Source organism: Passer domesticus, chromosome 3 (genome assembly GCF_036417665.1).
Source record: "Passer domesticus isolate bPasDom1 chromosome 3, bPasDom1.hap1, whole genome shotgun sequence".
NCBI classification, from domain to species: domain Eukaryota; kingdom Metazoa; phylum Chordata; class Aves; order Passeriformes; family Passeridae; genus Passer; species Passer domesticus.
The window spans coordinates 23,383,418-23,507,188 of NC_087476.1; the positions used below are offsets into that span (position 1 = coordinate 23,383,418).

The 123,771-nt window shown below is 37.1% G+C and overlaps 5 long non-coding RNA genes across 8 annotated transcripts; 2 read left to right on the forward strand and 3 right to left on the reverse strand.

The window, feature by feature from the left end:
- The first annotated feature begins 10,114 nt into the window (after positions 1-10,114).
- Positions 10,115-12,127, forward strand: LOC135297962 (uncharacterized). Its single transcript, XR_010359907.1, has 3 exons — positions 10,115-10,179; positions 11,106-11,191; positions 11,993-12,127. It is a non-coding gene; the product is annotated as an uncharacterized LOC135297962 (long non-coding RNA).
- A 14,361-nt stretch (positions 12,128-26,488) lies between these two features.
- Positions 26,489-39,853, reverse strand: LOC135297963 (uncharacterized). The gene is made up of 3 exons (XR_010359908.1): positions 39,738-39,853; positions 38,039-38,200; positions 26,489-26,696 (listed from the first exon to the last, which is right to left on the reverse strand). It is a non-coding gene; the product is annotated as an uncharacterized LOC135297963 (long non-coding RNA).
- A 26,424-nt stretch (positions 39,854-66,277) lies between these two features.
- LOC135296148 (uncharacterized) lies at positions 66,278-94,490 on the reverse strand. Of its 4 annotated transcripts, none has more exons than XR_010358207.1 (5): positions 93,707-94,490; positions 84,169-84,325; positions 76,114-76,245; positions 74,996-75,062; positions 66,278-67,197 (listed from the first exon to the last, which is right to left on the reverse strand). It is a non-coding gene; the product is annotated as an uncharacterized LOC135296148 (long non-coding RNA). The 4 variants fall into 4 exon arrangements; XR_010358206.1 differs by lacking the exon at positions 66,278-67,197 and adding an exon at positions 72,097-74,085 and having other exon boundaries at positions 93,707-94,489; XR_010358208.1 differs by lacking the exon at positions 66,278-67,197 and adding an exon at positions 72,097-74,085 and having other exon boundaries at positions 84,169-84,229; positions 93,707-94,142.
- A 1,631-nt stretch (positions 94,491-96,121) lies between these two features.
- LOC135296149 (uncharacterized) lies at positions 96,122-100,992 on the forward strand. The gene is made up of 4 exons (XR_010358210.1): positions 96,122-96,253; positions 97,788-97,911; positions 99,642-99,757; positions 100,778-100,992. It is a non-coding gene; the product is annotated as an uncharacterized LOC135296149 (long non-coding RNA).
- A 1,602-nt stretch (positions 100,993-102,594) lies between these two features.
- LOC135296150 (uncharacterized) lies at positions 102,595-105,990 on the reverse strand. Its single transcript, XR_010358212.1, has 2 exons — positions 105,895-105,990; positions 102,595-102,854 (listed from the first exon to the last, which is right to left on the reverse strand). It is a non-coding gene; the product is annotated as an uncharacterized LOC135296150 (long non-coding RNA).
- Between the last annotated feature and the right edge of the window lie 17,781 nt (positions 105,991-123,771).

Genomic DNA, 123,771 nt, shown 5'->3' on the forward strand with positions numbered 1-123,771 from the left:
ACTGGTGAGGGTCCTGATCTGTCATCTCTGACAGAAGTGGCAGGAACTGTTTGAAATGTTTGCTCAACAGGCACTTGTTTGCTCCCACTCATAGCCCTTAAATCCTTAAGAAGATGGAGGGAAAGATGAGATATCTAAAGTTTCTGACAGCCCTTACACATGAGGATCTGAGTGTATCAAAAGAGAAACTTCTGGCCTTTCCCAGAACAGAGCTGAAAACATTCAATTAAAATGAGCCCTTGAGCAAGTTGCCCAGGGAAGTAGTTGCACCACCATCCCTGGAGATATTTAAAAGACGTGTAGGTGTAGCACTTACGGATTTGGTTTAGTGCTGGTTTAACGGTTGGATTTAATGATTTTAAAGGTCTTTTTCAACTCAAGTGATTCTATAGTATTTTGTTTGACTGGGTTTTTTGGTTGGTTGTTTAGTTGTTCTTGCCAGAACATTGGGCTGATATCACCATACTATATCCAAAATTAAATGGGTAGTATCGTCTTTCAGATGTTAATGAACTGTGAAGGATGAAAGGATGTTTGATGTTTCCTGTTATTTATCTTTGTCTTTCTCCAAGATCTGTGCTATGCTTATCAACATGGCACCTGAGTATTAACTTCAAGTATTCTGAACGATACTCTCACATCTGATATTTATGTTTTGAAGTTGTTATGCACATTGGTTTGCACGATGTTCATGGGCAAAGGCATGGCTGTTTGAGATGACAAATGAACACACTGATTTCTTATGATCCAAAACGGATTGAAGCTCGCAGCCCTCTAAGCTTGATTTTGCCAGTTAGCACATTCCACGGCACTGTGTTGAAAATAATTTCTTGACTATGACAGCTGTAAAAGAAATGCTCCAGAGTTGGGCAAATTATTTCTTATGTAGTCCTTTTCTTTAAAGAATGTCAGTTCTGAGTAACAGATCTCTGTTTCAGGATCAAGTTGTATCTTTGAAATGAGTTTTGGATAGATTAGGCAAGTGGATATTTGGCAGGATCATTAAGGTCCTTATTCTTACTTCTGAGATGGTGTACGGTAAGTAAAACATTTACTAAATTTAGCACTCAACAAAATGCTGACTTTGGATACTAGAATTGCACACTGCCCCCCGAGAACACCATGACCTTTGCTGAAATTGGGTGGAAGAGCTGACAGGCACCTTTGTGGGCATTCAGTTTTCATTTCCTGCAGAGCACAAATGAAGCAATAACACCAGAAGTGAATCACTACTTGCAAAGAGATACTCACTTTTGTGGATTGCTCAGTCAGTGTGGGTGTTTAGATCAGATGAAGAAGTCAAGCAAACAAGAACACAGAAGCCACAGGAACAGTTGGGAGCAAATCTAAACATGTATTTTAGTAACCTGCAGGTGGGCTTTGTAAGCAGGTGTAAAAATTACTGTGAAGCCAAAATGTCTGCTATGACTAAACAGTGAAGGTTTTGATCTTCTTCTGTGTGTACAAAGTGGAAATAACCATTCATAGGTAATAGAATATATTTAACCAGATGGAAAATCTATCACTAAAATTAAAAATGGAGAAAGATTAAAAAATACAATACAGATCATGGGTCTGTAACTTAATCAAGGCTTAGGATACAAATTATTTAGATAGGGAAACACACCCACCAAGCTTCTAAATAACAAAAAGGCAGACTTGGTTTTAACAGTTTAGAAGATCTCTGTATTAAAGGTTTTGCTATCTCTTATTCATCCAACCTATTATATTTTTGAGTTTCTGGTAATTTTCCTTTTTAGGTTTTTGGGGAGTTTTTTGGTGGTTTTTGTTTGTTTGTTAGTTTATTTGTGATATTGGGAGTTGTTTTTCTTTTGTTTGTTTTGGTTTTGTTTGTTTGATTGGTTTTGTCACTCATTTTTTCTAGTAAAAAGTGTTATTTATATTTAATTAACAGTTGTTGAAATAATCAAGACCTCTGCAGCAAATGTTGTGATCCCAAGTGTTCTTTTCTCCTTTTCCTTGGGAGAGGTGATATGCAATATGTGCACAAATATGAAGTTTCTGGAACTAATAAAGGGAAAAGTATCCCAGATCAGTAACTTAAGAAAAATATTTCTCTAATTTCTTTCTGCATGTGTAATGTGCTTCCAAGCAATTTAAGTTCCTATGTTGAAAATGAAATTGTGCTGGAATGACTCCTAATTGGAGCTCACTGGCCTATGAAAACAATTTGGTGGTCTCAGGTGACGCGTGCCAACACCACGCACGAACAAAAGCCACTGCACAGCTGGCACTGGTGTCCTGCTTTGGCCACGCTCCTAAAGCAGCAGCAAAGCTCTGAATCAGGTGTGGGCAGTGCACTCTCCCAGAGGCTTGTGCAGGTCAGGTTTCAGGCTTATTACCAGGCCAAGTTTCAGTGTCACTGTGAGCACTTTTAACCTTTTCTTCAACAGAAGTCCACTCCAGAAAACAGAACGTAGCTTTAAAGACCATACAGCATAATTCCTAAAAGGCAGCCTCTTCAGAAAATGGGAATTTCTTTAGATGAGTTTCAGTAGCTAAATATTTCCTTGAATAAAAGAGGGATCTGAAGGAAGAGCAACCTAAGAACACTGGATTTTGCTTGTATACAATTCAGGATTTATATTGAATTGGGAACTAAATAATATTCTTGTGGAAAACAAAAAAACCCCAAAACCTGCCATTTAGAAGATTGGTTTTGTGCACTGAGAGGATATATATTCTGACACCCCAATCTATTTTTTCTCTGTGTGAAAGACAAACAATTTTGAGCCTCACCAACAAATATTATTAAAGTATCAAGCTCTCATATACCTAGAATTTTTTAATTACATATGTGGTCTCTCTTCTGGGATAAATGTACATAACAAATTTGATGTTTTCTAGTGATGTAAAAAAACTTGCAACTTCTTTTTTACACATCCCAACATCTTTATTTCCATGACCCACTACATCAGAAGGCTTAGCATTAGACAGTGCAAATTTTATCTATTCTCTAGAGAATTAAAACAAAGGACATGATTATCATCGTAATATCAAACAACAGGCAAGTCACCAGCCACAGAATTTGTCAGGAGAGAAGCAAACAGGGAAAATCCCAGACTCATCCTTTTTAAGGATTCCCAAGACTAAGGAATGCAAATACAGCCACTTAGAGACAGAACACCCTGACACCATCCCAATGTGCAAATAAAATTAATCATTAAAAGGGGAAACTAAATACAGTATAATTACAAGACCCCAGACACTGATATGTGTTTACTGATATGCCTTTACTAGACATCCCCAATGGATGAGTAAGACAAATTATTCACTGTAAGAGTAGCCTTTGATGAAAGTATTTTTTGTTTCTCTAATTACTGTGCTTGCCTTACCATCAGAAAGAACTCTTTTTTTCCTCAGCACCACTTCTGCCCATGTTCCACATTCTTGTGATTTTGGAAATTGTGCAATGCCTTGTATTTTAAAAGTAGATAAAACCCCAACAAAAACAATAACAGCAAAACATCAAACATAAGGCATTCAGAAACTGTCAATCAGCAGATTATTCACTTTGGTTCTGTAAATATAAGACTCAAATCCTTTTCTGACTATTTGCAGACAAAGATTGCAATCTCACAGAGCAGAAGAATGACTGAGCTATCAGTCTGTTGTGTATTCAGTGTAGGATAAAAGATCAAATATTAATTTGACCATTGTCGTGGTGGATGCTCCAAGTGTGGGGACACGAGGCTTGACTCCATTTTTCTCAGAAGGCTGATTTATTATGTTATATATTATATTAAAACACTACATTAAAACTATACTAAAATAACAGAGAGATAAGAAAGATCAGAAGGCTACAAAGGACAAGAATAGAATAGAATAGAATAGAATAGAATAGAATAGAATAGAATAGAATAGAATAGAATAGAATAGAATAGAATGCATAACAAAATCCTGTGACTGCTCACAGCCTTGGCACAGGTGGCTGTGCTTGGTCACTAATTGAAAACAATCCACATGGACCAATGGAAGATGCACCTGTTGCATTCCACAGCAGCAGATAGTTATTGTTTGCATTTCTTTCCTGAGGCTCTCAGCTCCTCAGGACGGGAAAAATCCTAGGGAAAGGACTTTTCATAAAATATCATAACTAAAGACCATAACATTAGATTCACATTTTCTCTGCACATTTTCTGAATCCATGTCTATCTAAGCAACTTAAACTGAAGGTAACTGAGTTCTGGCACTGTCTACCCAATATAAGTTGTTTTCTATTCTCAAATGAAATATTGTTAGATAATAGTGACTGTAATAATAGTGTATCTGTCCCTGGAAAGTATATGACTTGATCGTGTAGATGCTCTCTCCATTGCTTTGTGTTTTTGCATCAAGCTTGACTGTTTTTCTAACTGATCTGTAATTCTTGAGACAGAAATTCTCAAGACATACATTATTACATACTTATTACAGAAATTGAAAGTCAGCTATGGATATTGTCTGTCTAGACTTTAGTGAAGCCTTTGACATCATTAACAAGAGCATTCTCCAGGGGAAACTGTCTGCTCATGGCTTGGATGCCTGTCCTGGGAAAAAGCTGGCTGGTTGGTTGTGCAGGGAGAGTGGTGGTGAATGGAGTTACATCCAGTTGACAATTGTGTTACCCAGGGCTCAGTATTTGGGCCAATCATGTTTAATATCTATCAATATATAGAGAGATAGTAACTAAAAGTCAGACTATATTAGACAGTGTTTAATGTTAAGTACAACAGATGTTCCTAATACACCCATGTGAGTCTTGAATCATTTACTGACTAATTAGCTATGTTGTTTTCCACTTTATTTTTAAAAATAATTTTTGCATTTGTTTCTATTTATAAGTTCTTTCTAGACATTGTCTAATCTACATAGCTTTGGTTGATAAGGCTGTGATGACATTAAGCTTGACAAAGTTGTAGAAAACTTATGGCTGCATTATGTTAGGACTGTCCTGCAGTCAAAACCTGTGCCATGGAAAAGGTAGGCAGTAGTTCAAACATTTATTAATGAGACTTTTTTCTTTTGCACCTCTTCTGCCGTGTAACTCTTTCCCCTACCCTTTGAAGAGCACTCAGCCTGATAATCCTGCACCAGCTGCCATTTTCCTGGGTTGCCCTTTGGCCAGCCAGGCAGCAGGCTGGTGACAGAGCAACCACACAGGTCACACAGGTCCAATGCTCCTGTGGAAGTGCTCCATGTGCTGTGCCTATACAGGGGGACTGATCTTCTGGGAAGGGACAGATTTCCTGCACCTGTGCAATAGATCCAGTCATACCATTAGGCTAGACATGTGCCAAGCCCTTCTTTCACTAAAACAAGCTCTGTTTTTGCAAAAACTTACTATCCTAGCAATTTGCTTCCCCCAAGACTCTTGCTGCTAGACAACTGCTGGCTTTTTTTTTTTAATTAGTAGGAATCTGCATGTCACTCTGGTTCAGGATATAAGGGAGACGATCTGTACAGACATCGAACATTTCACATTTTTTTTCATCCCATTGCAAAAATCTTAGTTCAAGAACCGAAATTTTGTTTTGAACAATGATATGCAGGCCCACGAGTTTCATTTAGATCTGGATTTCTCTGGCATTGTTATAAAGTCCTGACCAAAAAAATATATATTCAGGTATATTAAATTAACATTGATGTGTCACATTATTTGTCTGGAGATAGTCAGGAACATTCAGAAATATTTGAAGGTCGTCATCAGTAAAAATGGATTTGGTAGTAACAGGGTATTCAATTTCATGTTGTTTCTTCTGCTTGAAAGGTCAAAAAAGAAAAATATTTGAAAGTCTCCAGAATTTCTTGTTTGAGGATTTAAAATTTGCATAACTGATATTTTTACTTTTTCTTCTTATAAAAAAAAACTTACAGAATTTTAGTTATTTTAAATTTTTTCCCCTTTTTTTTTAAATTTTATATTTCATTTTTGCATTTTCTAGGTAACCCTGCAGCCGAAGGAAATAGTGATGCAGAGACTTATGCATCTAACTTAAGACAAGATACAGTGAAATGGTAGTGCCAGAAACTGGAATAGCCAAAGTAGAGATATTAATATACACACCTTATTAGCATCTCATTTAGATCAATTATAGGCCTGAACTGTGGCCTTAAGTCAATCCAATGTTTTCCCATTAACTTCAAGGAGCACCAAATGAAGCTCTGTGTGACAGGTTCAAGTAGCTCTTAAAAGTGTATCAATAAAAAAGGAGCATGAATGGTATTATATACCTTTTTATGACCTCCTGCTTAGACATTGCTACAGAAAAGAATGATAATATCTAGTAATATCATCTCTGTATCTGACATATCTAACTGTTAAATTGCTGCATATTCCTTCTCTAATAGAGAAGTTCATGCCACAAATTTTATTTTTATCCAAGTATAAGTTATGCTTTTACTGAACTGTCCAAAGAGCATGGTGTAAAATGTCTGGCAAAAATCTCCTGAAAACCCCTTTTCTTGGCCATGTTCTACAAGGGATCTAAGAGTTTTTCATGCCATAAAAATGGACATTCAAGAAGGTAAGAAAACTAACCTATGTATTAAAATTAACTGATATATAAAACAGTGAGTACCTGTGTCTGGGGCAAAATTTCAGAAATAACTCTGGAGAAGATTGGGCTGGATCAACCTCTGGGGGAGATGCAGGATGATATGAACAAAGATAAACTGTTTGGATGAAACTGAAGCAGACTATGGCATGATCTCTCTCTGTTATCTCTCTGCTCTTTACTAGAGGAAATAGCCCTCATAGCTGGTGCAGCTGGGACAGCCAAAGTAACGTGCAGCATCCTAGTGCAATGCCTGGGATGCAAGTACCAGGATCTGGTCTATCAACTGCGAAAGTGCATGCATGTCTTGATAAATTTTCTGGGGAATGAAAAATGCTGATCTTTTTGTTGAAAATTAAAAACTATACCTCCTCCTGCCCTCCGCAGCCCTTCTTTTCTGATAGGCCTGTGCATGATGTGCTGCTGCCTACATATTCCTTTGTTGGAAGAAGTTAGAGAGCCATCAGTGTTACAGAGAGAGGAGGGGAACTGCTGCTGCTGCTGCTGAATAGCCTCTAATGCTGGTCTGTGTCAAAGCAACACATCTGAGCCCTTTGAAATTAGTTTTGGTTGTTGGATGTGACTGTGCTGTAGGGATTGTAATGACAAGGGGAATCACGCAATAAACAAAGTATCTGTGATTTTTTATGTCTTTACAGACTTAAACACAGACATTTCCTAGACAAATATTAACACATGCATACTTCTAAACATGTGTGCCTATACTCATGTCCATGTACATCATGCACACAGAGGATAAAAATATTCCATATAGTTTTTAGACATGGGGCCACTCTGTCAGGATATCCAAATAGAGTTATTTCTCTCAGTAGGAGCTGCTATTTTAATGAAGTTCTGCAGCAGAAGTCTGCTTTGATAATGAAAAGAGGAACACAAGAAATAACTTCACCACCAAAGAGAAAGGATCAGGATCATAAAGTCTAAATATTTTCATAGGACACATTCAGTAAATTTAAAAGGATTTTTGTTAATTGAACAACTTATTTTTAGTTAAGGGTCTTCCCTTTTAGCAATGAGCTTTCTGCCTGCTAATGTTTTCCCTTCCTAAAGACTGTCCCTTCCAACTTACTTTAATTAGCTTTTGCTCTCTGTGTTCTTAGAAGAATATCATCCTTTTCTGGGTTAATCTCTTGCCTTAGCCTAGTGGGATTGGACATTATCCCTGCTAATGCTGTAGACATTCTTTCTTTCTCTGCTGGTCCTTGCAAAGGGCAGCTCTTCATAACTGTCTATTTTCTGCATTATACATTGATCATGTACATAAATATATATATATATATATATGTATGTATATATACACACATGAGTATATATATACATACATGATATACATGTACAGGAGTGTGGGAAAAAAAGACCCCCCTAAGACCAACAGCAAACAGCAGGGTGCCATCATCCTGCTGTTAAACCACAAAGGTAAAGGCAGGACACCCTGCTGGGAAATTTCTGGGATCAGCACTACATATTTGAACATGAAATGAGGTCACTGAAGAGATGTAGTGCAGGCTCCCTTTCCTAGTGTACAGTGGTACCTTTGAGTGGGATGGAAATGCACTTCACCTTCCCGTTACTTTTTAAGGCCATGTTGTCTCTGAGTCTTCAGCCACTGTGAAATTATTTTAAAACAGCAAATGTCAGTTGCTTTGGAAATCTCTGTAAGCATTAGGTGTGTGACTGTTTTACTCTGACACCTGAATCCTTTGGATGTGCTCAGTCATGAGAACCAGTCAGCTGGAGTAATGAATTCATGCATAACAAACTGCCTAACTGAGCTTACGAAGAACAATTTTTTCCTTAAGACTGTCCTAAAAACTATATTCAATCTTTGTTTTATGCTATTATAGAGTAAGACTCCATGTATGATTTATATTGTTAGGTATCTAGCCTGTTAGAAATTTATTAGCACTGAGGAATATATTTCAACATCTACCGAGAGTTTCACTTAATTTTGAGACTTGATCAAAAGCTATAGACCAGAATTCTTCATCCTTTGAGCAGTATTACCCCTTGATGTGAAAATCTCTGCAAGATTCAACATGCAGACCTTCTTGCATACTCAAAAACCTTATTTTTTGTTTCCCTCCCTTTTCCCCAACAGCTCCACTGAAGTACCCAAGTGGTTTGGTACTTTAGTTTCTGGTCACAAAGGGCTGCCGGGGGCACACCACAAGCTATAGGAGGAGCTGAGCCTGACCCCTCTGTGATTTTCCTGCTGTAAGGGCTGCTTTCACAATATACATAGCTACCACATGGGTGCCACAACTTGTGCTGCTTGGCAGGAGCATGTTTTTGCATGGTGTGCTCTTGTATTAATATAAGCAAGTTTCATTAAATGCTCTCTGCCTCGGTAGGATTTTTGAAAAGGCTTACTTGGTAGTCACAGACTTTTCCAGTGACTTTAGAAACATCTGTTACATTGTTACCAAACTCGGAACCTGGTCCCAGTAACCCAGGAGCATCAGGACACATTCTTTGCCTGAAAATATGGGAGTTAGATGTCTTCTGTTACTACTGGAGACCAAAAAAGGGCAGTCTTATTTCTTATTTTCTTATTAATTTGAATACTATGTGAATAAGAATAACTGAACAATAAAAACAAAGTAATAGTCTTGGCAATAGTTAATTAGCAAGCCCTTGTTATAATACACAGTACATACATCCAATGCCATATGGAATAATGAAAGCCTCCCAGTGTGAACAATAGAAGCACATTTGGTTTGAATTATTTAAATGGAGCTTGGTCAAAGCAATTGGAAATGCAGCAGGGAAATGATTCCTCATTAACCATGTGTTGTGGTTTTAACCCCAGCTGGCAACTCAGCCCCACCCAGCAGCTCACCCAGTCCCTCCTGGTGGGATGAGGGAGAGAAACAGAAGAGTAAAAGTGACAAAACTCGTGGGCTGAGATAAAGACAGTTCAGCAAGTAAAGCAAAATCTGTGCACGCAAGCAAAGCAAAACAAGGAATTCATTCATCACTTCCCATGGGTGGGCAGGTGTTCAGCCACCTCCAGGAAAGCAGAGCTCCATCACACATATTTTTATTTGGAAAGACAGACATCAGCACTCTGAATGTCCCTCCCATTCCTCCTTCTTCCCCCAGCTTTGTATGCTGAGCATGAGGTCATGTGGTGAGTTCATTTGTCCTGGCTGTGTCCCCTCTCAACAGCTTGCACACCCCCACTGACTTCATAGGTGGGGTGGTGTGAGAAGCAGGCAGAGCCTTGGTGCTGTGCAAGCCCTGCTCAGCAGCAACTGAAACATCAGTGTGTTGTCAACATTATTCTCATTTTAAATCAAAAAACCAGCACTGTACCAGCTACTGGGAACAATATTAACTCTATCCCAGCCAAAACCACCACACTATGAGGTACACAGGATGACCTAATAAAATTCATATATATCATAGGAACTTTGTTATTTAAATAGTAATAAGAACTTTATATTGTATATAGTGCACATAGGGGCTTTGTGACACAACAATGGCCAAAGCTATGCACATACAAAATAAAAAGTGGTCTCCACACACAAGAAACACGAGAAGGGCTCCAGAAGAATGAGACAGTTCTTCACAGCAGCATGATGGCCCATATTATGCAATTGTAAGCATTTCATTGAAACAGAAAAGGAAATTTTCCTTTCCTAATATTCCTTATTTTTACCCAAAAGCAACATGTAGTTTTTAGTTTTGAATTCATGTTGCTTTATTTTGGAAGTGTTACATGCCTTAGATGCACCAGTAATTTACTACACAAGACTTCAGACTATTCAGACTGTAATTCAGTCTGAACCATATTTCTGTACTAAGTGCGAAGTCAAATGTAAAGCTCCCTCAGCCTGAACAAGGATGCAATTAGCCTGCAGCTCTCTTTGGTATTTTCTCATTCTCATATAACTCAAATTCAGCTCCATCTCATAGCAATCTGCCAAAGATCAAACAAGTCTGCATATTTCAAATTTAGTCAATGAGAAAAAACTATCAGTGAGTATCATTATTTTTGTTTTAGAATTAAAATTTTGCTTCAAAAAAAGAATGAGATTTAATTTTCAAACACTAACAATTAGGCATACTGCAGATACTTTGCATTTTAACAGGAACAGCTAAGCTTTTCTTTTATATTAGCCTTATGATTGGCATGACCTTCAATTAACCAGATCAAACATCATACATTTCTTACAAGTAATTTAAAAACGGAAATGGCAGTTGATCCTCTCAAAGAAAGCCCATTCCTGATTATCGGAAATGTACTAAACTAAGGGTAGCTCTGAAATGATGCAGCTCACACTTGCCCTCTTTTGAAGAACTCGGTTATAATAGGCTGTCTTTATACTCTGTGAGGGCACTTGGTTCCTAACTGTGATAAATCTTCCTAAAATCACTCCTTTTAACAAGATCAAACAGCTTAGAACATCCAAAATGCTTAATTCTTTCACGTTGATTGCATTTATCATCAAAGAATACAACGTGTATTGCGTGACATTTGGAAAATAGTTTTAATTGCCCTTTTATTCATTATCATAATCACAGAACACAGAGTGAACAGGAGTATCATAGATTCTACTGCTTTCAGTAAACAAGAGGAGTGTTTGAATTTTGAACCAGATATCCTTCAGGTATCCCTTCCACCCTACTTTATGATTCTGTGATTTTATGATTAGCAACTATATATACATGAATTGCATACCAGCGAAGATGTCAAACAATTCCTTCTTTATGAAAAGTGGTCTGAAAATTCAGACATCTTTCCCCAAGAAGAAGCAACACAGCTAGTCAAAAATAGGGTCAGAAATATTATGGGTTAGCAAGGTGTAACTGTACAGGAAGGAGAAGAGTGAGAAGAAAAGTGCTTGCTGAAAGTACTGTAGGAACAGTGCATTACAAACCAGGAACAAAAGCCAGGACGAGAGTGGAAATCCTAAGCTTGATGGGTTGGAAGTGAAATGATGCATATGAAAATGTTGCAGTAAAAATAGGGGCAGTATTTGGAGAATTATCAAAGATGCATTCAACAAATTGAGGAAGAGCAGCACTGACACTAGTAGAGACTGGGATAGAGACTGTAGCAATACAGTTCATTTTAGAAAGAGTTTTCTAACAGAAAAAAACAACTCAGGCCACCTGGTGTTAAGTTAACACTAAGGGGGAAGGTACAGCAGTGTGAAAAAAACCCAGTTGTTATTTAGGGGAATCAATGCCTTGAGGAAAGTGGTGGCAATATTTGTATTGTTGTGTGAAACATTTTTGGCTCAGAGAGCAAAATGCCAGTTATATCCTGCTAAGTAGTGGTGCCCTACATGAGGTGAACACCAAACCATTTATTGCAAGTATGTTTTGCAGAAGTCAATGGGCTCATACATAATTCTGAAGAACTGGAGGACAACAGAACTGAATAGTTTTCTTACATCTTTTCTCAGTGAGACTTTTTCTCCTAATTTTGAATGCAATTGTCCAGAAATGTCCTTTGATGGGGGAGGTGAGTGGTATATAGCAAGTCATTAATTATTTATGAATTTAAGTCAAATCTGGCAAATAGCTCAAGCTGAAGGAAATGGAAAACTTAGAAAAACCAATTTGGTTTTTTGAAAAAACAATAATTTTTTTCTTGTGGCAAAAATTATAATAGACTATCACAATTAATTTAAGGAAAAACTTCAACTTAAAGTGAAGTGTTCATCAGAGATTAAATATTTTTTAGTTTCTTTATTTGTTTTACTTGAAAAAATTAATCACTTTTACTGTGTTAGCTAGGACATAGCCATCGCACAACCTCTCCAGCCCAATAAAAAACCTAAATAAAGAGAAAAACATTTATTTTAGGGATTTCTTTCAGTCATTTGCATCCAGCATTGCTGCTGCATGGAGAGAACTTGTTGTCTGTGCCATTCTATGGGGCCTTCTATGGGGCCACAATGAGGGCTGCAGGACCAGAAGATGAGAGAGGCATGTCTGCTGCTGCACTCAGACCAACCTGCCAAATACTCATCATATCATAGTGTCAGTCTGAACAACAGCCACAGATGCTGGGGACAATGTATGTGTCTGACTCACTCCAGCTGTAAACATGCACCAGTTGGCACTGACAGGGAATTTTTCAACAATCTAATTTTGATGGAAAACACTGATTTGTCAAAACTAATATACTGCAGTGGCAATGGACATGTCAATTTTAGCATCCAGACACTCATCTGCTGCAGGAAAATCAGTATCACTATGGTAGGCTTCTCCCCTAAAAGACCATGGTCCTGCTCTGAATTAAAACTATTCTTTTCTTCATTCATTATATAGGCAGCCTAGGAAATCATTGTCTAGGAAAACTGGTCAGCTAGGTTATATATCTAACCTTGGTGTATTCAAATACCTACCCACAGTTCAATCTTTTCAACCCAATGTCTTGTCACTCAGTGGGAAAACTGTTCATAATCTCCTCAATATAAATGAAATATCTAATCTTATTCAATGATACAGCAGCACACCAGGTGTCTTACAAGGCTGACATCAAATGTTTGAAGCATAAAACGCCTGTGAAGAACTAAGGAGGGAAACTTTTATTTGTGGTTTATGATTCATCAGTTGGGCTCTTTATTGGCACTTCCATGGGAATTAGCAGAAAACACATTTTTCACTACTTAAAGTTTTGAGAATCAAAATGGTTTTCTGTGCTCTTTCAAAATAATCCTGACACATTAAAAATGTGAAAAAAATATGAGAGCAAGACTGCAAAGAATGGATTTGGCCCACATTTGAATTCAGGGAAATTTCAGTCCAAGCCTCTGCCTATTTGGCAATTCCTTGCATAAACTGATCTGGAAGATATTCAGAGGTCCATAATCTTACAGTATTTGATACCCTATTCAGTAGGTCATAGAAATCTCCTAAGCAGTGGTAAATTTAACATCTGGGATTATTCAAATAGACCAAGAAAATAAACAATTTGAATTGGACCCCAAGTAACCCCAGTTATGACTCTACCGGTAATTCCACAATAAGAAAGATTTTGTAACTTTCCTGTCCATTTGACATTTTTTTCCTACTGAGTTAAAAATGTCCAATTCCTATAAGCAATTATTTGTAAAAACAGCATTTTTTATCAACAGAATATATATCATTGAAAAATTACCTACTAATACTGGGGTTTTTTACTACTACGGAATATTCTTGAATTCCTTTATACTTTTATAGATAATCTGAATCCCAAGAGAGTTCTATCCACAAGCTTATATGCTACTTCTATTCCCAGATTGCCCAAATTTGCTGTAAATATAATCTCACATAAAAATACGCTTTTTCCCTCAACTTAAAGCAGAAAGGATGTTCCATACCTTTTCCTTCTTGCTTGTACTTGTATACTATTAGAGCAGATGGCAGAAATTTGCTTTAGCAGTTCGTCTCTACAGTTTGGGTCCCTGTGGGCAGACAATTCCCTTAAATTTCACTTTGATCTGTAGTGAAAAGCAAATTAAAAATATAAAAGTAACTCTCATTGAAATTCACAGATTTTGTGTGAAACTCCCTCTGCTGATTCTTATTCTTCTTTTGCACTGTAAACTTTAATCTGAATGTCTGAAATAAATTTAGACATTCCCAGATAATAATTCATTCTTGTCATATCCCTTTTTTTTTGGCATCTCTTGCACCACTTCCATCCTTGATCTGTTCATGAGACAGAAGCAGAGACTTTATTTTCCAGAGTAATTTAAGAAAGTTTTTCCTTCCATCGGTCTGATTTCAGTACTGCTCTATAAATTCCACTTGAATCTGTCTTAAACATGTGTTCAGATCTCTATATAGTACTACAAATTAGTTCTCCTCATGATCATTTACCTTAACATTTATAATTTCACTTTGTGTGCTCAGTAGAAATATACTGATATCCCTTACAAATTCCTTTGTCCTCCTAAATACATCTCATTGGTCATTAGTGGACTTCATGTAACCTTATATTTTTCATATATTTCTCCTCTTCTTTCTGACAAGTAACCCAAAATTTTATCTTCTATTCCATATGTACATAATTTTCTACTTGTTTTAAAAACTGAACACAATGCTACCAATCTATTCCTGAAAATATTCACTTTATAGCATAGTATTGGCAATTTTTTTATCTTTCAATCACACCTGGTTTTCTATAGCATGTCCATTTCTGTGCTCACAATATTAATGAAAATATTAAGCAAGATCATTTCCAACGTGAGTAATTTAGAAATATTTAACCCTTGCCTGAAAAGTACAATTTTTACACCACACACTTTTGTCTGTCTTTTAGCCCAACTTCAGTTCTCTAAATCTCACCTACCTCAACATCTTCCATTCCCCTGTGCCCATATAAAGTACTTTCTGAATTCCAGACAGGGCAAGCTTATGCCACTTCTCCACTTTTAAAATAAGTTCTCTTGAGAAAGAAAGATACAGTTGGATGAAATCCATCATTGGTGAAATTCGTATGAATTGCTAATTTTATACTGGTTTTCTTTTCTAATTCTTTTTCTTCTACCTTTTTTTTTTTTAAATCTCACATTCTATTTCTGTTTGAATAATGTTCCTGAACTTGCTTAGAGTACCTTTTTTTCCTTTTCAACATGCCTATTATTTTTGTATCCTATAGACTTGGTAGGTTTATTTAAAGTCATAAGACAGCCCCCGTGATTTCATGTGCAAGTTCTCTTTGCGTTCAAGTTCTGAGGAATTTGGTCTTGATCTTTGTATGTCTTGTTTTCATCTTGAATGGAGCTATTTTTATTAAACCGCATGTCAGTCCCACTCATAGTAGTATGAACTATAAATTTGCTAAGGATATGTTCTGTCTTATTGTCCAGGTTATTGACAAAAATACAGAGCAATTCTGGCTTCAGTTTCAGCCACCAGGGTAGTCCATGTGTTCCTGGCCATTCACTGAATTTCAAATCATTGGTTACAACCCTCTAAGCTGTTCAGTCTAGTCAATTCTTAATTCATCTAACAGGATTAGCCTTTTAGTTCCTCCAGTTTCAAATGAACCAGCTGCACAAGATGGTACTAAAATCCTTGCTAAAGACAAGTCAGATTACATTCACCCATTTTCCTCATACACACGCCAGTTATTTCATCTCGAAAAGAAACCCTGCTGATCAAACATGATATGGCCCTCATAAATGCATTTTGCCTGTCTCTGATTGCATTCCTTGTTTGAAAATGTTTTCTAATAGGATATGTTATTCCTTTAAAGACTAGGATGAAGCAAACCTGCCTATTACTTAACAAATCTCTCTTCCCACCTTTTAAAAATAAGTAGAAGATTTCTTTTGCTGATCATGAGGAAACTGCCCCCATTGCCACGACTCCGCATGGAGAATGACTTTTCATTTTTGGGTAAAATCCACCTGGCCCCAGATATCTGCATATATATCTAACTTTTGTCGATAGTCCTGCTCTGCTGTCCATCTCCTTCCAAAACCATGGTGGTGTGCACCAAGGTCTGGGAACAGAATTATCCATGAACGATGAGACAAAACTTGTGGTGACTACTTCAGCCATTTCTATATCATGTTTTCACATTCATTTTTTTCTTTTCTTTATATCTCTAAAGAGTTCTTATTAACTGCTTCAGTTTTCCTGTAAGGCTGAAAACAGTTTGATGACACAAAGATTTCACTTCAGTTTTTATTTTCTTAGCCATGTAAACTTTATTGATGTCTACAGATAGTTCTCTTTTATAGCCTAGAGTTTGTTACGGTTCCCACTCCACTTTATTTATGGCCCAATTTTATTTAAATGTTTATTTCAGGGGGTTGCCTACAATTCCATCTTTTCTGTGAATTAAAACTGATGAAATTATGTCTAAAATTATAATAATTGTGATTGTTTTAGATAAAAATATTTTGGTTATTACATCCAGCAACTAGCTATCATGTAAGGGCTCTGTCACTATTAATAACATTTTTCTATCTAATCTGACTAATAACACAACACCCCAAATTTCTCTTATCTTTAGTAGTCTTGCAGAAACCTATCTAGACAAATGAATTATTTATTAAGGCAGTAGCACCCAGTAATATTTGTTTGTATTGTGGCTAATGCATTTTACTAAACTATAAAATCCTAAGTCATCTGTGTATATCTGTGCATACAGAGATTATATATAGCAGACATAAAAAAGGGCATGTTTTCCTTCACCTACAAAGATCTTCATCCTGACACTTGAGAATTATAAACTAGAATTATTACTCTGTATTGCAATATTTTTGTCCTGATTTATATTGTCTTACAATGAAAAGTGAATTAAAATTAAACTAGTTTTCTAATGTAACAAGGCAATCTGGTTTCAAATTATACTTTTCAAAACCAGGTTTCTTTAGTTGTTGTTCTTTGTCCTTCTGTTGCTTTTGAAGGACACAGTAGGAAGATATGTATGACTAGTGTCATACATAATGGGCAAAAGTGTGCAAAATTTCAAAATGTAGTCATTTTTTTGGTACATAGTACTGGGTTTCTTGGTATTTGTCAGTACCCTGCTAACTTAATGCTGATTTAGAGAACTGTTGATGGGCAACACACACAAATTTGCTGGAAAGGGAGATCAGAAAAAATTAGTTTATATATATTTAAAGATGTAAATAGATTAATTCATTCTGTTTACATTGAATCACATGTTTGAATAGACATCGTTGAACATAATTTTTGTCTAAATATAAGCAGTATCTTATTACTTTGTTGGACTCTAAAATATTTGCAGCTTCTAACAATTATAAAACATAGAATGAAAATAAAATTTATCTAATAATTATTAAATATAGCACAACAAAATAGCTGCCGAAAGCAAAACCATTCAGGGTGGCTCTATACAATACTACAGTAGTCTCCTAATCTATGCAGCTTTTGAAGACAATAAAACTGAGTGGCAAACATGAGTGATCCAGATGAATAAACTAAGTGCACTGCTGAGACCTGACTGAAGGAAATTTTTCAGTAATGCATACGGTATAAAATTCACTTGAACACAAATTCTGTGAGAGGGCCTGCACTTATTTGTCTGTATTTAATAATAAAATGTATTTCTTTTTAAAGTCTACATCTTTCGGAAATTCAGGGGATGAATAAAAAGAGATAAGGATGATTTGACTGACTACACTTCTGAGAATAATACAACTTGACTGAAAGCCAAAGCTTGACTGAAACCAAAGAAGGGCTACTTGGGATGCTAGATAAGAAACTGAAGGTCCTTTGAGGAAAGGTGACAAAGTGCCTTCAAATCCATACCAAATCTGCACCACCTTAGGACAGACAAGCTGTCATTTCCCAGATTTTAAAGATTTGGTTGGTTTTCCCTTCTTTTAAGAGGCTGAACTAGTTCTTTCTATAAAGCTGAGCATGTGAATAGTAATGTTTCCATCACAGAGACAAGTACATCCATAGAAGATGGAACTTGGAAACTGAGCCTCAGTCACGAATATGAAATAAAGATCAATTCACATGTTCAAGTGGCAGATAAAAACCAGTATCAGTATTGCAAAAGAGACCACCAGAGATGGATGAAATAGGAAATGAGGGAAAGGTAGCTCAAATTTGGTACACATCACTTCTACTTTTAGTTTGAATATAAGTTGACCCTTTTCGTACATTCCCTTTTTTCCAGGCATTCTACCTTGATCTCTTTTGATCCCAAACTGCTATCATATGATCATTGGGATCTGCATTGTTGGATAAATTAGGCCCTTCAGTTCCTCATTTGGAAAAAGCTGTTCAATATAGCTTTTCCATTCATTGAAAAAGAAAATCAGAAATATAAAACAGATTTTCTGTCTCAAATTTAAAATGTCACTTTCTGAATGTATTATTTGCCTCAATACAAGCAGGGGCAATGAAACTGCTTGAATGCTTTTGAACAGTCCAAATACACTTGTGGCAAAGCCCTCTCTCTTTCTTCCCTTCTTTTGGATCTTTCTAGTTATTATTTATTCTCTCCTGCTAAATCCTTTCTGCAGCTACATTCTGCTGGCAAGAGCAGTAGCCTGGAAGTGTCAGGCACATTTATCCTCCTTCTATATTTATCCATAGTCTTTGGTAGATTCTGTGAAAAAGATACCTAAATCAGACTGAAAGAGGTAAGGAGGGAAGATAGCAATTCAGATGGAAAAATAACCCCTAAAGTAAGTGGATATATTGTCAGGATCAAAGAGAAAGCTGGTAAAATTTTATAGAGGGATAAGAACATATAATCTGTGAACACTTGGAACAAAGACAAGTTGAATTGCCTCCAAGTTCCTAAGTCAACCAGGATGTCTGAACAACAGATTGATTAGGACTTCTTATAGAAACTGTATATCTCAGCTTAATTTTACCTAGCTATGCAGGTACCCAATAAAAATAGAGTTAGAGGACAGACTGTCTTTATCTCAGCTGCTGACTGCCCACAGCCCAAGCTATGCACTCTGACAATGGCTTTCCTCAGCAAGGATGAATTTGAAACTCAGAAAGGATAAGGTCATGCTTTGCTAGGTTACTGCAATTCCCTTTGCCTTTCCTTCAGTAGTAGAAGGAGATCCATGGATCATATTCTTGTTACAGACAAATGGACATGCATCCAATAGCATGATGAAGAGCGTGAAGGTGACTTCTCATGGCTTCAAATAAATTTTATATCTTAACATTTTATCTAAAAGAAGCCTTTGTGAGGAAACAATGCAACACATTTTGTAGAGGCACAGTTATTCTGAATTTTTTTTTTTATCAAAGCAGGTGCTTTTCAATATATGTATTCTTTCACCTGTACCCATAAACAATAATTGAAATCATATGATGTGAGAGCAAGAATTCCATCAGAAGAAGAACTAGAACATTTTTTTTTATAATGTAGGAACCTAGGTAAAACATACACTGAAATCTGTATATGTTTTAAGTTTGGAAGACATTAAAATAGCACAGGGGCTTTAGCTAAGGCACAGTTATTTCTGATTACTGGGTCAATTCTAGGCATTTCCACCATAAAGAAAAAAAGAAATCAATTGCAGGCTAATCCTATTTGCATGAGTCATACTAACTTAAGGCATGCCTTTAAAGGAGGAGGCTTATACCTGTGAATTAAATTGAGTCAGGGAATAAGCATGGGCCCTGAAGGTGAATTCCTTTTGCTATTCAAATGCTCACTGAGGTTCAGACAGCATGCGCCAGCTTGCACCTCTGCAGCAGCCATTCCCGAGGAGCCAGTTCCATTGCTCCACGCTGGAGCATGGAAGGCTTTGAAAGCTGGCATGCAGATAAAGTTTGCTAGAGGATACACATTGAGGGTGTTCAGTTTACACATAAAAATATACCCCTATTGTCCCACAAACATCTCGGGTGAGATGCTCAGCTTTCCCTGATTTTTCTAAATATGATTTGGGAGATGAGACAAGCAGAAAATGTGTAGAAATCCCACAGTGAATACCTACCTTGTATTATTTTAGGTGGAAATTGAGTAAGAAAAATATTTATGATGCACTTAACTGCTTTCAGAAGTGAGACAGGTGTGTGCTCTAGCAAACACAGAGAAAAGGCACAGAAGTACATATTTTCTTGAAAAATTCAAAGGCTCATAGTATTAAAGTGACACGTAATATCCACAGAGAACATGGACACAGTACAAGGAACTAGAATGCATCTTTTTTCTGGGGTTGGAATGTGACAAACCACTGCAAGTAGCAGTTAGGGGAAAACTGCAGTTTTTAACGTGGAGTTCAAGTGTCATTTAGCCAGGATTCTGTATTGCTCCAGTGATATAATGTTTAGACATCAATAACTAAAATTGAATCAGTAAGGAACAATATAATGATTTATTTATTGAAGTCTTTATGAAAGAGATTGAATTTTAAATGCATAGTATCTGCAGAGACCACACACACACTCAATACTTCAAATTGCTTTTTCATTTTCCTAGAACATCCTTATGAATTAAAATTTTACATGTTCTGTTCTATTGCTTAAAAATTAAAATTTCTTCCTACAAGACATAACTGCTGTACTTTTTAACTCTTATATGATTAGGTTGAACCACCCTGGGTGGAGGTACTTTGTATATTTTGTTGCACAATCATACCACTTAATCAGCTGCTGGAGAGTTCCATATGGTACCTGCTCTGCTTGTTTCCTTTGGGATCAAGGTGAATATTTTTATTTTAGTCTTTCAAAACTACGGTGTATGATTCCAAAGAAATAATTTTAACATAGCTGCAGCACTCTGTTTATAAGAAGAGTAGTAGGGGAAAAGGAAGGAAGGAAGGAAGGAAGGAAGGAAGGAAGGAAGGAAGGAAGGAAGGAAGGAAGGAAGGAAGGAAGGAAGGAAGGAAGGAAGGAAGGAAGGAAGGAAGGAAGGAAGGAAGGAAGGAAGGAAGGAAGGAAGGAAGGAAGGAAGGAAGGAAGGAAGGAAGGAAGGAAGGAAGGAAGGAAGGAAGGAAGGAAGGAAGGAAGGAAGGAAGGAAGGAAGGAAGGAAGGAAGGAAGGAAGGAAGGAAGGAAGGAAGGAAGGAAGGAAAAGAGGGGGAAGACAGGAAAAAAGAAAGAAAAATAAAAACAAAAACAAAAAAAAGAAAAATAAAAGGAAAAAAATGAAAAAAAAAGAAAAAAAGGAAAAAGAAAAAGAAAAAGAAAAAGAAAAAGAAAAAGAAAAAGAAAAAGAAAAAGAAAAAGAAAAAGAAAAAGAAAAAGGTCAAAGGAAAGAAATTACAAGAGTGAGGCAGGGAGATCCCAAATTTGCCCTGATCAAGACACCAGAATTTCACAGGATCTACTGCCTCTTGTGAATCTTTTGTCTATCCAGAAGGAAATGGTAATTGGCAGATAGAATGAGCAACTGACAGACATGGTCTCATCTGTTAATCTATCCAAATATGTGTCATAACAGAGTGGAGAGAAGTATGAAATAGCAAGAGGACGAGAAATCTAAATTTAGACTTACTGTAATTTTAGACCAAAGATGGCTACTGCCTGAAGCAAAGACCCAATTGCTAAGTGCCAGATGTTGCAATTCAGAAAAACATCTGTAGCGTGGGGAAATAAGTAGGAAATCCTCTCAAAGATAAAAATGCCAGATGATAAGACGTTTTAAAATTTAATTAATTTTATAACATATGGCAATGCTTTCAGAAACATTGAGTGTGTTTTGAACAACTTAAGTAGAGGGTGTTGACCAAAAGTAAGTTTGTTTTCAGAAGCAACTGTTTACCACATATATTTAAAGTAAACAGGGTTTGTTTATTCAAAATAAAAAGATGGGAGAGGTTGGCTTTTTAATTAAATAAAACATGAACAGAATCCATCTGCTTACTTGCTGTGCATTGACAAAACCTAGGAGTGTTCAAGAAAAAAGGAGAGAGATCTATCTAATGTGCATCAGGCAGATATCCAATGACATCACTGCTAGTAAAGTAAACCCACAAGCTTCAATTGCCTTCTGTTACACCTAGAATTCTCACTGGAATATTGTATACTTTGAACTATTTTCAATTACATTATGGAAGAGGGAATTATCCTGTCAGAGTTCATGTCTGAATAACTATATCAAATGTACCATGAAGCCATGGGACAGAGTTCACAGGCAACTTTTTGCCCCTATGCATTGCTGTTTACATTTTGTTGATGTGGTTGCACATCTTTATCATATTTGTAAAATATATCACTGTTTTATCTTAATATTTCACTGGGATGCATTTAATTCATTTTTATAAGCAATATATGTTTTTAGACTAAGCTGGTGATCTTTTTTAAAGGTTCTTTTCCTCTAGAGGTCCAACTTCATCAGTAGTCAGATAATTTCATACATAGTGGTCATTTATTTTGTTTGTTAGGGGCAGAAATGGGATTTGTCTTAATCCATTATAATTAATTTTGAGAGATTCTGTATGTCACATTTACATTAATGAAGATATAAAGAGAAGAGGGTGAAAGAGAGATGATATGCAGAAATTGACTTAATATTTGAAACAGGTGCCCTGACTATAACTAATGAACAAAAACCCTATCTTTGTCAACCTCAACTTGTGTTATTTTTCTGATTTTCACACTACAGGAATGTATTGAAACACACTGACACAAGTATTTCTGGTTCTAGTTAAACTTTAACTAACCAAATCCTTCAATAACCCCTCATCTGAGACAAGTGGTGCTGGCTAATCTCGTGGCCAACAAGATATCCCAGGCTGCATCAAGAGAAGCATGGCCAATAGGTCAAGGAAAGTGGTTTTCTCCCTCTATTCTGCTCATGCAAGATCCATACTTGCAGTACTGAATGTGGGTCTGGAGTCCAGAGTACATGAAAGGCATGGAACTGTTGGAGCAGGTCCAGAGAAGAGACAATCAGAGGGCTGGAACTCATTTCCTCTGGAGAAATTATGACCAGAGAAGAGAAAGTTCTAGGGAGACATTATTTGGGGCTTTCAGAATAAAAAAAGGGGCTTACAAGAAAGACAGAGGAAGATATTTTACCAAGACCTCTGGTGACAGAGCAAGGAAACATGTTTAAACTGAAAGTCAGTAGATTTAGACAGGGCATAAGGGAGAAATTTATCTTGAATATTGTGAGACACTAGAACAGCTTGTCTGGAGAAGTTGTGAATGCCTCATCCCTGAAGTGTCTAAGTTAGTTGTATGGGGCTTTGAGCAACCTGGTCTAATAGACGGTGTCCTTGCCCATGGGCAAGGCTAGATGATCTTCAAAGATCCCTTTAAACACAAACTGTTCTTTGAGTCTATGAATATCTTTTAGATGTCTAGCAAACTAGAACTGTTTCCACCAAAATAGTTCTCTCATTCTATAAGGTCTTGCTGTATTCTAGCTAGAAGTGGTGGGAGACTGAAGGATATATAGGTGATCACAGTGTTACAGCAAGAGGTGACAGTAGTATATAAAATACCTCCTCTTTTATGGGGTAGTGGTGTCTCTTGAAATGAGGGATAGCTGGGCAGAACTCCATTATCAATACTGAAGACTACAGTGAGGCCAGAGCTAGCATATTGTACTAGCTTCTGTGTAGATGTGGGAGTGGGGATTTGAGTGGTACTCAATCTCAAAGACCTAGAATCTGAATGGATGGGAAGTTAATGGAATGGAGTTAAGATTATTTGTGTGTAGAAATACAAAAAGAATGTAAAAGAACCCAGAAAGCTGAAGATCTTGGAAATATTTTGTCCATTGCACAAGACTGCTTCAAAGTCATGTATCATTCTGGATAGTAATATCTCCTTTAATACTCTTAGATTCTTATTTTCAAATCCTCTTTTTTCAGCTGATGCTGATTCCTCAGTATATACACAATAAGTATCTATTAAACAGTGTTTCACAATCTCAAAAATTTTTCATCATCTCTTTTGATACATCTGTGCGTACTAGTTAGAAAGCACCATAACACTTTCTCCTTCCCATGGTGTACTCAAGTTTATAGGACAGTGCACTGGATATTTACTGGCCATTAAATTTTAGCATAGCAAAATCAATCTTGCATACTTTTATCAAACAGACAATAAAACTAATTCAGATCATGAGCCTTAAGAAAATTCCATCTTCTGGAAAATGAAGCATATTTCCCCTGTGGATTTAATAAAAAATCCTCAAACCCATACTTCTGCTCTTACTTTCAGTTCATCCAACCTTCAAAGCTTTTCCGATTAAATGAAAAATGAGGTCCCTCTGTTTCCAATGTGCACATTTTCTTTCAAGAAAGTCCATGTACTACTGCTTTAAAATTAGGTCTCACCCTGTGGCAAACAGAAACCAATGAGGCAATCAGATTCCAGTAATTGCAGCTGAATAGTTTTGAACAACTTTTTATTAGGAACAGGAAAACAGTAATTATAGAGCTGAAAATGTACTTATGGAAACCACAGAAAACACAGGGCTCTTTGACATAAAACTCAGAGTCCTTCTCTTTTGCCTTTGCCTAAAAGAAGTGGCTCACAGCATAAATAAAAAGGATTGATTTGGGGTAGGATTTGGGAGCCTGAGTTCCACTGACAATCAGTGGGATTTATCCTAAGTCTCTTATTTATTTCTGGGAATCTCAGCTTTGAGGAAGATCTATCATTAAACATACTGGGGCTTTTTGTTGGGTTTTTTTTTTTTGTCTCACTGTATATATCAGAGACGTGTTTTCATTATTAATCAATGGTTTACTCCCCACATGTTATACTCCCATGGGTATTTTCATTGACTATGAAATAAGTATCTTAAAGAACATGTTCTTTTTACAGATCCAGAGGTACTGTAGAAACAACTTTTCAGACACAAACATATGACTTGCTACCAGCATCTGTTATGATCTGTATCAGAAAATAATGGACAAAAATAAAAATTAATGTATTAACTTAACCTAAAAAAAATGATAAAGAGAAACCAAGCTTGACTGTATGCTAACAGTTGATGCTGAAATACAGCTGGCCATTTGGATTTTCTCAAAAATGTTAAATTTATTTATAGCTGTTGCTTTTTATACAGGAATAATGCTCCCTAAGCCTTATGGCAAGACTTTAGACGTTAAGGGTGTCTTTGGAAGGAAATATCACTAACTGCAAATTATTAGACTGTCATAGGGTGTAGGGAAAAAATCTGGTCATGGTGTCCTAGGACTAGAGTAATCACTATGGAAGCCAAATAGATGGTCTGAGGGAGAGAATAGCTGTCACATTATGTGCAGTTATTTGAGTGACATATTTTGAACAGATAGGAATGGGTGAATCACGTTGAAATTTTTCTGACTTTAGCTGTCTCCCTTATTTAATTTATCATAATTGGTTTTCATCCTTTCTTTTCTACCTTCTACTCTTTCTAATAATCTCTACATTTCATATTTATTTCCCCTCCCCCCCCACTTTCTTTATTTAAGAACTTCCCATGGGTTGGTTTCCAGTACAAGACTTGTTCCAGTAAGAAGAATTCTTAAGATAAAAGTCCACATAAAAATACTTCTAATGGAAACATGGCTGCTACCAGTAAAAGAAATGTTTTTAGTTACTGGTAATAGTTCAAAATTATTAGAGAGCATCCAAAGGAGGGCAGAAGAGATGGGGAAGGGCCTTGAGGGGAAGCTGTATGAGGAGTGATTGAAGTCACTTGGTCTGTGCAGCCTGGAGGAGACTGGGGGGAGAGCTCACTGCAGTTACAGCTTCTTGTGAGGGGAGAAGGGACAGACACTGATCTGTTCTCTGTGGTGATCAGTGACAGGACTGATCACTGAGGGAATGGCCTGAAGTTGTGTCAGGGGCAGTTGAGGTTGGATATTAGAAAGAGGTTCTTCGTCCAGATTTTGATTCTTGCAATTGTCTCAGGAAGCATAACTCAGATCTGCTTTATTGTGAAAATAGCCTGAAATTCCACAAATGTTAGAAGCAAGAAAATTATATAGCCTCAATGCTTTATACAAAACAAAAGGAAATTGAAACATATTCCTGTGGCCAGGAATATCTTTTGACAGGTGATAAATAGTCACTCTGTCTGTGCTCAGGCTATAGAGAAGGTCCTTTAACACAGTGCTAGAAGAGTCCAGATGGGGAGCCAAAATGGTAGTTTTAACTTTTCTCTTCTGCCTTTCGTCTCAGGTCTTATTCTCTGACTTTGTTTTAAACTATACAAGTTTAGATTTCAAGCATAACAATGTCAGAGTCTCCAGCCCATCTGAACCAACCTGTCTTTGTTTCCTTAAAAAGGATGAGTGATGCATCCAGCTTTACTGACCTGAGGTTTTGTTTGGGTTTCTTTATTTGTTTGTTTGGAGGGTTGGAAGTGGTTGGATTGGTTTTTTTTGTTTTGGTTTTTTTGGGTTTTTTTGTTTTGTTTTTTGTTTTTTGGGTTTTTTTGTTTTTTTGTTTTTTTGTTTTTTAATTTTGTCAAATATTTCATTTACAATAAATGTGCATATAGTTCCATTCCTCCAAAACCAGCAAGAAGAAAAAGAGAGAAACTGTTGTGGCAGCTTTTTCAAGGCAACTATGTTTTCCACTTACTCTAAATTAAACACTTTTTCCCATGCTACACCCTGTACTTCCCTCTTGGCAGTCAGAGATCTGGTTCTTTAGAGATGTTCTTAGCAACTGGTCCTCAAATCAATGTCTCCAACTTCTGTGTTTTCACTGAGTGTGCCTATGTCTTCAACAAGCTTTCCTGTGTTCTGGGCTTTGATCCCTGTCATTACAAAAAAAGATTTTATAATTTGTTTTCCCCTCAATGAAAGCTGTGACCAACATATACTTACAATGGCAGCTCAATCAGCTTCTCAGCAGAATCAGACATTACCACCAACAACCACCATTGTGAAGATAACCACAGTTTCTAAAATATTGTCCATAAAATTTTGCTAAACAGATGTCCTACTCGTCTTTTATTTAGGTTTAGTGACTCCCCTTTATTGCCTCTTCATAATACAGGTAGGTACATGGTGGTTAATGTGGTTTTAATCTCAAATAGTGTATTTATACCTTCATGCAAATAAATTACTAATGCAAGAGAAAGATTTTGGTAAATAGAGAAGGAATCCCAGCTTCCTCTGTAAAGCCATGCAGAGGGCTTCATAGTTTGCTGAGTAGTACCTTCAAGAATTAAAAGCTTTTTTACAAATATGATTATTTTTCTTTTCATTTTGGCGTTCAGTTTTTGTTTTGTTCTTCTGCTTAATCTTCTACATAAATTATACAGCTGTTCTACATATACTTTTCACCACCAGATTAAATATCTGATACCCAGAGTTTATATTAACCAGAATAAAATAAGAATTTCTGGAAAAGGGAAAAGCAAAATCAATACAAACAACAACAATAAAAATAGCCCAACATCAACCTACCAAACAAAAAGTCACCTCAGAAGAGGATAAAAAAGAACAAAAGCAAAACAAGAGAAAAGAAAGACAAATGTATGGATGAGGCATGCAGGTCTAGGAATTTAAACTTTTCCCTGCTTGAGGAATCACTCATTTTTTGAAGCACTAAGCTGATATGTGAAATTGCACCTTTTCAAGGTGAGAACACTTAAGGCAAAAAATAAGGGTAGAGGGAGAGTGAACAGAATTCACACCAGACAGATGTGTGAACTCATAGGGAGCAGTAGAGACAAAGGTTCCTCTCAGAGACATTACAGCTGAGGGATAATAAAGTTGTTAAGAACACAGAAAATGAGAGCATAGTTTAAGTTCAGTGCACATTAAATATTAAGATCTCAGACAACAGAAATTTTGAAAGAGGCTTTCAAAATTTCTGAGCAATGCCAGCAGCCCCACATATTTTTGACTATTTGTAATATCAGTTTGAGGCTGTAGCATATAAAGCGAGAAGTATAAATAATGTTACAAACCATGAAATAGGGAGATCAATACATTTTAACATAGGCATTCTTATTTAATTTATAGCAAATATCTCTGTTCTCATTGCTGACTGCTTCATTAAGGCTGGCTTGACTGAAAGATGAGCACCCAAAATTGCCGCAGCTCTGTACTGTACCTTGCAGCACAGAATGTAAAACAGAAATGGCAGCTCAAGCCAGGATAAATCACAAGAACGGGAGATAGGGGACATTTCTTAGAAATGGTTACCTTTCACCAATTTATTTTGAGGTAGAAACTATAGCTGGAATTTTAAAAGCTTAGCTTATAATGGAAAGACAAATGTATGAAAAATGTAAATTATTGCCTGCTTCACACACCCCTCTCAGACACCCCAATCCTTTTGTTAGAGTCACCATTTTAATTTAATATCTTCTCTGAGACAAATGAAGCAATATCAAAACAACTTTCACCCAGTAAAAGATATTGGAAATTAAATTGACAGTAATGAAAATGGGGGTGGCTCCATTTGCTGAAATAAAGTGAACCCTACTTTTTAGTGATGTACTAATTTCCGTAAGTAATCTGATTTTTCCTCATCTCTATGTACAGAAGAAGAGCTCCTAGGATTAAACTGCTGGTGGCATTTGAAGTGCTTTGTACTGCGAACCTGATAAAATGTTCAGTTTAAAATCTTTCTATGGGTTCTACAATGGCAACTGAATAATATTGTATAAGCAGTGGGGCTATTGACTGTGGTCCAGCTTAATTTCTGCTGCACATTTTATCTTTGTGCAATACAACTGTACACTGAAGGACATTGCTGGTAGCAAGCCAGGTTGCTCCCATAGTGGTGTTTACCAATATATTGCTGATGAAGAGGTATTTGGGTTAATAGGTAGAGAAAGACTTCGGGCTTTGCTGACAGCTCAGACACACCAAGATCAAGCATAAAGGGTTTTGGAAGTCAGCAATTTCAAAACATGATATCATGAATGGCAACACTTACTCTGAGCTGTGAGATGAAAGCTGGGAGGGAAAGGGAAAAAGAAAAGCAGCCTCACAGCAAACTGCAGTGGTTTGGAGTTCCTTCTGTGGGGGGAGTGAGTCAAGCTTGAGGAGCAACAGGTCTCTGTTCCCAGTAAAACCAGAGATGTTGCCAAGGCTCCTCTGCCTGTGGAGACACTGCAAGGGTAGCACTTGCATCAATGTTATCTCCACTGACCATGGACTGAAAAGCAAATCTGCTCCTGCAGATGCAGCAAAGTCAGTCTGCTGGATGCAGGCACATACAGCTCTTTGGCAGAAAAATCATTCTGAAAAGAATTACATATTCTTTCTTAGAAGACCCAAGGAGAAGATCTGTTCAGTTTAGATGCATTAATTTTGATGGCCAGGATCTCTTCCTTGAGATTACCAAACACACTCATCTGCCTCACTGTGCTGTAGAGGGAACATGGGCACCCACCTCAGGTTCCAAACACAATTTAATCAGGAGCAATTGTCCTAGAAAAACACCACTCTTCCAGTAGCTGAGAAACTGCTTCTTTTAAAATCCTGTCATAAAATGCCTGACAGAAAATGTCTTGGAGGGGTTTTGTATTCATAGAGTGAAAAGTTAAATGAGGTCTTTCCCTTTAAATGGTTGTTGTCCTTCACCCCACTTCCCTGCAGGCAGACCTTTGCACTATGAAGAGCTCAAGTGAAATCAGTATAGCTCAAAAAGACCACAGGGCTTTACAGCTTATATGAAATAGGAGGATAATTATGGAAAAGACACAACAAGTGAATTACAGACACTGGGAGGCAATAAGAGGCAAGGGACAAGTTTACAAACAATCCTGCCCTTATGTAGGCCAGCAGTGTGCACAGCTTGACAATTCAATATATAGCTTGTAAATTGTATACAATTTTATAGTTCCAAAATATTATATTGAATCAGTACTTCAATAAATCCCACTAATCATTTCTCTGCATCAAACAGTATACTCATGAAAGCATCAAGCTGCCTTATTCCTTTTGAGGTCCCTGGCATTTTCTGAGTTCTATGGCAGGCAAGTCCTCTTATTGTAATAACTTGTCAGATCTCAATCCTTATTCTTGTTCCACAAAAACAGATCCACAGAACCCCAAAGCATTCCACAGCATTACAGTGAAGATTCAGTGAGAGATTCAGAAACACATCTGCAAAGCCAGGCCCACATCCTGTTTGTCTTGGACTCCATTTAAAAAAAAGCAGAGTTGAATGTGTGTGGAAGAAGTGGGGGTAAGGACTCCTACTGGGAATAGCAACCAATGGTGTATAAAAAGCTAACAAATTATATTAATAACTTAGAAAAGGCATCACTTCAAGTTGGGTTGAAACTACCTATCACTGTCAAATACATAAAGCAAAATTTCTTAGCATTCACATATAGTGAAAAATATTACTCTAAAAGTCTGACATGTTGCTATAGATTATCAGTTCTGTCTGTCTTGCTACAGAAAAGAAGAAATAACTGAAGAATATGATGGACACAAATGAAACCAGAAAGGAAATAAAAAGCTGAAGATGGTGAGTTAGAAAGGCCATCAAACCACATGGCTCTTGGTTTGATGCCATGCTTTTGTGCCACAGGCACTCCTTCCACTACCAATCTTTTATGCTCATGTCTGGCAGCTGTCTGGAATAACCTCAGCCTACATCTATGCTCTGACAATGATTTATGTAGCATTCAGAGGGACAGATGCATTTCTGTAGACCAGGACTTCAGAATGATATCCTGTCTGGAAAGGAAAAATCCTTGGCTTCTATGACACATACCAGTTTGTAGTTGCACTCAATTTTGCTAGAATTTATAAGTAAACAAAACAGAAAATAGAAGTTTCTATATAGCCTAAAACTAGAGTTCTTACAGCTGATGGTTTCCTCTAACTTGTGGTCCTTACAAGTGGAGGCCTGAAGAGAAATCCATATATTATGGATTATGTATCAGGTGTTGCAGAAGTTACCCAGCAGTATCAGGATTGGTGAATGACCACGAAAATTGTTCCTGTTGCTGAGGACCTAATATTTGGATTGCATTGAAGGAAATTATCATGAAAGCTGCTGAAAAGCTTCAAATTATAAACCTTCTGATAACTGTAATTGTATTTCATTCAAGATTTGTATGGATCTCTTTATATTCTTTGGGTGTTTCAGCAAGCACAATTATCTCAAATATCTCAGTCACAATTTAATTCAAAATGCAAATAAATTATCCTACAACTTCAGAGCAGAAACCTCATTATTCAAATAAAATCATTACTAGATAATCAGTGTTATTTTGCAGAGATGATGTGCAAAATCAAAGTGTGCATTTTTAAGGCTGCCTCTAATAAATCAGTAGAAATTAGGCAGCTGATTTAAAGGGAAACAGGATTACACCAAGTATCATTATTCCAATAAAATATGAGTTCAAGTCATGCATTAACTTTAAATCTATGCAAAAGCTGATAATTTTCATTCCAGAAAAAAAAAAATCAGGGCTGCTAAATGCTCACATTTGGGTTGAAGGGCCATTAATTTGATAAAAGGACTAGAGCATCTCACCTATAAGGACAGATTGAGAAATTTGGGGCTGTTCAACCTGGAGAAGAGAAGATTGCATGGAGACCTCATAACAATATTTCAACATCAGAAGGGACCTACAGGAAAGCCCAAGAGGGATTCTTTGTCAGGAACTGTAGTGACAGAACAAGGAATAACAGGTACAAATTGAAAGAGTAAAATTTAGTCTCAATATTAGGAAGAAACTTTATATTGTTTGATTGGTGAGCAGGTTGCCCAGGGAGGCTATAAATGCCCCATCCCTGGCAATGTTCAAAGCTAGGTTGGATAAGACCTTGAGCAACCTGGTCTAGTGGGAGGTGTCCCTGCACAGGGCAGCGGGGCTTGGGACTAATAATCTTTAAGGTCCTTTACAGCCCTTAACATTCTATGATTCTATGAATTAACAATAATAATTTTATTTTAATAATATAAAAAAGAATAAAGATACAGAGGATTTTCTTCTTTCTGTAACTCATTAAAATATAGATGGTCTCTACTTTAAGATGAAGCTCTAGTAACTCACAGTACATTCTCTGCTCATATAAAGCCAGGTGTTGCATAATTTTTCTCTTCATTTTTTCGATTTGAGATAATACCTTAGTGTTTGTTGTGTTATATCAGTGCCCCTAGATATAAATACTGGAAGAGAACAGATGGATTTTGCATGATGTCCAAATCATGTATATTATTTTCCAATTAGTAATCTCTTAATTCTCTGTAATATTTATCACAACCATATGTACCCAGAGAGCAGTAGGTAAATACAGTGCCAGTTTGTGTACAAATGCCCCCACCCACATGTGGACATTTAACTGTTCTGCCCCAAGCATACAATCAAAGACAAATATGGTAATATATGTTCAAGAAGAGACATATGTTTTTATCTACCAACTTTTCTATTCTTCCCTTGTGATTTATGGCATGACACAAAAAACATTATTCTAATCTGCAAATGCCCCTACAGATTTTGCAATGTTTCTGAATTCAAAAGGGATCGTAAGTCAAATGGATGAGACTAGGTTGTTCTATGATGCTAATTTTCACATTTTATTGCTGCTGAGTAGATTGGTTACAGGACTGTACATTGGGTACTAAGCTATGTGTTTCTAAATTCATCTTGTCGCCTAAATGATTCTATTAGAGTTTTCTCAATGGAAGGTCTTCAGGGTTGTGGAATGCTTCCAATTGGCCAAAAGTTCAAAAAGGGAGCCTAGATTCCTTTCACTGAGCTTCTTACTGACGTAAATTCTAATTGCATATGTTATTGTATTATTATATACTATATAGTAAAAATATGTACTTTTATTTTAACCTATGTGACTTCTCCTAGAAATTCTCCCCAATGACCTCTAAAAAGCAGTTTATCCACAGTGTCCACATTCTTTCACAATTGCCAACAGGGTGGCTAATATGAATGTCTCTTTGTATTGTTTCTCACAAAAGTGTTCTGTACAGAGAAATCATCCAAAGTATAGTAGTACAGGCAGAGTGGCTGATTCCAAGGAAGGAGACCCCCCCATTTTTCTCTGAAGGGCTCCAGGTGGGATGGAACCAAAAGGAAAGCATTGATCTGTTGGCTTCCCATGGGGAGAAAAAAAGAAAAATGAGTTAATGAGCAGGTGTTAGACATATTCAATTTATAAATGTTCTTTTATGATGAGTGGGTTGTTTCTGTCAAGAATAAGCAATTTTACAGTGTCAAGGAAGATTTAACAGTTTTACAAAGGTAAAAATTTTGGGCAGTCAACTTTGTCTGACTGCATATTGACTCTGCCCTCTGTTAAATCAGTCACTTGTCACATTGGGCTCCAAATGTTTAGAAAAACAACTAAGTGAGAGAAAGAGGTGAAAAACCCTCTGTACTTGTTGCACTCTTGCTGACAGTACAAAAATCACAGTGGATTTACTTTTTAGCAAAGGTGTGGGATGGTGGGAGGGCCTGTGAGCACTGTGTGATGGGCCCACAAGGCATCTAAAGCTGCAGAGCAGCTCTGCTCTTCCTGCACCCCAGGGTAAACACAAACCCCACAGGACTTGACAGTCTTTAATTAGAAAGAAGGTGTTACTGGAGATGATGGCAAACAGCCAGGTGCCCTAACAGTTGTCATACCAAGGAACTAGAGAGAAGAACTGGGAATAGTTACCTAAACTATGGAGAAGAATCTGTCATGCACTTACCCTCTTACCTCCTTTCAGTAAAGGACTTTTCTTCAAGACAAAGATATGTTTGTTATTAAGGAAAGAAAATTATCTCACTAAGCATTGAGCAGCTCAGGTTTATTCTTGCGTGCTAGCTGATGAGGCCTTGAGCTAGCCCTTCTCAATGATACCAAAAATTTAAACTCTGATTTACTTAATGACCATCAACACAGGCCTTCCACTATAACAGCTATGCAAAACCTTGAGGTGAGGGTCAGGGTTTGCATTTTGCCTATTCAATTCAACTAAATTAACAAGTAAACCAAGAAAATAAACTCTCTGCTCACAGTTTGTTTCCTTCAAGTCCAAGCACATCCACAGTGGCACTGTAAGAAATTTGCCTAAACTTGCCACCAGGGCTGCTTAACACAGGAGGATTTCAGAAAAAGAAACACATCCATTTTCCAGCTGTTTTATGGTTCCTTAACAGCAAGACTTAGAAAATGGCCAATAATTTTGATAGAAATATAATCCAGGTGTTTTTACCATTCCATATTGTAGGGCTGAATATGTACTGCACAGGCACATCACAATTCAGAGAGTAATTCTGCTTTCAGGTGTTGTACTCTTTCATGAAGGCTCACAGACTTTCTAAAGTTGTCTCTCAAGAGACGAGGGCTCACAGTATAGGACTGTTGTAAGGTTCTTCCAAAAATAATCAATAGAGAGCTACCCTACTGAGTGCAAATATTGCAAGGAAACAGCATGTTATGGAAAACTACGCCACAATTTTCCTAACAAAGCAACATCAAAAAGAAAGGAAAGTTTGCTAAAACTGCAAGATGTGCAGCAAGACTGTCATCAGAGCAGGAACTGGTAAGTGAAACTGAAAAATATTAAATTGCCTTTATTCAGATATTGAGTTACAGGGTCTGAACTGCTTTCTTTGCATACCCTCTGAAGGCATTAAGAGCGACACACAGAATGCAAGATCAGGAGCCTGCAGCAAAACCAGGGCTTAGCTCAGCCCTTCAGGGAATTTTATGTTCTCTCTGCTAAGATAAATTAGAATAACAAATATTGTGAGAGACTAGACATGGAGTTCACCTTGCTAAGTGGTTACCATTTGTGCTCCAAGTAGAAACATAAAGTAACAAGATTATGCCTGATTTACAAACAGGCAATTCTTTACTCTACTTGAAAGAAATAAGGATTCATTCCTGCCTTCATGTGCACCTTTAAGTCTGTTCTCATGTAAGACTTAGACTTTTTAAGCTGAAGCTTTCATTGTTTAATTTATTATTTATATTAGTGTTAGCATTAATATTTCATAGCAATTAGCCATCTGTGAGATGAAAGAGAAGCCCAAGTTTTATAGTCAAAGAATCAAATATATAAAACTGGTTTTTTCAAATGAAGAAACTGTTACATTAAAAAAATACAGAAGTTTTCTGCATATAAACTTCATTTATAATTCAAAACCTAAGATAATGAATACCAAAGTTCAAGTCTTCCAAGTGATCTGGCTGACCTTGGAATCCGTCTGTGAGCCTCTCTCACTGCTCTTAAGCAGTGTCCCCTGAGGCTTAGTGATATTAGATGTTTTAAGCCTGGCAGCTCTCATCCTTCTCATTTCTTTCATGAATCATAGAAACACTCAAGATACCAAGTGGCAAGATATACTGGATATTTCCCCAGCTTCCTTTGCCCATGATGTAAAACTATAGAAGATCTCACAAAAATACCATTATGCAGCAGGCACTTATTCTTTTTTTTTTTTTCAGTCATAGCAAAAAGGAGACCACAGGAAATAGAACTGTTGTAATGCAACTTTCTGAGCATCAAGACATTTCCACAATAAGCAATGTAGCCACTGAGCCAGAGTAGAGGACATCAGAGCAGCAAATGGCTGGTGTAGCTCCTCAGTCTGGAGTGAGCAGGTTCAGAGAAGACAACTGCAGCAGCTGGCAAGAGGCAGAGGGCCAGCTGAGGCAGCATTCCAGATGACAAAATGTCTCATTATGGTTCTGTACAGACATGCTTAGTTTAACCCACAGTCTGTACCAAAACAGATAATTTTCTGTTTGCTTTAAATCTTATTATTGATCTAGGACTCCAGATTCCCCCTTACTGTTTTATTGAGACCATCTTTCATCTTTGTATTTTCTAAATCTAGCCATTAAATAAAGTGAGACAATAAAGCACAATTTTCAGTTTTAAAAATAGAACAATGGATATGTATTATTTCCCACAATATCTTAGAAATTAATCCTGGTTTTCAATTAAATCTCTACTAAAATTTTCTTAGAACATATGTAATAGCAGCTAATGAGAAAAGCAGTGTTATCTGTAAATATACATGTACCAGACAACTAAATATTACATAATGCTTACGGGTTTAGCCATTGCCTTTAATAAAAAATTAAAAATAAAAATCTTTCAAAAACGTGAGAATGAGAATGAATTTATTTCTCCTAATGTATGACAAGGAGATTAGTCATGAATGTTGTGTACTGTGTTTCAAAGACTTGAGTTCAACTTCTCAGGGAAATATCTCATTTCAGTACTAATTGTAAAATGTTCAATTTTCATTGGGCTTCCATTGGGCTCTGTTTTTATTAAACAGAGGCTTTCCTGAAAAAACCTTACTTTGAATTAGGAGTAAAAACCCTTTTGCTTCAGTGATCCAATTTATTCCCTGGGACATTTCTAATTTTGCCTGCCATTCCTAATTAACCTATTTTTCTATGGAGATATTTAGCTGTAACTCAAGGTATTCTACAGAAATGTGTAGGATTCACCTCACCTGGTATAAACATCTATTTCTTACTTGACATAACTGTTTAGAAAAAATGGTCAATTATAGGACATAATTCATTCATTCTAATATAGATGCCAAAATAATGGGTCAAACTTCATTTTCCAAATTTCCTTTTTCATTAACAATTGACAATAAAGGAAATAGAAGATGGCTGGTTCAGTGGACAAATCTACAAACTGAACCACCTGCCCAAATGTGTAGACTTCTTACAAGTTATTTAAAGTAAAGTATTTTGTCTTTTGAGGCATGTTTTTGTTGATTGCCTCCATATGATCACTTTTTCATCACACACCAACAGCTGTTTTGGTGTGACCATTGGATTAGGTGTTTGACCAGCTCTGCAGCATCACTCTCCCTACCTGCTGGAAAGTTCCCAGTGGAAGCTGTGTACCTTTAACCTCACTTTGCAAACTCATGTGCTTACTGAGACATAGATCTGTGGTTAGTAGGCAGTAGTGTACATTGGAAAATATGCTTTTTAAGTTATGTAACAGAGCATACTGAAGGTTTAAATCTTTACCCATCCCCAGAGATAATGAAGTGTATCACTGTATTAAATTACAAAGTATATGTAGAATTTAAAAGCTTAAGTACTCAGGTGATCAATATAGTATAAAGGCTCAAACACAGGAATTAATATGTACTAAATTTATCTCAACAATGATTATTTAGACTTGCAGTAATGCAAAAACATTTAGCTTATTATTTCATCTTTAAAAAGTGCTCTTATTTATTTTATTTTTCACTTTTTCCCAACCAATTCTGAAGCTGAAAAGTAACCTGAAAAAAATTATAAAATAAAATGAAAAGATAAGATAATAAAAACTACCTCTGCAAAGAAATATCTGATTGAGCACCCTACACAAATACACAAGGGTAGATCTAGATGAAATCTGAGAGCATGACAAATAAGTCTTGCTCTGAATCTTTTCATTCCTCTTGGTGAATCTTTTAAAGTCTTTTGTATTAAAGACATATTTATATTTATTTGAGATACCTTAACTGTAAATCATTCTTTTTCTCACTTCTTAATCCTAAATTATAAGAACATGATTTGCGCCTAATTTTAAAGTTCACAAATTAATGAGCTGGTATTAAAAAAACAAATAAATTTATAGGCTAGAAGAAATTTTGGGGATTTCTTTAATTTAGTTTTTTTGATTCATTTCTAAATCTTTCAACATCTTCAGATATGTTTACTGACTACATTTTTGTGGGAGGAATAAATAGCAGCAATAACATTTTTCTGATGGTATGCCAGCTGTTTCTTCCATTGAGCTGGTGAGAAGACCTAATTTATTTCTTCATAACATCTGATAATACTTGGAAAAGGAGTTATCCCCAGTCTTTAGATAAGGATATAGTTCAGAAGACTGGACTACTGATATACCTTGACAGTTAATTGACTAGCAGCAAAGTAAATTAATGCATTTGTAGGATAAAATATACTTTAAGAAGAAAGCTCAACTAAGACTAACATTCACTTTAGATCACAGGTAAGCTTTACTTTTCAAGCTTATGTGAGATTTAATTATGCATGGCAAAACTCTCAGATATGAAAAAGTCACCAGATACTTCAAAAATAAAATCTGCAAAGTTTAAACTGAAAATATGACTCTTAGAAATGAGAGTCATAAACCACTAGGGTAGCTTATCAGTGAAAGTGATAAATTTTCCATTACCTGGACTCCTTATGGCCTTGTTTTAGCAAAGCACTTAGACTTCCATATCCATAAATTCCACTTTACAGGTAGAGTCACAAATGTTTGTGTCCAGGAAAATGTGTTTTGTGAACTATCCAGACAGGAATGTAAGACTCTCTTTGTAACATGCTCGAGGGAGAGCTGTGGAATGCAAGCATGACATTAACCATGGTTCTTAATGGAGTTGAAGCCCTTTTCCTTTCAGCAGTGTCTGCTATAGAAAAAGTGCCAGTGTGTGTCTCCTGAAATAGATATAACAGTGTCTGGGCATCCCATACATTCAAATTGGACCATGCACACAGCAAATGTAGGCAAGCAGTTGGGTTACAAGGTGCAAGCAGGCACAGAATCAAGGAAGGCTGGTATGCAGCAGAATCTCCTTGATGACTTAACTGAATGGATTGAAAGCAAAGCAGTTTTGTGCATGACTGCATGGTACTTCACTTCTCCCTGTACCTCAGCGTAACCTTCAGTAAAGCAGAATCCAGAAATTAATCTTTTTCTCAAACTTTATGAGCATGACCATATATTGTAGTGAAAGTAATTCTACAGAGAAATAGCATTTTATCATTCTCCAGATAACTCTGCCAGCAAGCATGGGGAGCCACAAATGTTCTAGCTTTTTTGTTAATAATTAATTGGTGAAACTAGAAATCCTCTGTCCAAAATTATAGAGATTCAAGGATCGACATACAGTGCAAACCTTTCCTGGATCTCTGTAGAGATATAATTCTCCAGGTTCCAGTTAAATCAGTTAAGAAAATGTCAAATCAACATTCCACCCCTGTTCTCCTTTCAGAAATGACAGAATTGTAATTTAAAGTTGAGAGAAATGCTATATGCAAGAACTACCAGTAGGTTGTTTCTGAAGATGACAACTTCTCCATTCCTATTTATGCTACTGAATTCTGAATGCCTGTCTAAATCCTTCCCTCTGGGTCTTTCAAAAGTGCCATTTCATAATCAACTGCTTTTTTGGATAAATAAGCATTGACAGCACAGGCTGATAGAAAGATTCATTTACCTTTACCACCAGGAAGTCTGTGCATAAAATTTTCCTTTGCATACAGGTTTTACAGTTTCTCAAAGCAGGAAACTTGGGTTCATCTAACATTCAGTTGTGTATCAGGAGTCATTATTCTCAAACTGTTAATTTTCCATCAACAGAAATGTCATGCAATGGAACTAAGGTAGGACCTTAGTTCTCAGTAGTAACTCCCAGACCAAAGCATCTACAGCTTTGTCATTATACTGCTGCTCCACTCAGATGAAGAAATGCCATGAATATATTTGCATTCAGAAACAGATACACCTGACAGAAATCTATATCATACTGCATAGCTGAGTTAAGAACGAGTTTGGTCACTGTTTAGGGAATTTGTTAGTCTTTGAAATGCATTGTTGATTTGTTGATGAGACTCAAATCTTCTGTCCCCCTTAGAGAAATCTCCCAAACTGTCATTCCAGATTACTAATTCTGTTTTACTAGTTTAAGCTCCTCTGTTCAGACCCTATTCCGTTCTGCCTGTTCTCTATCAGAATTTACCTTCCTCTCAGTCATGCCAACTCAACTATTTCTACAACTGTGCTTCACAAAGATTTTGTGAAAATACATTTTGCTTTTCCCATGTTAGAAATTTCAGTTTCAAATTTCAGACAGTTGCATAAACCTGATTACCTGAACAGTATGACTGAGAGCAGTTTCTGCTGAAAGACTGCAACAGTGCATAACACAAAGTATAAGGAGGAAGGGGGAGTTGATCTACTCCATATCTGCTGCAGAGGGACTGGGTTGAATTCTTTTCTACGGCTCCAAATCCCCATCTAAAACGAGAGGTATCTACAGAACCTAATGTATTAAGGATTCAATAAGGTTAACATGTTAGAGGAATTATTCACTCACATTACATTCATGAATATACTGAGTCTTAGAATCCACTAACAAATCACCTTTTCACTGGTACTTGTTCAGAAGCTATATTTTGGAAAACAGTGCTAGAGTTACTGTCTGACATAGATTTACATGTGCCAGGCATATCTCACAGGATTTGTAATGTGTTTCTGAGATCCTTTTTAGATGACGTAGAGAGAAATATTTTTCTGAAAGCTTCCAATGGAAAAAACTGCCTGCATCAGATCAGGCATCTAAAGTACACAGAGATGATCTGCCTGCTTGATGCCTTTAGTGAAAGCTGGTTGCTTAATCTAGACAGATTCGAACCCATTTCAGGATATTTATACCAACTCTGACTATGCAACACTCCTTTTATAATGAGAAGATCAAGTACTTTACATTTCTTGACATTACTATGCACTTCACATCCTTGGCATTTATCACCATTTTCAGCATACTCTCAGGAGTATAGCAATGCCTATTAGCCTCTAAACCTTCCCAACAGGAATATTTTTCAATATTGATGGCTTCCTTTAAACCATACTTAAATAGATTGATGCATCTGTACATTATCAAAGGTGCTTGTCTGGCAGTTTTGACTAATATTTGGATTATTGTATATTATTTAACCTTAACAGACATTAGGAATCATGTAAGAGTCACAAACTCAGACCTTGACTTAGCAGGGAGTTCAAAGACTGAAAGCTAGATCGAGTGAGGGTACAAGTACCTTCTCTGATTTGATAAAATACATCCTAATGGATGCAGCTAGAGGTAACAACAGGAGTAAGACCATATGAGTTAGATCCCAACCTTATTGGTCCACATCTGTCTTCTTATTTAAACCTTATGATAGCATTATCAGTAAACAAGTTTTTTTGATCTCAAGATTTCAAGACTTTTTGAATACAGAAATCAATGCCCCAGTTTTCTTCAGGACTACCATTACAATTATGCACTTTAAAATCAAAAAATAAAGTTCTTTGGACTAGAAGTATCTTATTTCAGATTAGCCTCATGGAGCACAGTTGGGGAACATACTGTAAGATACTTGTTTGCTTCTTCCATCCTGCGAATCACTGTTAATCCATAAGGTTGTCTGGACAGGGGGTGTGTAGAGGGTATCCTAGGGACAAGCCTCATTGCAAACTGTTTTAATACATTTCTTTTTACAAACATACAGAGTATATTTGGCATAGCTGCTATTACTACATTCACCATTAAATTATTTATTCTGAATTACAGTAATAAGACCATCAGAATTGGCTTCAAATCAGAGTCCTGTGAAATTCATATTTAATGCCCCATAGAATTCCGTGCATTTGAAGTACAAGCTTACCTACTTTGACACATTCCAAATGTTGTTTTAAGGAATATCCTCACAAAATGGCCAATCTTCCATTGAAAGCAAGTAAAAAAGCATACATCTTGCAAAGACATTTAATGCAAAATATTTATATTGAAAAATCTTGCAAACACATTTAATGCAAAATATTTCTATTGAAAAATGGCCTTACTTCAATTCAATTGTCCTTTTATATTGTTGGGCTGTAGGCACCACCTCGGCAAAAAGTTCTCCCTTAGGTAACCACATTGTCTCCAACCAGGGAAGGGCATACTGAGATCCACTGAGAGTAAGAGGATTCTCTTTGATGTCAGTTTCTCTCTGAGGCCCTACAACAAGAGCAGCTTTTGGGTGGTGATTTCTGCTTTGGTCTCAGCCCCAGACTAGAATTCAGACTGCCAGCTCTGACACAAGAAGTTGAAAGACTATTGCCACAGTTAATTTGGCCACAACTTTAACTCTTGCAGGGAAAAAAAAATAAATAAAGCACTTTGAGAGAAATTGTTTTGGGTTGTTTACCTGGTCTTTCTTTCTGTGGTCATTAGTATGTGCTTAGACAGTAAAGGGTCTAAACAGTAATGGCCACCGGTTTGTTGAAGTTTTCTGTTTAGGCTTTGCCTCTTCTGGCCAGCTGATATCTAGAGAGCTCCCTAGTCTTTCTCCAAAACCCCAAAGGCAGGGGTTTAAAGATCCACCATATCTTTAATTGATACCAGTATAAAATAGTTCATATTATGCTGGCAGCGCATCTCATGGCATGTGCTTTGCACCGCCAGTCTGATCTGATGTGATACCCCAGATTCCTGAAAAAAATAAATCCTCTACCTGAAATATCCCAGCAGTGTTGCAAAACAGCTTAGCAGCCAGGTATTTATCACACTGGGAGTCTCTCTGCTGCTTTCAGTGCACGTGCACAGCTCTTTCCTCATTTGAGCCTCCCCACGGAGGAGTCTCATGCTTATGGAAGTGTTACTGCACATGGAACTCGGAGAGCCAAGGGCCCCCCCTGCAGCTGCAGGTCTCCCTGGGGCCTGAGCAGCCAGCTGGATGGACACTGCTGGATGGACACAGCTGCACACTCCTCTCTTTGCAGGAGGGGCAGGTACACCACTGGCACCAGGCACACCAGCTCCATGGATGGTGCAGCTCTGAGCTGGATTTGAGCCAATGATCTCAGTACTGAACCTCTGCAATGAGGTGCCTTGTATTTCCCACTCTTGACAAAAGGTTACCTATAAGACCTGGTGTTCCCTCCTTCCTTCCAGTCACTGAACTTTATACTTTTGTGCTTGGTGCCTGTAAAAAGAGGCTTTGTCAAAAGCTCCTTATAATCAAAAGGACAAAAGAGGATCATTGTGGAAGACATCCTACCCATTCTGAGAATCTGTCATGGTCAGGGTATCACCACAAACAGCCTCCTTAGCTCTTTCAGTCCAGCTGATGCAATGCACCATTTTGGGCAGTGGCAGTGCAATGAGAGGAATCTGGCCCACTGCTTCACAGTGGAACAGAGAGAGGCTCACAGTCAAGTGTTGCATGACATAAGTTTTCTGTGGTCTGAATGAAACCCATGCATCTGGTAACAGCATACTGGCCCTTCCCTCCAAAGAGCAGTTGGGAAAGCACTGTTCCTAATGGCTACATTTTGCCAAAGCTAAATTGAGCAACATATTTCTTTCATGGGAAGTATTATGTTGTTCATTATTTAAATATTAGAGACAAAGTACAAAATAAGTTGATTTGCTACACAGCACTGGAGTACCAGAAAAAATGCCGATCATCTGAAAAAGTGACATATCACATTAAATGAGTTGGCCAATGCATACAAATTTTTATGTAATTTTCCACCAGCTATCAAGCAAAATTATCTCAATTACATTAAAATGCACAATTTTGCAATGTCTGGCTCACTGAACAAAGTGATACTACTGCAAGGGCTGTTCAAATCATCAAAATTCATAAGCATAACAAAATAAAGTACCAACTCAATGCAAAGCTATTTAAACTGTAGCTACAAGAAGAAGAAGGAGGGGGGAAAACAGTGAATCTTCCTCCTTTTTATTTTTTCAAACCACTGGAATATATTATCATCCACTCAACCCAGTTTTTTGTAAGCAGTAGATAAATGTCTAGGTTAAGTGCTATTCCTTGTAGCAGCAAAAATTATTTTCTTCCCCTATAAACTTTATTACTATTATTTGTCATGTTTTGAAATACATAGTTATTTATACTGGGAAGGGGCTTACCAGGCAATCACCTGACAGGCAAATTCAGATAATAGACTCTAGCAAATAAAAATGGTGACCGCCTGCCAACCACCAATATCATTTTCTCAGCAGAGCAGCAATTCATGAGTAATTCAATCAGGTATTCAATAGAAAATTATTCCTGCTTTACAGACTGCCATCACTAACATTGGGCCTGATTTTGCTGCTTAACCACTTTGGCACACAACCACAGACTGTGCAGTATTGGATTTTCTCTCATGCTGTTTCAGTACCAGCAATGTGAAAAGAACGAGACAGAAGGTAGAAATGTGGATAGAGGCCTTTGCATGTTACCATAACATAATCTGCACTTCCACAATAATTTTCAAAAGATGTGGGATAGCATTCACAAAAATTAATAGCAGATCCATAGCACATGAGGAGCATGGAATGCATTTCAGCTGTGACAAGCAAACAGGTGCACTTAGTCTGTGCTTCAAGAGACGTCCAGGAACAGATCTTAGAGTGTAGCAGACATATTGCCTTTTACAGGAGCACGGACTGACTGAATCCTTCCTGGTACAATCCTGATAGAAAATATACCACAGCCCTCAAAATTGTAGTCCCAGATCTTCCTTGATGTAAGGGCACATGGGTTGCTCCAAGGGCTGTTCCCAGTGATCTGCCACCCTTCCTCAGAGCAGCCTGTGGTTAGTTTGTGGCTGCTCCTACAATGTCAATGCTCTGCTAGCTTCTCTTCTGCCTGTGGCTTCTTTTTCCCTTGTACACTGTTTTGCTAACAACCTCCACTGTCTCTCAATTCTCTTATCTACAGCATGCATCGTACACAGACCTAAATTATTTCTGTCAGCTCCTTAAGCAGCCTCATTTTTTTTTTTCTTTTTAGAGCAAATACTCTAAACACTTGGAGTATCACGTCATTTATGATATATCTCCTTTTTCACGCAAATGCCCCCAAGCAAATGTAAGGAACAGCAGCAGATGCCTCCAGCCTTCACTGATTCCTCTCATCATCTCATTTTCTCCAATCTGTGACGAACAGAAGTCTCTCTCTCTCTCTCTTGGTTCATCTGCCTAAAGAAACTCTCTGACTTACACATAGGTAGGAGAGCAATGTCCCAGTACACATCCTCTGTAATATATGGTACATCACGGAGACTGAATGAGACTTACTCCTTCAGAATCGCAGAAACAGAAGACTGCAAAGTAGGCCATTTCAGTTATAACTGGAAGCCCCAAAAGGTCCTCTGAACATCTGCTCTGTTTAGCACAGGCTATAAAGCAGCTTTGTCTACTTCAGGTAAAAAATTAGGAAATCAAGCTTCAGCAGTTGGAATTGTACAGGACATGCTCACTGATGTATATTTTTAAATATGCAAGGACTTTCAAGCTCTGTCACAGGTCGAAATAGAGTCCACCAAGCCTTGTCGTTTTATCCCAGCTTTAGAAAGGATCTGGACTACTTCAAGTACTTATACACAGGACCCAATTTCTTTTTTTTCCCGATTATGGAAAGAAAGATGGAACTTGATTTTCTCTCATATCTCTGCTCTAGCTTGTTTGAATTCAAAGTTCAACTACCTTGTGAAGGGCTAATATCTTATTCTTAGTAGAGTCACGCTGTGGCATCAACATTTTTGTCCTATAAGGTCTTCACTATGATAAAAACAGAACCTCATTCCCAATGTTCACACCTTGTTTAAGTCCTAGAAAATTTTAAAGTATTAGAAGTCATTTTGATCTGAAATGTTCTAGCAGAATTTCACTGTCAAGGGAATGCCCTGTCAGAAAGAATCACCCACTGGAAACAATCAGAGAGCAGCCCCTGTCTTATCAAAGTATATCATTTTTTAAAGTGCAAAGCCTACAGATGAATGATAGTGACCCCCAGACATTAGTTGGGAAATCAGGAGTTCAAAAAGAGATTTTTGAACCCCAAAGAGATTAGCCTTTCATGGTAACGGACAACAAGAAATATTTAACAACTTGTTGATCATGAGGATACAACATGGCAGACTCATGTGCTACATTAGTAAATAGAAAACATGTAAATCCTGAATAAAAATAGAAAATTATAAAATTAATAAAGAAATTATGTTTGAAAAATAGGAAATAAAAAATTTTAAGAAACGCTACTTGCAAAATTTCCTTCTGGGGCAGGTGTTTCATCTAATTGTTTTACATTTCAGGAAAGGTCTTGACTTCTGCAGACTGAAGTAAGTCCATAGATCAGGGGCAAATAAATGTGGTTGAACTGCCAACAATGTAAAATGATTTAAGATAGTCCATGATCTAGCCCCTCTATCTGACAGTGGTAAAAAAATTGCTGCTCATTCCTCAAGTTATTCCTTCTAATCTATTTTCTGGGGGGGAAAAAAGCCTCATAGGTCTTACATTTCTTAGCCCTAAGATTTGCATGAGCTACCCCAATAGTTTCACATATTGTGCTGTACCACCTAAAATAATTAGGGCTGTATAACAGGTCTGAAAAGACAACTCTTGAAAGATCCTCTGAGGTAAAAGCCATTAAAAACTTTAGGGCCACAGTTAATAAAGAACTGTATTCTATTTTGGATTCTTTTCAGAGATGAAGGATTTTAATTTGCAAATAGCAAATCTATATCAAGCCACCTTAAGCCAGTTCCATGCTGATCTCTAAGGCCGACAGAGTGAGAGGCTGATATCTCACCTGCAGTTCAGGAAATGTGAGGAGAGATTTCAATTCAAACCTCGGCAGGAACAGAGAAACCTTGTTTGGAAGTTTCTTTCTTGGTGGTCCATACATAAAAGAAAACTTCTTAAAAGAGAACGGATTTTGATTTCTCATTGCAGAAGGGGTCCTTTTAGTCAGTTTTACATTGCAGAATGAAGGCCCTATGCAAGCTAACATCTACAAATAAAAAGTAAAGACTTTTCTTTCCATAAAACATGCTCCTCATTAAAATTTACAGCTTGCACATTTTTTTCAGTGCCACTGCTATACTGAGACTGTCTGCTTTACTCCTATGGCAAACAATCCTTTTTCCTTATATCTATGATGGAGCTTTTTACATTAAGTCTTAATTTTATCAGGCACCACAGAGAGGAATGTTATGGATTCATAGGGCAGGGAAAAGAAACTGGTAAATGTACTAAAGCTAATCATCATACACGTAAAGAGATAGTATAATTACTCAAAAAAAATTATGGGTTTCTGCCAGAAACAGAAAGCAGATAGCAACAGGAGCACAAGAAAAATGCAAAATGCACTGCAAATCCCAGAGAAGATTTACAGAAGTTGGAATAAATTCCTACAGATTTTACATTAGATTGGGGCAATTTCTAAAGCTTCAGTACTGTAAAGAAAATCTTGAAGAAAAAGAAAGTAAAAATCATTCAAATTGCTTTGTTCATATAGGCATCTGCTTCTGATGAAAAGCACACTCTCTAATAGACTGCGGAAGGAGATGTGGCAGGAGGTCTCTGTTCTGGAGGAAAGGGCTTTCATTTTGTTTTGCAGAATTCTGCTGTGGTGATGTTTTGTGAGGTGCCTGGTCCTGTGTACTTCTGAGTCCTTCCTAATCTTTGCAATATTTTGATATGTTAAGATGGTTGAAAAATGAGAAACTACTCTGTGAAAAAGGAAGTGAAAAAGCCATTCCCCATTCAAGAGTGGCAAAGTAGATGTTCTTTGACATTTTAAAATTTTCTCAGGATCATTAACCAAATCATTCTATCATTCTATGATTATCAAATACATTTTCAAAATGCATAACAAAAGGAATTTTTATAGTTAAACCAAATTCATTTGAGGAAGAAGAACAGAACAGGTCACATTTGCAGTATTAAATAATTACTAATCAAATTTTCAGACATTTAAAATCAAGATTTTTTTTTTTTATGGTCAATTTCAGATAGAAACAATCCAGCCTTAATTTTCAGGAAAGCAAAAAAAATTTTAGCTTGACTCAGCCTTGTAGGAAGCACTCTGCTCATAAGTGACTCCTCTTACAGAACAATTCATATAATCAAACCACATATTGGGCTCAACATCTGAATAAAATCCCAAGTCAATAACCTACAATTTCTTGCAATTTTAATTGTTCACCTGATCAAATCTTGCAGCACTTTTTGCAGTGGTAGAGAGCTCAGCCTTTTACAAGATAAATATGCAGAATCAATTTTTTTCCCCCATAAAATCCAGTCTATTACTCTTCTATACAAAACTTGCCCAGCACAGCCTTGGAGTCCATTCAGTTCAGAGGTGCTGGTGTCCTCAGGTTTGGAGCCTCATCTTCCTGGCCCTACCTCAACTCTGTCCATTTAGGACTTGTAATGCTTCTGGAGTTACCACTGTTTTTTTGGGGGGTTTTTTTGGGTTTTTTTGTTTGTTTGTTTGTTTGTTTGGGGGTTTTTTTGGGGTTTTTTTTTGTTGTTGTTTTTTTTTTGTTGTTGTTGTTGTTCTTGTTGTTTGTAATAAGAAACATGAGACAGCTTAAGTCTTAATTTATGTATCTCTGTGTTGTGTCAGAAGTTAGGAGAGATGAGTCTTCACCTGAAGGCACACTGACTAAAATTCCAAACAGAAATAAGGTACTTAAAAACTGTGAATTTGATTCAGCTTTTAGTAAATCTAAATTTACATGGCTAGATTGAAAGTAGAACCTTCAAGTCATTAAAAACTGAAGAAAAATTACATTTGATTTCGAGGTTATCTGACTTCCTGCAAGTCCATTATCATTCATTGTTTCTTTCCTATGTTTAGCAATGCTCTTTTATTCCTGTACAGTTTGTCAGAGCTAGATTGGTACATCACAGTGGATATTTATGTCAGAGTACAGAGCCAGTGCAACAAGTCTGTCTTTACACTGAGTAATGCAGAGAATAAAATGGAATAAGGGGACAGCTAAGTTCTTATTTTTTTAAATGTACCGACACACCATAGGAGATAGAGCAGCTAGAATTTAATTTGCTGTTTGCTTGTTGCTCACTGGGAAAGCCTGATTTCTATCAGTTCCCTGATGAGTCTGATGAATGTTATCACATACTGTACCTGTAATTTGCCAGAGATCTTGGGTTTTTTTTATACTACATATAATCCCTTTGGCTTCTTCATGCCATTGGGAAATGTCCTTTCCCTGAGTAACAAAGAATGAAGAATACTGAGCCTGTCCTTTCAAACCTTTTGCATGTCTCAAAGGGACCTGGATAACAACCTTTTGTTCCACACTTTTCTCTTTAGGATATCTGCCTTGAGAGAAGAAACATTATTAAGGGATCTAAAAGTAAGCCTTTTCTAAATTTCAAGTTTCTAAAAATCTCATAGAATTTGTACTAGAGGATGGCCTTTACTCTTGCAGTAACTTTCAATTAAAAAAACCCCAACATGTCAAGTAACCCACAAACCACTGGAATAGCTGGTGAGTCATTAAAACCAAGGGTCTATAAATAAATCATACAGCTCTGTGTTTGTATTATACTGTGCTACAGGGTCTATCCAGAGTAATCATTACTCAATGAGAGAATTGCTTTTTCAGTTCTTTGCTATCCACTGAAGGGTACTTTTGAGAGTAGTCATTGACAATACACTGGCAAAAACACTCATTGGCAGCTAGTAACAGAGTGACTGTGATTCCAAAAAGTACAGTAACTTTCTGAGGGAGCTAATCATACTCTATTAGTGAATTTTTCATTGCAGCAATTTTCTACCTGATTATATCACTAATTATTTTCTTTGGAAGAGGGTGAATAGCTATTGAATAATATACTCGACATTTCCCTTTGTATCAAATAAGTATTGGCTACCACTACTATATGTGACTAATTCATTTCAAAAGATTATAATTTTACTGTAAGAAAAAGGCCTCATCCCACAAGATGAGACTGCATTCTTACAGCAGAAGTATATGTAAGGAGTCTGTCTAACAATAAAATTTCAGATTATAGCTGTTAATATGCTATATTAACAGCTTTGCATGTGTTGTACATATTATACAAATGCATTTGTTGTACATATTATACAAATGCTTCGCATTTGTATAATATGTACAACCAGTCTGAGAGTGACTTACTCACTACTGAATAATCTTCATTTATGTTAGTAGTCCTGTTTCACAGGTATGTAAAATGAAATACAGTGCTGATTAGGCCAGCACTGTCCAAACACTATTGCTAATATTATCAAGCTAAGCATTACATTCATCCTCCTAAATCAGATTCCCAAAGAAGCTGAGGGAATTTACTCCTCACTGAACTCGCTGCTTACCATGCTAGCTATATTTAAATATTCAGACTTTAAAATGTTGTTGTAATTGGATAAAAGCATCAAAAGTTTATGCCAGAGCTATAACTAGGCATATACTGGCTCCCGAGTTCTTTTCCTAAACACCAAGAAAAATATCCTCTATTCTATTATGAAATACAGTATTTGCCATTTTTTCCCCAATTTCCAAAAGGCAATGTTAAAATTCAAGTTTTCTTTGGATATATCATCAGTTTTCCCATCTCTTTAATACATTTATTTACACAGCTTTACAAATAAGTTCAAAATCATATGTGGCAGTAGCCATGAATAGAATTTTAAATGCTGGCTTTTATGTAACCTTGTAAACAGTTTTATCATTCAGCTTTTGCTTGCCCACTAACTGGTCAGTGATTTCAGAAAACCATTATTCTTTTATAACTCAAGGTATTAAATATGAGTTTTCCTTCCAAAATCATATTATTAAATATGCATCCACAGGAAGCAATGAATTTTATCATCAGCACTAATGTTTTAACTTCCAATTCCTGTCAGTGAAAGTAAAAAACTTTCTAAACCCTTGGTACCTTGCAGGTTTGGTGACACCTACGGCACATGGTTTGTCTGTGTGCACTGGGGTACCCTGGCACAGCTGAACATGGTGCTGTGGGCATGGCCCTCCACTGAGGCCACATGGCAAATCTGTGATGAGGCTGGCTGGCAACCAAGTTTTTTACTTTACTGCACAGTGCAGTCATGTCTTTATTCCCCTGGGTTTAGAAAGGTTCAATGGCTCCCAGACCTGTTTTTTTGCAGCTGTGCTGGCAAGCTTCAGTCAATGCTAATTCTGTCAGTTGACAAAAAACCTTCCATAAGGGCATCTAGAAAGCCAAAAAATTCCTTTCTGGCTCACTCACTTCTTGAAAGATTCAGATCCTGAAATCCCATCAATCTTTCCCACCCACCTGTTTTATTTTATTTTTATTCATTCCCATTTGGGAAAAAAAAAAGAGTAAATTTTAATGATGTAGCTTTTTCACCAAAATCACCTAGTATTTTCCATCCAGCTCTGCTAATGAATGAATGGATTTTTTTTAATCCCTAGGGACTGTATATCAGTGAAGGGGGCAATTCTAACCCAAAATATTTCAGCTGCCCTGGAAGATTCTGGGAATCCAGATAATTTTCTCATGCCCTGAGCACCAATGGTAAAATGAGATGGATGCAAAATTCAATTAGATTTGAAGGGCTCAGCTGGCCATCATTTTAGAACAGTTTCAAAGTCATTGGAATCAGTATATCGCATTTCTTTTGACAGCTTATGGAAAAGCAACCAATGAGAGAGTACAAAATGTCATCCTGGCACACCTCATGTGTCAGTATGCAACAGGGACCTCAGGAAACCTCTTCTATGGAGCTGTTGAAGAGGAACAAAGGATTTTGCAGAAACATTGCAATGCAAAATTGAAAACTCATATTCTTTAGTCAGAGGAAAGTTGAGAGCAACTACCATTAAAAGGATATAAGTTTTTGTGGGAAATGTTTAAATGTTTCCCAATCCTGGAAATAAATCAGAATCCTGACCTGGAAAAAGCTTCAGAGGTGATTTATGTGGTACATGCATGGTATGTAGAATACATCTAGGTGCAAATATTAAGCCAAATTCCTGAAGATTACAGAAGGAAATAGCAGGGGGATATGAGATTTGGGATTTAACTGTACCAGCTGAGAATAGAATGGCTGCAGTAAAACAATTTTCCAGTTGTACTAAAACAGCAATCTCTGACTCAGATTTCCAAACAGAAACACAAAAAATTCCCAGAGTAAAAAGAGAAAAAAAAATCAATCAGAAAGGCAAAAGTTTTGCATGGAAATTTCAGTGTTCATCCAATCAATTTTTGTAGTAAATGTGAAAATTTCTTGTCAGAAAAAAAGGCATTGTTATGAAAGTTTGATTTGTACCATATGTATTCTGTAATATAGAATTTTACAGAATACATATGGTACAGACTTGTACAAGTTAGTACCATGTGTATTGTGTAAAATTCTAAAAAACATTGGTTGACTTTCTGGTTTAGATGGCCTGTAATAACAGTCACTGTATTGCTTTCTGTTGAAAAGGTGGGTCAAACTGAAATGGGGGTCTTAGAATCACAAAATATGCTGAGATGGGAGGGACTCAGCAGGATTATCAAGTCCAACTCCTGGCATTCCTAAGGGACAGCCCCAAGCGTCACACCATGAGAGCGTTTTCCAAACACTTGAATTCTGTCAGGCTTGGTGCCCTGAGCACTGCCCTGCCAGTTCAGTTCCCAGCCATCCTCTGGATGAAGAAACTTCTTCTAATATCCAACCTACAGCTCCCCTGGCACAATTTCAGGCCACTCCCTCGGGTCCTGTCACTGTCACCACAGAGCAAAGATCAGTGCCTGCCCCTCCTCGTCCCCTCACAAGAAGCTGTAGCTGCAGTGAGCTCTCCCCTCAGTCTCCTCCAGCCTGCACAGACCAAGTGACCTCAGCTGCTTCTCACACAGCTTCCCCTCAAGGGAACCATCTTTGTTATCCTCCTGTGGACGCTCTAACAGTTTAATGTCTTTTTTATATTGTGGTACCCAAAATTGCCCCCCATCACCTGAGGTGAGGCTGTCCCAGTGCAGAGCAGGACGATCCCCTCCCTTGCCTGGCAGGCAATGCTGTGCCTGATGCCCTCCAGGACAGGGTTGGCCCTCCTGCCTGCCAGGGCACTGCTGGCTCAGACTCAGCTTGTCATTGATCAGGGCCTCCAGGCCCCTTTCCATGGCACTGCTTTCCAGCATCTCATTTCCTAGTATATACACAAAACCAGGGCTGCCCTGTCCCAGGTGCCTTATCCCTGAAACTGCTGGCTGCCATTCATTCAGAATATTTCATTGTTCCAAGCTGTCACATGGAAGCTATTTTCCAAAATATGGGCTGTATATATATGGCTGGTCAGAAACCAGGCAGATTGAAGAGGCTTTATTTCCTATTTTCTTGGTGGACTTTTCAGAATTTGTGTGTACTAGGAACAGTCCAGAAAATACAGTGAATTCAATTTGGAGTGAGAGAAGAACCTGCTATGTGAAACTGAAATGGAGAAAAATCTTTGTAGGTAAACTTCTCACTGAGAAAGTGCCTTGGAGGTATGTGAGAGAAGGTATATCGCACTGTTTTGTTTCTACTGTGTATCAAAAAATGAGAGCTTGCATATACTTTTTTAACACAAAATAAGACTTACTTGGCTGCACTTAGCCTTTTTATCTTTCTAGCCAGTAAACCTTCAGATCATACTTTCTGGCAAATTATAGAACACTGAAGGAGCATCAAAAACCCTAACAAGTAAAAAAATTTACTTTATAGGCAGCTGATGAATAATGAAAGGAACACTTGGGGACAGAAGGCCAAATCAAGAATTCATTTAGTTAATTAGGCCATTGTTAAGACTCACCTGTTGGACTTAGGGAATACCTGCTCAAACTCATCATTCTCCCTACCTAATCTACAATACATAAATCCTTCAAATCTAGATTCATTCACAGTCTAATTAAGACAGAAAAAAATGGTTCATGTATAAGCTTAAAAATACATTTAAGTAATTTTATTTCTAAGAATATGACCTTAACCACCCTAGTAAGGGTCATCATTAGCAATTAATCAGTCTGTTTACTGTGGCTAACATTACATTATAGTCATGTATTCCTGTATTTCCCTTGGTTATTATTAGACATAAGTAGAATATATGGTAGCACCCAGCCTCTGTCATAATTCCTTAGGAAAAGTTTTATGATTTGTTGCCCATTAGCATAAACCAAATCTCACAGCTTATGTACCATAAGCTCTCAGGACCAATGCTGACATCCCTCAAACACAGGTGCCTAAGGGATATGCACCGCAATGACTAAACTTCTGAAAGAAACTTAGCATCAGTCTGGTTCTTTAAAAAGATTAACTTAAGCTGGCCATTAATCAGCCCAGTTTCTAATGAGTTTCCAAAAGAATAGGCTTAAATTGAAAAATTATATAAAAAATATTTGCCCATGTGTTCTGTGTGTTGTTGATGTTGGAACCATAATCAACATTCATTTCATTCTCTATGAAGACAAGGTGAAACTCAGTCATTTTAGTTCTGTCCAAGTTATCCTTTTCTACAATGACTAAAATTCATGGCTTTTAATATTTACGTTACATCATCAGCTAAATATTCAATTTCTTTTATTAATGTTTGTTATTTTCAGATTATATGAGAAAAATATTTTAAGAAAAATATGTGTACTTTAAAAAATAAATGAAAACATATTTATATGACACTTTACTAATTACACACTGAAATATTTTCAGAAAATTTTATCAAGTGAGTATTTGAAAGACTGTAGTAGACACGGTGCTCTAGAAGTGTCCAAAAGTGAAATGTCAAATCTACAAAGACTACTAGGGAAGATCTCTGTTTACATATTCTCAGCTAGCTATTTTTTTCCAGAGCATTTACTTGGAGCAACTCTACAACGTAGTAAATTTTAATCAAAAATATGAAAAAAATATAATCCGAATATTTCTCACCGTGATCATGATGTTCCTTCTACTGATCCTATTTGTAAGCAGAAACAAAATTCCCTATGCAAATTAGCAGGTGAAGAAAATATTTACTGTTTGACTAGCTTGCCAGGGACTCCGTGTTTAACTGTATAATTATATACATTAGCAGTAGGATTTCTCATATGAAAAAGCTCTAACTAGCCACTAAACATTTTGAAGTGATGTAGACCACCTTTTGCTCCTGGATTATAATGCAGCATTTCCAGGTGTAGCGCAAAAGATGATACAGTTAAATACCCTTTGTGTGTACCCTTGGTTTTCACTGAGATGGGTTAATATCTCAGTTCCAGGCAGGATGCCTTATTTGTCCCTGCAAACAAGCCAGTATCCAAAGAACTTCAAAAACCAGGCTTCACCTCTTTTTGATTTTGTGGCATTACAACTGTTTTTACAACCTACTCAGTGATAACGTTTTTAAAATTTTATTTTGTGTTAAGAAGTCAATACTCCAACAAGTAGTTGTGCAATGAAGGATTTATAAGGCAGATTTTCAAACTATAAACATGCTCACCAGACAGCATTCTGCCTAAGTCCAGAACAACCCTGGTGTGCTGGATGGAGAGTGGTCAGAGTTATGCAGATGCAGTACATCTGGATGACCTTGTTTGCAGAAATTGAATGGTTTTGAGGGATGTTTTCTTCTGGTGCAAGTAGGCTGCTTTCACCACAAAGAAATGCCATTTGCCATACCAGAAATTTATAAACTTAACAAATATCTTCCCTCCACACCTCAGTTTCTAACACATGCCATAAGGAAATTCTTCCAAGTGAACCAATTCTAAAATTTAATAGATTTATAGTTTTAGAGGCATATTATTTCATTTTGCTGTCTGAGCAAGAAGACCATATCATTCCACTTTACCATTTCTGAACTAAGACAGAAACCTCCAGTACTGTTAGAGAGTTCATCTTTTGAAAAAGAGACAGACTTGATGCAAACCCTTCTAATAATAAAGTACCTACCATAAGTTCTCTGTTATAGATTAAGTCTTTCTAGTGGTTAATTACTTTCATACCCAGACAAATGGGCCCTTTCCCATGTTTGAATTAGTCTACCTTCAGCTTCCAGCCGCTGTGGGTTACAATGACTTTTCTAATCAGGCACATCTCTACTGTCTAATACCTCCTGTCCATTTAAGTTCTAAAGAATTAAGTAATCTTATAAAATGCCAGTAAAAACTGTGTTCTCTCTTGTTTGCCCTTCCTCTGCCCCACTGAGCTCTGGGTGCAGCCCTAATGAACTACATATATTGGCTTTTGTGCCTTTTATGTATTTCACAAAACCTATGAAATACACAGGTCAAGTCGATGAAAAAGGGAAAGCAAATGCTTGGCAAATCCTCATCTACAGTTAAGGAAGTATGGTCATTGAAAAGGAAGTATGTAAATTCTTTCTAGGTGCAAGTCTTGGATTTCATTATGTTTCTTTCAAGTACAATGAAGTTGGGGTACACAGGGTTCCCTGCCTCAAATGTTTCAATTTTCTTTTTAGTGAAAATAAAGAGTAATAACGTAAGCAGAAATGCTTTGTGACTTTCATCAGAATAGCTTTTTTCTGCAGTTAGCTCCAGTAACACACTCTTTAATCTACTCACACAATCACACAAAGAAAAGCATGAGATTTAGTTTGAAGCAGGATTATAAATAAACAACAACAATCAAAAACAACCAAACTAACAAATAAAACAGACCCAACTCACAATTAGATGGTTAGCCTATACCTCTTCAAGCTGTCCAGGGACTTTTTCATTCAGATGTCATCCTTAAAAGGCAAACATTATATTTTACATTGTTTGAGAAACAGAACTACAGGAAAATCAGGGTCTTAAGTGAAAAACTTTGGTATTGTATATTCAAGAATGATTTAGCATGCAAATATTGAAGTCACCAGTAGCAACCGCATAATTCAGTTTGCTAAAAGCACTGTACTATTAGGCTATACTCCCTTGTCTTTTTTCTAAAATATTTCCTCCTGTATTTAAACTTGTCAATCTTAGTGCCAGCTGAAATTTAATTTATTTTGGAAAATGTGACTATTCTTCCATATCAAATAATTATCTCTTTCATAAATTTTAACATTATTTCACTGATATAATTCTTCTGTACCTAGGTTAGGCAACAATGTCACTTCATGTATTTCATTAATGATCTTTTACACTAATAGTCAGAGCTACATTATTTTGTCAAGTTAAAAGAAAAGTTAATTCTTTGACATCCACAGGCAATATTTATCCATTCTTCATCTTCCTGATAATAACAGGCTGTGCCAGGAATGCTCAGAGGAAGTATACTTCTTCTGGTAAAATGATTGGATAAGGACTCAAGAGACCTGACCCTGCTGTAGAATACCTGTATGACCTTTGGCAAATCACTTGTTAGATGTATGCTTAATAGCTGTACCTGCAATCAGAAAATTACATCTGCCAGGTGTGGTAGGGTGTATTTGCTTTATATTTAGGGGTCTAGGAGTAGCTCAGAATGCTGAATCCTCCATGAAACAACAAATTTGAGAATATGTATGGAATATGAAAGAAATAAGACTTCTGAATTAGAGAAACACTACTAATCTATTGAAAAAACACATAAAAATATGATTCAAAATAAAATTCATTACATGACAATGTGTAATATCAAGAAACTTACAACTACTGGGCATTTTGGCAAAAAGCCTCTTGAGAACCAATTAGAGATACAAGCATTGTTCACAACTCCGCTTTTGTCCAGACCCTGGGTGTAATTTCTAGCAATTCTTACTAAGTATCCTTTCCTACTGAAAATACTACAGTGTAGTGTCATGCCTGAAAATGTTTTCCTCCATTCTTTTGTAGAGTAAATTATTCCTAGTACTTGATTGTTATGGCAAAGGGATACCTAGAGAGGAAGGGCAGAAAAGCAGAAAGCAAAATGTTAAATTGGTATTACAAAGAGAAATTTGGTCTCTTGGCAATCCTGAAGTACTGATGATCATAAGGAAGGAGCAAATACCAGCATCTGATTTGTCTGGCATGAATCTGAGGGATTCATTTAGTACCAAAAAATATTGTACAGAGTTCTTTTAAATAGATTTACAGTCACTGCTAACATAGTAAAAAAAAAGGATAGGAAAATAATTTTTTCCCCTGTGCAACATAATGGCAGCTAAGCTTACAAGACTCTGGGAACAATGTCTTTTAAAGCCCAGATGAGTTTAGGATGCCTACTGAAAAGAACTTATACTCTGTGACCAGTTTGCACTGCATTCAATGGGCAAGAACAGGGAGAAACTGCACTAATGGAAAAGTCAGATGAATCATCTGGGATGGATCACTTGGCAAAAGGCTGTTTTAAGTGCAGTGGTGCAGCAGAATTTAATGCATGAGAGAAGATACTGTGTACAAGGAGAAAAGGAGAGAGAAAATACAGGCTGGTGAACAGCCACAGACAGGACTTGTGACATTGCAAACAAATTAAAAATAATCATCAATGTATTATACCTCTAATATGCTAATTAATAGGCCCTAATTGACTGATACTAGTAATAATTGCAGTAACTGCTGTTGCTATTTCACATTGACGTTCTGTCATTTCAGGATATCTAAATCAACTCTTCAAGTGCTCGTACACTCTGGGCCCTCAGAAAAGACAGCATTACAAATGTCTGAGGAGAGTACATCTTGTTTCATAGGGAGAATGGAGGAAACAAAAGGATTCCTTGCATTCATCAACTTTTCTTACCCGTGTTTTCTTCCTTTGTTGCTTATGCCTGCTACTGGGCATATCACCCACCTGTGGGTCCTCTCATCTCCTCTTCTTTTGGTCTCACTTTTATGCAGCTTTCTGAAAAGTAAGGCAAAGTAAATACAGTAAGTGTGTACTTGTTAGACATATGAGAGAGGGTGGAATTCCTTTACCACAGAGAGGAGGTTAGATAAGGGTAAAAACAAAGAGAAAACTCTTCTTTGGATGTGATGAATGATGTATGATAAATCATGCACTGTTTACTCAGAAAACTTATTTATATACAAGTACCTGAAAAGGAAAACAGGTTAATAAAGATTAATTTTCACTGTTATGCACAGAAATTCTTTTAAGCTACAATATCAGATGCTATTTGAATGACTGCAATATATTTTTGTTGTTAATTTGGATCAAAGCCATCTACTATGGCAGTCTGGGTCACTCTGACAATAAAAAGGTTCAGATCACAGCCCTCAGTCTCCTGTCTGCTGACAAAAACTGTGGTCAGATGTTAGAGTATTAATGCTATTAATACTCATAAGGCTTGGTCTGAAATCCTGCATATTGTCACCAAAACTTAATAAAGTTAATTCCAAAGGGATGAGAAAGGGTGCATTAAACTATCATGCATGATATAGAACATATTTTTCATGAGTAAAAAAAGAAAACAAAATTCTTCAGCCTAGCAGGGAAAACCAGCAAAACCAAGACTGGGTGAAGAAATTATTGTTTCCTAAAAATATATCAGGAGAATAAACAGAAGAGAAGGAAGCTCAAGAGAAAAAAAAACCATTGCCTAAAACAAGCAAAACAACATTTTATGGTAAAGGGCATTGCTGACACAAGAACAAATGAACAAAACCTAGATGTGACTCAGTTTAGCCTACAATTTATGGTAATTTGTTATACTAGAAGAATAAGATTTTGTAACAATATTCTAACAGAAATATTAAGCAAAGATCTATGTTTTCTTGGTTTTAAATAGAGCTTATTATGGTCAGGCAGATATGACTACATAATAGAAATTGCAATATATCATTTGGCATTATGACCCAAGGATCTTTATGCTTCTATTGCAGATGTCTAGACATGTAGATGAAGATGGCTGCTAAAATTGCAGATCAAGGATTTATTTCAGGAACATTCATAACCTTCTTCCCCATAAACTCTAAATTTAATGGTATTATTATTACTTTTCCAATTTTCCTTGTTTTGTGAAGTTATCATCAGAGCACATCAGGACAAAACCTCTTCTTCTTACCCATATAGTCCCATTGCAGCAGCACCTGCACACATAGGGCACATCAAAATTGTTTATTTCTACCTGCACCTATGAGTTTCTTCTGTATGTATATCCACAGTTAAAACACTTTTTTTTAAGAGAGATCTGCTATTTGTGGCTGGCTGTTTAATGTTCTATGTACCAATTACAAGCAAGGGGACAGCGTATAACTTCACCTAATGGGATGGAAATACTTTGGCATGAACTCTGACATGCAAGGATCATACATATAAATAACTTTTTAAATTTTTTTAATGTCACAGGAATATTTAATGCTTTTTTAAACTCAGATACTGTATTGATAACAGTGTAGATACAGATGAAGAGAAGAGAAGAGAAGAGAAGAGAAGAGAAGAGAAGAGAAGAGAAGAGAAGAGAAGAGAAGAGAAGAGAAGAGAAGAGAAGAGAAGAGAAGAGAAGAGAAGAGAAGAGAAGAGAAGAGAATGGTTCTGCAGATACTCCATCCCAATCAACACTGAGTAAAGAGTAGCTACACACATGGAACTACATAATATGAATCAACTGTAACTTATAATTAAACTTCTGGGTTGGATTTATCAGTCACTCATGTTATTCCTGTGCCATCAGTCAGCATGTTACCTTGAGTGAGATGCTTTTGTTCTTCAGTGAACACAACTCCATGAACAAGAAGGATGTGAAAAGGTTTATTAATATCTACAGTTACAGTACAGCAATAATATCATAACAGCCCTATAGGTATAATGGCATAACTTCTTTTTTCCGATATAATTTTTCAAAGAAAGTTATAATAGGACATTTATAAGAGTATATTTTTTCCTTTATTGCATAACAGTGAATTTCTGTGATCCTTCCTCAGTCCTGTTTTGGAATGGGATGTCCCATCCAATCCGATTCTCTGTGTCTTCTCCATCCCTATCCCCCAAAATGAATAACATAAGAATGATGTGCTGATCAATCTGTTTATGTAGACAAGGCGAAAAAATCCTCAGTGTTCAGAAAAAAAGGCCATACTCTGTGGCAGTAAGCCAGAGGACTTCTGATAGTTGACATTCAACAAACAGTAGTGCTGTTGAGAGAACATGGCAAGGAACTGAGGATACACAGTATAATTTGTTTGCATAGCTTTTATACTGTACAATAGGTCAACAGTGACAGATGCAGACACACCTGAACTTAGTGTCTTGCCAAAGCCAGAAAGACACGTCTAGAAGTGAGCTGGCAAGTCTGTCTGTGATTGCTGTACCAAGTGAACTTTCTTTGCTGGGCCTCAGCCAGGTGAGGGGTTTACGTACATTGCATTTTTATTAAGCACAGTGTGTCCTGCACATCTGAAAGTCATCTTGATCCCCATATCATCAACAGAGAGAACAGCCAAAACTAGAAGATTAACAACATATTTACTATAAATTATAGTCAATTGATAGATACTTTAATGCAGAGATGGTCTTCTGGGTTGAATTCATAGACAAAAACCCTGAAAAATCCTTTATCTGCTTTTATGATGCACAAAAATATAACTTTTATAATTTCCCTCAAGGTTTCCTTGGCCCATTCTTAAAAAGCCTCTTGATAGTTATTCTATAAACTCTCTTACACATAAAAAAGCATCCACTTTGTAAACTTTTTCATTATTACCTTCCATCCCTATGACCCAGTATATCCTTCTCAAAATAACATTCCTTTATGTGACAATTCATGTCTCTTTAAAAGATTAAGAATGTGACTTGCTTGTACATCTTCATTTTTTGGTTGAACATGTGTCTGTCAAATATGGAAGAACCTCTGTGTTTTGATTGTTTCTGGTACTTCCTCTCCCATATTTTCGTATGCAAACAGGTGCTGATTCAATGCTCATGCTCTTTGCATCACATGACAGGAAGCTGTGACATCATGTGGAGAAGACTGGCACATTTTTTCACATGATAGATGTTCATTTGTCTGTCCAACTATGTGGTAGCAGCACAAACTCTTTAACTACATCCAAAGAAGTGGCAGGTTCAGCTCAACCTTAGAAATGGCTCCTCTGATTTGAAGCAGCTGCAACATCCAGTGAAAAGCTGCTAGTCCAGCTGGAGCTTGCTCTGTGCCTGTGATTGCAGTCAATATTTTTTCTGTCACTAAAAAATACATCAGTAATGGATAATATTTAGAGTAGAAGACATGAAGGAGAAAGAGAAAGCCTGTGGATCTGGCTGCTCTCTGCAATTCTGCAAGTCTCAATCCACAATTACTTTTGCCTCTTGGTCCTTCTCCATACAAGATTTCCATTTTGGAAACAAAACTATCTAGAATGTACTGTCCTGAGACTGTATACTTTATTTTCACCAGCAAACTTTCTTTACTGTACAAGTAAATTTTTGTAGCCATGTATCACACAAGGTGAGATTTCTTCTATATAAAATGTGTGTATGCGTATATAATGGTACCTTGTTTTTTTAATTTATGGAGTGTTTCCTTCTTTTGTTTTGGTTAAGGGTAATCAAGAGATCCTGTCTGACCTTCTCCACAGTAGGAACTATTATATGCACCAGTTTTGTTATATCCTCTCTTGCACTTATTCTTTCCATAAAAATTAGCCCTCACTTCTTTAATCTCTCTTCATGTGGAAGCTCCCATCAAAGGCTTACACACAGAAATGGATTTGGTTTTAGAAAAGAAAACTTCTGTTAAACTAATTGAGAACCTCTTTGAGGAAAATGGAACAAACGTATCAAGATAAAGGGGGGCAGCATAAAAAATTAAAAGTAAGCTTTCTTTTCTTTGCATAGTGGAAATACCTCAGGCTAAGAGCTTATTGAACAGGGCACATGTATTATTATCTCCTTCTCAAGGGACTTGCTACCAAAGGCTTTTTGTCCTCACTATTAGTTATGTTGGCAGGTGTTCCTTACAGCTCAGAACTTGGCCATTTGGATATCATGATTTAAGTTATATCAGAATCTCAATCTCCTGACAGGTACAATTTGATGTCATTCTGTGCTACACAAAAATATACTTCTTAAATGCAACACATTGGGCTGCTACTTTTTTCCTGGCATAGAGCAGAACTTTAGTGAATACCACCATTTGATCTCAGCACATGGCTTGGAGCTCAAATGATTGATTGTTAGTGCTCATCTTATTCTTGTGAACTTGTCTCTGCTATTATACGACTTTGGTTTAATCTCACTAATAAATCCACACTTTTAATTTTAGCAAGATCAACACCTATCTTAAAAAGTCAGATTTTGCATTTTCTGGAACCTGAGGGCTTGAAAATAAAAAAAAAAAGAAGTTCTGTACTGCATATAGAAACTCATCAGAATAAAGATATTGGGCTAGATAGCTTCATACAGAATTTTGGTAAACACTAACTTGAGGGGTTTTTTCACAATATTTCCATAAGAGTTTCAAATTGAATGTGTTAGGATCTTTCTGCCAGGAGTTAAAAAGGACAAGGACCCACACCCCGTACTCCTAAAAAGTAGCTAAATGCTACCACCTGCTTTCCACGGGAGCCTGAGAAAATATATCATGTCACCTGAACATGCTAAAGAACAAGAATTCCTCACCTGAGTTAAAAAAGACCTGAAGAGTTATAGTCTTCATTGAAGAGGGGAAAGATGAGAGAAATATATTAAGGTAATTTAGAAAACCTCAGTAGCTGAAAGAATGGAACGTTGGTGCTTCTGGGCTTTGTTCATTATCAGCCTGTCCTCTTCCTACAGCTTGTCAGTATCTTGGCAGAGTGCCCCTCTCCTTTCTGGGCTATTCACCAATCACTGGTTTTTGCCCAGCCTCAGAGAAATCCAACTGTTCCAGAATCATCTGCTGTTGTTCCTAAGTGATGTATAGTTTCCTGGGACTCCATTAGCAACATGATCCAAAGGCTTTGCTGAGCAAGGAGCACCAGAGTTCCTGTCCAAGGCTGCTGTTTTGGGGACCTCAGCCTCAACAGCTGCTGGTTTTGCCCCTTGCTCTTGATTACTGTTGTGAGCCATATGAAGGCATGCTTCCTGTCCTCTCTTGACTCTTCTGGCTACGTTTCACAAGAAGCTCTGCAGCAAGTCAGCCTTTTTTTAGGATTCCTGCCTCAGAGACTTGGCAGACCTCTCATCCTAAAAATCCTGTACATGGCTTTATTGTCCATCCATTTTAAGCCAGGAATAAAAATGTTGTGTTCATCTCAACTTTATGGCAAAATCTTTTTTTCCAAGACAGTGTTAGCTCATGTGCATGCAGATGACATATGATGCCGAAGGGATCCCTCTATGTGTGCCAAGGAGAGCTGGCAGCACACCCCTTCCCTCAGAGGTATGCTTCTCTATCTGAAGTTCTCAAAACCTATAGATTATCCCTCTCTCTGTTCCCCAACAGATGTCAACAATTGGATCTTGCCTTCAGGCTTACACCTGGAGTTGAGACATTTCTAAATTACATGAAAAAGCCACAAACAGAGGAAAAATATAAGAGTGCATTTTAGCACAGCCATCCTCTGCCTATTAGTTTATGTTGTACTTTCAACATGGAAGTGTGCAATGAAAGACAAAACCCACTTATAGCTTGTATTCCTTAGGACTTAATTTTAGAGTATATTCCTGAAAGACAGTCAAGGTAATTTTCAAACAGTCATGGTATTTTTTGAAAACAAGTACCTCAGTGACTTTCCAGTGGAGACCAGTATTTCAAGCCAGAGATTTTCTCAGAAGTTAGGACAGAAGACTACAAAGTGTTGACTGGCTGGAAAATGAGATTTGCCAAATCAATTATGTCATTGATTTATCTGCAAGGGTAGCTCACCTCCTGCAGTAGCCAGGAAAAGCACTTCCTCAAAGGGTAATGCACCAATTCGATAAGCCATTAGCTATTTGTATTGGCTTTTTCTGGCATGATATCTATCAAAGAGAAATATACACATTTCTTACACAACCTGATCAGATGGTAGTCTTTTTCCTGAGACAAAAGGCTGGGTGTTTTATTCTCCAGGAAAAATATTTTTTTAGATACCTAACTTAAAGAAGTCTGAAAATAGTTTTGAATAGATCTGGGAAAATAACCTGTCCAAAATCAGTCTTCCTTTTCTCAAAATTTGTGATGGTCTGTACATTAAAGCAGACTTGTGCCTACATGTCAAATGGAATAAATCTGTTCTTGTCTGAGCCTAACATGACCTAAGTATGTGGTGGCAGCTCCTTTACAGTGACATTAGTAGGGTTTGGGTACAGTGTTGAGTGCATGCAGAGGCTTGAGAGAAGTGCAGGATGCAAGAACTAAGTAAACCCATGGGAATATCCTTCTGATATCCTTCTGACTCTGATAGTCATCAGAGTTTGAATCTTCAGAGGAGTTGGTGAAGATTGTTCCTGTTCAGTGGAAAAAAGGAGAACAGAGAAAATATATATCAGAGGATGGAAGATGCTTGTTACTCTCTTGGGATGATGCACCACTCATGATCCAACTCTGAGTTAGGAGTTTGCTGTACCCTAAATCTACATCAGCAAATATGAGATATAAAAATTATATGAGATAATGTCCCTTGAAAAGAAGAAATCAAACCAAACAAACAGAAAACTCACAGTGATAGTGGGTAAAGTATTCCATTGAAAGAACTGTGTAGAAACAGAGGGGATAAAAATTAGAAATGGACAAGGCTGTGAAACACATTTTCTCATTGTAAGATTCCTTGTACTATTTTATGCTGTCTTTACTGGTCTGTAGTCCTTTCTCACAGCTTGCTAGATTTATGTACTGTTAAGTATGATATTGAAAATGATTCATGCCTTTGTTGCTGATTGGATTATTCCTATCTAATAATATCTTAAGCATGAAGCAAACTATTCAGAAATCTGCAGTTCATACTCTTTTCCAAGAATAATAAATTCAGCATCTACCATAGAGGTTTACATCCCTTCTTTGATATTTTTATTGCACTATAATTTACCTATTGGAGGCTATTTCTCAATTTATTTCTCCCAAATTCTCACAAAATCCATCTCCACATAGTACTGTACAGTAACCATGGCTTTTCATTATTTTCAAGTTAGGAGTGATCATGCTTGGAATTCAGGTAGGTATTCAAGACAAACACAAATAAAAAACCTCATTTGAATACTGAATCAGAATATCACACATTCCAGCTTGTGTCCATTGCCACTCATCCTGCTGCTGTGCACCTCCAGCTGTAAAGCTCTCTCTCCCTTGTATCCTCCAGTCCTTCAGGTGTAGGCAGTAATAAGGTGTCCTTTCTGTTTCCATTTACAGGCTGAACAAAAACAGGTCTCAGCCTGTCCTTGTCTGATGTGTGCTGTATTTTCCTTGGCTCGGGACTCCACTGGACTCACTTCAGTATGTCTGGTATGTACTCATGGCAAAGGAAACACTTTTTTCAAATAGGGTGGAATTTCTGCTTTCATCTAGATATGTGGCAGAAGTGACATAAGGGAGCAAGACCTCAGTGTTTATAGCCCTGGTAAAACTCTTTCTGAGGGCACCAGATGACAGAGGTGTGTCCAAATTTCAACAAGGTCTATATTTTTTTTTACTCCCCTTTTTTTTTTTTTCCTAATCCAGTCCATTTTCTTTGTCAGGGTTTCATGAGTTGATTCTTACAAGTCAAAGATATAGGCCTCTAAAAGACCCAAGGAGCATTCACACAACAATCATCTGTCATAATCTCCTGGGAACGAAGTCCAATGCATGTTTGGAATGGCTAGTAAATTATTTATGGACTGTTTGAGAGCTGTAAAATATTCCACACAGATCTTTAAAAGCATTTAATTCTATATAAAATATAATGTAGTCAAAACAAACAAACAAAAAAACCAACAAGCAGCAAAACTACACATAAGACAAAAGAAAGCCTTTATTTAGCAATGTGAGCAATAGAGTAAAACACAAAATAATAAATTATTCATTTTCCATGTTTTCAAAACACACTATGGATTTATGGCTATTTAAGATCTTTGAGAACCCCTGAAGCATTTGTCATCCTTGCACAATGCTAAGAGTATGTCCCATTTCACAGAATCTCTTTCTCTTATGCTGTAATATTAGTATCATTGTTAACCTAAACTTTCTACACCCGCCCTCTACCCTGCTCTCCTGAAGTGTTTAAATTTGCCTTAGCAACATCTCACTTACTTTTCTCCATTTCATGAAATTTCTAATCCATAAACTTTAGTCTTTCAAAGGGTATTTTCCAAGATAAGTTTTAAAAAGTTAGTAAATATGTAATATTCATCTGTGTGGAGACAACGTAGGTGCAGGAAAAATCCCTGACCATAAGCACTATTAATTGTGTTTGTTTGCCTTTACTCAGAGCTCACAAAAATGTTTTTAAAATTTGATTTTATAAAAAAAATAAAAACAAAACCACACAGAGAATTTTTTGCTTCAACTGTATTTCTGAAATGGAATATTCATTGTTGGTCAGATTGGAACCTGTTTGCCCATGCTTCCTCCCTTGAGATGCAAGCAAAACTCTTCTCCCAGGAGAGGGTACTAAGCAGGATCAGCTAAGCATGGTAAGAAGAAAAGGAACATGGAATGAAATTTACTATCTTTCAGAAGAAGAAGGCATGAAATTGGGTGTGTTATGTTAGAGAAGTGTTGTGCATTAAGCTGCTTACAGGGAAGTATGCCTGAGTAAAGGGCAAGTTTCTTGTAAACTGTAATGCCATTCTACTTGAACTTTATCTGAGTTATTTTTGACTTTCTTCAGCATTACCTTTGTTAATTTGCCAAGTTTATATAGTTGACCATTATCAGCCCTTGATATTAAGACGATCCTGAGAGTTTGGAGGGTCTTCAATCTGAATGTGTCACTGTGACCAAGAGTTGATCCTTGTCAAAGTGATAACTCCTTGTGCTTGACTAATTGTCTGCAGGGCAAGGAGAAAGAAATAGTCTCCTTCAAAATAACAATACCATTTGACATTTATTAGCATGTTAAACCCACCAGGACCACAATACAACTGGAATAGTTGACAAAAGTAGAACATGCTGTGTGCAGTGAGTTCTACTGTTATTACACTAATCAGAAATGCCTCATTGTCACTTTGGGCTTTCTGATGTTTGTTGTTGTGTACGCCTGTTATCCCATTTCTGTTTCACTCTAGCTCTTTAAAGGATGTCTTTTTATGACACAGAAACACAGCATCGAGCAGAATGTCTCCTAGCTAGAAGACAAGACACTACTACAAAGCACTTAATAAAGGCATCACTAACAATGACTACATCAATCACAACAAAAGGAACAACAACAACCAGTTATTATTTTGTAATAACACTGAGCAATATCAATGGTCGTGTTATTGTTGTTGTTACCACCACTACCTGTCTGTACTTTGGACATTTTTTCTCAGATTCCTGGAAAGAAGCAGGGACTCAGAGGCTCAGAGGTGTTCTTTGCTTGAGCACACTCTTCTTCCAGTAAAACTGAGATTGGGATGGACAACACAAAAGATCTATTATCGTTGGAAACTGTCAAATTTTAGTTTCAGGTCAATAAAGTCACTGAAAGTCTAACCAAATACTTTTTAGGTCCATACCTGAGATGTTTTGTCCAAGATTGATAACAGGTTGTTGTGGCTAAGATTAGCTTCATAAGGGAGAGAGTAAAAATATAGCTAAGGCTAACTATTAGATGCTTTAGAAGTGACTAGAAACTCAGACACAAATTAGGAAATAGAACTGCTCCATAAAAGGGGAAGAACTCAAAAAGGAATCCACTTTGCAGAAGGGAGCTACTTAGGCTCATCTGCAGAAAATGTTGTAATGAAGAGATGCTGCATATACTTAATTCCAGAAAAGATGGGTATGCTTTTTTTCTGCTTGAGATTTACAGCTAGAAACTCTGCCCTAGAGTTAATCATGTAACTCACATTTTTTTTCTTCTAAAATAATAGTCATTCTCTTTTCAGTACATATTCAGTTGTTGCAATACTGTGTAGTGTGAGTAGACCGATTAAGCTATCTAAACTACAAAACTAAGTTAAACCTATGCCTGTACAAATGCACAAAACCCTGGCATCTATGGGAAAGCCCTTTGCTTTTCATGAGAGAAATTTTTAATTAATATCTATTGAAGTGCTTCTACTATACAAAATAATTAATTTTTGGTGGAAGTAGCATAGCTGAGAACAACCTTATAGCCTGTATCATTGAAATCCTTTGGCAGCCTCCAGTTCAAGCCAGCATTGGAACATCCACTTAAAATTTTGTAGAAAACTGAACACTCCAAAGTCAGAATTAACTAAATCTGTCTTTTCTGCATTGCTGCACTGCATCATCATTTCTTGTCACTGTTTTGGGAGGGTTGGGCCTTTGCCTGGAATTTCCAATGAGGTATTATAAGAAATGTTCATTACACAAGTTTGTCTTACACAGCAGTGGGATAGACCTTGAGATACTCAGCAGAGTTCCAGTTTGTTTAGTGATGTACAGATAAAGTCATTGAAATGTAAATATTGAGACCAAGACTCAGAGAGGTTTTTAAGGTCCTGAATCTGAAGCAATCACCACTTCTACTACTTTCAATTAATTAAAGGCTGGCAGGATAAATTTCTTTGGGGATCAGATTTTTTTGCAGCTATAGACCTTTACAGGTTTAGGCATTGGTTAGTAAGGTCTTATAAATGCTACTGGCACCTGAATCTTAGAAGCCATTGGGTGTTTGAAGCAAAAAGTTTAATTCAGTCTTGTCAATTTATCTCCTTCTGTCTATCTCAAATCTCATTTTGTCCTGTCAGAGCTGAAGTTTCCTCAAGAATAGATTTACCTTTTTGCACAGTCTATATTTTCCGGTAGTAGTCATTTGTTTAAGGATATACAGCTGTTACCGAGAATTGTGCTGTTCATGTTGACTAAGCTGCTTTAGGTGATATACTTTGAAAGATACTTTTGTTTTAGTAGCTATTGTATTATCATTAGTCTTTGTTAATATGGTTTTATTGATCAGACAAATATTACTTCATTATTTGGTTAAATTAAAAGTCCAGGAACTGAAAGATATAGACTTACATAAGACACTTGTTTTAGAACTCCATGACATTTTGATTAAAAAATAAGCTCTATACGCTATCATCCACATACATTCTAAATTAATTCAGAAGTAACTTGCAGATGTATTTAATGAAGTATCTATGGGTGAGCAATAATGATTAAATAGATGCAGTGCTAGAGGAGGTAAACATGAATTGATACATGAAACTAACATTTTCACCTGTATGCATTGGTAAAACTACAATTTACACCATATGCAGCTGACACACAGACTGCAGAGTGGCAAACTAATAAGGACAAATCAATTATGCAGAGGAATCAGTTTCTCAGCAAGCCACCACCTTCCATGTTAAGGATGAATGCAACATATGTACTGAGGAATGAGAAACACTGGCCATATCTACAGAATAAGACATAATTCCCTGGAAGATAAGACTTCTAAAACACTTATTAGTTTTTATTAGGTAGTAATTACTACAAATTAGTACCTGAACATGATACTACATGCAACACAATGGCAGAAAAAGCTCAAGTTTGAAGTGGGATTTGAGGAATGATTTTATCACTGTATGATGCATTACTGGGACTAACTTGATATAGGGTTCCATTGCCACTATTGTGATTGACTTCTTAAAATATAGACATGGTTCTGTTGTATTCCTTCTGTCAAAAAGATATTGGGACATCTGAAAGTGTCTACAAAAAAGATGTTGCAATAATTCAATAGCTTAAGAAAAGGCCTTAACAAGGGACTTAAAGGAATCACTGTAGTTTATAAAAAAAAAAAAGATTGAAAGGTTACTTAATTTTAATATCTTCCTGGCAAGGAAATATTGGATTTTAATGCATTCTTTAATCTATTAGAAAAAGACATAATAAATCCCCCTAATATATATGGCAATCACTTCACCCACCAGTGAAACAAAGATGCTTCTGAATGACAGTATGGAAGTTAGCAGTGTTCAAGACAAATAAAGAATAATTAAAGGCAGAAATAAAGTAGGATGTTATGGGTAATTAAAACTACAGTGGTAGTCCTGAAGGGAAGGATATAATTTTTCCAAATATATTTGCTCAGAACACAAGGCCATAAATTCCTATTCTTTGCAAAGTCACTTTTTATAAAGTATCACAGCTTCTTTAATGACCAAAGAGGACAAAATTTCTGCTTTTTTGCACCACTCAAAGTATATTCTTGCAAGTGAAGTACATTAAGTGTAACAATGAGAAAACAGAGCAGAATATTTTTCACACTGGGATTTTTTCAAGCTGTGCTGAGTTCCCAACACACCCATATCCCATTCATGCAACTGTGTAGCCACATCAGTAATGACTTCTCATGCCAGTGACAGGTTGTGCACAGAGGAAACTATTCCCAGTGGTACATTGCTTCTCATTGTGTATGACCACTATGTCATCATATGCTCTTGGGATGTGAAAAAAATATGAGTAGTTGTTCATATCTGTCATTTGTTGGAACAAAGACTAAGCTGACAACTGATATAATGGCTTGTGTTAATTTGACAATGTTCACTTGAGACTGAGATCAGAGCATTTGTCTGTTATCTAAGCCAAACCCTGTCACACAGATGAACAGGTAGGGCATACATTGTTTTTGTGTCACTTTGTCCCCTAAGCTTTTCAAGGACAAAAGAGCAGGAACTGTTTTATATCCAGTTTTTGCCTCAAGCAATGTTCAGAGTTTGGTTCCAATTGCCTGGGAAGCAGAGACTTTGCCTTTCTAATAAAAAAAATTGTGATAAAGTTTAGAAAGTGACAAAAAAAACCCCTCAACGTCTACACACATTAATTGCAATAATCAAATTAAAGCGCAGTAATGGCAAGAAAAGCATGTGGAGCAAATAGCTATTCAGGCAAAGCTGAGAAAGACAGTGAGCACAGAAGCAAAGTTTATAAGGAGAAAGAATAAAAGGTAGGCATGGATATTGTCAAAGTCAACCCTTCACATCTATCTCAGATTGTTGGAAGTGAGACTCCCGTATTCTGAGCTTCCAGTTCTAGGAAAAGAATGGTACTATAAACTATTAATGCTCCAAATCATTCCCTACAGAGAAAAACAATTGAAGGAAATGAAAAAAATTCTTCACCCAGTAATCCCATATTCAGTGTTTACAAGATGGCCTTATGCTAAGAATTCTCTAAATCACACAATCTTTCCATTTTTACTGTCAGTAAAGCAAAACTTTGGTATCTCCAACATTGTCTTTTCAAAGTCTTAGTATGAAATTAATGAAATAAAACCCCATGTACATTGTGAACATGCCATTTGCCATGTAATGTCTTGAATGCTGAAAGTTCTCTCTATCACTTTTTTAGGCTTTGTTGTTCCTTTTTCCCCCTGCAGTTCTGATGACTGGAACTTGTTTGAAAAATGCACTTAAAGAAAATCTGAGGGTTTGCAGACAGTAAGACTCCTGAGATTGGGGTTTTTGAAAATTCACAACAGTTATGAAACAGAAAAAAAAAAACCACAAGGCTTGTCAGCACAGAATTAATAAAGTGAGAAAATAATCTTCCTGCTTGTGTCCCAGATACCTAGGATACCTACAAGCTTTTTCTTGTAGGCTCTGCATTTACAATCAGAAATTTTATTGACGCATTTGAACTAACGGATTCCAGATTTGTACATCTGAAGGTTGATGCAAGGATTTTCTCAACAAAGCAGTCTTGACTTGGGGACTCACTTTGGACAAGAAATAAGCATTAAAGTTGTATGAGAAAAGCATATCAGTAAAACTTGAGAATCGGTGGGAAAATCTTAGGTGATATAGAGAAAAGTCTTTCCTGATCTCTCTGGTTTTGCTTGGTTTTTTATCTACTCTAAATTCTTTCTGGTTTTGCACAAAACTTTTTGACTTCTTATTTTACTTATTTGGCTTATTTCTTGCTTGTTCTTAGCATCCCTAGATTGCAGCAAACACTGTTCCATAGTGTTACCAACTTCAGTTATGCTTAGTTGCTATATTTTCTGCTCCTTATCAAGAGCTAGTAAAAACAAGTCATTGTTTTTAAGTAATTATAAGGAATAGTTAGGAAGTTTCATATCATAAAATGCTTATATACAAGGATTTATCGGCAGAAGTAAATTTTCTTTGTTTACGTTGATGTGAAGAAAATGTGCATTCAAATTATGTAAACAGGCTTACTTTCAATTGAGGGGCTCTGAAAAAACAGAAACATTTCTGTTCTAGGTAACCCGAAAATTGTGTATTGTATTGTGTATTGCATCTGTGCTACACCAGTTCTGCCCAAGATTGTTACTGTTCCTTTATGAGCCAGGGGTCAGGAACCTGTCTGGCCCAAGGTGCCTTTAAGAGAGAGAGCAGCACTAATGTAAGGTCTCCTTTTTCTCTTTCCATTCTTGTGGGGATCCTAAGAGAGTTGCTTCTCCAAGCCAATGCAGAAACTTTGTTTTGTTTCTCTCTGAGCTCCTTGCTTGGTGCAGATCTCCAAGAAACTGCATTTCCCAATCCTAAACTGTCCATGGGCAAACTCTGCAAATACTTGTCTGCAGCCACCAAGCCAGGACTGGGAGTAGGGTCTCCCATTTTTGGAGCCCAGCAGAACTGCTTCTTTTCCTCTGCAACGTGGTACCAACTCAGAACTACAGTGCTGACACCAACTGGTTCCAGCCTGCCAAAAATGTAGAGAAATTAACACTGCTATTTCCTGCCACTGCCCGAGTTCCAGCCACCATTGCCAACAGAACTGCCCTGACGGGGGAGAGACCCTGTCGAGTGGTGTGGAGCAAACAGTTCAAATGGCATTTGGCTGCTTTTGGAATCAAGGTTTCTCTTTGTTTTGTCTGCTGCCTTTTGGTTGTTGTTTGGGGGAAGAGGGAGATCTTGTTACTGCAGAGGTTCAGTTGCTCTCTTGATTTTTTCCCCTCTTTTCTCTCTCTCTGTTCTTCTCTGTCAACCACATCATCAGAAGGGGGCTTATCTGCCATCTTCTTCTGTCCCTTGAACCACACAGTCTTTTACGGCACCTGCCATCTTCAGGGAGGGGCTTATCTGCCATCTTGAGCTCTTTGTTCCCAGGTAATCCATGGGTTTCAGCACTGTTGTATCTAGTGCTTATTACTGTTATATTGATTGTTGCTGTTTCATTTTTTTAGTGAATAGTTATTTTTCCAATTAAATGTTCTTACACACATCTCTCCCTATGGCTTGAAGGGGAGCAGTTAAGACTAAAAGGAGAGGTAATTAATTTTGGAGTTTCTGCCCTGTAAATCTGTAAATTTTCTTAAACCAAGACAATTTCTGTGGCAGAAGCCTTGGTTTAATCAAGTCTACTTTTCTTCCACTGTCTGTATCACAGTTTGGTGCAACACATCTTTGGTTGTACAATTTCTGTAGTTTGTGGCAGGGCCTTATAAACCTCTGAAAGAAAATTGCTAAATGGAAGCCATAAAGATAGCACTGCAAAGCCATAACAAAGTGTCATTGGCTATTTCATGTTGGAGGTAGCAGGTATTTAAAGCACCTTATTATTCCCTTACCATGCACCTTCTTTGATTCTTGCATTTCAATAATATAAGATAAATTTATGTCTTCCTTGAAGAGAGGGGCTGCAGGAACACTCCAGGCATTTCTATTGCTGAGAGCAAACCACTCCCAAGAAAGGGTTAATTCTTCTCTCTCACTGTGCTGGTCTGTTCAAAAAGGAGTCTCTCAAGAGTCAACAGGACTCTGCTTCACAATCTTGCAAGGACCCATTTTGTTTCTGACCTCATCAAACTATTCCTAGGAAAAGGAATCTCTAATTACAAGGGTCAGAAGGGAATTATTGGAGTTGGCCTGTGTCTCAAAAATAAAATGAAGAACAAAAGCTTTCCTTACCCATTTCAAATATTTTTATTAGTTCCAACTAATTTTAGATTAGTTTTAACTAATTTAGATTGGTTTTATAATCCCTCTACTTTGAAATATTTGCTACCAATGGATCTAAATATATACAGCATATAGGGTAGTGGGAGACAAATAAACTCTGAAATAACTCAAATTGTCTTCTATACTTAAAATCTCATATTTTTGAATTGTGATGTCATTTTGAACCAGTCCAAGGGGAACTGCAAATAGCAAGAAAGAAAACATCAGACAAGAGGCTGATGCTGGTGGGAAAGGAAGCTGGGTGGGAAAGGATGCTGGTGGGAAAGGACAGGAGGAGACACTGGGTCATGGTGAGGACACCAGGAGTGGTGAGCAATAAAGCTGGATTGATGTGATATGCTCCAGCAGAGTGTGGAACTGGGCAGACCAGTATCAAGGAACTAGGGACAGAGAAAGAGAGTCAACAGCAACTGAAGAGCCAAATTAACATGTGAATATGGTGAAAGTCTCTCTAAGTACTAAGACACAGGGATAGGACAGTCTAAAGCATTACACTCTCTGACAAGTTTCAGTAAAACACATTTTGGATTGATTATTGTTTAGGATGCTGTTAACATAGGACTCTTTTGCAGTTTAATAGAAGTGTGATATTTAATAAATTTGTGGCTGAACTCAATGAAGGAATCATTGAACCAGAACAAAATAAGGTTGTCCTATATAGGCATTACAGGAGAGGGGTAGCAATCTGTGGTACAAATGCTTATATTCGCCTCTAGGTGGGTAAGGTGAATGTGTCACATTGTGGAACCATAGCTGTACTCACCACCATACCAATGCAACAACTTCCCTGGGGAAACCATTTCAGTTCAGAAATTCTTCTGAGTAGCTTCCTGCATAATCAAAGAGAGCTGTTAGCCATTTTTCCTTCTGACTTTTCTGATGCAAGCTCTCTGCATGATCTCTGACAATTCCCCTGCAGCACTTCCTGTTATACATTTTATACCCTGCAGAATATGCCTAGATTGTCTTGAAGAAATAAATTCCTAGGTACATCGATTACTACCCTTTGTTTGAGTCTCTTTCTTTGTCAAAATACTTTGAAATCATTCCCAAGGTAAACCAGGTTAAATGCAAGTAAAAGTTGGTAGTTATGACACACAAAGTAGACAATAGAGTAGTAACAAATAGTTATTAAATACCAGTGTGGAAATTAAAGAATAAATCTACTTAATTTGTGTTTGGATTAAACAGAAAAGACTCCTGGGCCTTCATTCCAGTCACTGATGCCATTGATGCCATCCCTAACACCTGTCTGTGAGGTGTTACTCTTCAGGCAATGTTCATCACAGAGCATTACAGTGACAAAAAACCTGAATTAAATAACAACAACACCTCAACAACAGCAAAACCAAAAAACACCAGAACAAACCACACATTCATTCCAAACAAACCTGTATGGTTTTTTTTGTCTGGGTTTTTTTTTGTGTGTTTTTAAAAAGTAGCTCAGGAAATTCTACACACATGCAAATCCTTAAATTGTGGAGAGCATAAGCACTCTGAATTTATTAACTGCTGCAATGAAGGTTGAATAAGAAAAAAATTTCTCCAAACTGTATTGTGCTGGGAAGGAAGGGATGCATTTCATTTCTTTGTCAGAATTACCGAGTGATAAATAAATCGCTACAGCCACAGATATCAAGGAACATCAGTAAATATTTGACTTCATCTTCATTAAATGTAGTTGTTTTAAGTGTATGTAGTCAACAGAGGGAGACAGGCATTTTTAGAAGGTGATTCTTCAAATGCCTCTAAGGACTTGAAATGACAGAAGTCACCACTGGAAGTTCTTGTCATTCTAACCACAGCAAACTAATTTAGAACCAAACACCTAACTTTTAGACCTCTTTCCTTGGCCCTCCCAAAGACTGAAATTCATCTTACCTAGGGTACAAATAGGGCAGGTTTTCTCTGCCATTTTGTAGAGGCATCTACAGAAGCAGTTTATCCTGTTGTAAAGCTCTTCTGTAACAGGTGGAGGCAATGGCTCTCTTGAGCTGCCAGTCACTCCATTAGCTGGAGAAAGAAGCAGCTTTAACAATTAGTTCAGATTAGATGGCTTAAAAAGCAAAGTTGAAATTAATTTCAACTCATGTTTGCTTTTTTAACTTTGGATTTGGATTCTGATTTCCTAAAGTTTTGAGAGCACCTTCAATCAGCAGGAGGCACAGCATGGTATGAGCAGGAGAAAGACCACACCACACACATAACTCTGTAAAATGAGCAGAGATAACAGAAAGTGGATCTCCTAAAATTAGTGGCTAATTATTAGGAACAATTCCAATGTGCTTCAGCTCAGCACTTATACATTGGGATAATGCCAGGCTTTCAATATTGAGAAATTTTGTGAAAATTAAGAAACTGATGTCTAAATAGTCTATTAATGTGTGTCACAAAATAGCTTCTGAAAAAAAATAGCAACCATTGTTACAGCAAGAATTTAATATTATGTAGTAAACAAGCCTTTAGAGAAATGCAAAATACAAAACAGTCATTCAGTGAGATCATCAAGCACACCAGATATTATAGTTCTCCTTTGGGCTCAAAACTAAGCAATGCAACTATTTTAAAGAGTTCACTTTAAGGAAAATCTTCAGTTGCAGATCTACCTAATTTGAATTTCTTTACTTCTTCTTTCTTTATTTAGTAATCTGAATAAAGCTTAAATAATACTTTTGTGGGTATCATATTCTATTTTTGCACATAGATGTGGAAAAAGGATGAGGGAGGTGATACTGCCCTTTTGCTCAGCCCTGGTGAGGCCACATCTGGAGTGCTGTGTCCCCAGTACAAGAGAGACATGGAACTCCTGAAGCAGGTCCAGTGAAAGGCAGCAAGATGATTTAGGGACTGGAGCACCTCTCTGATGAGGAAAGGCTGAGGGAGCTGGGCCTGTTCAGCCTCAAGAAGAGATGACTGAGAGGGGAACTCATCAATGTCTGCAAGTATCTGAAGGGAGGGTGCCAAGGGAATGAAGCCAGGCTCTTCTCAGTGGAGCCAAGCAATAGGATAAGAGGCAGTGGGTAGAAATCAGAAGACAGCAAGTTTCACCTGAACATGAGGAAGAACTTTACTGAGCACTGGAATAGGTTGCCCAAAGGTATTATGGAGACTCCCACACTAGAGATATTCAAAAAGTGTTTGGACACAATCTTGAGTAACATGGTCTAGGGAACCCTTCTTGAGCAATGTGGGTGAAATAGATGACCTCCAGTGATTTCTTTCAACCTTAACCATTCTGTGGTTCTGTGGAAAAGCACGTTCATGTATGCCTGAATATATTTACACATAAATTTATATATCAATATTTTTATATATGTATGTATGTATATAAATGTGTATACATACACATTTGCATTTGAAACTGTGCTGAGGTTTGAAAGATTAGCTTAAGTCAGTGAAAAATTATTTAGTGTATACCTGGAAGGTGACAAGTTAAAAGTGAGTGATAAATAACGCCTGGTATGAGCTATAACTTGCTAGCCACTAGAATATCTAAATTAAAATGCACTTTAAAATATCATTATTGAAACTATAAAAAATTTGCAAACATCCATGATTCTAATCATAGAAACTTTCATGTCTCAAAGCATAGAACTGACTGATATTTTAACAGTCAATAAGAGTGCTTCCAAAAAGAAGCTACAATTCAGGGCCATTTTAGACCTGTAGTACATGTAGAATTTGATATTTCTGTTGTTAATTGTTCATGCAGTTTATATCCATATAGATATTGTATTGTTCTGTAGGAAAATGGATTGCAAGCAACCTCACCCCTGATGAGTTGCAGCTGTACTAATTACCAAAGAGGGTGAACAGCCTTGCCCTTAATAGGTCACAGCTGTGTCCAGTAGGAATGGCTGTTATAAAAGAGTGGGTTAGCTGGTCAAAGGGGTTGAAGTCTGCTTGGGGACAGAGTCTGCTGGCTGTGCTATGAGGAGGCAGGAATGGTGGCTGTGTGAGGGATAGCCAGGCTTGGGCTATTCTGCATGAAGAAACAAGTGTCTCATCTCATTTCTATCTCTAACACAAGGTCCATAGCGACATTGTTCTCTCTGTTGTGGTGCCTTACTGTCCTAAATAACACAGTAAGATTAATTCAGTAGAGAATCTGGGGAAAAAAGAATCACTATCACAGAAGAAGCTTCAATGTGTAATATTCATCTAAATGGCAACATTACCCTCAAAAGATAGTCCTTTCAGAAAGCAATTGCAGAGGAGATGGACATATTCCTCTTCTATTTGTAGCTTCCCAACAACTTGTCAAATGTCTAGTGAAAGTCAACCTGTGTTCCTCCAATGAAGGAAACATGTTTTTTCCTCTATATCTGTGTGAAAGTCTGACATAGGCAAAGTAACTGCCTGCACTGGAAAAGAGCAGCAGAGAATTGCACTGTGTATATACTGGCCAGGTATAAACCAATGCTTGGATTAGCCCTCCCAGCTTCACTATTCATCATGAAGGTCTTGAAAAAGACAGCATTTGAATTAAAGCCCATCAAATCTATTGCAATTGGCTACTCTTCTCTAAATTCAGAAGAAAGATTATATTAAAATCCACTGACTAATTTGACTTCCTCTCCAGTCAATTATATTTAAATGACAAAAAAGTAAGAAATCAAGAAAATAACAGCTGATTTCAGAACATGAACTCATGGAAACTACTATCACCCTATAGTAGTCAAGGATGTGTCACTAACTTCTGAGTGCTGAAGAACCTGCCCATGTGGTTCATGTTGTAAACCAGCTGATGAATAAGCAGTGCAGCTAATTGTAGTTTAAGCCTAGCCAGCAACTCAGGCACACACAGCTGCTCACTCACTCCCCCAGCAATGGCATGGGGAAGAGAATTGGAAAGACAGAAGCAAGAAAACTTATGGACTGAGATAAAGACACTTTAATAGGTAAAGCAAAAGTTGCACACAGAAGCAAAGCAAAATAAAGAATTAATTTACTGCTTCCCAAGGGCAGGCAGGTGTTCAGCCATCTATAGGGGCCTGTCATATGCAATGGTGATTCAGGAAGACAAATGCTACCACTAAAAATGTTCTCGCCTTCTTACATTCCCCCCACTTTTATAGATTGAGCATGATGTTATACGTTATGGAATTTCCCTTTATTAGTTATATATTGACCTTACTTATCATTTCGGGTCAACTGTCCTGGCTGGGTCCCCTCCCAGATTTTGTCTGGCTACAACCCCCTCGTTGGCAGGGGTTGTACAAGAAGCAGACAGGCCTTGGCTCTGTGTAAGAACTGCTTAGCAATAACATCTGTGTATTATCAACAACACTTTCAGTGCAAATCTAAAACATAGTCCCATAGCAGCTACTTTGAAGCCTATTAACACTGTCCCTGCAAAAGGAAAAGTTTTCCCCTTTATGGTTTCAGTGCTCTAGTTTCTTGTGTAGCCTCTCCTTTAAAACATGAGAAACTCAATTGGAGGAAAAATAAAAATTTTACTGGTGCAAATATAGTGGAACACAGTGAGTGAACTATGAAGTCCCAATAGTTTGACCTTAGTCTAATTGAAATCAGTTAAAAATAGTCCCAGTGACTCCAGTGCTGAAGAATCAGCCCCTAATCTCCAAGAAGCCAAAGATTTTACTATCCCTGAATGCTGAATGCCTCATTTGGGGTCTAAAGAAATATGTGATTAAAATCTAATTTTGTCACAAGATGTACTCAGACTGAAGCTGAGCAAATAATTGATCATGAATAATTTATATGAGGAAGTTTATCTCTTTTCTTTGTCCCTGAACATCCATGAATAGATCATCATTTCTTCAAATTCAGTTTTGCAGATTTTCTTGATTTTGAATAAACTGGCTGTTGTTTTCTTCACATATTGATTACTTGATCTTCTCTCTTTCAGCTGTTTTAATTATTTATGATTAGTCAGAAATCTCATGATGTAACCCTCTAATAGCACAGATACTTCTTTAAAACTAAATTACATTTAAAAAAAAAACACCAAAAGCTTACACGAGAACTTAACAAATCTCTTTCCATTTCTTACTTCAAAATGTAAATATAAAAGGGCACAAACATGAGCAAAACAAAGTTGTTTTCTTTGTTTAACTGATTGATTAGTCAGAGGCTTTCCCTGTCTGACTTTTAAATCAGTCTCTGTTTTAGAGATTGTGATGCAGTAGAGGATTTTATGGAACTAAGCTGCCTGTCCCTGTGTATATCATATGGCTGCAATCTTGCAATATTAAATGTTCTGTTTTCTCTCTCTACACCTTTATGACTGCTGCTGTTACCGCTTCAACTTAGACAGATATGTTGGGGTTCACTTTTGAAATTGCATAGATCAACTATCTATTCACTATATCTACTTCCATGTAGTTAATAATGTTGAATTTGTGTTGAAGACATATTTATTATTTTCTCATTCTCTTTTAATTTTCCCTGTAATTTTCACCTGTGCATTTTATGCAAAAGTAAAGTATTATAAATTGGTAAAATTCAAAATGAGAAGTCAAAAAAGTGTGGGTGTAATTGTTTGAAAATTAAATCACCTTGTTAAAAAAAAAGGTGCAATATTTTGTCCTTTACATTTTGGAAAAAACATAGGAGAAACCCTTAAGAAAACATTCCTACAACATTTTTACTGTCAGTTTTTACTGTCAAGAAGTACATTAAAGTCATCCAAAACTAAGAATGAACGTATATGTTCCAAACTGTCCTCTAAAAACATCTAGAATTGATCAAGAAAAATCTGGCACAGTAAGTAACTTCAGAAACTATAAATCTTGAAAAAAATATTATATATTACAAACAGTTATTAAACTAAATCAATAATGGTAGTATGGTAAGATTTTCATATTAGACATTTAATTTTTAAGGATGCTGTCTTCCTGAAATTCAGTGTGAAAATGTGACAGAGAAGCTAAGAATATATTCTCACATGAAATTAGATCACATGAATCTAAAGTAGTGTAGTTATCATTTTTAGACCTCTATTTGAAAAATATGTTTCATTTTCCTAAAAATCAATCCACCATTAAACCAGTGATAAACTAGAAGGAAATTGAAGAAAGGTCTAAAATGTTTTTTTTAATAAAAAAATATTTAACTTAATTTTAAAATTACTGTTCAAGAAAAAGTAACAAAGGAGGAGAATTTCTGAGGGGAAAGGTTAGAGGAGGTCTTGGAAAATATTCAAGGGGAAATATTAAATAAAACAACAGTTAATTAAAAGTAATTTTGCTAACTTCTTTAAGTCAGTCCCTGAAAAAAACACCAAGAGAGCCTCAGTATGCTAGCAGCAAACACCAGCTTAACTGTGATCAGAATGACAAGCTGAAGGATTATATTACCACTTCTGGTAAAACAAGTAGAGCATCAAAAGTTATAGATTTGTAGACAGCGTGTGTTTCTTCTGCTGTTCTCATATAATCCTACTACTGTTTAAAAAATTGACCTTCCCTTGGGAGTAAAGGAGGAGCTAAAAGCATTGTAATCACAAAGGGATGCATTTGCACAATTGATAAAAATACAAAAGGAAGAAGTAAAAGTATGGACTTTAAAAAAAAATTAATTTAGGATGATGGAAAAAGTAATTTCTCATAAAAATTTATCATTCAGGTGTAAAAAAAATGCTGCTATTACACACATGGAATGCTTATTTTGTCCTGATTTCTAACTGAATTATTTAGAGATCTATTTTGCTGGGAATTGTTCAGTGCCATTGTTTTTAATACAAATGCTAGTTTATCCAATTTTATTCTTTCTGGAGGAAAGTATCAAGAAATATTTAATTAGGGAATATGTCTCAAAATGTAACAGTGTAAAAAACAGTGTTACAAAGGCACACATCCCCAAAATAACAGTCAGCTAGTAGTGTCAGTTAGATATCAAGCTATCGTTATTGATTTGTTTTCTCTAATCTGAACCCATATTTCATCATCCAATGGGGATGCCCAACAACCATGCTAAGAGTCCTCCCTCTCCAGGCCAGGGAACATGTATTCATTTACAGGGAGTTTAAGCATAAAAAACCTAGAGGAACATTAGGTTCTGGATGAGCTTATTTATTTTGTTTCATTTGAACTAACAATCAATGCTCATATTCATTTCAGAAAGAGACCTTAATGGTTTATCTAAAGAATGGGTATAAGAAACAAAGAAAAGATTATTTACCAGTAGCTAGGAGGCTGCTGAGGGTACAGAGAATAAACAAATAGGTGAAAAATTGTGTGTTACTTAATTTTTTATAATAATTTCCATATATTTGTACTGGGAAGACTGGAAAAATATTCTGTTAAAATGTTATTCTCAGGTGTTTTATCAGGCATGATTCCTCTAACTGGTTAAAAAAAATCAATGTTTAAACACTTGATAGAGCCCACAGTATTCAGTAATACCAGATGCTGAACTGGTGACACTGGCAGCATATCTTCTGAGATCCTGCTCATCTAAATGTAGAGGGATTAAGAAGAAAAATCCTTGATTCTGATCAGAGAGAAGAGACCTGTGTTCAGATCTTTACCCTGTTAGCTTCACACATACCGGTAGCAATGTCAGTCCTGACTGGCAACATATCTTTTTCATTTTTGTCTCAGTCTGTTGTGAAAATAACCTTCAAAAGTTGTTAGAAATTAAAGCATTTTTTCTTTAAGTACATGCTAGGTTGTCCTCAGACATAAATATGCCATATAGAGTGTAGTGCTCATTTGATGACACGCAAATAAGGAGATGGTTTCTAGTGTTACACCTATTAAATGCAATAGAGTGATTTTGTATTGTCTAAAAATTCCTTGATGCTTTATCTTTCTCAATGCCTGAAACAAATTGGGACTCAGGCATTTTTCACTACAGATGTCTATTAAGGAAGCACATTAACTTTGGTATAATTTAAACCAAAACAAGGGGGAAAACAAGCAAAACCAACCAACAAACACACAAAAAAAGCCCCACCACAACCAAACCCATGACCAGAACTTTTAGCTAACCCACCTGGTTTTTCCAGAGTCATATCAGGAAGGCTATATTTTAACCACTATGCTGCAATATTGTGAGGGCAGTAACTTCCAAAAAAGCAACAGTAGCAAACAGCACAGGGAGCACAACTACTTTGTCCAACGCTGACATCTGAAGAGCAAGCAGCTGCCTGAAAGGTTTGTCTTTGTTCCCTAATGAGTTCTTACAACTGAAATTTTGCTCCTGTTTCCACAACTCCAGTGTAAGAGAGGAAAGCCATCTTCACTCTGCTATTAGCCTCTACAGGTCTGGACTGTTTTTTAACTGTTTCAGTCTGGGCAGCTTCACTGGCTAAACTAATTCAAACCTATGAGAAGAAAGGGCCTTTTGGCACTTTCCAGTCTCTAAAAGTTTCAGACACCCTGGTGACAAATGTACTTTTAGAATATATTAAGGAAATATAAAAGCCTGAGATATGCTGCATGGTTCAAGCAAATCCATAAAAATTATCTCCCAGAATTCATTCCTTGTGGCTCAGTGGTATTAAGGAGAGTGTAAATACAGTCTAGCATCTTTTAAAATATTTTTAAAGCATACAATAATGCTACAAAAATAATCAAAATACATCTTCATACATATCTTGTTGTTTGTAATAAGGTCAGGTAATAAAATCCAGGAAGAATAAAGGCAATTTAATTATTTCTGTAGGTCACTGAGCAGTTAACATTGGTATCCTGATATAAAACTAGATTTAACACAGATGGGATAGGTTAAACATTTGAGTATATGTATGCCCAAGATCATAAATAACTGTCAGAGGCTTACAAGAAATATAATTCTCAAAAGGACCTTTGTAAAACAGGAATGTGAGTCCCATTGAAAATCTCATTTAATTTCAAGGTGTGCTCTCAAGATTTATATTCCATTAAGTATTTACCATATGTGCTTCTCTGAATCAGATGGCTGGAATCCCCACTGAATTGCCAAAGGGAAATGAACACATTTGCTAACCTGTAAATGTCTCTTGTTGACTTGGAAGTCACGCACTATGTGATCTGTGGTTTGGAGGCTGCTGGTGGAATGGACATCGATCCACAACATCAAAATGAAGAACAAAAAAATTTTTCTGTCAGTACCTTTGTCATTTCTGCTGTCAACTGTTTTGGGACTGTCAAGGGAAAATAGAAATAAGGTCATTTCCCTAGACAGCAATACAGAAAGAGAGGTAACTTTCAGTGATTAGAGCTAGCAAAAAACTTTAAACAGAGCCATTTTCACAAGAGAGTACCATGTAAGTGACTGGAAATCCCCTGGGATTTAATCAGCTTCACTCAAATTTAATAGCAATAATTAAATCAAAGCAAAGTTAAAATTAATTGCCCAGTTTAAAGTTTCATGGTTTGTCTCTCATATTTTATTCATCCTGTATTGTATTGTACATTATATTTAACAATATTCTTTTTCTAAAATAACATGAAATAGATTTTAAACATTGAAAGAAATTGTTTCAGCAGTAGGAGAACTGATTCCAAAATCAAAGAGGTCAGAATTTCCATTCTGGAAAGGTGGACTTTTTGACCTGTTTGTGAACAGTCTTGTAATTAGAAAATCCCAGAGTATCCTACCAAGCTGAAAATTCTGCTTTCTGGACATGTCCAAATTTTATTTTTTTTTGTGGAATTATTATGGTCTTAATCAGGCTCAGCATACATTTCTAAATAAGCAATCATGAAACTTGAATTATGCATACAGGTAGCATACTCAGAGCATAAAGAAACATGCAGATTATGATGGCTACAACATGGAACAACATCAGGAAGGTCTACACTGAAGGCTAAAGAATGTGATTTCAAAGTTATAGCATTTTTCCTTTGTTTTTTTGCCATAATATCTATCATATACTTTGCTTTCCATGTCACGATTTCTGGATTCTGCCTAATAGAAAATCTTTTAAGAGAAAGGAAAGAGAGTTAAGAGAAGTTTTCATTATATTTGCATATGTCATATTTGTTCTATATTCAGAATGCCTTAGAAATAAATTAAAGGATTTTCATGGTCCAAGTCTAAATTTGCATACCTATCTAGGCTAATTTATTTATCAAAACAGTATGATAAATCCTCACCTAGATTCAATGAGCTTTGAGTCGACAATTTACTTCCTTCCGATCTGCTTTCTACAGTTCCAAAACTCTTAAGGTGACCTTTGTCTTTTAATTTAAAAATACCTCTTTCCTTCTGTTACTCCCATATTAAGAAAGGAATGTCTTGGAAGCTGCCTGGGATATGTTTTTCCTATTGGCCAAGTATTTTTGAGGAATGCTTGTGATGCTGGCAGTGCTGAGGGGCCCTAGCCAGAGCTCCAGCACCTGATGTTCCAACATTTAGGGCCAAGTTCTCCTGCCAGTATTCTGAATATACTGGGCAGAGGTGAAATAGAATGCATTACAGTGCAGTAGCAGATGACCAAAGATTGGCACTTGCCTGAGAGCAGTGGGAAAACCTTCAGCTGTAGCTTGACAGAAGGTCCAGCAGCACCAGTTAGCTCAGCAAGCTTCCATTAGCTTTGGTTCTCAAACTTAACAGAGGCACATTCCTGTCCATCTTGAAATTGTCCATCCAATTACAGAAAAAATTATTTAATTCACCATCACCTCTGCCCCAACCAGGCAAAGGACAAAAAAACCAACAAGCAGCTGTGGGGCAAGGTGAAAATTCAGTCTAAGCTGCTTACTTTCTATACTGAGCAGAAGCTCAGATGTGGTGGATTCACCTTTTCTGGCCCACCAAGCCTTTCTATCACTCTTCTCAGCAGGATGGGAGAGGAGAGAATAGGATGGGGGAGCAAAAAAAGGTTTTGGGTCAATCAAGAGAAAAGTGGTTTAATGAAGGAAAGCAAAGGAAAACAAAAATATTTGTTCTCTACTTCCCATTAGGAGACTATGTTCAGCCATTTCCCAGGAAGCAGGGCCTCAGTACACAGCGGTTACTTCAGAAGGCTTAATAACAAACATCCCCCTCCCTTCCCTTTCTCTTAGATTTTATTGTTCAGCACACATCATATGGTATGGAATATCCTTTTGGTCAGCTTAGGTCAGCTGTCCTGATTATTTCTCCTCTGAATCTCTTGCATATGCACAGCCTACTGGCTTTTGAAGGGAGGTGAATTTGGAGATAATCTTGATGCCGGAGCATTGCTGCTCGGCAGTAGCCAAAACACTGCTCTTACCAACAGCTTTCTGGGTAAAAGTACAAGCACAGCACTATGGCAACTGCTATGGGGGAAGTGACTCCACCCCAGACAGATCCAGTGCAGCAGAGAATAAATATCTGCATGTGTTGTTAGTCACTTTGCCCATTCAAATCTGATCTATTTGGGTTTTTTTAAAGAGTGTGGATCCTGTATCTGTACTTGCAGAAACATTTGTGTGCAAGGAATTTTCTAAGACTATATGCAGAGCTACAAGAGTTCTTTATTTTCCTCTGGGACACAATTACTCACTTCTGTCACCACAGTTAATGTTAACCTTGTTACTAAATTTACCAGGCCTATTAGCAGCACCTCTCAAGTTTTCCTGCTTCAGTTTATGGTAGAATAGGTAGGATAGTAAGAAGTGAGCCCAGAGCATCTGCAGTAGTGTGATAAGAAGGGATATTATTACAGGCTGTAAGATCCTACAAGGTGGCACAGCATCTAACTAAGTCATGGGTCCCCAGCCTTTACCCATCTCCCTGCTCCCCACACAACAGGGTAAGGCTTAGAAGGCTCAGGTCACCTTGCTGTGAAATTGGGTCATGGAGTATGGAGAGGACTTTGCACTGTGTAACGGTATTGAATTCTCTCTTCTCAGTGCATTACATAAGACAAAAAACCAACTTTGCCCAATGGAAAACAAAGATTGCATATGTAGATGAGTAACTTACCTGTTCACTAATGGAGCTTTTATCCCTGGATACAACTATGGCTGAGATATGGGCCCAGCTGTTTGCCATGCAACACCTGTGCTCCATTCCTTTTCTCATATAGCAACTTTCATCACCACTAAGCTGTCTTTAAATGTTGCATAACATTGGCCCTCTGAGCTGCAGAATAGAACCTTATGCACCAATACTGAGTTTCTTTCATTAGTCACCGTAATCTGATTTCCTCTTTTTGTGAAAAGTCAGGCTGTGACAAATTGTTTGAACCAACAGGCCTGCCATGAGATATGGTTTGCATTGTTGGCAGTTTTCACAGAAGAGGGAAATAGAGAAAAAGTACATTTTACTGAGACTTCTCTTTTGCATGACATTAGTAGAGGAAAAGAAGCATATTTTCAATAAATATTCAGTGAATGCCATAAAAGATGATATGTTTCTATTTCCCTTGACTAGAATATTTTACAGTTCTTCTGTACATCTACTGTATGAGGTAGTTTTAATTTTAGCTACCAGTTAATCTATGCTTCAGTGTATTATAGACAACGCATTCTCCTCCCAAACCTCACTCAGAGACAGATTATTATTTCAGAAGACTCAGGGGATTTATTTAGTATTGAAATTACACATTTAATCTGGTTTATAATACTTTCTGTAGATAGATGTTTTAATAACTGTAGTTGTAAAATATAAGGGGGTCTATGATTAAATATGAACCATTTTTAAGATGTACCATATGCTCTTTTTGGAGTAAAGGGAGGGTTAGTCTGCATTTGGCCCAAATCTGAATTTATTACGTAAATAAGGATCATTTTCAGCCTTAGCATACATTGTGATTTGAGCATATTTCTAGGGCAAACAATCAGGGAGAAGGGCCTGAAGCAGGAGATATGGTCTCATAGAGAAAAAAGAAAAAAGTAGTTAGTCATGGTGAATAATGTAAGAATATATTAATTGACTTCCTAGAATATATGAAAGGTCTTTCTAGTTCATACTGTCTTAGACAGGGGATAAATCAGTGAAATTATTTGCTGGGAAAGCAAAAGATTCAGAGTGATGGAATAACAAGAATGATAACAACAAAGATAAAACAAGATTAAGAGACACCGACCTCAAGCGTTAACTACACAAATGGGAAGGAGGAACTGAAGAATCACATGCAGTCAGAAAACTATGGCATTGCAGGAATAACCAAATTGTGATGGGATAGCCCTCAGGGGAGAAGGGAAGTATCCCTCTGTGAAGCAGCATGTGGAGATTGGCAACAGGCTGGGCAACAGTTCAAGGGTCAGAATCAGAGAAATCAGAATCAGTCAGTGGAAGTGTCATCATGGTGGGACTGTGATGCAGACAGTACAGATGAGACATGGACAATGCTTCTCATTAAAAAAAAAAAATCTCTAAGCAACTCAAGGAAGTCTACAGATCATGGACTATTCCTTAATAGGGGCTTTAACCTCACCGACACCCACTGAAAGGCAAAATAGCAGTATGCAATCAATCCATGGAATTTCTGGAAGAATTGTTCCTTGGTACAGGCACTGTGTGTTCCAGCCAGAGTGGTGAAGAGCTGCATTTTTTATTCAGGAAACAGAGCACAGACTCTGGTTTCCAGAAGAGCTGATTTTGGATTACCAAAGAGCTGGTAAGGGGGATCATTTGGAATGAAAACTTCAGAAATAAAAACTTTGGAACAAAGATGATGTGGGGTTGTTTCTGAAAGGAAGAACAGGTCATTCAGTGACAGCAGGTGCAGATAAAGTTGTGACCAACCAACGATCTCTTACACCTGAATCAGTCTCAGTGGAAATGGATACAGGTGATAGGTTTGTGAAGCTCAAAGGAGAATGTAGGGAGCTACCACAGATGCTGCAAAGATAGTTTAACTTAACACAAAGAGGACCAGTCTTTTTTTAGGTAAATAGTTTAGATAAATCAGTTGAGGAATTTACTGGTTGTGTACATGGCTTTTTTAATGTTAGCAGTTCCCCAGACTTAATTAAGAGTTTGAAAGTTTTCTCAAATTAGACAGATCAGCAAGTGGGAAGTGTAAATGTGTCTGAGTCCAAGAGGGAGTATAAAAGCTGAACAACAACAAAATTAACTTTGAAGAGAGCAACAGACTGCTGCTGGCTTCAAGCTGCCTATTCCTTCCTGGTAATGAAGAAAAAAGCATTGTGATGGTGTGCATATACAGACAGGCAATGGGAATCACATTTGCATCATGTTCCAAGTATATATTGCAAGTGTTATATTCTGCACAGTGTAGAGCATTGCAATGCCATTTTAGTACATTGCTGTATCACTCTGCCTAATCAAATCCCTTGTAATTCATTCAAACAAGTAAATGTGTTATCAAATATTAACTCTTCATGTTGAATATCATAATGAACCCATTCAGAGAATATGGGACTCTGAGAAAGGTCCTCAATGGCATATTTACCTTAGCTTTCATTGATTTCTCCCAGGCCTCTGAGCTTAGCAAAAGGCTTTAAGAAGTTCAAGGAAAAAAATTGTTATGCTGGAATTAGTTCAGCCAAGAGTTTCACAAAGATGCTGAGGCCCAGAGCACTTGCTCTGTATAGAGATTGCTGAGAGAGCTGGGCTTTTTCAGTCTGGATAAGAGATGGCTTTGAAGGAATCCAGCTACAGCCCCTGTGCCTATGGGAAAGGAAATGTTGAGGAAATGGAAATGAGTTCTTTGCATTAGTGCATGGTGGGAGGATGAGACCAAGGTTGTAAATCAAAATAAGAGTGGTTGAGTCCAAATATGAGGGAAAACTTTTTCACCACAACGCAGTAGAGTAAGTTGAACAGACCAGTTGATTTAGATCTATCCTTGAAGGTTTTTCAAAGTGCTGAACAAGCAGGTTTGATCCCATACCAGGCCCTGCTGTGAGGAGGAGGCTGGGGAAAGACCTCCTGAGGTCCTATTCACACTCAGTGAATATGTGATCCTTTTCAGTAGGGATACATTTCATAATGAGAAAATAAAGCATGATACTAGCCACTCCCTGTTTGTAGAAACCTGAAGGAGTGTCCTAAACTGGAAATTGAACTTCTATTTTATGTTCTTTAATTAGTCTAATTAAGTTATTACTTCTGCCTCAAGACTATTCTGTGGCAATAGTATCAATGGTACTTGGGGTAACTTGTTTGCATAACACTGTCCATCACCTTACTCAAGGCCTCTTTTGTATTATTAGAAACAGTAATTATTTGTTCCTTATTCCTAGTCTCAAGCTCATTTATGATTTCTTCAGTGGAGCTTTTTTTATCTTTTCTGCTCTCAGTCACCACAAAGTTGAAGAATCTTGATTCATTCAACAGCTTTGAACATAACTCTGGTGATTGTCTGAACCTTTGCTTAGCTTTACCGACATTTTTTGAAAAGGTGCTGATGAGGACAACCAGATCTACCCATAGTGTTTGGGATTTGGGTGCACCATAAATGTACAGAACAACATAATAATGCATAGTGATTTGTTCTTTATCCTTTATTAATAATTTCTAGCTTTCTTATTTGTTTGGCACAGAACACTTTGTTGTTGTGAGATGTTTTCATACAATTATCCATAATAAAAATTTCTCCTCTGAGTGGTAATAGCTAATTTAGAAGCTATCACTGTGTATACACACTTAGGCTTGTTTTCCTCCAGGTGCATTACTTTGTATTCATCAGCACTGGATTTCACCCACCACTTTATCACCCAGCCACTCAGTAATATCAGGAGACTCTTTCCTAACTCTCTTCATCTGGCTCTGAATTTTAATACGCAGAAAAATGTTATCAGGAAACCTGCCACCTCATTGTGTATCTTCTTTTCCAGACAAACGAATACACTGAATGACAAGGTCCGAACTTAGTACCCCTTTGTATTTCGTTTGTAATTCCCAATCCCAGCTGTTCCTTTAATTTCCTTTTAACAGTGTCACATAAAATTCTAGCATCTCTTTGTGAAGCCTGAATTCTAACAGGAGTTACAAAAGTTTTTTAGCTCCTAGAAAAGTTACATTTACAGTCATGGTTGTCAACATTACAGGAGCTCTTAGAAAGGATCTCACAAAGCCACTTTGTTTAACAGCACTTGTTTACTTTTTCCCTTGCATCAGTCTTTCTTCTTCTGCCATTTATCAATCAATTTTGCCCTGCTGTTAGGGTATTCTCTAGAGGGTGCTTCTCCCGTCAATTTTCAGGTTCTTTCTATTCCCATACCATTTTAGTCCCACCTTGTTTTTAGACTTCTGGTATTTATCTAGACATCTGGACATCTAACTCCGTTTTCCTGTCTTTATATGTCTTGTTTACAAAGGCCCTTATTTGTTGAGACAGCACTTTGACTATATTTTACGTGAATTTTATTTACACCTGACACAGATGTGGCAGATGAGATATATAGAGTTATTATAACCCATAGGATACTGCAAGCAGGTTTCCATGTACAGCTGGGGGTATCACACTTTTTGAAATACAGCTCCTGCCAACTCTTTTCTTTCTCTGCTCCCTGTGAGTCTGTCTCTGCATTGCTAATTCCTTGGAATTGTCTTACCCATGCAAATGACTTCAAAACACAAAAAATAAAAATAATACAAACAGATTTATCAAAGAATTTTTAAATTCTAGGGCTAATTCTGCTACCTATAGGCAATGGATGGGACTGGAATTGCACAAATTGAAAACTTCCTCCTCTGTTAAAATATAACATTATATTGCAGCATGCCTGATTTTCTACCTCAAGATTGCACTAAAATTTTTCTATATATAAAATTATTTTATGTTATCATTTTCATACTCAGTGAATAGTCAAACTGTGCAAGGGCACCCAGACTTTTCTGGTTTGCTCTGGGAGAAGGACATATAAAAGATAAAATTACCCTTAGAGCATGACAGGAACTATCTTTATCTTCACCAGTCAGAGATCTTACTGACCTTTAGGAAGAGCAAAATTAGATTATTCTCTACCAAGAGAAAAATCATATTCATTCACAATCCAAACACCCAGCTTTTATCTGCAGCAGATTTAGAATTTTTGCCCCTAAGTTGAATGAAATAGAATTCATAAAGCAAATGTTTAGAGTGGAAGCCATCATTTATAATCATATTTGGGAATACTCACTGCATTCAGGCCCAATCTTTTGGGACTAAAAATGACCATGAAACAGGCAACTCCATGCTTAGTAACATATCTTTTCCCCAAACAGATACCTCCTTCAGCTGCTATTAAAAACAAAGTATTTAGAAGAAAGATATACTATCTCAGAGAACAAAATATTTTACATGTTGTAAAATAAGACTAAAATTAGACTAAAATAAGACTAGAAGCATTGTTATAATGTGGGAAATTGAAACTAAATGAAACAGGGAAGATCATTTCTAGAAAATCTTGTAATATTTTCTCTCCTGAAAGGGCAAGTTCTTTTCATGAAAATATATTAAAAGTACTCAGGAAAAATAAGGCAGGTAATCTGCAATTCTGAAGTGTTTATCAAGTGCAATTTGTAAAATGTTTTTGAAGATAAATTAAAAGCCCAGATCTGGAGTCAAAAGATTATTTTTTTCATGGAGAGGGAGAATAATAATTGTGGCAGTGTAATATTTAAAATTAAATTTACTTTATCGATGCTTCCAGTTTTAATCAGCAATTACTGTGTTTAAAAAGAAGTGCAAATCACAGAAAGTAAACTATAATCCACGCTTTACAGAACATATGAATTTGATGGGAGGATCTCAAATATGCATGACAGAAAGTAATCTCTGTTAAGTAACTAGCATTGTAAAAGTCTGTGGTGGCTTTTTCAGATGTTATCCATAGAGAACAAGAAAACTTTTTTGTAGAAATTTGTTACAAAATCTATGTGGCAAGAATAGTCTTCAGTTATACAGGACACAACTTACCTTCCTGTGGTATGATTGGCAGAAACCTAATCTGCACTTTCAGAAAGGAGCTCAGAGGCAAATTCTTTAAATAACTGTTTATATCACTTTAAGCAGTCAATAATAATTACATCACAATTACATTGTATACTGTCTTTTGAAACTATAATGTGTTATCTCATCTAATCTGTTAAAATATTTTTTCCATTCAAGATCTTAGTGTTGGATATCCTTATGACTATGCTTGTATAGGAATAAAATAATTCCATACAGGAATTAACATAAGAGATAACAATAATTATGCATTCCATTTTAACAATGAGGAGCAATTGGGGGAGATTAAGTTTCTGTACATACAGATTTGATGGATGCTTATTTAACATTATATGCCAGAATACAATACAATACAATAAAATACAATGCAATAGATTATTTCAGCTGGAAGTTACCTATAAGAAATCATCTTGTCCAGCTGCCTGACTACTTCAGGAACATTATTAAGGGCATTTTCCAAATGTCTCTCAAACATGGAGAGGCTTGAGGCATCAACTATCTCTCTAGAAACCCTGTTCCAGGATCTGACCATCATCTCAGTAAAGAAATGCTTCGCAATGTCCAGTCTAAACCTCCCTAAGTGTGGCTTGGTCCCATTCCCACAGGTCCTATCACTGGGCACCAGGGAGAAGAGATCAGCACCTCTCTCTCCCCTTCCCCTCCTGAGGAAGCTGAAGAGAGAAATGTCATCATCCCTCAACCTACCTTTCTCCAAACTTGACAAACATGAAATCATCAGCCCACTTCTCACAGGCCTTGCTGTTCAGCCTTGTCACTAGATTTGATGCCCTCTTCTTGATTCTGGATTACATTCAAGAATTTTCATGTCCTTCTTAAGTGCTGAGGTCTAGAACTGCCCACAGTTCTCAAGGTGAGGCTGCACCAACACTGAGTACAGTGGGATGATCACCTAATTTGACCAGTTGGGGTCAGCCTCTTCTCCCAGGCAACCAGGAACAGCACAAGAAGAAATGGCCTCAAGCTGTACCATGGGAGGTTCAGGCTGGATATCAGGAAGAATTTCTTAACTGCAAGGGTTGTTAAGCATCGGAACAAGCTACCCAGGGAAGTGGTGAAGTCACTATCCTGGAAGTGTTCAAGTGACAGGGTGTGGCACTTAGGGCTATGGTTTTGTTGACATGGTTGTGTTCAATCAAATGTTGGACTCATGATCATCGAGGTCATTTTCAACTCTAACAATTCTGTGATTCTAGAGAAATACAGCAGTAGAAAAGACATTGTTTGTACTATCAGCTAAAATCAGTTAATTGAGATGATGCTGTTTACTGAAATATGTCTAAGATTTTTTTAAATAGACCCTTTGGTGTCACCCTCACATTTATACAGACTCTGTGCTGAAAATCTGCCTGATAACATTAAATTATGCAAAAATGTATAAAAGTTCTCTTAATTTCATCGTAAGCACATCAGAGCTATAATTTAGCTGGCTGTCTTTGCCAGCATAAGAGTGTTTTGAATGTCTTGCTTGGAGGACCACCAATAAGCAAGGAGCTAAGACACTTTTAAGTCTTCGTTGTGATCCAACCAAAACACCTCTGGGCTGTTTTTCCTGATATTTTGAAACTTCTAGCAAATGATCAAAGAAACACCCTGTTGGCATAAGAGGGAGTGCTGTGACTGATAAATGCCTAAAACTGTGGACTCTGCCAGCCTTACAAATCAGAAAATGGCTTGCTTCACAAATCAGTAAGTAAAATGAACATTTCTAAATGTGCTTAGCAAGGATAATAATGTTGCTCTTTGTCTTCTCATATTTAGTCCTATTAGCCATATTGAATCATATGTTACAAACAATATTGCATTGGACAGGAGAGAACAGCATATGAAAGTAAACACAAAATAGCATTTTTGAAAAATCAAAATTTAAAATGTTTGAGAAACAATGATGCTGTGACCTGGTTAAAAAGGAGACCAAACAACAGCATTCATCCTGCTGGAGTCTTATTTCATTTTGTTTTCATGGAAGAGATTAAGTAAAGCTATATAAGAAAATAGCACAAGATAGATGTTCCAAAGAAGCAGACATCACCTAAACATGACCCCCAAGCTCATAACACATTTGAATTATATTAATTGCCATAATGACCTCTGTTTCAGGGTTACATTCTCTGTGTTCTCCTAACCTATGCTTTTATTCTCTGTGGCAACAAAATCTCATATTATGGAATGGTAATCCTGAAATGATTTTTTTTTCCTCTTTTTTGTCTTCTAATGTTTCATCATATCAAATCAATCTAGAACACTCATAGGAGACAATTCCTTAACAGTATAGTAAGTCCTGAGAGTCAACAGTCAAGTGTTCCATTTGATGCCTCATATGAAATGACCAACACTGTACTGACACAAACTTCCACACAAAATTCTGCACAACTACCCAAAAAATCTCACACCACTTCCACCAGTCTGTTTAAGATTCAAGATTCCTCCTTTACCTATCATTTATGGGCAATAAAAAAACCAGAAATGTACTGTCCAAAAATAGTATTTGGAAACTACAAACAATTTAACTTCAGATTTCCCCTCAGATCTCTTGGTTGTTTACCCAGATGAGTATTCTATGGATGTATTTTAATATCAATACAATAAAACTGATGGAGTGGGTAAACAGTAAGTCAAATTTCTTTACACAGTTCTCTTTTTAATATATTTTTACACTCTTTTTTCTGTTCAAGTTTTCATTTGAGTGCTGACTGCATCTTTGCTGTGACAATCTCTCTCCTTCATGTGAATTTTTCTTTCACAGAATTTTTTATTTTTGCTTATTTATCTTCATTTTGTATATTTTCGCCTCCCTAAAGTGCCAGAACCTTTGGTTTATCTTGTAGCACTTTGTTGCTGTGTCTTTGCAGTATGTTCTTTGTAGCAAGTGAACCAAGATCTCCATGCTTGGGTGCCTGTCAAAAGTGAACTAGGGATTTAGGATCAAAACAGGACTGCAATCTCCCATTTGCTGAGAAGCTCATTATTTTCCATTCCCCAATTCTTCAGTGAGGTACTGACACTAACTGCCAATGGTTTTCCTTCTGGTACATAGCTATGTGGAATTTGACTGTCTGCCCTATCCATGAGGGGGTTTTGCCTACTGTGAGATAGTGGATAGAGTGTTCCATTCTCCCCCTCACCCCTCTGCCACCATTCCCTGTGCCCAGAACCTATCTACAGGAGTAAGCAAGTCTAATATGTTTCATCTCTACAACACAGATGAATGCCAATTGTCTACCCACATCCTGTGTAGGTCCAAAAATGTGACTCAATACCAAGTTGGTACTGGAAAAGGGAAGGTGAACAGAGTTAGAGCTTTTGTTCCCTTATTAACAAGCTGTCTCTTAAATCTATTTCAAGCTATAGAGATTTTTTTGTATTTCTGTAATTCAGTTGTCAAACAGACCAGGGTATATGATCTGCAGGCACAGTAAAGGTACTGCAAGATTACATCTTATTTGAACTACCACCAGGACAAGATTTTTGCACTGAAAATATTTGTATTCCAGTCCACCTGTATGAGAGAAAGTAGTGAATTATGCATTTACAGTGGTTTCAAAACATTAAAAAGTACTGAGTATTGCCAACAATTTAAAGAAAATACAGTTATCTATATTAAGTAAAGTCCCATTTTATTTGTTGAAGTAATGAAGTTCTAGCCTAGCTCTGAATGATCAAAATAAAAATAACTTACTTAAAAGTAAATTAAGAAATATATCTATATCCACAACTTGTCTAAATAGCTCATCTAATGGAAAGAAAGTGAATGTGTAGTGAAAAATCATTTGCAAAGACTGCGAGGGATTAAGGGGATTCACAACTACCAAGAAAATTGAGAGTTTATGCCATGAGCCAGTTCAATCCCTCTGGCAGAGGCTTTATTTCTGTAAACAAAAGGAATTAAAAATTCATCAGTTTTAGGTTCTGGGTATAATTTTTATGCACTGAAAATTAGCCATCTTACTATAGTATTAGCTCATCAGCTGACATAGCAAACCCAAACAAGACAGTAATGGTCCTTCTATTATGGGCTCCACTTTTAATTACCAAGATTATCTGATAAACCCCAGTCTTACTTTTCAGGGGACAAAATATTTGGAAACAAAAGAGCTTGGGTAAACTGATTTAATATGGGACTCAGAGTAGAGGATTATAAGAATATAATGTACCGTGATTTGCATAAACCCCAGGAAGGTATAGCACTGTCATGAACATTTGTGAAGGTGTATGGGTTTTGATAGCACTGGAAACAGAGGCAAATAGCAACTCTATGGTGAAATATATCTTATCAATTTGAGAAAACTACAGAGGGATTTTAAAGAATTTGCAATAATTTTCAATATATCTCTCAAAAACAACAGGGACTATCAATTCTCAAACTCTGCAGGAAAATTTTTGTAGTTAATCATTCCTATTTAGAATCACACAGAAAACCTCCAGGTTTTTTTTTATCTGCTCCGTGTTTAGCATGGGTTCAAAAGCAGGACTGAGTGTGATGGTTTTACTTTTTTCTTAGAAAAAAAATAATTCTTACATATTTCTGAAGTACAGAAAAAATATTTAAACCTTGATTATTCATATTTCTTCCAACACAAATCACATACACAGGCTCCAAATTCCAGGTTTAAGCAACAGGTTGTATTATAAAGTATTCAGTAAGGGATGTTAGGAGCAGCCACCACTTCCAGCAGCCCTGGCTCAAGACTCCCTTCCTGTCCAACTATCTGGGAATCTGGATCTCTGCTTGGGCTAACAGACACAGCTTCTGCTTTCCTGTGTGCAGGTCCATCCAGTAGGAAAGCTGAGCATATGTCCCAGAAAAACACACACAGAAGACACAGGCACAACCAGCTACACAGAGAGGGTGCTGCCTTCAACCATGCCTACATATAGGATTGACATAAGAGGTAAGTTCAGGGAGCTCTATCTGTTCATTTTTTGGGCTGGCAGAGACAGGAGGTGACTCATGCAGGAACACATGTGACACTCTCCTGCCCCATGAATCACCAATTCACTGGTCCAACTTAGTACTCTTCGTGCAAATTAACACAGACCCTTACCAAGCATGATATCATAGAATCATAGAATCAGAGAATCATAGAATCATAGAATCAGAGAATCAGAGAATCAGAGAATCAGAGAATCATAGAATCACAGAATCATAGAATATACTGACTTTGGAAGGACCCATGAGAACCATCAAGTCCAAATCCCAGCCCTAAGCAGGACATCCACCATTTGCCTGACAGCATCCTTGAACACATGACCTTAAAAGGAGCTACAGTTTTAGGCCAAGTATTACAGAATCACAGAATGGTTGACATTGGAAGGGACCTCTGGAAGTCATCTAGTCCAATCTCCATGCTTAAGCAGAGCCAGCAAAAGCCAGTTCCTCGGGACCATGTCCAGATGGCTTTTAAATATCTCCAAGGAGAGAAATATCCAAGTAATCTGTAGATATTCAAATAACTTGTATCTTGCCCATACAAAAATGGGAATGGGATGGAAATAGGAAATAACTCTCACAAAGCCTAATTTTGTACACATATGTAGTGCCTTAAAAGTAATTGATTTCTTTAGACTTCCAGTTTGGGCAAGTGAAAGGCATGGTATGTAACCCGGATGCTCAGAATAATTCCAGTTTCCAGAGAGGATGCAAAGTATTCAAGGGAACTTGGCCACTTATAGACTGAGTTCAGTTCTTCTTCTATGCCATCCAAATTCTCTCTATTGTCCTCTGGGCAAGTGGCATGACACACCTCATGCTTACAAAGCTAAACCCTTCTCTCCATCCTCCCCCAGTACTGGTCTGGGCTAACCAAACAGAATAACACAGCATGGAGGCAGAGTAGACCAATAAGCAGTAAGGCCAAGAAGATGTCAGAAGCATGTTAGAAAGCTAAGAGCATGGATGATCATGGATGACGTGCCAGTCCTCAAACCACGTCTCAGACTGTTTAATTTCCTTTTATATAGTCATGGTCATGGAAGCTGTTCCTCATACCATGCTTCTAGACGTGATCACTGTTTTTGTATGTTACTGGTGCCTATAATTAAGTCATGAAGTCACTCATATTGGAAACTACTATAGCCCATGTGGAATTTGGCAGAACAACAGATCTTCAAGGCTGAGGTACTTAAAACCTTATTTTCCTCAGTTTTCCACAATAAGTCAGGTTGTCCTCAGGAGAGCTGTCCTCCTGAGCTGGTAGACGGGGATAGGAAGTAGAACTGACTCCCTGTAATCCAGAAGGAAGCAGTTAGTGAGCTGCTGAGCCACCTGGATGGTCACAAGTCTATGGGACCAGAAGACATCTGTGCTAGGGTTGTGAGGGGGCTGGCAGAAGAGCTCAACAAGTTGTTTTCCATCATTTATCACCAGTATTGGCTAACCAGGGAGGTCCCAGGTCACTGGAAAGTGGTCAATGTGACACCCATCCAAAAGAAGGGCCAGAAGGAGGATTCAGGAAACTACAGGCCTGCCAGCCTGACCTCAGTACCTGACAGGGTTATGGAGCAGACCATCTTGAGTGCAATTACCTAGCCCAAACAGGACAACCAAGAGATCAGACCCAGCCAGCACAGGCTTAGGAAAGGCAGGTCCTGCCTGACCAACCTAATGTTCTTTTATGACCAGGTGATCTGCCTCGTGGATGAGGGAAAGGCTGTGGGTGTTGTCTACCTGGACTTCAGAAAGCCTTTGAAATGTCTTCCATTGCATTATCCTGAAAAAATTAGCAGCCCACAGCTTAGGTAGGTGCATTCTTCACTGGGTTAAGAACTGGCTGGATGGCCAGGCCCAGGGAGTGGTGGTGAATGGAGCTGCAACCATCTGGCAGCCAGTCACTTTTTGTGTCCTTTGGGATCAATGTTGGGCCCAGTTATGTTTAATATCTTTATTGATGATCTGGAGGAGAGAATTGGGTCTAAAATTGCAGACAATATTTAGTTGGATCAGAGTGTTAGCCTGCTGGAGGGAGAAAGGCTCTGCTGAGGGATCTGGACAGTCTGAATTGATGGGTTGAGACCAATGGCATGAAGATCAGTAAGACAAAGTTCTTGGCCTCAACTCTGTCCACAACAAGCAGAGCTACAGACTGGGGGCAGAGTGGCTGGACGGTGGCCAGGTAGAAAAGGACCTGGGTGTGTTGGCTGAACACGAGCCAGCAGTGTGCCCAGGTGGTCAAAAAGGCCAAGGGCATCCTGGCCTGAGTCTGCAATATTTTGGCCAGCAGGACCAGGGCAGTGATTATCCCCCTGTACTGAGCTCTGGTGGGGCTGCACCTCAAGTGGTGTGTCCAGGTTGGGGGCCCTCAATTCAGGAAGGATGTTGAGGTGCTGGAGTGTGTCCAGAGAAGAGCAACAAAGTTGGTGAAGGGTCTGGAGCCCATGTCCTCTGAGGAACATCTGAGGGGACTGGGTCATTTAGTCTGGAGAAGTGGAGGCTCAGGAGTGACTCTCTAAAACTGCCTGAAAGGAGGTTGTAGCTGGGTGAAGATTGATCTCTTCTCCCAGGAAACAAGAAGACACAGTCTCGAGCTGCCCCAGAAGATGCTTAGATTTGACATTAGGAAGAAAGTCTTCACAGTAAGGGTGATTAGACATTGGAATAAGCTGCCCAGGGAGGTGGTGGAGTCACCATCCCTAGAGGTGTTACTTGGCACTTATTGCTATGGTCTACTTGACATGACAGGGCTCAGACAAAGGTTTCACTCAATGACCTCTGAGGTATTTTCCAACATAATTTTTTCTGTGATTCTGTGATCCCTCCAGGCCTTGGGTGGTCAGAATGTGCAGTTAGAAACCAGCAAAAGGTTACTAGAAGAGAGGAAACATGAGGAGTGGTAAAACAGTCATACAGTCTCAGGAGCTGGGTTTTGAGAATCAGGTACCAGAATGCAAATAGATTAAATCTTGCCTAATGAACACCTGCATGTAATAATCAGGCCATTTTCTGAGAAAGCAGCAATAAACTACTCTACAAGTCAGAGGTAATTATCTTATCAAGTGAGTGAAATGTTCATACTGATGGCTGAACCAATTATGGACTAAGGTGCATTTAAGAATCTTGTGACACAAGTCCATCAATGATTTGTTTTAAACAGAAGTTGATGCCATTACAAATCTTCTGAGCTTCATGCAGCTGCAAGCTTTGCAAAAAATGCAGCTCTGCAGTCCTGTAGCTATCAGAGCCTCAAAAGAGGCTCTCTTTTAGGGAAGTCCTTGCCACTGGAAATAAACTTCAAGAATACATGTGTACTGTGGCTGACCAGCAGCAGGTAGCATTAAGCCCTTCTCCTCCTGGTCTTACAATCCTTGTTGCAATCATGGATAATATCACATACTGATGCCAGTGGTGCTCATCTGGCAATGACCTACAACGAATGCCACAGGTACATTGACACAGATGGCCCCAAATGAGAAAATCTACCTCTCCAACAAAGCAAGAGGGAAAAGATTGTTTTAGCCTCTAAAAGAAGAATGGAAAGGAAAAAGAAAAGAAAAAGGAAAACAGAAAAAGGAAAAATGAAAAATGAAAAAGGAAAGAGATATTGTCAGCAAGGATTCACTCATCACTTTGTTGTTTGCCTATAATACTGCACTGTAATTCTGATTTAAAAAGTCACATCCTTCTCTATCTAGTGCCAAATTAGCTACAAACATACCTAATTTTAGTGATGTAATTCCTAATGGGTTCGTGGTTTTAATCAGCTAAAATTATCTCATGTTATTATAGTGATGTGGTCCCACACACCATTTTCATTCCTCCACACAATGAGTTTGTTGTTTATTTATTTACCTAAGGGATTGCAATGAGAATATTTGTAAAAGGGCCAGCACTGTGTCACCACTATGATTAGGTTCTATGAGTTGCTGACAAAAGGGAAGCAAGTGTTTCAAAGTAGAAAGTGGATAGAAGAACTCTGCTACCTGTGAAAAAGCAACAGGGATCAGAAGGATGGTATTTATTGCTATTCAGACATAAGGCAATCTCAGTTTCTTTGTATTGACAGCATGGATTTGAAAGACATCAGCTGTGCAGGGATACATACATTTATAAAGATCATGCTTCAAATTTACCTGAGCCATTTTTTAGAAAAATGTCAGAAAGGCACCATTAGAAATAGTTCCTATGAAGAAACGGGTTTCCGGGGCTGTCAGGGTCCACTCCGGCTAGCTATAGACCCTTGCCCACATGATACTTCATAGACGATGGTAAAAGATTAGAGAAACGCTCTCCTCCACATGGGAAACGTTGTCCTTTATTCCAAGACACACATCAGGTGGACAAACCCATGGGAGAAGAAAGTCTTCCCTAGCAGCAGGGAACTTTTATACCCCCTGGGATGGGGACAAAGGGGAGACAGCCAATGGGACACCAGTGAGGAGTGGCGAGGGGAGGGGTAACCCAGGGGAGAGACCACCAGGTGGTACCAGGACAGATGAGGGAAAGACCATGTGATGGGGAAATGGGGTAACAAACCACGTAAGATATACAGTGCAATACAAAACTATTCTGTGCAAATTCCCAATCACCCAGAGCCAGAGAACAACTAAACTGGTGCAACACAACACTCCTAACGACTGAGTCAGACTTAATTTAGAAACTAAATTAGTCTCTGATTTTCAAAGGCACTCTGTATGGAACTCTTACATTCCTATGGCAAAACCGCAAGTTGAGGAGTTGCCAGGGGTAAGCTGCATCTTCTGCTGCTTGCTTATAATATTCCTTGGCTGTTTGCAGCATTTCTGAAAATCAGGTGTCCTCAGTGAAAGGTGAAGTTGCACTGCAGCTCCACTTGAATCTACTTCTGCAGCTCTCAGCTTCATGCACTGGCTTTGCCTGGTGCTGGAATGGTATTCAAAATTCAAACAGCAGGTGTATCGCTTATTTGTGCTTTCATATCATGGTATGCATTGGTACCTAGACTGTTGTTAAATGTGTTTAGTTTAAAGGAGTAGAGAATGACAACATATGTACTCCTAAGGTTTGACATGCTCTTTCAGCTACATAAGGAGACAGACCAAATCACAAATACTTCTGAACAGCTTGTTCCCAGTGCCAATATTTGTTCACAGTGGGAGAGGTATCATGACTGTGACAGAGTTCATGGTCACTTTCAGAATAAACAGATTCTCATGAAAAACAACTTTGGAGAAAACATTTCATTGTCAAAAAATCTATGTGCTGCTGCCAAGACACTTTGCATCCCAAAGTGGTGCTCCTGAAAGTGACATTTAGCTTGAGAGATCCCACTTTGACTTTCTTCTGGTGTGCACATCATGGTGTTTCCTGCTGGTTGCCAAGCTGCAGATGGCTATATTTGGATAGGTCTGTCTTTTTTAGAGCACTGATCTTTGCATTGTTAATACAAATTACAGAGCAATCCTTCATATCCACTGAGAGTCACTAAGGGAATTATACAGGTAAATGACGATCAAAGTTAAAGTTTAAATACAATAAAATACTAAAACCACTTATTGAGTAATGTTTATTATGTTGAGAATATGGCAACGAAAATACATAGTCACTGTATGAGAAATACAACTTTATAATTAATCTCATGAATAATATGCTAAACCCAATTCATTTTATAATGCCCTCTCATTTTCATTAGAAACAGACTTTCAACACTTGAGTGCTGTAATTAAGGTAAATGTGTTTTTAAGGTAGGTAATCCCCTTTTGTTTATGCCTGCTGGCTACATATTGACTTTTCTCATCTGTATTAGCACACAAGCACTGTATTTTAATTAAGTAAATAGAGTTTCCAATTAGCAAGCTGTAATACTTCACATATTTAGCCTAAGCATTTGAAGTTCTCCAGGAATGATTTTTTTATCATTCAAGTTAGTTTTGCATACTTGTCATGTGCAATTAGGCAGCTCTACTAAGAGTTTACTCAACATTCACTCAGTGACTATGTGCAAGTCAACTGAAATACTTATTTATTTTTACTGTTAACAAAGGAAGAAACCATTTATTGAAATCGGGAACTATTCAAAGATCCTAACATGTCAAATTATACACTGAGATGCAATTGAATAATAAGTTTATTAAATAACTTCTGATGTACTTGGAAATAATTTCTTGCTTGAATCCTACTACAAGAAAATATTTCAGCAAGAAGTGTAGTTTTCAACACTGTTATCTATAAGGAAACACAACTGTCACCAGTCAGCAAAGATCTGCCTATGTAGGAATCCCCAAGTGCTGAAAGACATCTATAAATTATCCATAATGTACTGTGAGTTCCCTGCACTGTTGCCTGGAAACCCAAAGCTTAGATCTGACTCATCTGGGAAAGATGTTAAAAATAGTAGCAAATACACTTGTCAGACTCACAGTTAGGATTAACTTTAGTGTTTCTGGGATGCCCTGGCCATTGTGACTTTTTGCAGTTTTCTATGTACACTATTAAATAGGCAGGAATGCTCAAATTTTTCAGAAATTTTCAGGAATGTTCAGATGAGACCACCCTTCCATTTTAAGTTTGATTTTCCATAGTTCCAATGGGAAAAGTAAAGATGTGAGTAAGATGCAGAGATTTGGAGTAATTCTTTGTCTTCTATTACCATTTTGAAGTTAGACATTTTTCTAGCTCAGATATTTGATATTAATTTCCTGATAGACACAGCATATTTATCCAGCTTCTGAAATTTGTTTTTTATATATATTTAGGAATGAGAGAGTTAGCATAAACTGTCTTTCAATTTCAAAATGTTCTCTTTTTTTTCTACAGTAATGTGCAGAGCACAGAAGATTAAGTTATTGAACAAAGTAGATGATACTTTCAATCTTTGTATAGTAAATAAAGGAAATTAAATATTCATCTATTACGCTTGCTTGTAGAAGAGAGTGATAAACATGATAAATTATAGTATTTCATCTCTCTTTTTTTTATTTTTCCCCCCTGATATGACACATGGTCAAATAAGGGAATTTTAAACATTTTTAGAACAACAACACAGAGTCACACTCTTGTAACACATTCTCCTTCTCTCTCTAAGGCTGACCCTGCATCAGTAATCTTAGACCCAATGAGATGTAGGTTATATTCCTAGCTGCTTATTTTAAATTACGAACAAACCAACACACATAGCTTAGGGTAATATATGAGATTGCAAAGCCTCCATTCTATGGCATGGTGAGCAACATATAGAAATTACTATTTCACTTCTTATTTTTGAATTAATTCTTCTCTTGCTCATATGTGCACAGATGTTTCTTCAAAAGCTGATAAAAGTGAGTAAATTGAGTAGGATGTCAGATATGGTACTCTGACATATATTATAATTTTAAAATTTTGATTATTGTTGAATAATGAAATGTTTCCATGTTACCACCTAGTAGTGGTAGCTTCTTACTACCAAATGTATTATGACCTCAGAATTTTGCAAAGGAAAATAAAAACTTCACAAAGGAACAATAATGACTGATTGGCATAAGCTTTAGAAACACTGCTTGAATACACACATCTGAGGTAGAAATTCACAACACTGAGTGAATATGTGGCTATCTATGCAGATAATCACTTCCACAAATGTAGCACAAGGTTGGTGTAGACACCATGTTCTGTATTAATCATGACCATAGAACACAATGAAAACTTGGTCAGTGGGTCCACTTCACTCACTGATGGGTTAAATGGACACATCTAAGCTAGTAAGGTCTCCTTCTACTTGATGTGCATTTGATTATTATTTCAGTTTTCAATTTGAAAATGTAAATCAGAGCCCACAACTAACTTAAGCTACCTGGATGTAATAATCATTCATTTCAAATCAAAAGTCCTGTGCAACACAAAATATACCTCAAAGATACAGTATTTCACATATCAAATAAATTTCAATGTTTCTGTGACCTAAATGCAGAGGTGAAAAGATTACCTTGGCAATATGAAAAGCTAAGACAGCAAAGTCCTGGCAGAAAGTGCTAATTTGAAGTCCCAGGATCTGGTATGAAGGACATGAGGACAGGAGCTTCTGGCACCACTCCCTTCTCAGTAAATAAAATATTAGCTAAGAGTTACTGTTTATAATGTCATAATGACAGAGTAGTAGCACTTGGATCTCACACAGCCTGAGCTTTACAGCTGACCTCCATCCAGAAACAAACTGGCAGCCACTGGAGATCAATGCTGCACAAACACAAAATACTACCTGTGTAGGCAACTGTGTTTCGTTCACACTCCCCTCTCCATTTCAGCCTATAGACCCACACAGAGTATACTACAGCAATTTTATCTCAAACTCACAGAGATATAGATTTCCGTGGCAAAGGGTATCTTGAATAAAAAGGTTTTGCTCTCCTTGTCAAGTCACAGCTGTTATTAGCTGCATTTTAGACAAATGCATAAATGCACACACTGTAGTGACAAACCTTGGATAGGCCTGCATGGGGATCCCCAGGCTGGCTCCCAATGAGTTAGGTTCAGAACTGGAAGCAATGTAGCTGCAGTGCACAGACTAATCATCCTTCTGTCCAGGGTCTATTCACAACCATATTTATTGGGCAGCCAACACGCAACTCTGATGCAGGTATTTTGTTTCCATGAGCCAAGCCTTCAGCTACAACACAGTGCAGATTTACTAGTCCACTTAGAACAAGCTGTATTGCTGGTGAAGTGTTGTTTTGGACAGAGAAATCAAGCCATTTATTATGAAAAATGGCCATTTGAAAAACACAGTAATGTTGGCCTACCTAATCCATCCAGTTGTCCCCATCAGACCAACTTTTAAATTGCAAAAACCACAGTGGTAAAATATTCCATACAGCTAGGAAAGTTTTCAAAGAGTAATGATCAATTTATTGTGCTGTATTTTAGACAGTTTGAAAATAGCAAAGAGCCTCACTCTGTATAAGAGGTGGGCTTATTTTCATGACCTGTTGCAAGGTACTGAGAAAATCAAAAGCACATAATTACTTTATCCTTGCATAAGGCACAGGCGTATATTATTTTTTAAGCAAGAAGTAGAAGAATCATTGTTTCAATAGGTGTGGGGAAGCATTTTTTTGTGAATCTCCTGGTTCACATATGACCTTTAAAATGTAAATACACTCCTTGAGCTGGGGTAGCTGGCTGAGGTCTGGATGATTTCATTTAAAAGAGTTTTAAGCATTTAAGCATATTACATGCATTCATCTATGTATTTGTCCATCTGTCTGTCAATGTATTCTTCAGCTGTGCAGAATCTTAAAATCAAAGAAACCTGGATCCATTATGTTAGAGACATCACTCACTGTCCAAATACCACATGCACTACGTGCCATGCAAAAAGCTTCATCTATTTGTCAGAATAGCCATAACACACTCTCCACATTAAGCAGAATAATCTACACCAATTAAAATTAATTAGTGGATCCAGTTCTTTTACTGACATGAATATAACCACAGGGAAAAATTATGCCATGGCAGCTCAGTAGCTTGCCATGGTCTCTTGATAATGTTTCCTTTCTGGTATAAGAAACACAGACCTTTGATTTTGCTTGAATCCTCCAGCCTGGTGAACAGGTTCTCTTTTGCTTTTTTTTAGTATTATACTCAGCAGGTCTGCTTAACAAGAAACAGGTATCATTTGCATTCATGAGAAATACATGGAAAAAACCACTAACATTCTTTTAAATATACACAGGGTAATTTGAATTTTCTTTTGGTAGTGTAACTTTTTTCAGTTTAATTTTTCACAGCATAAATATAAATTCACATAATGTTTTATTTTCTATATTTTGTCCTTTGACTGCAAGTACAGACTATAGATAGTCTTTTTAATTAAATAGTACTGTTCCATATGGAAAATTTATTATTTCATACTTTACGATACTTAGGAATTGGACTATCCATTTTAAAATGGATATTTTTCTTACCCTAAAAATTTTAAACAAATACAACAAATAAATTATGTCCTGTTCTTCAGTCACTTTAATTTGTAATATAAATTTAGCAGAACAATGTTTTCCCAGCTTTTGAAATGGAGGAGAGGCTGATGCTTTATTTTGCCTCTTTCTAAACATGTTAATGGAGAAATGAAGATATAGATAATAATAAATGGTAGCTAAATAATAAACTAAGTGAGGAATCCCATTGTAGAATTTCTGCCTGTCACAAAACCCAACTCCAGTTCTGTGCTGCAAACATGGATGACTACAAGAGACCTAGTTGCAGTTGGGAAGATGACTCACAAGTTTGCATATCTTAGAGTGTTTTAGGACTGAATCCTATAGGCTGCAATAAAACATTAAGATCTGGCCTTAAAAGTCAGAGTGAGTGCCATGCTAGAGCACTATCTTATAACTCCTATGATTAGTTTTATAGCCTTTTGAGGAGACAAAGCTGCTGTTCCACTACAAAGAAAAGCTGCAAAGACAGTGGATGGAACTATTCCAGTTCTAATTAACCTGCCTAAATGCTAGGCAGGGGAAGTTGTATTTAATCATTCAGGTTTGCAAATTATAGCTATGAATGAGCTCCAGAGAGCCCATTTAAGTGCTTAAAAGAGTGAGTCATGTATTCTCAGAAAGTCTATTCAGAAAGCCAGACATCTCCATCTGTAGCCAGCCCATCTTTCAGCATCTATCACCTACGTTTTGAATCACAGACACCCCCTATGCACCTTGCGCAAGTATCAAAAGACACTAACAGTGTAGATGTGATACATTAATATAGTTATATCTAAACTCTATCTGCTTCCCAAAATAATCCTTCTCAGTGGACATTTTCAAGCCTTCCTAAAATACATGAAAATCAATAAGTCTTGCAGAAAGCACTGCCTTACTGGTTGGCGTTCTGGTCATGACAGGAATTTTTCAGGAAAGAGTCTCTCTGTATTCCTTATGTTTCACATTACATAGATCCTGGTCACCAGAAACAACCATGGGCACTAGAACAAAATATTAGTGCAGAAAGTGGAGTTTTCTCTCCAGGGAGCAGGCCAGCTGTAAGGTGGGGATAATACTCCTACTTTTCTGTGTTCTTCATGTTCCCTGATGAGATTAATATTTTCCAGCTTTGTCACAAAGATCTGGCTGGTGCAACTTGGAGTTGATGCAGCATGCAGCACAACTGGATAATGCCTTCTGCACCATTCTTCTGGGGCCAACTGCCCACACAGGAGCCTCCCAAAGACACCCTCTCATGCAAAATACCTGCATTTTCTCATATAGCTGCCATTACAATAAGGAAAATATGCCTAAAGTAACAACTAATTTGTTGGCTTTTGTAATCTTTGCTCTCCCATTCATATTTTCTTTCTTGTCCACTATTGCTTTTGAGATTTTAAACTACACATTTGCAGCAAATAATGATTATATTTTATATATCAGGATTCTGTCTCATACTATGAGGTTTGCAGAAACACCAATAAAAATGCATATTTCTGGTTATGTGTAAGAAGGTCCATCTGCTTCCCTGACTTTTGAAGAGTGGTTTGAGGTATAGGCTGGTGCATGAGCTCTTAACATTTCTGTACATGGTTGCAGCTGGGAGAAATGACAGGCTGATCTTATTGTATTGGGTTGTAACTTTAAATAATTTGCAGGACACTTGTAGTCCATATGTTTGATCTTTTATCTCATTGTGAACTTAAAAAAATAAATATTATTTTATTTTTTATTAATATCACATCACTGTAGTAGATTAGATGAACAGTCTATCAAGTCTAGTATTTTACATCTAACTGTCTCTTAAAATTTGAAAAATACATATATGTATACATATGCATATGTTTGGAGGGGGAGTGAGCACTTGTGTTAATGAAAACTTACTGTGTAAACATATTACATCTGTCCAGCTATTTTTAATACTCTGCACTTATCTAAGACTTGTCATCAATTTTATGGGATTGCAAATCCAGTTGGAGAAGGCATATATGTAAAGTAGTAGAATATTCTGAACCATTTGATTTTCTGTGATTTTTTTTTAAATTTAACTTACCACTATATATATATCCCTGTCTAAAATCAATAAATGCCATACTAGTGGAGAAGAATCTGGGTGACAAATAGACTACTCAAAATAGTTAGAGGTGGGAAGTCATGTTTTTTGTAGACTTCAGTATAGGCTTAATGGTCTTTGATATCTTTAGCAATGATGGGTAATAAAACTACTGCTAATAAAATCTGATGATGCAAAAAATCATTGACTAGACCATAATAAGTCACTTATATGGATCTAAGGTGATAAATGTATATTTGCATATTAGGAAGTAAAATCTTTATGGCATTTGTGTTATATGTAGCCATTTCCAAAAAAAATGGCTTTGCTAAAGAGAGGGAAGATAGAACATGCCCTCTCAGCACGACATGCTGGCAATGAAGGCTAACACAGTCAAAGCATGGCTAAATTGGGGAGCTTGGATCTGGAATAAGTCCAGAGAAGAGCACTAACAAGTACTAAAAATGAATCCGTGGATTACTCTATTCAGTTCTGACAGTCACATCTTAGAAAGAGCGTGGAAAAATGAGGTGACCTTCCGCAAAGAACAAGACAGATTTTAAATTCCTCTCTCCTTCAAGGCAATGAATCTCGCACTTGTATCTGCACAGGCTTGCCATGTTAAGGGATGTACCACTCACAAACATTACTCTAGTCATAAAATGAGGCAGATACTTTTCAAATCTAGCCCTGATATTTTATTCTATGACTTCCTGTGGCTATGAATTCCTTACACTGAAAATAGATATGTCCATAAATCACCTTTAAAACCATTGTTGAAAAGCAGGTGTTTAGAGAGTTTTCAAAATACAGGTTTTTTCCTGACATATGGTAAAAGCTCCATTGTGCACAGAGAATTCTGATAGACTTAAAAACTTACAACAGGAAGCATTATAAACCTTAATAACTGTAGTGAATCTACCCAGCTTCTTCTAAAATGTAATGAGCTAAAATACCTCTCTCAACTTTGGAAAGGTCATTAATATTTTTATGGACTATCTGGTAACAGTTACCAATTTTTAATATGTTATAATGTTAATATGAGTGTGTTGGCACAATTACAAATTATATAAAAATTAGTTACTTCACACAGAGATTAGTTTTAAGTGATAATAGTTTGTCCTCAGCAAAAAAATTACATCATGTGGTAACAAAGTAAATATTGCGAGCACAGAAATTTTATCTGAATAAAAATTTTTGTCTAATTAAAGAAAACACTGACAGCTCGTCTAATGTAACTTTAAATAATAAATACGAGTTTTGAAAGGAATTAAAAGTAAAGGATGTAAAAATAGCATGATGAAGGAATAAAACTCATCCATAATAAAATTTTCCTAGACCAATAACTTCTGTGATTTTACATGGTAAATATTGTGCAATATTTAAATGCTTAATATATTCAATGCATGTTTCCATAACATTATAAAGGTAATTTCTAGACGCTTCAAATATAGAATATCATGGGGGAAAGAAGTAGTACTTCTTGTGCTCCCTCAGGGAAGACACAACAGCTATAAACTGCAAGATGTAGAACACATGAAATTTTTAAAAAATATAAAATTAAAAATATTCAGGTTTTATTTCACACAATAGCAAAATTCATGGATTCCTTCTGCACCTTCAGGATCTTGAGAGTAGAAAAAAGCTCTGTAAATTTTCATAATCTCCTCCATACTGCCTTCACTCAGTCATCAGAAAGACTTCAGATAGTTGCTTCTTATACTGTAACCCAGCACTGCAAAACCTTTATTGCAGAGCAACCCTTGCTCTGCCAGAGGTGCCATGCTGTGCAGCAGTGTCAGTCCTTGGGTGTCACCTGCCCAAGTCTTCAGCTGCCCACACAACCCAGAATCTACAATCTCTTAAGCTGGTCAGCTACATGGTAGCAACACTGATAATGATGTTTTTAAATTAAGGATCCTGACTTTGAACCTTTCTGATAGAGGCATAAAGAAACATAATCTTTGGCCAATAAAATTAAACAGAAAAGCTGTTGTGAGGTATTTTTAGAATCTAATTACATGGGACTCTGTAAATACCATATCTTCACTGGTTTTATTGCAAAATGCTGGTCATCAACTTTTTTGAAGGTCAGTGTAATCCAAGATTGCAGGACTTCATGGTTTAGGACCAGACATTTCACATCTTTTTTTCAGTGTTTGGAATACCAGTTCTCAATGCTACTAAGTAAAGAAAGGCATCATTGGAGAAGGCATATATGGAAAGGATTAATGTGAATGGTTGAATATCTAGAACTGCCACTAACAAGTTACAAAAATATTGTTTAACATAATTTAATTTCATTCAGAAATGGGAGAAAACTCAGGAAGTACAAAGGCTTTGTGATCTGTTTAGTAGTTTTCTTGGAGAAAATTACAGCAGCACCACATGAGTTAATGTGCATATTATTGGAATTGCACTTATTTTCATTTTTGGATTTGGTTGCTTTTTGCATTCCTCACTCAGGAAGCATTTAAAACCCCAAGACTGCTCAAGCCTAATTCCTGTTTGTTATAGAAATGCAGACAGACTTCTACAAATTTCAGAGAAGCAGCCATCACTTCACAAGTTTAAAACTTAGACATAAGAACAAACCCTTCACCATCAGGCTCACTGCTCTCAGCAGAGTTTCTCAATCACATGGCTATGACCAATTAGTACAAGCTGTCCCATATTCCCATCTCCTGTGGTTTGCAGCACTTCAGGGTGTGAGTCTGCCCTTACAGATGGGATGTGCTGTTCTCCATATGGATCATGGTGTTTGCACCTCAGAAATTTTAGAATAGAATATTGCAGTTGAAAGGGCCCTATAAAATTCATTTAGTCCAACTGCCAATGGCTACTACATTTACTAAATTTGAATATGCTTAAAGCATGCATAAAGTATAATTTATTAATATAACTAAAAAAGTAGTGTTAAAATATGTACAGTAATTCAGAAATATACTCTAGGTTTCTTTTTAATGCATCTATATTTCTATGAAGGAGAATTCACCAGCTCTTGTCCTAATTTTGTCTTCATTTGCAAATATCATTAATACTTTCACAGGAGACTTATTTCTATGCCTAAAAGCTGATCAAATCATCTAAGCAGCTAGATCTCAAATGCTGTGAAAATTAAGCATCTCTGTGCCTCTACAGTACTTCAAAAAGAAACACAAACATTTCAATTTTTGGAGTATATGATCCATGGTACAACCTCTAGAAAATATTAGAATATAAATCCAGAATTAGTGAAAGGTCTACTCTGAGCCCTGTTATCTACTATTAACTACATAATATCTGAAATAAGTTTACCACTACTTTCGGGACTCTTAGAGTATATATAAGTGAAGTGACCGCATGCCTGCTGTGGCAGAGTTGGCTGCTGCCCCCACTTAAGCTATAACCACCAGTGGTTGTTGCGATGGCTGCATCTAGCTTACGCTGAACTTTGGGGGACAGATGACAACCGGGTAGCCAAAGGCTGTCTGGAACAGTGACCCAGATGTCTTGCTGGCATGCAAATAAGATGGTAAATCATTAACTTTGAAATCTTAAGTACTATAAAGGATTGATTGTGTACATATAATCCTTTAGACATAAACCATTGACTGAGTGGATCCAGACACACCTGTACTTGCCTCTGAGAGGTAGTTTAGGACACAAGGGAGTCTTTTCTGAACCTCATGACTCAGCCAGAGTTGAGGCTCCTAGCAGTTTTGTTCTTTTCTCTATGCAGTAAATAATCTAGCGTACCTTGCCATCAAATCTTGTCAAACCACTGTTGCATTCACTATAGAAGTTTGTTATATCAATAAAGTGTATTGTCGCTTCTCTCTTACAAGTGAAGTGCATGGCTCCAGTCACAACACCTATAATAAAGAGGAAGGTTCTGATGTACAATTTATTATCAGCAAAAGGAGAAAAAGCAGATGATGTGTTACAGCCAAAATGTTAAACACGCATTTTTGCACTTTTAAATATGGTCATGTACTGCTTTCTTCAACTTGTGTCACCCTTAGCAATGCTATTGATTTTCACCTCAAACTTAGTGATTGCTGTTTTTTGTATTTATTTTACTAATTCACATCAATGAAAGCATCAATGAGCTGATAGTTGATTAGTGACTGGTTATTCTTTGCTTCTTATTCTGGAATGATTTACTGTACTCAATAGGGAAGCAGGTTGATTAATTTAAATGATCTCATTTAATATCTTGCACCAAATGTCTGGGAGAATAATGAATTACAGCTAAGGACAGTCATCTTCATTTTGCCTGTAGTAATTCGAAAATCACTGAAATGTTATTGGTTCAGAATTGAGTGCTATGGAGCTTTTATTTTATATTCATTCATTTCACCTGTAGGAACAGATAGGATGACCGAAAGTAAAATTAATAGTGAAAAATTGGGTGAAATTGGTGCAGAGACGAGGCAGAATGCAAAATAAGCTCAGAGGTCTGTATAGAAGCAGAGAGAAGAGAGAATGAAAAAAACCCCAGCAGTAGAGTTGTCAAATTTAAGCCTGTAAACAGGGGAAAAAAAGAATAGTGATGTCCAACAACTGAGTTATACCAAAGACGTTCTAGGATGTGTAGCTCATTCTCACAAAAGGTTGTAATTCATGAGATTTGTCACATCCTAGTAACAACTACTACGCTTAAAAGTAAAACTGTCATATAACTAAGCCTTTGAAAGTTAGGGTTTCAGTTCCAGTCCTCTGACAAAGATTACTGCCTATCTTTGATCAAAACATTTGCTTTTTCTGTCTCTTAATTCTTCATTTATTAATAAGAATTAAAATATTTCTCCTACTTAGAAAGGTTAATGAGGTCAAACCCACTAATTAGTGGTCCAGGGACTACTTAAGCCTTCTTGCCAAGTCATTTCTTCCTAGCAGATCCACTTTGCATAGGACTTTCCACATCATATACAATCCAGTGATAAAATGCATTGTGTGCATATGGATCAATGTGCTGAGGCCAATTGTATGAGGTTCAACAAGGCCAAGAACTAGGTCCTGCCCTTCAGTCACAACAAACCCATGCAGAGCTACAGACTGGGAGCAGAGTGGCTGGAAAGCACCAATTATATAATGATTGGCTGAGAGAACTAGGATTGTTTAACCTGTAGAAAGGAAGGCTCTGATGAGACCTTATCACGCTCCTCAGCTATCTACAAGGAGGTTCTTGTGAGGTGATGATTAGCCTCTTCTCCCAGACAACTAGCAAGGGGACATGGGAAAACGGCCTCATGACACACCAAGGGAGGGTCAGTTTGGATATTGGGAAAAATTTATTCACTGAAAAAATGTCCAGGCATTAGAACAGACTCTCCAGAGAAGTGATGGAGTCACCACCCCTGGAAGTATTCAAAAAAGAGTAGATGTGGCTTTCCACGATGTGGTTTAGTGGGCACAGTTGTACTCAGTCAAAGGTTTGAATAGATGATCTTACAGGTCTTTTCCAACCTTAATAATTCCATGATTCTATTATATAGCGGATGTATACCCTGCATCACTAAACACCAAAGTAGGTGGATTTTTAAAATAATTTTCCATTTTCCAGGAAGCCATCTTACAACCAAACTAAGCTCACAGCTTGCTGTCTTCTGTCACCAGTCTTGCCAAAAGTACCAATCACCATACTTATCGCAGGCACGTTGTTGGGATAGAACAATAGGATGCCTCTGAAGGCATCCTTTTCCATCAGCTGTAGAAAGAGTGCCCTGGGCATTGCAGAGTTAAAGCTTAGTGTGTTCTCTTTAAAATGTTTATTTGGATTTAATTGTGATTTAACAGAGAAAAAAATTATACTGACAAAATCTCCAGAGACATTTGTGTTGACAGCTTTGCAGTTCCTTTCATAAGCAAACAACTACAATCAGCAAAAAATGCAGAATAAACAAAAGCATAGAGATCAGTTTGGGAGGTTTTGTTTCTATTTCATAAAAGCACCTTTTTCTAAATTCTGATTTTCCTTGAGATTAACAGCAGCATTCCAGCTATCTTCAGGACTATAGGAAGCTGCTTCACTGAGATGTTGTGCTGCACACTATTTTCTGGAATTATTATATATACAAAACAATAGACAAAATCACCTAGAAAGCCTAACTTTAGAGGGCTTCACAAGACTCCTCTTGCTTCCTATTATTTACTAATTAAAACAACTCTACCATATTAGGAGTTGCTTTGCATTTGATACCAAGACTGTTCAAAGCTGAATGCTGTCAGGTCTTTATTTCCTTCACAAACAATAATGATGTTGATTTCATATATTACTGCAATAGTGTTGATCATTTCATGGTGATCTTTGGAATGCCTATTGCTAGGTTTTACAAGTGGTGTCTTTTTGGAGATACAATATATTCTCTGCAAGGGCCTGAAGAATGAGACATATAATTTATCTTTCAGTTCTCTAAATCAGCAGCCATCCTTTTGATAAGAAAATGATGAGTGATTAATGTGTTTCTCTAGGTAAACATAAATTATTGATATGCAAATATCAATAAGATAATTTTAAGATCATTATGTAAAAAAATCTCCACAAATTAATATGGAGGCCTTAGGACACTTGGATATTTGATTTCAGACACAAGAATTCTTATTATTTTTGATATCCAACACTTCTTTTTTATTATTATTTTGTATACCATTACTATATGATACATATGTAGTGTTCTTATTTTGTTGTTTTCTATTGTGGTTAATTATGCATTTCAGCCTTGGCTTTGAAAAAAGCTAAGTGCATCTGAGTAGTTTTATGAGCTTCCCAAAACCAGAGTTCATAATTGGTCCAAGAATACCACTCATTTATTTTTGGTTACATTTCCCTCTACATCCAAGGCTTATCCTTCATAACAGTAAGTACAAACTTCTGAATCTTACACAAGATTTACAGGCATTTCACAAACACCCCAAATAACAGTATAAAATCAAATATAGAGACCTGTTTTGTTGGTTTTTTTTTTAAAGCCATAGAAGTGATACTGCAAACTTGAGAATGTTGCCTGAGGAGCAAAATTCAGCTACAGTATTCTGATAAAAGCAACTACAAAATGGAAAGCAAATTTATCTGGATGAAAACAGTTACTTGGATAAGAAGTCATTCTGCAAGCATGTTAAATGATAACAAAGGATTCAAAGGAACCTATTTATAAAATAGGGGATTGCATTATGACAAATATTTTGCTGACTTTACATTGGAGAAGCATGGAATATGCTTTGATGTTTCAGAAATTTCTGTTTCTTTGCTACTTTACCCACACTATTCTGATCTATATAAAAGGTCATTCAAGTATAAAAAATGAGCCAAATCAAAGACGATTATGTGAGTGAGGACTGCAGAAATAATACTGATGTATAGAAATAATGGACAAAAAGGTCAAGGGAAACCTTACACAGAGGCAGGTTTGCAGAATTATTGACCATCCTCAATCATATGCCCATTAACTTCCAAATGGTGCCTGAAGGAGCCAAGCAGAATCAACCACAGCAACTCCTGCTCAATGCACTTGGTAGAAGTCAACAGATAGGATTCTGCTTGTAGTTGTGAAAAGAATATGTTTCCTGGAGGAAAATTAAGGTAACTCCACATTAGTCCATAAACCCTGGATACAGTTAAGCTTTAATAATAGGGTTAACATTTGCTAAAAGTGTTTCTGCAGTCTTTAGACGTGCTTCTTACGTAAAAATCTTGAAAAGACAGGTTCTGAGGAACAATTCAATATTTTTCTCAACATTTGCCTCAGTGAAGCAGGTGAAGATCTACAAAAGCACCTGCATCATAAAGAAGCATGGTCTGCTCTTACCAGTCTGCAGTCCTCTCCAATACAAAGAGTATTCCTTGCAGGGGGCTCACATGCACGTAGAAATTTTACAGATGGGATTACCATAAATAGAACAGGTGCTTAGGAAGCTGAAAGAAGACACAGTATGCTATTTTGACATTCACATTTGATGGTCAGGATTGTCAACGTGTATTTCTGATTACTTAATCTTCTTTTGATTACATGTTTCATTCTGAGATATGCTTCTAAGAATTATGTGAAGCTTCCTTTGAGAAGGAAGGAGCACAGCTCCATTTGACCATTGAATGGCTTTGCTGCACAGATAGCAAGATCTGATCCTCTAACAACTAGGACAACAAGTGCACCTTCTACAAGAGTTACTCCTAGAAAACTACTGAAGAGTATTTTGACCTGAGCAACCAGCTAACCTCAAAACTCCGCACAGCACAGCACAGAATAGAAAATAACATATTTTCAGTTAGAAGAGACCTAAAATTATCATGTCGTCTACCTGCCTGACTACTTCAAGGCTGACCAAAAGGCAGGATTGCTTCCAAGCACAAGAGTATGTCTTATTCACTCTGCATATCCACCTCTTTTTGCATATCCACCTCTTTTCCTGTATGCCTTATTTCCTGAACTGTGTAGAATAAGTACTGCTGTGGGCTTCCTTGCTCTAGGGTCCTGGCCAGACCCTGTTTCTTCCAGGGACTGGGATACCTGGGATTACCTGCTGTTAACCTGGGGTGAGTTCAGACTTCACCAGCAGACTTCACATAGATGGTGGTGAAAACTCCATCATTAACCTTTCAAAATAACATGTGTTGCCAACACATTTTTGAGATCATTGAATCAGATGTCTGAAAAATCATATGCGGGCTTCCTAACAGTACGTAAATAATAAGTGTGAAAGGAAAGGTATGATGAGAATTGGAGAGGAATCCTGTAGATATGGAAAGAAGCACACAGAAGAAAGGGAGGAGAACAAAAAGATGAAATAGGAAATTAAAGAGGAAAGTCATCAGGTAGTCAAGAAAAGAATATGACTTGCTCAACAATTACTAGAGACTTTGAGATTTCTCAGTTTTGGCTTACAAACTTTAGGTGGACAAAAGACCTTGATTTCTTGGGAAAGTGTTAACTCATTATTGAAAGCTATTTTTATATAACCTCTGGTTAATTAAACAGTATAAGGCAGGCAAATCTCTTGTAACTTTTGAGCAACTGAACCCTAAAATCTTCTCTAAAAGATGGGTAGGCTCCCTAAAACAAATAACGAGGAAATAGAAAATCATTAGACATTAAAATATGGAAGGAAATAGAACATAAACAAATAGTGCATGAGGTTTTTTTAAATTGTCTATTTACCTTGATACAAAACAAAGTTGTAAATGAATATTGGTAATGCCTATTTGATAATGGTGAAATTATGGTTTTGTTTTAACATAGTTTATCCTTAGCATCTACAGAGCAGCTATTACCCTGTACCATTCTTAAACTATCAGCAAACTAAGTGCCAATTTCTCATTTCCAATCAGAAATCACAGAATACAGGCAGATCCTTATTTTGAGCATATTTGGAGCACTAGTTACTTGTAAACAGCAAGCAAATATCTGTATTGATCATCCTTTCCATTTCATTGGCTTTAATTCTTTTTCCAAGATGACCACACACATAAGATGTGCCCGTATGTATTTGCTCCATGAGGCAGATTGTCAGACCTGTTTTTCTAGTAAGTAATCCTGTCTTTTGGCAGTCAATGAGAGCACTTGCTCCTAAATCTAAATACTCATAATAGTAGTCAAAGTCAATATTTAGGACACAGATTGCTGATTGACTTATTCACAGTTCTTTCTCAGGCCTTCCAATCTGCTTTAGAGACACAGGAGTGGTACAGCTCAAAAAAATCAAATTAACAGAGAAAAAAGGGGCTTGTTCTTAAAACAACATTTGCTAGCTGCCTCTTCAGATAAGGAAACACACAGCACAATGTGTGTGCTGGCCAACCTCCAAATCCCACCATGAATCCCTGGAATAGATCCCAGAATTTGAATTTGATCAGGGGATGCCTGGAACAGATATGTTTCTGGCCTTCCATGAGGAGAAACTATTGTGTTTTGGGTAAGGGGAGATAATGCTCAACCTGAGAAAATGTGCAGGTGGTGGCTCTGAAAGGCATTTACAGCTTACAGTATTGAAACATCAATACATCTTCTTCCTCATCTGTTAGAGCCAGCTTTCCCTACAGTACTGCAAAACACATGTACAAGGCAACTTGCTTTCCTTGCACAAATCTAGCATGCCAAGGATGAATGCTGGCGTGTCCTCACTGCGCTTCAGCATCATCTACAAACCGAGTTTCAACACGCCCGTATGCCATTGCTTGTCAATCTGAGAAAGCCACCAACACATTTAAACCACATTAAGGTTGCATTCATTTTCTAAGAAGCCAAGTTAACTGAAATCAGATAAAAATAAGTATTCAGGGATAAAAAATTAACTACATTTGGTGCTATGTAGCTGTAATAGAGCAGCTAGGGGAAGAGCAAAGCTTCTTAGCAGCTGTTACAGGAACAGAAGAGACAATTAAAATTCCAGCTGCAGAGGGTGAGAAATGTGCAGTCTGGAGTAAAAATAATAATCAGGCAGAGGGAACTTCAGAGGAAGTCTATTGCTTTTTGGTCCTAAATAAGCTGATGTTCTTAAAGGTCAAATGCAGTCAGTATGACTGACCTATCAACATCATGCTTGACACTATAGTCTCCCATCTTCTCCTATGTCAATACCTAGCCTAGAGAAAGGGCCTGTCCTCAAAACTCTGGGTCAAATGTGACAGACTTCTCACATTAGGAGTACTCAGAATTTTTTTGAATATGTCTATCCAAAAAACAGGAGGATCACTATACCACTAAACAGAGTGTTCTAATTTCAGCTCAGAAATAAACAATTCAGTTTGGGTAGAGATATAAAGTTTCTCAGCACTTATCACTGATGTAATCGTTCAGCTATAGGAGCTGTCTCTCATTCTCAACTTCCCCTCAACACCCCCTTCCCTCTCTATGAGAGCTGACAAGTTGTCAGGCACATCTAAACTGTTGGACCAAGATACAACTCTAGCCCTTCCCTGACTTTATAAAACAGGACAGGGGAGGCAGTAACTTTACCCATCTCCCAGACAAAGTATATTTTTGGTACAATTAAATTAAAGTGATTTAGAAACAGATTTGTCACCATGGCCCATGTCAGCAAGGTCACAGGCCTGGATTTTGAGGGAAGACTCAACTACAAGAGAAGATTAGCTCACAACACTTCATCTTGATAATATTTGAGTCACCAAGCCTCTATGAAATAGTTTGCAGTACAACTCACAATTCTTAAATCATCATGCCAACATTGCATCCTTCAATGGTAATCAATACCAAACAATGCAAACAAACACAGGGTCAGAAGATGGCATGGGACAGTTTATTGCATTTTCAGGATTAAATATCAGCATCTGTGTACTATAGAGCACCTTCTCCCTGTTCCATCAGCTCAACAGTATTTAAATGATTTCTCTCCATTATGCTATACTAAAACCCCAGTATATAAATTGGGAGCATAGTTTTGCCTACATTGTTTAGTATCTTTAAAACCTCAGATTGATTACTGTTGATGAAACCTGTTCTAGAATCACACAACAGTTCTGCAAGAGAAGATTTTGCTTTCAGGTGTCCATGCTTTTGTCTACAGTATATAAAATATCCTGTCAGCCACTGCTTAAGAGACCATATGTCCTGGGGTGACTTTATGATGCTGAATTGTATCCCTATTTGTCTGTTTAGTCTAGAAATTAGTTTTGCACCCTTAAAACTAGATCTGAGAGTGAAGGGGGGAGAAGGAGAAGTGGTGGAATGTCTGAGGTGGCTGTATTCAAAAACATAAAGATAAGAGTTTCAGCTTTCTCTCTCAAAGACTGTGTTGTCTGCAGCATGGACAATGGGAGAGCGATCTCCTTTGCTTTTTAGTTAGGAAGTTTATTTAGCTAGCTGAGGCAGAGTAGTTCCCTGGACTGTGACTTCTTTTTCTTGGAACTGGTCACTGCTGCTCTGGACTGAAAACCCAGAAGAGCATCGGGAGCTCACGCCTCTGGCCCACCGGGCCCAGGACGTGGCACTTTCCAGCACCAGAGGGACTGATAAGAGACTGAGCAAGCTGAGCTACACCCCATGACAAGAACTTCCTGAATTTGCCATCTCTTCAGAACAGTGAGAGGTTTTATTTTTTAATATTATTCATTTTTTATGCCTCTTAATACTTTGTTCATTAAATAAACATTTCTTTTCCACTTTTATCCAAGGAAATCTTTTCCCAAAACAGTAGCAGGAGGGGCTGCTTGAGTCTGCTGTCTAGAGGGATCCCTTTAGAAGTTTCCTCCCAAATTTGCCCTAAATCAGGACCCCATACCATTGGCTTTTTGTTGCTCTTTCTTTCCAAATCACTTTCCATTCTATCTTGTAAGATGGTTTGATGCAGCATTCACTTCAAAATTCCCAAGCACCACTAATGCTGTTGGGTTTTCTACTGGATTTACTTTTCTACTGATGTAGACTGAGATTTCTGTATTTAGAGTCCCATAGGAACCCACCCTTGTAAACCCCTAAATGATGATCTTGTCTGGCAATCTTTCAGCTTTTAAAAGAGCCTTCTTTACAGCATTTTCTTTTCTTTTCCACTTCCAGCATTCTAATAATAATACTGCTTTTTTAGTTCTTTTGCTCAGCTAAAAGAAATCTTAATTACTTTATGCATCCCTTTTCATTTTCTATTCCCCTGAGGGCTTCAAAGGTATTGATGAATTAAATAAACTTTACAGAATCTGCTTGAAATAAAAAACAGAGTTGATTCTGTTTCACACACTTTCAAATTACTTTTGCATTGGGGATCAAGAAATTTAAAAATCCACATAGAAAATCTACATGCAAAAATATACACAGAAACTTTACCCATGGATTTGACAAAAATATCAGGCTTAAACAATTTGAACACAGATGGACAGAAGCTCATTTTCAAAGTTCATAAAAAAAACCCAGAAGGTCTCTTCCCACTACCTTTAGAGTTAGGAAGCATACCAAAACCAGCATAAATATCTTCCTCCTGTTCAGATTTGACAGGCACACATCATTCTTGCCCTTTCCAGTTGAAGCTAATGAAATACTGTCACAATAGACAACTAATCCACAGTAATGAGCTTCTAAAATGGGGAGATCATGACTGGATTTTAACTAAACTACATTTACTGATTTTATTTCCATTCATAGATTACTTTCTACCAATGAAAGAAATTAATGAAAAATTGAATATGATGCTGCAGGAAGAAATTAACCCAAAGCTGGACAATTCCTATCAAAGGAAAATTGAGAAGTAAATGTGTTGGAGATGGGATTTAGCATTTGTGTTTACAGCAGCATGAGAAAAGGAACAATGGGTGCTGTGGGAGAGACTCTCCTTTCCTTAAATGTACTAGGAGTCATCTTGGTCTTGCCCTGTGTGTACATGACCTCCAAAAGGAAACACAGTATTTACTACACTGAATTGCAGAAAACATCTATGAGGACAAGAAGATTTCAATTTCACACAGGCTGAGGACTAGATCCCACCAAAGTGTCAGGCATAGTCAAGTCAGACGGGGTTGAATAGGCTCTACTAGGTACCTTCCTAGTGGAGTCACAGAGATTCTGGCTGAGATTTGGCCGATAGCTGTGTGTCTCAGAAAGCTGGTAGGTGAAAAATTCCTGTATGCCTGTGAAAGACTTCACACATATAGATTTGTATATATCCAGTTTCTAAAGGGGAGTCTAAAAGTTGTTTGCACACTGAGTGGTAGACCAATTCCAGTCAAATAACTGGAAATTTTAAGTGCATCCCAACTATTATAAATATGCCCAAGTCTATAAACCAAGTACTTACATCCAGTTATGATTCAGATTAAGCATTCTTTCTCCAAAGCAAACAACTGCAGCTATGCCTCCAAAGACAATGTGAATTCTTCTTTTGCCTTTATTTTCAGTCTTATGTAAGGATC